This window comes from Camellia sinensis, chromosome 2 (genome assembly GCF_055761805.1).
Source record: "Camellia sinensis isolate YWXY chromosome 2, ASM5576180v1, whole genome shotgun sequence".
Taxonomy (NCBI): domain Eukaryota; kingdom Viridiplantae; phylum Streptophyta; class Magnoliopsida; order Ericales; family Theaceae; genus Camellia; species Camellia sinensis.
Genome location: NC_138962.1, coordinates 28,765,734 through 28,909,912, shown reverse-complemented (window position 1 = coordinate 28,909,912; position 144,179 = coordinate 28,765,734). Strand labels below are relative to the sequence as shown.

General features: G+C 37.4%; 7 protein-coding genes, 3 long non-coding RNA genes and 2 pseudogenes across 17 annotated transcripts in view; 5 read left to right on the top strand and 7 right to left on the bottom strand.

Annotated features, from left to right (window-relative positions):
• LOC114301283 (protein LATERAL BRANCHING OXIDOREDUCTASE 1) overlaps positions 1-1,082 on the bottom strand; it is a 4,556-nt gene extending 3,474 nt beyond the window's left edge. The window contains exon 1 of the mRNA XM_028246228.2: positions 1-1,082. This exon is cut by the window's left edge and continues 42 nt beyond it. Within this exon, the coding sequence (XP_028102029.1) occupies positions 1-425 (425 nt within the window). The 5' untranslated portion in view covers positions 426-1,082.
• Positions 1,083-1,526: 444 nt separating this feature from the next.
• On the bottom strand, positions 1,527-8,131 carry LOC114301276 (BAT2 domain protein). The gene is made up of 9 exons (XM_028246210.2): positions 7,711-8,131; positions 6,459-6,656; positions 5,612-5,709; positions 4,579-4,666; positions 4,314-4,511; positions 3,961-4,217; positions 2,794-2,884; positions 2,418-2,634; positions 1,527-2,009 (listed from the first exon to the last, which is right to left on the bottom strand). Exons 1-9 carry the CDS (start codon positions 7,915-7,917, stop codon positions 1,798-1,800), a joined length of 1,566 nt encoding a protein of 521 aa, XP_028102011.2. The 5' UTR covers positions 7,918-8,131; the 3' UTR covers positions 1,527-1,797.
• Positions 8,132-40,809: 32,678 nt separating this feature from the next.
• LOC114301275 (uncharacterized) lies at positions 40,810-43,471 on the bottom strand. Its single transcript, XM_028246208.2, has one exon. It carries the CDS (start codon positions 43,406-43,408, stop codon positions 40,952-40,954), a length of 2,457 nt encoding a protein of 818 aa, XP_028102009.2. The 5' UTR covers positions 43,409-43,471; the 3' UTR covers positions 40,810-40,951.
• A 1,313-nt stretch (positions 43,472-44,784) lies between these two features.
• MEE14 (maternal effect embryo arrest 14) lies at positions 44,785-47,386 on the bottom strand. Its single transcript, XM_082905122.1, has 3 exons — positions 46,730-47,386; positions 45,612-45,685; positions 44,785-45,406 (listed from the first exon to the last, which is right to left on the bottom strand). Exons 1-3 carry the CDS (start codon positions 46,962-46,964, stop codon positions 45,092-45,094), a joined length of 624 nt encoding a protein of 207 aa, XP_082761248.1. The 5' UTR covers positions 46,965-47,386; the 3' UTR covers positions 44,785-45,091.
• Positions 47,387-64,198: 16,812 nt separating this feature from the next.
• On the top strand, positions 64,199-107,180 carry LOC114301272 (uncharacterized). Of its 7 annotated transcripts, none has more exons than XR_014350296.1 (15): positions 64,199-64,651; positions 66,052-66,454; positions 66,558-66,735; positions 66,814-66,953; positions 75,779-76,682; positions 76,939-77,039; positions 77,266-77,410; positions 77,494-77,562; positions 77,671-77,716; positions 82,272-82,744; positions 98,601-98,680; positions 99,298-99,433; positions 105,454-105,631; positions 106,420-106,573; positions 106,667-107,180. XR_014350296.1 is itself a non-coding variant. In XM_028246203.2 (15 exons), exons 1-15 carry the CDS (start codon positions 64,552-64,554, stop codon positions 106,787-106,789), a joined length of 3,159 nt encoding a protein of 1,052 aa, XP_028102004.2. In that variant the 5' UTR covers positions 64,199-64,551; the 3' UTR covers positions 106,790-107,180. The 7 variants fall into 7 exon arrangements, 3 of the variants coding, with proteins under 3 accessions (XP_028102004.2, XP_028102003.2, XP_082761215.1); XR_014350295.1 differs by having other exon boundaries at positions 77,263-77,410; XM_028246203.2 differs by having other exon boundaries at positions 106,491-106,573.
• Positions 90,933-91,805, top strand: LOC114268356 (transcription factor VIP1 pseudogene; annotated as a pseudogene).
• LOC145807159 (cell division cycle 20.2, cofactor of APC complex pseudogene) lies at positions 94,240-96,010 on the top strand (annotated as a pseudogene). Its single transcript, XR_014350299.1, has one exon. The product of XR_014350299.1 is annotated as a cell division cycle 20.2, cofactor of APC complex pseudogene (transcript).
• Positions 97,803-98,129, bottom strand: LOC145807167 (uncharacterized). The gene is made up of 2 exons (XR_014350300.1): positions 98,059-98,129; positions 97,803-97,994 (listed from the first exon to the last, which is right to left on the bottom strand). It is a non-coding gene; the product is annotated as an uncharacterized LOC145807167 (long non-coding RNA).
• On the bottom strand, positions 100,721-104,071 carry LOC145807171 (uncharacterized). The gene is made up of 3 exons (XR_014350302.1): positions 104,009-104,071; positions 100,880-103,966; positions 100,721-100,837 (listed from the first exon to the last, which is right to left on the bottom strand). It is a non-coding gene; the product is annotated as an uncharacterized LOC145807171 (long non-coding RNA).
• A 1,445-nt stretch (positions 107,181-108,625) lies between the features above and the next one.
• On the top strand, positions 108,626-122,165 carry LOC114301318 (uncharacterized). Its single transcript, XM_082905095.1, has 11 exons — positions 108,626-111,670; positions 113,541-114,444; positions 114,701-114,786; positions 115,018-115,165; positions 115,249-115,317; positions 115,426-115,471; positions 118,727-118,806; positions 119,313-119,448; positions 120,432-120,609; positions 121,494-121,576; positions 121,670-122,165. The coding sequence occupies exons 1-7, from the start codon at positions 111,639-111,641 to the stop codon at positions 118,738-118,740; spliced, it is 1,299 nt and encodes a 432-aa protein (XP_082761221.1). The 5' UTR covers positions 108,626-111,638; the 3' UTR covers positions 118,741-118,806; positions 119,313-119,448; positions 120,432-120,609; positions 121,494-121,576; positions 121,670-122,165.
• A 570-nt stretch (positions 122,166-122,735) lies between these two features.
• On the bottom strand, positions 122,736-125,149 carry LOC114301293 (uncharacterized). Its single transcript, XM_028246251.2, has 4 exons — positions 124,995-125,149; positions 124,106-124,422; positions 123,539-123,646; positions 122,736-123,188 (listed from the first exon to the last, which is right to left on the bottom strand). The coding sequence occupies exons 2-4, from the start codon at positions 124,403-124,405 to the stop codon at positions 122,880-122,882; spliced, it is 717 nt and encodes a 238-aa protein (XP_028102052.2). The 5' UTR covers positions 124,406-124,422; positions 124,995-125,149; the 3' UTR covers positions 122,736-122,879.
• Positions 125,123-127,204, top strand: LOC114301294 (uncharacterized). The gene is made up of 2 exons (XR_014350293.1): positions 125,123-125,289; positions 126,793-127,204. It is a non-coding gene; the product is annotated as an uncharacterized LOC114301294 (long non-coding RNA).
• Positions 127,205-144,179: the final 16,975 nt, after the last annotated feature.

Sequence of the window (144,179 nt, the reverse complement as noted above, 5' to 3'; positions counted from 1 at the left end):
ATCACTTCCTCATCACCATCTTCATGAGAAGCCGGAATCAGCGTCGGAACCTGCATCACAAAATCAAAAACCTCTTTCCAATCCCTGACGTTCTTGGTGTGCTCTCCATCATAATACCCCATCGGATTCAACTCATCTCTCTTCACCTTGCTCTTCTGCTCTATTGACTGTTTAAAAAACTCTCTCGACACCGACTCAATTGCTTGGCGATAGTTGACAGAGACTCCATGGTTGATGACCTGGAAGAATCCCCAGTCCTTGCACGCATTGCCTATCTCGGCTACGAGGTTTTCCATGGCGGTGGAGTCGGGTGGAGAGTTGTGAAGTGGAGAGAGATCGATGAGTGGAATACCCTCGGCTTCGGTGGAGGCGAGTTTGGGCCTGTGTTCCGTGGATTGGATGAATGATGGATCGATCTCTCCCATTGTTTAGAGAGCAACAGAAGATGCTGAGGGTTTTTTTTCAAGGAAATGTTGGTCGAGACAGTGAAATTTTGGAGGGACATATATAGAAGGCAGGGAAGAGTGTAGTAATGTAATATATACATTGAACCTGGACAGGTTTTTCTGGTAAATCATATTATTGTGGTGAGCAGGTTGATAATGTTTACAGTTTGTTGATTTTTTAGAAAAAAATAATAATAATAAATATGTTTGATATACATATAATTTTAGTTGAAAGTAATTGTTCACAGTTGAAGAGGGTAGGTGAGAGTGGTTAGCGGTGGTCGAAAATAGCTATTAGCTCAAAAAGAAGGGTAGTCGTAGCTAGTTACTGACTTGTAAGAGGTGGTGGTCAAAAGTAATTATCGATAGTTAAAAATGTTGGTACAAAGTGATTGTTGGTCATCGGAAGTGATAGCCAAGATAGTTTTTGTACCCAATTTGGTTTGCCAATGGTGGTGACAAGCAGTGAATGGTGGCTAGTGAGTGTGGGAGGATTGGATTTTTTTTATTTTTTTTTTTATTACAGGAATTGTTTATTTTTATTTTAAAAAAAAAAAATTGTAAACAGTAAAATAGGCATAAAATAGTTCATGTTTAAGCTTTTAGTTTTTTTTTTATAAATATATATATATATATATATAAATAGAAATCTGTGAAGATAAATATTACTAAACAAACCCAAAACAGGACCTACCATATTCAATTTTATGTTCTTTTGTTTCATTTGCTCAATCATATTTCGATATTTTCCCACATCGTATGATTGAAAATGCTTTACAAATAGCCGAACAGAAATTTTAAAGACTGAAAAATGTGTAGCAATCTAATATAAATTGAATCTGGATAATTTCCCTGCCCTGAAACTCTGACCACAGGGGGAAAAGAACATAAATTTTGAAAATAGAGAATCAACCCCCTGGCTAAAGAAAAAATATTAAATGCCTTTTAAAACAATATTTCATACCAATTACGAATTAACACATTTTACGTTATCTCTTAAAATACCAACATAAAAGCGATTCCCTCTGTTTAAATCAATAAACTACTAAGTCGAAACACTATATTAACTAGCTCCAAGAATACCAAACAATTAGACAAAGCTTTATTACACAGCAAGTGACTATCTAGAATCCATAAATGATAAGCATAAAAGACTTTCTTTTTCTCAATCCATGTCAAATCTATGTTCTTTCCCTTAGAAAAATGATGGGAAATAGACAGTTCAACAACTGCAAATTGTAGACTTTTCCAATACAAGGTTTCTTCTACTCTTGAGAAGAACCATTCAGAAGTCAGGTATTTACAAATAGAAATAGTAAGATAATAACCAAGCAAGTAAAGAACTCAAACTTCAAGCTGCTGGCATCGAGGTTGAAAGAACTACATACGATAAGTATTGGAGCCCATCCTGAATTTTTCCCACGGCTGTGTTCTGATCAGAACGAAGATTCTCGGAGAATGCATTGGCTTTTTCTTGAATTGATTTCTGTGGAAGAACTTCTTGCGAGTCAGCGGTTGCACCTTTTATGGCTGCTATGTAAGCTTCGGCTACGTCAGCTATGCCTGTGCAACAAACATGGTCCATTTGATGTTCAGTTTAAGTATTTGATCATTAATCAATAATCCCAATTCAGAGAAGGACCATTTTGTCATTAATCATTTCATGCAACTTTCACGGAAAAAAGTAAAAGATATACATGGTCTCAAGCAAAAGTAAAAAATGTTTTCAATTCGGTTTATTAGGTATTTTCAGCAACCCTTGGCTTAAAATGAATAAATTTTGACACTTTCCCGACTTATAATCGGCTATAATTGCAATTACTTCTTTTTTTTTACCCCTATCAGCTGGAGGAGGGGGGATTCAAATAGAAGTCAAGGTTAATATTTTTTTATGCAAGCAGAAAACCCTTTCATTCAATAAACTCAAAACCAATATGGTTACAACCAAGAAGTAATGCTAGGCAAACATACCAGTGGCAAAACTGTTGCACACTGCTTCCACATTTCCAGTCATTGATTGTGCCCTTGTTCTGATTATCTCAGCTTTTTCGACAGAATCCTCTGGCCAATTGATCTCCAACATATCCTCATCAACATCTTTGTCCTGGCCTTTGTTTGCATTAGATATGACTGATTTCCCAAGCATCAGAAGCTGGGACACTGCATAGCAGCACATTTCCGAGAGCCTCTGCATGGACAAGCACAGAAATTTCATTGCCAATTACATCCACTATTCTATATGACCCATTGACAGTAACTTATCTTCTTCTTCTTTTAATTTTATTTTAAAAAAAAAAAAAAAAAAATTCAAAAGAAAGATGCAGTAAAACTCAAAACATCAGCATACATGAACCCCCTCTGAATGAAGAGAATCCAATCTACCAGCAGTTCTCTGGACTACGTCATTTGTGGCCAGTCCTGCTAGTGTGCTCGTGAAGCTGCAATATATCAAGAAAGTATAAGATACTGCAACTGCAAACTCGCTACCCTGTACAAGTTTCAAGCTTCTTTCACAATGTTCACGTGGATTGAAAGATGAAAGGAATAGATGGCCATTAAATAGTTCAGTTGCAATTAACAGTTGCGTGGTTTTGTTCTCTAACTCAAATTCTGAATTCCTTGCCTAGGCAGTCTTCTTCAGAGTTTAGACTTTCTAATCAAATTTTCTTTCAAAGTCATACATATCATATTGATCTACTTCAAACTAGATTAGTAATAGAGAACTAAGTAACTAACTAGCTACAATAATGTTAAACAAGCGTTTTCAGAAGCATAAGAAGTGATAAGCGCCTCATAAAAGCCATCAGGCACAACACTAGGCATTGTTGACTCAACACTACTTGTCAAATATGCCTTGGGTGGGGTGGGGTGGGGTGGGGTGGGAATAAAGCACCCACCCAATAGATCACATTAAGGTTGTGTTTGGATTATGAATTTAGGTAGGCATTTTGATAGGGAAAGGGAAAATGTGGGTGATGTGAATGGAAATATAACTACATCTCACACACCTTATTATTTATTTATTTATAAATGTGGTAGGAGAGGAGGGAAGCGTTGCAGGGGTGGCAGGTAGTGCCGGGAAATGTGACAGGTTATTTATAAATGTTCTGATTATCTTAATGGTAAGGAAGGCAAATTGCAAATTTGTCAAAACCACATGAGGGTCATTGGCAAAATTTAAATGATACAAGGGGATAAAGTGCTTCGAGGCCAAATCAAACGGAGGGTAAATAAATCTTGCCCAAAACTTTAAAAGTTGAGACACAACTCTAAATAGGTTTTTTGTTGTATAGACCACCCTTGAGTGGCACAATATAGGAAATCACCAAATAGATCCTTACGATATAAAGGAAATTGGGTCTTAACAAACTAAAGAAGTCAAAAAAAAAAAAAATCACCTCCCACCCCCAACATCTTCACTCGTGATGCAGACAACACAGGTTATACCTACTTAATAGCATTAATAGAGTTGAAAACTGAAGGGAGAAAAACAGATTGTCTGGGGCAAGATTACCCCGCAGCCATTTCAGCAGCCTTTTTGACACTTGAGTCGTGTAGATTCTTCATCTCATCAGCACTCCCCTCAGCTCCAGTCTCTATTTTCTTTCCTTTTCCTGATGCTGTGGCACTTTCATCAATTTCAGAACTTGAACTGAAAATTTGTTGCACCTGTTTTAGCTTTCCGTCATAAAAGGACTTCTGTTCGGATAATAGCTTCGCTTTTCTTCGGTTAAATAACAAAGCATAGTGGTTGGACAAAGACTCCAACTCCTGAAGATAATAGCTATTTAGAATCTTAAGCCAGAACTAACATTCCAGATGGCATTGAATTGAAAGACATCGAACCAAGAAGATAAAGAAGGTGACCTCCAACTGTTCTGGACCTCCGTATATGTAGAAGCATCTATCAAATGTCACTTCTTCAAACAATTGATCCTCATCATCTTGTGCCTGACCTCCCTTCTTATCAACTTCAATACCAGTTTCTGTAATCAGAAGATCCATGGTCTCCTTGCCTACAAGCTCAAGCACTTGCATTCCCTTTGCAGTAAAAGCTTTTCCACTCTATAAAACAATGGAACAGAAATAAGTTACTACGAGCAATTAATAAGATGATGAGTGTCATGAGTACCTCTATGAAGGATGGGGCAACAGAACCAGCCACGGGTATACCCCCCTGTTGAATAGATTCAGCAATGTTTACAGCAGAGTTCTCAAGCCTGAAAAAAACAAGAGACAAAAATCATTCAATTAGCAGAAAAAAATTTAGGACCTTCTGGGCAAAGAAATAAGTGACTGTGACCCCATCAACCAGAGTCTACCACAATAATTAGTCAACAGGCATCTACAAGTTTGCACACACAACTTTCATATATTCAGTATTTTTAAAATTTCCTGGATTCTGGAAGTTTCTCTGAATGTTAATTGAAAATCAAAGGATTCCAACTGCCTCACCTACAACATTAAAAGTTATACCACTTCAAAAACAAGTTGTAACAATAACAGTGAAAGAGTAGCCACTCACTACTCTTTGACTATATCTAGGAGTACTTATATTTATATTGACTATATCTAGAAGTACTTATATTTATATACTTAATGATTTCTAAACATACATGGATATACCCCACAACACAACATTCTGACAAGTATCATACCATCAAAATTACCTTCCAGGACATCACTTTCTCATCCAATCATCTAAATGATGTAATACCATTTGGCAACCTAAAAATAATTCATCTTTTTATCTTTTTTCCATCATATCGCCTCTCTACTTTTCTGCACATCTTTTCATAAAAAGACAAAAAGTACACTCATTTAGGTCATCCCAAACAACCCCTTAGGGCTATTTTGAGAAGATGGTTATAATCAGCTTAAGCAGCTTATAAGCAGCTTTTTTGTGAGAGAGGAAGTGGGTTATAATCTGGGAAGTGGATTATAACCCACTTCCCAAAATAGGCCTTAGTATAAGAACCTTGACCCTTGCCGTCCTAAACACAAGTATGCATAATCATTAACTTCTTGAGAAAGTACACTAATAAAGAATCTGAAGTCTCATCTGGCATACACTTCAATTTGTGTATAACGAATGCAGTTTTCATGAGAATAATTAATTATAAAAAGAGTATATTTTAAAAAGTTGAGTTGTAATGAAGTCATACTTTTGAACAAAATCAGAACCCCCTCTTAATGCGCTTCCTAATGCCTGCCATGCCCCTGAAGCAAAATTCTCCACAGAACTATCAAGAACCTTTAAACCCTGCAAAAATTGAAAAGTAAGTAGAACTCATTATTAAGGCCCCCTTTGGTGCAGCTGCAGCTTCTAGCAAAGCTAAAAGTCGATAATCTTCCCACACCCTTTCACCTTCCCAATAATCAATTTATGAAAGTCATTTTTGTTTCTCAAAAATTGTAAACAAAAAAACACTACACCAAACACACAGACACAAATTCACAAAATAAAAAAAGAAGAAAAAAACCATAAACACCACCATAAGCTGCACCAAAAAGGGCTTAATAATAAATTAGTAAAACTGACACTTTGAAATGAATTAAAGCAAATCAACTAAACAAAAATACACCCCAAGAATTTGTCAAATGCAACCCATAACCATCACATACAATATTTCAGACAGCAACTTCAAGAAACAATTACCAAACAAATTTAGTCATAAGATCCAAGACATAAAGAGTAGTAGAAAAAGAGGTAGGTTTCGTAATCGGAGGTAGAACTAGTGCCCCCATTTTAAGTTTTAACTCAAAAAAAGAATGAGATAGAAATCTGAGGACGGGCAAAAAAATAGTAAAGCCTAAATCAGTACACAGTCCATCCTCCCAGAATCATGGATTGATGAAACTAACACAAGTTTAGGGAGAGCGAATTTAAAGGACGAATGGCCTATGTAAACTAATATCGAGGGTATGAAAAAGGAAATAATGCACCTCTGAAATCAAAGAAAAGAAAAACCCAAGATACAATTTATTTAAATTCTCATATTTGAGACATGCCTGGCCAAGGATTGTATCTTCACTAGCCTTTCCCAATTTATCCAAAGCAGCCTTCCGCCGTTTATCATTCTCATCTTCACTTTCTCCTTCAACTGCAGATCCTTTCATATCATCCTCCTTCGAAGATTCTGAGTCCTCCTCAACCACATTCTGCATATCCGCAATGCTCTTTGCTGCAGTCTTGGCAGCCTCAACAGCCTGCAGCATGAAACCATAACTTAACAAGGTTGCAAATAATCTACCAAGGACATCATGCAGCATAGCACTGAATGTTAGGAAAATAACACATGGACATTCCAGAACCATGTTTATGTATTGTCTCCCTCATTTTAGATTGAAAAGCATAATTGTCTATTTTGTATAGTTGGTTCTCAGGTTGTGTAAACCAATATTACCAATTTCTGAATTTTGTAGAGAATATTTTAGTGTAGACAAATGCTAAAGAATGCCCCTAGGGCATTGTTTTATATTGGGATTGAGCTAAAAAGTGTTTTGAAAATAGGCGAAAATGTTAAAAAGGGCATTGATTTTAGTAAAAAAGTGCATTAAATTCAGTGAAAGTGTCTTGTGCTCTTCTCTTTTTTTGTGCTCTTCTTGTGCCCTAGGAGCACTTATCAGCAAGACCCTTGGAATTCATCCAAACAACAATTAAAAACGGTTTTCTTAGTCAAATCCACCTTAATTTCATTGCTCCATAAGGCCAAACATTTCATTGCGGATTATACACGAACGCATCCCCATACAAATAAGGCTAGAGTCAAATCCAGCTTCACTTCATTCTATCCACACCTAATGAAAGCTGCTACTACCCAACCACAAGACCAAGTATTCTCCAAAATATGGTATAACGTTTTAGGTTAATTATCTTAACAGAAGTACTGCAACACAAACATAGTATAAAATTTGAAAAAGAAAGAAAGAAAACAAGTACTAAGAAGAAGTGTACATAAACAAAGCACATTTAGGTTACTTAATAGTTGAATGTCTATCCAAAATTGGAAATCTAAAACACATTAATGCTTGAACACAATTGCAGATCTAATTATTCAAGCATCCCCAAATGCAAATAAATAAATCCACTAAAATTACTAATCGTAGCCCCAATAAAAGAAAATTAATAGCTCACTAAACCTAAAAAATGAAGATTGCCCCTTTTCACCCGACATTTTCTCGGCAACCAAACAGACCATAAATTCTCGGAAAACTAAACAAACAAAAAAAAAAAACTCAGATTGGAGAGAAAGACGGTTACATTGCGAGAGATCTCTTCGGCAGCGACAGTAGCGGCCTTCTGGAGATCTGACAAAACAGAGAACGGAGAGAAACCCCAACCGCCCCATCCACCACCACCACCCCCTTGTTTTGGCGGCGGCGCTGCTGCTTCTTCTGGTGGTGGTGGTGCCACTTCTTGAGGTTTTTCCTTCTCTTCTTTTGGGGACTTGGATGTGTTGTCTTCCATATTCAGAAACAGGTAATTGAAAATTTATGTATTTTTCTATTAGCTGTGTTGTGTGTGTGTTTGGATCTAGACTTCGATTTTCTTTCTGTGGACTCTCTAGCAAGTTGGATGATTTTGATGATGGTGTTGTTTGGTTGTGATGTTTGATCTTTAACTGCCGAAACAAAAAGAACTTCCCGATCTGACTGAACGTGTGTTTCAAGGCAATGACCATTCAACCGACGTCGTTTTTGATGATTTTTATTCACAACGATGACGTCATTTTTTCATTTTTTTTTTAAACAAAAAAATTCATTTCAATATTAAATAGGTTTATTTTTCTTTTCATTTTTTACCCTCTTTAGATTATTTTTTTAATTGGACCCCCAAATTCAATTGAGAATTGGACAATGCGCATCCTCAAGCAAAGTTGACTTTTTTAACTTTTTAATTTTTTAGTATTTTAGATTTCATTTGTCAATTATATATTTTATTTAAAAAATTAAAAAATAATTATAAATTATCACATAACTCTTTTTATATTTCTGCATATTTTTTTTAAAAAAGTTAAAAATTTATTAAAATAAAATATTCCTAAACAAGGCCTTAGCTTGGATTAAAAAATTTTGTTTGTGATAGATTTTTTTAACTTTTGTGAGAAAAAATAAAATGATTATAATTTAAATATTATATTTTATCGTATTACACTAAAAAAATTATTTATTTATTTATTTATTTATTTATTTTGACTAAAATAATCCAACCTCACCCCCAAAATCTTGTGAAGATGGGTGATTTGAAATGATCTAAATAAGTGTATTTTTTTATTTTTATGAAATATGAGTTAAGTTTAAAATGATATGATAAAAAAGTCATATAACTTAAATAAAATAATATAATTTAAATAAGATAATGACCTTTTAACTTTTTAATTTTTTAACATTTTGACAAATAATACCTTAGTGCATATTTCAAGGGAGGTGAATGAGTGTGCGCATTGTTTGGCTAAGTTGGTTTGACATCTTGTCCATGTAATCAAATTTTGAAGAGTGCATTCGGTTGAGTAGTTGTTGTGGCAAGATAATAAGGGGTTGGGCCTTTTCTGTTTGGTTTGTGTTTGGCTTCAGCCTCCTTTATACCAAACAAAAAGGAAAAAAAAAAAAAATTTAAAATATGAATATAAAAAATGTTTTGTCTAAATAATTTTTTCTCACAAACTATTTAAATGACGTGGTAAGAAAAAAATAAATTAATAACCCACACTCATATATTTATTTCTTCTCTCAAAACCTTCCCGACAACATTTACCACGTCATTCGTGAGGGGGAAAAATTATATAAATAAATTATTTTTCAATATATATTTAGGCAACTCTTAAGAAATGGGAGGAAAAGGGACCGTCAACAAATGCCGAGTGAATGTGCTAATAAAGCATTTTCACACCTTAACCTCACATTTGCGAAATTTGAATTCCTAATTTATCATATAAAAATGTTACTATAATACCATTGGACTCTTAAGTCTTGAGTTGAATGTTATGTTGTCTTGTATAATTTAATTTAGGAGAAATTACTGTTCAGTATAAATTTAAAAAACAGTTATATATTAATAATAAATTTTTTAAATATTAATAATTAAAATTTTAAATTTTTTTATGTATTTAAAAATATTATAATTCTCCCTTTAATTTAAAGATAAAGCTACTTTTTAATTTAAGAGAAATATCAAATTGGTAGTTTTTGAAAAAATAATTACAAATAAATGATAAATTTTATAAATATTAATAATTAAAATCATAAATTTTTCTATAATTTTGTATTTATTTAATTTCTCCTTTAATTTAAAGGTGAAGGTATTTTTATTTAGGCCCCGTTTAGGATAAAGGTTGGGGTTAAAATAGTTAAAAAATAAATTATTTTAGTTAAATAGAACAAAATGTCATATACAATCCATAATCATTTTTTTTTTTCACAAGAGTCAAAAAAACTAAAAAGTCTATCCATACGAGACTTTTTAACTCCAAACTAAAATATCTACAAAAATCAATCCACATTCCAAACGAATATCTACCCAAAAATAAAATAAAATTATGGCAGTGACCTACACCACAATAAAGTTTTATTTCAAAGACAACTAATAAATTTATATGCTCAAAAAAAAAAAGTAATAAATTTATATTTATATTTTAAATACGTAGCATTCCCGTACAACCTTTGGGTCGGCCAAATTCTGGTTTGGGCTATGTGAAGTGGTCCAAGGACCTAAAATTTTGGGCTTTGTGAAGAGGACTTTCTTGTGCTCAAGTTGAACAAAAATAATAATAATTGAAGGACAATTGAAATTTTGGATATTAAAAATAAAAGAAATACTAAAAAAAAGTGGAGAAATAATAAAAAATTGTCTAGTCTTCTAAGAAGATTATATGATTGTGTACCTAATCAATAATATTTCGTAATTTCTCGTACTATTCTTATTATTTGAATTCATATTAATACACAATTTATTCTCATTAGACAACCACACCGGCACTGTGGTCTTCCTGAAAAATCCTAGTATGAGTTTCGGGCATATGCAATTGTGATATTCAATAACAAGTTGATTTGACAACAAAAATGATATCTAGTTTTTAAACTTATTTTATAGATTTAATGTAAATTATATGTGTTGGTTACATATTTTGTAAAAGCCAGTTACAGTTCGACACGTGGCATAGTAAGGGTAATAAAGGAAGGTTATTCAAGCCTTTAATCCTGATCGTACACGTGGCAATAAATATTGGTCCTCACATGATCTGAGTAACACTAGATCAAATAACGGGATGCAAGATGACGTGTCTTCAACGGTTACTCATATTCAAATCCAGTACAAGAGGGAAGCTCAACTGCCAGTAATGGCGTAATGGAGCTACTTTTAAGGAAGCATGATCAGCGATCATGGAGGAGCAGTTCGACGGATCGAAGTGCAGTTCGAAGGTCATCACTGACGAGTATAAATAGCAGAGCAGCTCCCAGGAAAAAGGACGGACTCAGATCATACAAACCAGTCATTTACTTCATATATTTTCTTTTCCAGTCATTTGCATTTCCAGCCTTTAAATACCTGCACTTTAAATACCTGCACTTTAAATACCAGCACTGCACTTCGATTCATAGGAGTAGCTTCAAGTAGATTCAAGTAGATTGCTGTTGTAAACCTCTCTGAGGCTGAGTTCGGACCATTGTAAGTGTTCATTTTTATGAAATACTTCAATTGTTCTTCCTATTACTGTTATTTTCTATTAACTTCTCCTAAATCAAGCCACCAGTAAAAGTCCTCTTCATTGAGGCTGAAAAGAACTAAAACACAATCGTCTGATAATTGGTTGGCAATCACAACTTCTGTAAGGACTGATTGATCCTTGCTGGCACGCTCACATTCACAAAAATACCCTTCGAAAAGCCAAAAAGTCAACATATATTTTTGGCACGCCCGGTGGGACTTAATTAAAAATGGCTAGAAGAAGACGACAAGGAGAAAATGAACGCTTCGAAGAAGGAGTGGAAGGAGAGGTAGAAATACCAAATCCAGAGGATAATGTGGTAACACATCCTGTGGAAACTCCTATATTGTCAGAACCTATGGTCGAACAGACCAGTACTTCTGGACAAGAACCATATGTTCATATTATTAGACAAAACCAAGGAATTGGACCGTCCACTGTGCCATTTATTCAACCAACAAATCCATGGGATGGTTTAGTAAATGCCATGGGACAACAATTAATGAACACAATGGAAAGGTGGGCAACATCCTTTTTGGATCGAATGAATAACCACCAACCAACAAACACAAGACACACGGAGGAAGTCGTAAATGTCCCCCAACAAAGATTGGCTAGAGAAAAACAGCCTATGCAAGTTAATGGACATGCTAATGGTCAAACTAGTACCCAAAACTTTGAAAGACCATCGCCTCAGTCTTGGTATGAACCCATTTCAAGGCCTATAGCAGGCCAAAATGCCTCAGTACTTAATAATGAAGCCACACAAGTTGGTGGATCTGGCCAAGTACAAGAAACTGGCATACGAATGGTTACAAATCCCATGTTCGAAGCCATACCTGGCACGAGGGGGTACACTAATCCCTTATTCGAATTTACACCCGGGGGGTTGGAGGGTTTTCCCACAAATGGCAGAGACACAACACCTGTTCCAGCACCTTTTGCAGGTCCTTTCGTAGGTCATGCTCAAAGAGGTTACCCATACCCCCAACAGCAACCTGCACTGCAAGGACAACCAGCCCCAAATTTACCGCCTTATGGACCAAGAGGACCACAAGCACAAGTTTGTCCACCAAATCCTGTGTTTGCCCCTCCAGTAGTGGTTCAGCAGGCACAAAATATGGTCCCTAGAGACCAGATTGCTGATATTGTTAGGGAGATATGTGGACCAATGGCTCGGGGGGTCCAGACTCCTATATACAGAAAACCATACCCAGAATGGGTGGATAGGGTACATGAATACCCGAGGGGATTCAGGATACCAGATTTTACCCTTTTTTACGGGACTAGAAATCAATCAACGATAGAACATATTGCTAGGTTTGCTGCTCAATGCGGTGAGTTTACTAACCATGACTATATGAAACTGAGATTATTTCCAAATTCCCTAACAGGGGGAGCATTTGTATGGTACATCAACCTTACACCTGGCTCTATTCAAAATTGGCAACAAATGGAAGAGGCATTTCATGCCCAATTCTTCCAATCAGAGCCAGAAGTATCTATGGCAGATTTGGCTAGATTGAGTCAAAGGCCTGAAGAAAAGGCTACTCAGTTTATTGCCAGATTTAAAAGGGCTCGAAATAAATGTAGAGTCATCCTGCCAGAGCCAGAATTCGTCAGATTGGCTCAAAATGGTTTGGAATTCAGGCTTCGAAAGAAGTTTGATTCAACTGAATTCAGAGATTTGGTCGAACTGACCTATAAGGTGTCTCGATATGAAGCATTATTAGAAGAGGAACAAGATCGAAATAATGCATCATATAAGACATATTATAGAGATCCTAATTATGAAATAGATGCAGCAGAGATTGTAGGCAAAGAACCTGTAATCTGTGAAGCATTAATTCATAAGGATACAATTATAGACCAGCAGTTTAAAAAGAAAGACTTTCACAGAAAATACTCTTTCGATTTAACAAAAGCAGATGACATCTTTGATCATTTGCTCGCGGCTAATTTCCTTAAGTTACCTAAAGGAGTAAAACTGCCATCTCCAGATGAACTGAAAGGAAAAGTATACTGTAAATGGCATAATTCTTGGTCTCACTCGACTAAAAACTGCATTGTTTTTCGAGACAGGATCCAAGAACAGATTCGAAAGGGAAGTTTGAAGTTCTCAGCTAAAACAGAAAAAGCCATGGGAATTGACAGTGATCCCTTTCCAGAAGTTGGAGAGGCAGCAGCCAATGTCATCACATCAGACTTTCAGAACTTGTCCTTGACAGAATTGGAGGAAGTCAATGTGCAGATGCATGTTGCTAATCAAACCAACATCAAGAAGAATGCTAGAGGCCCACCAGTTATTGAACAAGGTTTCTCGCACCAGAAGGAACACTCTGATGAAGAATCACTGGATGATGATTCTTTAGAAGCAGCGGTGATGCAGAGAATGTGCCCCAGGTGCAGACTCAGTTACAAGTGGTTGAAGGGGCTCCCAACTGATGGGAAGCAATACTACAGGGATGTTCAGAGACGTCCTAAGTCAACCAATGCTTACAACAAAAGGCCGTATCCGGCTAGTGATAGGCAGAGACCACCAGTGGTTGAGCCTGTGGTGAACAGAATGCATGACAAAGGCAAGAAGCTCTTGCATGAATCCAGGCCACATAACTATTATAGAGTGGAGAGTAGCCATTCCGAAAGAAAACTGGAGAGAGGTTCAGTTCATGGAATCAGAGCCAGAGATTGGCCCCCTAGGCCAGTTTCACGCAGGACAGAAAATGGTCACCCTTATCGAAGGTTTGAATCAGATTCAAAACATGAGGACAAAACCAAGCACTTACCTTCACGGCCAGTTTCGAAGATGGCTTCGAAGGTGGAAAGGGGCAGTTCAGCGTCTGAATCAGCAAGTTCATGGGTACCTGGAGTCCCAGACTGGTTTGTAATGCAAAACAAACCTAGAGAATTGCCTGTTCGAGGAGATGTTGTAAACCAAGGCAGGATTATCAGGCCTCCTATGGTAGCTCCGAATAGCTGGGTGCTGCTTAAACACCCAAAGACGAAGGAACCAGGTATGGTCCCAGTCATCTCAAGATCACAGAGAAGAAAAATTCAGCGCAGGTACACCCAATACCAGAAAGATCTGAAGGAAAGTGGAGAAAGTTCTTCACCAGTCAAAATGGAAGGAAGGAAGAACCCAAAGTCAGACCATGCTCCAAAGCCGGTTCCACAGAGCAAAGTGGTCTGCAGCCGAGAACAATTGGCTAAGGTTCATGCCGAACTAACAGCCAGAGAGAAGTCTAGTCTTGTTGGATTGGAGAAGACTCTGATGGAGACAGATAGCGAGACCGAAGAAGAGAGTAGCGTAAGCCAGAAGAAAGAGGTCGTGGAGGAAGAGATGTTCGAAGCCTTCATGGCTGAGCAAACGTTTCTGACTGAAGAACCAGTTGAGAAAGATCCTTCGAATGGATCAGTTAGCAATGAAATACCAGAATGCATCATGCAGGATGTTTCTGAGGGAGTCGACCAAAGCAACCAAGAGGGGGAACAAGTACAGCCAGCCATCCAGTTTGGCTCGTTTCCCCCAGTCTCAGTGAACATGGTACACATACTACCACAGGAATTCCAAGCTGGAGATGAAAACCAAGAGGGGCAGGAAGCTGATCCAGTTCAGATCTCTAGTGAAGACTCGCAAGCAAGCATGGTGCAAGATAACTTCGAAATGGTTACACCGATGGAAGATGAATATGAAAGTGAGGAAGTGGTAAGCATCAATCTATCGTATCCATTCGAGTACCCCTCAGATTTGATGACGCAGCACGTCAGGCCTTTGTACATCAAGGCTTTCTTTGATGGAATACAGCTGAACCGAGTCCTGATAGATAATGGGGCAGCAGTAAACCTACTCCCGAAATCTTCTTTGAAGAAACTAGGGAAAAAGAATCCCAGGTTGATACCAACCAGCACAACCATTGCTGGTTTTGCTGGAGATAAGCAAATGGCTCAGGGGATTCTTCCCATTAATTTAAATGTGGGAACCAGGGATTGTATGACAGCATTCTTCGTAATCGACAGTAATACTAAATACAATGCTTTGCTTGGAAGGGATTGGATCCACACTAACAAATGTGTGCCTTCTTCTTTACATCAGAAAATCATGATGGCTCTAGGCAATGGAGAGACAGAGGAAATCGATGCAGATCCTCAACCCTTCATAGCCTGTGCAGACTTTGCGGAGGCTAAATTGTATATTGAGGGAGTAACACCTCTCAGTATACTAATGAAGGATGACAGCTTAGCCGAAGTGACGGCTGATGAGGAGGTGACACACCTGAAGCACTTAGTCCAAAAAGGTGCTGATGAAGAGGTTGTCCTTAGAGATGACAATGATGCCTGGTTATAGGCAAAGAGAGGAACCGCAAGAAGCCAAGTCCTTGGCTTTGATTAAATTTTCAGCATTGGACATAAAAGCAATAGTCCAGAAAGTTCAGGAGCAAGAGAGAGAGGCCATGATAATTGGCCGCAAACAGCAGAAGCAACAGGCTGGAGTCTTGACTCTTGGTAAGTACTGTGCATTGGACATTGAAACAAAAGTCCAGGAGATACAGGAAGAGGAAGCCTTGTGGACAGACTTTGTCTATGAGGAGGAGGACAGAGATATTGAATTGAAGAACCTTGGGGCAGAACCAAGCTTGAAGATCACTTCAAAGGTAGCAGAAACCAGAGGGAGTTCTCATGCACAAGACCCTTTAGAAGAAGTAAATCTAGGGGAAGGTTCTGTACAACAGCCCACTTACGTAAGTGCTTGTTTGAACGCTCTGGACAGAAACCAGCTTTTGGTTGTTCTGAAGAAATACAAAGATTGCTTTGCATGGTCTTATAATGAACTACCAGGATTGGACAGGTCATTAGTGGAACATAGGCTCCCTATGAAGCCTAATTTCAGGCCATATAAGCAGAAACCAAGAAAGATGAGTCCAGAAGTAATTCAGAAGGTCAAGGAAAAGATCCTTAGACTCCTCAAGGCAGGTTTTATTAGAACAGCCAGGTATGTCGAGTGGCTATCTAATATTGTGCCTGTAGTCAAGAAGAATGGCAAAATGAGGGTATGTATCGATTTCAGAAATTTAAATCTGGCAACTCCCAAAGATGAGTACCCTATGCCTATAGTGGACTTGCTGGTGGACAGTTCAGCAGGTCACCAAGTCTTGTCAATGATGGATGGGCATTCCGGCTACAACCAAATCTGCATTGCAGAGGAAGATATCTACAAGACAGCATTCAGATGTCCTGGGAATATTGGCACCTTTGAATGGGTTAAAATGCCATTTGGTCTAAAGAATGCTGGAGCTACATACCAAAGAGCCATGAACACTATCTTTCATGATCTTATTGGAGGATATCTGGAATGTTATATTGATGACATTGTAGTTAAATCCCAATCCATGGAAGAGCACCTGTTTCACTTAGAAGCAGCTTTTGAAAGGATGAGGAAGTTCAAATTAAAGCTCAATCCTCTTAAATGTGCTTTTGGTGTATCATCTGGAAATTTCTTGGGCTATGTTGTTCACAAGAAAGGAATACAGATTGATCAGAATAAAGCCAAAGCAATCATTGAAGCCAAACCCCCATCAAGTAAGAAAGAATTACAAAGGTTCCTTGGGCAGGTTAACTTTCTTCGAAGGTTCATTTCTAACACTGCAGGGAAAACTAAAGTATTTTCTTCCTTGTTAAGGCTGAAAGATGAAGAGGAATTTGTGTGGACAGCAGAGCACCAAATTGCTTTCGAAGGTATCAAGGCCTACTTGGCTAACCCCCCAGTGCTGATGCCACCAAAGGGTAACAACCCCTTGAAGTTGTACATAGCTGCAGCAGAAGATTCATTGGGAGCTTTCTTGGCCCAAGACAATGTAGAAGGCAAGGAGCAAGCTGTTTATTACCTTAGTAGGTTTTTAAATTCTTGTGAATGTAAATACTCAGCTGTTGAAAAGCTGTGCCTTGCTTTGTATTTTGCTGCAATGAAATTGAGATACTATCTTTTACCTACAACTGTCTTGGTAATTGCAACCACAGATTTGGTTAAATATATGTTATCTAGACCAATGTTGAGGGAAAGAATTGGCAAATGGATGCTTGCCTTATCAGAATTTCATCTAGAATATGTCCCTCAAAGGGCAGTAAAAGGGCAGGTTTTAGCCAATTTCTTGGCAGATCATCCATCTCAAACAGAGAGTCAGGAGATAATGGAACTTGGTATGACCAGTGTTGAGCCATGGCAAATGTGGTTCGATGGGTCGAAAGCAAATGGGTTAATTGGAATTGGTATTGTAATCAAGTCTCCACAGGGGACAGAAACTACCCATGGTTTTAGAGTGGATGAAGCTACCTGTTCCAATAACCAGGCTGAATATGAAGCCTTAATTGTGGGACTAGAGATTCTTATTGGATTACAAGTACATGCAGTTGACATATTTGGAGATTCTCAATTGGTGGTTAACCAAGTGAAAGGAATTTTCAAGTGTCAAAGCATAAGTATCCTGCCATATTATGTTGTTGCATTACATTTGCTTTCTCAGTTTCAAATAGCAAATGTAACCCATGTTCCAAGATTCTTGAACAATAGAGCCAATGATGTGGCTCAAAAGGCTTCGAACTTCGAGGGAAGGGATAATACCCAAAGGGACATAAGCCAAACAACGTATCAGGGATTAATACAACCTTTGAATAAAAGGAATGTGATCTTGGAAGTCAATCATAATGACTTACAAGAACAAGACTGGAGGCATCCAATAATGCAGTACTTGGCTGGTCCATCCTCGAAGGCCAGTAGAAAAGTTAAGTTGCAGTCTATGCAATATGTAATATATGGTAATGCTCTCTACAAAAGGGGGGGAGATGGCTTATTGTTAGAATGTCTAGGCCCGAAAGAAGCATTAACAGCCATGGCTGAGGTTCATGAAGGCATCTGTGGTGCTCATCAACCTGGTGTAAAAATGAGATGGTTGCTTCGAAGGCATTCCTATTATTGGCCAACCATCCTTAAAGATTGCATAGAATATGCAAAGGGGTGTCAGGCATGTTAAAAGCATGGCACAATAAGGCACGTGCCCATAACTGACCTACATGCAGTAGTGAAGCCTTGGCCATTTAGAGGGTGGGCCATGGATATGATGGGAAAAATACACCCACCTTCTTCGAAGCATCATTGTTTCATTTTAGTGGCCACTGACTACTTCACTAAATGGGTCGAAGCTAAGCCATACAAGGCTGTAGACCAAACAGAAGTTATTGGTTTTATTAAAGACTTGATCCATAGATTTGGCATCCCGCAAACCATAACAGTTGATAATGGAACTGTATTTGATGGGAAAATAGTGAAGGCTTTTGTGGCAGAATTTGGAATTAGCCTTGTTAATTCCACACCCTATTATGCACAAGCTAATGGTCAAGCTGAGTCATCCAATAAGTCTTTGAAAAAAGGAATACAAAAGGTTGTGGATGACAATCCCAGGGATTGGCATAACCTATTATTGGATGTTCTGTGGGCATATAGGACCTCACCGAGGTCAAGCACAGGAGTCACTCCCTATGCTTTGGTGTATGGACATGATGCAGTCTTACCAGTAGAGATTAATGTTAAATCTTTGAGAGTAAGATGTCAAGATCAATTGAATCCTGAACAATACCATCAAAGTATGTGCTTAGAATTAGAAGGCGTAGATGAAGCCAGAATTTTGGCATTAAATAGCATTCTTTTCCAAAAGAAGAAAGCAGCCAAGAATTATAATAAGAAAGTCAAACACATTGGCTTTGATGAAGGTGATTTGGTATGGAAGACAATACTCCCAATTGGGATTAAAAGCCATAAGTTTGGCAAATGGTCACCTAACTGGGAAGGACCATATCAAATTCATAGGGTTCTGCCTTTTGGAGCATACCATTTAAGAAATTTGAATGGTTATGTACATCCCAAAAAGATTAATGGCAGATATTTAAAACCTTATTTTCCAACCATTTGGGAAGCACAAGGGATAGAGTGAACACCATATGCAAAAACACAAGCTTGTTCAAGTAATATTAAAATATTGTGCTTTCATAAAGAATTAAGTACATTATGCCACAAATTGGCCCAAAAATCATTACAATGCTTTAGTTGTTTTTGTACAATAGCTTTCCTATTGCTAAGGGAAGGAAATAATTGAATAGCCGCAGCCATGTCTTCTTTTCGATTAGCCAGCCCTTGATTGGTGATGTGCAGTTTCTTATCAGTTCGAACCAAGGCTTGGTTTACCGCGGCTAACTCCTCTTCGAGCTGAGCTTTCTTCTCCAGAAGTTGGACTCGAAAGTGGGAGGCAGAAGAGTGTTGTTCTTTCAGAGATGATACCTCGGTATGCACTTGAGAAACAAAACTCTGGTCCTTAGTCAGCTTATCATCCGCAGCCTTAGCAGCATGGCAAATGTTGAGATAAAAATCAATAGTAGCTGCAGCCTGAGATAGATGACTTGAGACACTCATGGCAGACTGCTCAGCAATATTACAGCATTGAAGGAACCCATTCCTGATGATAGGCCTTTGTAGAGCCTCGAAGGGGATCCTTGAAAAGGAAGTCAGCAGTTGCAAGCATGTGTCCAAATCTACTGAAGGTACAAAAGGCTTGTTACTGGAGGAAGGAGAACTCTCGAAGATTTCCAATAAGGAGTTAGCCAAGGCTAATGGCTCAGCTTCAGCAGTAGAGGTGGGAGAGGTAGAAGGTATGTCAAAGAGACTAGCTAGTCTTCCTTCAAAAATGTCTACCTCATCCCTTGACATTAAGGGCATAGAGAGTGTTGTGGTGGAAGACGCAAAGGGCTGCATAGGGATGGAAGAAACGGATGGAGCATCTTTGGCAGCCTCTATGGTCTTGGCCACCAGAAAATCAAGAGAAGAGGGACTGAAAGTGGGCATTGGTGATGAACCATGAATTGAAGGGCTACCAGTGTCTTCTGTGGAAGAATCAACTGCCATTGGGGATGGAGTAGCAGTTGGAGTTTCTATAAAGGATGGAGAAAGAGCAAGGCTCGAAGGAAAAGTAGATTGAGGTAGGTTACGAGCCAAAAAAGGGAGGTATGGCTTTAATCCAAGAAAAGGAGATGCAGGAATACTGGGACTTAAAGAAGGTACGCCAAATATAGGCTTTGGAGATGGAAGTACGATTTGAACAACCCTGACTTTCTGCATTTGATCAACCTCAACCGAAATTGAGGAAGGCCTTATTGGAAAGGTGAGTGCAGTAGTTGTCGCTGCAAAAAGAAGAAATGCAGAACATTGTTAAAATTCAATACCATAAGCTGACAAAGCAAAAAACAGCAGAGGTATGAGAGAAATTACTTGTCCCAGAGGCACTGGTACTGATGGGAGAATTGCGGAGAGAATAGTGCCCAGCAGACCGTTGTTTTCTGGCTAGTTCCCTTTGCAATGCATTAGCAGCAGCAGCTCTATCTCTTAAAATTTGTTGTTGCCGTCTTTTCTCAGCCCTTTCAAAGACGACTATGGCTTTGGAATGTTCTTGTTCCACGGCCTTGGTGGCTGTCTCATGAAGGGGATCTTCAACCAAAGCAGTAGTTGAAGCAGTCGTTTTTCTTCTCTTTCCTATGGCTTGGGCAATTGTCTCCGAATCAGAATCCTCATCAAAGCTGGAAGGGGAGATATCAAACTCAGAAGGAGAGACAGTAATCTTTCTTCTCCTTTTTCTTTGAATTGGCTTTGTCTGCCCTTCAATTGTTTTCTCAGCTCCTTTAGCCTGAGGTTCGGATCCCTTGAAAATAATCTCCTCTTCTACTTTCCTAATGGTTGTTTCTTCTTGGGGCAAATCAATCGCCTTTTTTCTTCTCATCAAAGGTTCAAGCAGTCTCTGTTTCTTTTGTTTCTGATTACCTTCAATTAAATAAACTTCCATATTACTCAACCACCAACTCTGATATCTCTTCAAAAAGGAGCCGTGAGGTATGAAAGGGATATACTCAAAAGTGGCCAGATCATCCATAAACTTGAAGGTTGCCTCTTCTAGCCTTGACTTTCGAACCTTCAAATCTCTCTTGGTCAGAGTTAGGTTGGTGTTGCTGCAGAGAGGTATTGGAACTCCTTGTGTGAGGCCAAATTGTCTAGCAAATTGAGCAGGACAATAAGGCTCAGCTATGCATTTATAGGCTCTGGGGTTGGTGGTCCCAATAAACAGTTCTCTAGGGATCAGTAGGGAAGCCCACATATCTTTGTGAATAGGCAAGGCACAGAGCCTGTCACTAAGGAAGTGATTCAACCAAGCTGGACCTATGCTAGCTTCGAAGGGACGGAAACGGTGATCAGGAAGAGCAGCTGGTAGTTGATGAAAGAAGGAGAAATAAAAGGAAAAAGTAGCTGGATAAAGTGAAGCATTGGCTAGTTTTATGCCATGAGTGAGAGAGTGTAGCCCAGAAAATTTAAGGCATTTGGATTGTAGTTCAGTAAAATAGGCAAAGAGCCAAAGCTGAAGGATCCAAAATGGTCCCCCTTGACTAGCATCTAAAGGTTTCTCACAAAAGAGGGAACAAACTCTGTATACATGACCCAGAATGTATGGGGCTAAGGCCACTCTTTTCTGCAAAACCAAGGCTTTGGCAATAGGAGCAAATTCAGGCATGATTCTTTGGGAGGAGGTGCAGAATAAAAATTTGCAAAGCCAATATAATAAAAAGGAAAAGAATTCCCTATCAGTTACTGGACCCATTCTTTTGTTCTCAACTCTAACAAAATCACTGTAAGATGAATTAAGAGAGGGGAGGGAGAAAGGGACTGCTAAGTCAGGAAAATCTGGTGTTATGGGGGTACCAATGGGAGATACTCCTAATAGATGGCAAATATCAAGAACAGTGGGGGCCATCATCCCACATCTGAATTGAAAGAAATTGAAGACGGGGTTCCAAAAGCACAAAGCAGTAGGAACTAGGAAAGGGTCCTCAGAGATAGTTACCCTAGATAGTCGAAGGGCATCGAGGAGGTAGAGCTCCTGGAGATCTAGTGTCTTAGCAGGAATGATCCGATCATACCATTCTTGCCATTCCGGTCTTATCGTGGGCCAGCATCGATGAGGACGATTGCTTTTCCAGTTCTTCCAGTCAAGGCCACCTTCATAAAGGAGACGTTGGTCCTCCAGACGCGGATAAAAGGTTGGGAGCTCAGTAAGGACTTCCTTGAAAATTGGTCCGAGCACGTAGTTCTGCTGCTCATGATGGCGAGAGACGAAGATACGCCCATCGATGGCGCTTTTCTCTCCGGCCTTGTACTTCTCACATTCTGCGTCAATAAGCCTTTTCAAAGCTAAAGATGAGCCTACGCGCTCTGGGGCTGGCACCTTTTGTGAAGAAGAAGCCATTGATGATACACTCTTCAGAAGATGAAGACCAAAGCTGTCACGACCCAAACCCGGCCCTATGGGTTTAGCACCGTAACCGGCCAGTAATCCGAGATTACCGAAGGCCTGCTGAACAGTAATACAGTAAAACAGAGTACAGGGCCTGGCGGAAGCCAATACAGTAAATAAATAGTGTCCATTGAGCTGTGACAGTCTGAATGCGAAAAGGCTTTTCATATATTCACACATAAACAGTACAGAACAGTATGTATAATATTCACATCCATTCAACTAGGGACTCAACCCTACAGAACAGTACAGAAAACATTCCGTCTGTACAAAACAGTACGGTCTATACAAAACAGTAAAACAGTACAGAAGGGGGGGAAAATCAGACAAAACACCCCCAAGCCATAGCATGGCAACTCGGAACCTCGCAGTGAGGCACAAAGGCTGGCTTGACAAAACTGGAGTAACCCTGACGCCTCTAGCTGCGGTCTGGTGCCTGTACACCTACATATATATATGAGCAGTGAGCTAAAGCCCAGTGAATAACATAAAGCGTAAAGGGGTTTAGAATGAATGTCCTTACAGTAATGAAAACAGTTCAATTCAATCAGTATTTCGGTCGTTCAGTACAGTAAACAGTCATATGTGGTACATCCATTAGCATAACAGTACAGTAGGTCTTGAAAGACCGAACAGTAATGATGGCCATCAGTCAGTAAACAGTAGTGGTTCCGACAGAGATCTCTGTAACAGTAACAGTAAACAGTAGGTACTAAGGATGCCACAGTACAGTTCAGAAATAAAGGACATACATTCATTCAGTAATACCAGTAATCAGTTCAGAAAACAGTACAGTTCAGTTGTTCAGAAAATAATCATTTGTGAACATATCTTTACACAATCGTTACTCACAGAGTTTGGGCTACAGTAGGCTAGAGCGTGTCCCCCCAGTTGCCAACCCTACACAGTTAACAGATTGAACACACTAAGCTACACAGTTGGGAAATATCATAACTTAATCCCTAATTTGCCTTGGTGTGTTCTACAACGATATCCTCATCTAAATGTCTTAAACTAGGCCTAAGAATGCCTAGGATGGGATGAGGATGCAAAAATACACTTAGAAAACATTTCGCAAACTTTGCTGAAAATAGGGGCTTCGCTCGAGCGAGACTTTCTCCGCTCGAGCGTAAGTCCAAAATCAAAGGCTTCGCTCGAGCGAGGAATCCTTCGTTCGAGCGGTCTGCAAAACAGTAAAAGTACTGGATGCTGAGATTTTACGCGCGATGGTCGCTCGATGGTCGCTCGAGCGGAGCCCTGGACAAGGGTTCTCGCTCGAGCGGGGAATCCTTCGCTCGAGCGAGGAAGCCAAATCTGGAATTTCCAGATCTGCCTCCCAAGCTCAAACCAAGCATTCTACCACTCCAAACTCGACCTCTTGGGCCCAAATTCTGGAAAACATAACTAAATTCAATGTATAACAAGTTTCAAAGCTCATTTTGTGAATTCAAGCCCCAAAGGTGAGTCAATTAAAACCACATTCAAACCCATTTTCAAGAACAACATTCAAACATGCATGAATGAGTTTTAAACCAAATTGAAGCTCCAAAGCTTGCTCAAATGAGCTCATTTCTTTCCAAAACCAGATGAAAACATGGTCTATAACAACAATATGAACATGCATGCACTAATGTCCATGTAATCAACCTCAAAATGCAACAATACCGACATGCATGCAAGAAATGATCTTCAATCCATCATTAATGAACCAAATCATAACTTAGCTCTACAAATTAACATGAATCATGCAAGAATGAACTCAAGAACAGCAACAAGAAGATGGATGTCCTACCTTAGTCTTGTAGAATTAGGAGTGAGGGAGCTCAAATATGTAGATACACTTCAATTACCAAGCAATTCTTCAAGTTTCCAAGGAATTCAAGGTGAATTCACTCTAACTCCCTACCTCCCTCTCTCTAGTCGGTGGTGTGCTCAAGATGAGCTGATGAAATGTGTAAGTGTGAGCATAATGAGAATCAAAGATGATCCAAGTAGTGGGCCACTTAAGTGGCAAAAAGGTAATTAAGTCCAACTCTTTAATTAGCTTAATTTAATCTAATTTAATCATACCTAATCAATTTTCAGATACTTATACCATAAAATCACATTAAATATGAGGGTCACGGAACATCAATCGGTTTCTAGTTCGGCCGCCGATAAGGCCTTCAATTAGCAGTTTAAACATATAAACATGAACAGATAATCAGACAATCAAACAGATAGAATGCAATTAACTAACATATACTCAGTCAATTCAGTTTCAATTTCAGTCAGTCAGTTCAGTATTTCATTCAGTTCGATTATCAATCAGTTATCAGTCATTATCAGTTTCGTTTAACAGTAATCGGTCAGTCATTAATCAGTAAACAGTATGAGGGTTGTTACAAAAGCAAAGAGGAACCAGTAGAGAGAAGGGTTTGTAAAAGGCAAGAGATTTCGGAACACAAAACGAGAGGGTTTTAAAACCTTTGTGTCCAAAATTATACCCCGTAAGTCGTTAAGTACAAAAAGTACGAATGCAAGGAATTTCTTCCAAATTGATAGTTTTGGAGGGAAGAGCTTATTCCGGGGATTGGGGCCAGCTTCGAAATGAAATATTTGGCTTCGAAAAAAAGATCTTGGCGTCAGAAAATCAAATAACAACGGCTTCGAAATACATAAGTCAGCTTCGAAGCCTAGTATCTGCTTAAAGGTGCTAAATTGCTTGATTATGGGTCTGTTTAGGAATCAAAGTAACGACCTTCGGAGCAAACCCTAGTATTCTCTGAGTATGAGAAGCGCTGTTCAGAGCATACTACATGCTTAAAAATGCCTGAATGCTCAAAGTATTGGTCTACTTCAAAAAATCCAAAGACCCGTTTGAAGGTTATCAGTCAAAATGACTCTTTAAGGAAGAGGGGCACTGTTCGAAACATCCAAGACCAATCATTGGTTTCTGTATGAGCAAGTGGGAATTGCCATAGGTTGCCCTTCGAAGCCAAAAGAGATCAGTTTAAAATTGATTGGCTATATCAACCATGACCATATATTGGTTACAGTTAGTGTTGAAAAAGTAAAGTCATTGAAATCGAAGTACTAAAATAATATCTGCCAGAATTGTCAATTGTACTCCATGAATTGGACAAAGACATGATTGGTTCTTTTAGTTCTTCATTAAACAGTTGATTCGAAGGATGAGATTGTTCAATTCGAAGTTATGAGTTAGCTTTTAGAGATGAAAGGAAATAGAGTCAAACAGTGTTGAGTACAGAAAGACTTTGTTTATATTAAAGCCAAGATGATTACATTAAGTAACTCTATCTGGGCACAAATTCAAGCTCATAAAAATAAGGAATAGAATAAATAACAAGGTCATGAAATTTTGTCCAGCAATGGTCAATAAATTTCTGTTCTTTCTTTATTATTTCTTCTATCTCTTCTAAAGTTGATTGCATAAGCTGATGAGCTCTCACTTCATAATAGAGTTCTTCAGCCTTTGCTTCGAAGGCCTCTTCCCTTGATTTTTGTTCCAATTCATCTATAACCAAATCATCCCAGTATGCAGAATCTTTATTCCTGAAGTCATCGAACTCTTCGATAAAATTCTCTGCTTCATATTGGGCATGAATTCGGAGAGATAAGAGTTGATCCAGATTTTGGATGGTGATTTTAGAATTTCGATGCCAGTAGAGGAGCACTGGGAGTTGGTCCAAAAACAAATGAAGCTCTGTTTGGGCAATAGGGTTGAGAACATGACCTCTAGTCAAGATATCACAAGCCCATTGAAAGTTCTTAAGAGGAATGTCATCCTCAAGAACATTGAAGGGCAGATGGGAGAAAGCCGCGAGCAAAAGTTGAGCTTGCTTTCGCTCGGCTGGAGAAGGGGGTGACGGAGGTTGGTAAGGTGGAAAGACTTTGTCCATTGGAAGGGCAAGTCTTAGTTTTTCTGTCCAGGAAAGGATGGGAGGAGGAGAAGGAGAAGATGATTCTGCTTCAGAAGACAAAGGGGAAGGAGCAGGTGTTTCTATCTCAGAAGATGCAGATGCAGAAGAAGGTATGGATGCTTCTATTATGGGAGATGGCACGGGAGCAGAAGGAACAAAGGCATTAATGTAGTCAAGCCAATCAGAAGAACAAATCTTCGCCTTTTTGGCTAAAAATGAAGGGGTGTACCCTTGTGCTTCTTCTGGACGCTGGGCAGGGTGCATTATCTTCGTAGGCATGGAAGAAGTATACCAAGCCACAAGCAGATTCTCCTCCAAGCTACGTCGAAGGTCAATGGGCACGTAAGGGTAGACCACTGAGCTTCGAGCGTAGGAGGGAAACTCCAAGGGGTCAGTAAACTCAACAAAATGGTGATTGATTCGCTCCCTTAGATCATAAGTCTCAGGAGTGGACCAGCTTGTCCAGCCAGAAGCTCCAGAGGATGAAGAGGTCACAGTTTCATCCCATGCAGAGGTCTGTGAAGAAGAGTTTCCTAGATCCATATTTGCAACTTGTCGAAGCAAAGGCTCGAGGGTAGTTCGGTCAGAATACAAAGGGAGCTTAGGGGAAGAACTCTTTGTATCTGTAAGTTTGTAAACCAAAGGATTAAAGGCAATGTGTTCATAGTCCAAAGGTTTATAATCTGCAAAAGCCTCCATTACCTGAATATAGAAGGGCGGGTAAAGGTGGCTAATGAATGCGTGGAGGTTCTTTCGAGGGGGAACAACATCACTCAAAGGCTCTTCATATGCTTGATCAATAGAAAGGGAAGTTGATGCAGCCATAGCCTGTTCGAATACTAAGGTATTGGGATGTTCGACGAGTTAATGCAGATGATCTCCAAATGGATGACGGTTGTGTTTCCAGAATATGGACTCCATACACGTTCTGGAAGCGCGGGAAAACTGCAATCCACTAATATCACCAAGTATTGGGTATATTAGTGCGGGGGGTAATGTTGGCTACATATTTTGTAAAAGCCAGTTACAGTTCGACACGTGGAATAGTAAGGGTAATAAAGGAAGGTTATTCAAGCCTTTAATCCTGATCGTACACGTGGCAATAAATATTGGTCCTCACATGATCTGAGTAACACTAGATCAAATAACGGGATGCAAGATGACGTGTCTTCAACGGTTACTCATATTCAAATCCAGTACAAGAGGGAAGCTCAACTACCAGTAATGGCGTAATGGAGCTACTTTTAAGGAAGCATGATCAGCGATCATGGAGGAGCAGTTCGACGGATCGAAGTGCAGTTCGAAGGTCATCACTGACGAGTATAAATAGCAGAGCAGCCCCCAGGAAAAAGGACGGACTCAGATCATACAAACCAGTCATTTACTTCATATATTTTCTTTTCCAGTCATTTACATTTCCAGTCTTTAAATACCTGCACTTTAAATACCAGCACTGCACTTCGATTCATAGGAGTAGCTTCAAGTAGATTCAAGTAGATTGCTGTTGTAAACCTCTCTGAGGCTGAGTTCGGACCATTGTAAGTGTTCATTTTTATGAAATACTTCAATTGTTCTTCCTATTACTGTTATTTTCTATTAACTTCTCCTAAATCAAGCCACCAGTAAAAGTCCTCTTCATTGAGGCTGAAAAGAACTAAAACACAATCGTCTGATAATTGGTTGGCAATCACAACTTCTGTAAGGACTGATTGATCCTTGCTGGCACGCTCACATTCACAAAAATACCCTTCGAAAAGCCAAAAAGCCAACAATATGATTGATTGATAATTAAAAAAATATGAGAGAAAATATTACTTTTAATATCTTAATTATTTATTTATTTATTTATTTTGCTTACATACGGGCCAAAGCCAAAAGAACAAGAAATAAATAAACAGGCTAAACAATTTTTTCGCATTAACTATGTTCCAAGATTGATAGCAAATCGATGTCTAGAAGCGAAAGTGAAAAAACAAATAAAAAATCAAATTTCCAACTCACAATACGGTCAAAAATGTTGTGATGAAATTTTAAAAGAAAATTAAAAAATTGGTTGTAATACATTTTCTAAACGAAAATGATTTTTCAAAAAACACAGAAAATATAAATGGAAATTTTGAAAAAAGAACAAAATTTTTTCAAAAAAGAAAAAATATATTCGAAAAAAGAAATCAACAAATGTTTCAAAAAAGAAAATTTGTAAATGTTACATTTGTAACGAAGATCGCTATGCACCCGAATGCCCAAAAAGGGGAAAAAGTGTAAAGAAAAAGATCAAAATTCTTGAAGAACAAGATTTTGAAATAATATATGGCGAAGAAATTTCTAATGAAGAATAAATCTTATACAAAATTTCTGGTGATGAAGAAAGTTCAGATGAAGAACTAATCTTCATGATGACTAATAATAGTCAAGAAATATCTCAAGAAGCAAATAGTATATCTCAAAAAAAATTACAAGCAATTCGACTTGGAGATGTAATTGGAGAAGAAAAAATTTTTACCAACGAAGAATTAGCAAAATATAAGAAGTTGCTGTTCCAAAAATTTACAAACTTTCAAAATTCAACTTCTTTTCAGCAAGAGTGTTTGAACAATACAGTGATAACACTCAAGCAAAATGGTCAGAAGAAGGAAATATTGATATTCCTTTTTTTTATAAGAAAAAGGTTGCAAGATGGAAAAAGAAATATCTTGAAATTCAATATATTCATATTAGATTAATTCAAGTAACTATAACAGTCTTATTTCGCCAAGGGATAGATACTCCTATTTTGGCAGTAATTTTTTATAGAAGATTTTCCGACCCAATGAAAGCAATCATTGGAGGAATTCAGTCGAATTTGGCTAATGAAGTAGTTTGATTTAATGTTAGACCAAATTTATTTATTTCCATAAATGATCCTAATCTTGAAGATATAATCAGAATAAGAATTAAAATACAATGATTAGGAATGAAATCTAATTCACATGATTTGGCTATTCATTGGAAAACAATTCACGAATTGACCAAATTTCCTGAAACAAAAACAAAATCGAACGATAATAAAATCGTTGAAGTCTTTGAACCAAGATCATTTGACACGGTAATACAACCTCATCTAATGAATTTGAACGATTTAGAAGTCTCTCGACAATGGTTAATCCATGACCTAGTAGGACAAGGAGAATCTTCTAAAACAAAAAATCCTACACAATTACAAATGCAGGCATCAAGAAAAAATTTATATATTGAAAATACAGTTCCAAAAATTAAAAGATCAACTTCTGTATTTGAAAAAGATTTTCCTAACAAATCATTTTCAAAATTAAATATTGGAGAATCAAGTAATAATTCTAATCAAGAATCTATTACTTCAAACAATGTTCAGATTCCTATTTTTCCAGGAATAAGAAAACTTGAACATATTAAATCTATATATATGTATCATTTCAAACAAAAAATGATGATATTATTTTTTCTCCTAACCAAGGAAAAAGAAGATATACATATGTATTGGGAACATTTAATTTTGCAGGTTATAAACCATATAGCCTCAGTGTTCTTATGGACACAGGAGCTACAATCAGCTCATGTAAATGGAATGCCATACCAAAACAAAAATGGATATTAATGAAATATTCAATTTTGGTTACTGGAATTGATGGCAACCATACTTCCATACAAGTCAAGGTTAAAAATATAGCTATTTGGTTAAATGATAGCAAGTTCATTATACCAAAAATTTTATGTTTTCCATATATACATGGAGATTTCCTTCTTGGCAATAATTTTATATATAAATATCTTCCAATGCAAATATAGGAAAAAGCTATTTCATTAAGCATAAACTATGTCTTAATTCATATTCCCTTGTTAGAACAATATAAATATATTTGTGATAAAGAGTTTGCACCCGTTCCATGTGGTGATTTAACTCCCATCATCAAAACCATTGATGAATCACACTGGATTTATAAAATTTTAGATGAAAATTTTAGTAAACATCCATTAAAACTATGGCAACGTAGTCCACGTTATTATAGTTTGAAATTGAAAGACCCTAATGTTATCATTAGAGTAAGACCAATGATCTATACTAGACAAGATATAGATGAATTTGATATTCAACTCCAAGAACTTTTAGACAAAATGTTAATCGAAGAAACTAGAAGTCTTCACTCTAGTCTAGCTTTTATAGTAAGAAACCATGCTGAAATTAAAAGAGGAAAAGCCCGAATGGTAGTCAACCATAAATGGCTAAATGAAAATTTAGAATTTGATGGATATTTTATTCCACGAAAAGATGTTTTGATTAACTTAACCAAAGGATCAAAAATCTTTAACAAATTTGATTGTAAAAGTGGATTTTGGCAAATTCAATTGACTGAAGAGTCAAAAAAAATGACAGCTTTCAGTACACCTAGAGGACATTATCACTGGAATGTTATGCTTTTTGGATTAAATATTGCAACACAAGTATTTCAATGGTGGATGGATACAATTTTTAAAGACCTTAAAGATTGTTGTGTAGCTTATATTGATGATATACTTATCTTCTCTAAAACCAAGGATGAGCATAAGAAACATTTAAAATTACTTTGTGAAAAATTCCAAAAATATGGAATTATTTTGTCTCAAAAAAAGATTGAATTAGAAAAAGAATCAATTGAATTTTGGGGAATAATTTTAGATCAAAAAGGTTTAAAATTACAAGAACATATTTTGTCCAAAGTACGAGATTTTCCTGATACTCTTAAAAATATAACACAATTACAGAGTTTATGAGGCATTTTAAATTATGGGCAAAATTTTATTAAAAATCTTTCAAAAATATAAATTCATTGGTTAACCAAATTAAGGAAAAATGTTATTTTTTAATGGATAGCAGAAGATGTTGCTTTAATTAAACAAATTAAATAAAATGTTAAAACTTTACCAGATGTTTATCTTCCTAAAATAGGTGATAAATTAATTTTAGAAACAGATGCCTCAGAAGCATACTGGGGATGTGTTCTTAAAGCAATACCAAGTAATTAATGGCATGATAAAGAGATACCTTTATCAGAAAATGGAATTAGACTAAGAAAAAATTCAATACCCATAAAATTACAAAAAAAGAATTAATTTGTGGACATAATTCTGGAACATTTAAACCAAATGAACAGAAATATATTATTTTTGAAAAAGAATTACTTGCAATAAAATTGAAAATAAAAAAGAATTACTTACAATAAAATTGGAAATAAAAAATTTTCATATTTATTTAGCCCTAGAAAATTTTATTGTACGCATTGATAATAAGGTTAGGGGTGGGCAACGGTTTATCCGATCCGCAAAAACTGCCCAACCCGCCTAATCCGCATACAAATGGACAGTTTCGCAAATACAATGTGGGTAGATGCGGTTTGAAATATGACATCTTTGCAGGTTGCGGGCGGGTTGTGGGTTTAACCCGCACCCACAAGAAACTGTCCGCACTTTATTTATTTATTATCTTAACTATTGATTTCATTTCTATATCTCAACTAGATATTTTTGTCCAAAACAAAACACCCTTTATTTTTTGAACTTACTCTAGCATTTCATTTGCTAATAGCATTATATCAACTGAAACTGAATTAATACTGATCATATTATTATTGCTACATAACTGAACTTGTCCCGGATGAAGTGTGATTTGGAATTTTAAATTCCATAATGAATATGGAGTTATAGTTTAGGATTTTGAAATATATGCTTGTGTTAATTTATGATTTGATTTAAGATTTTGAATGATTTGTTTGTGTTACGAATTGATTTTGTTGTATTTGTAATTTTATAAGTTTTAATTCATTAATTATTAATGTTGGAGCATGTTAGAAAATGGGAAGAAAATGGCTCAAAATAAATATTTACAAAATGGGAAAAAAATAAGGCTCAAAAATAAATTTTTGAAGAAAAAAGTTCAATCCGCAAACCGCCCGCAACTGCTCGCACATCCGCAAACCCTATCCGCACAAATCGCAAACCGCACTGCGGGCGGTTGCGGGTTATATTTTCTCCAAACCGCATAGATCTAGGTGGGTCCAAACCGATTCGCAAACCATCCAAATTCGAACCGCGAACACCCCTAAATAAGGCAATAAGAGATTTCTTAATCAATAAAAAACCTATTGAGCAAGGAAGACAATTAACCTAGTATAATAAAAATTCTGAATATACTTTTGAAGTTGAACATCTTAAAGGTACTAACAATTTTCTTGCAATTTTCTTAGTAGGAATTGTTTCAAAAAATTAAATTGCTAAACAAGTAAATTTAATTTTTGTAAAAGACTTCTTACATTTTTTCGAATTTTGCTAATTCTTCGTCGGTAAAAGTTTTTTCTTCTCCAATTACATCTCCAAGTCAAATTGTCTGTAATTCTTTTTGAGATATACTATCTGCTTCTTGAGATATTTCTTGACTATTATTAGTCATCATGAAGATTAGTTCTTCATCTAAACTTTCTTCATCACTAGAAATTTTGTATAAGATTTCTTCTTCATCAGAAATTTCTTCGTCATATATTATTTTAAAATCTTATTCTTCAAGAATTTTGATTATTTTCTTTGCATTTTTTTTCCTTTTTTGGGCATTCGGGTGCATAGTGACCTTCTTCGTTACAAATGTAACATTTACAAGTTTTCTTTTTTGAAACACTTGTTGGTTTCTTTTTTCGAATATTTTTATTTATTTTTTTAAAGTTTTGTTATTTTTTCAAGGTTTCCATTTATATTTTCCGCGTTTTTTGGAAAATCCTTGTCGTTTAGGAAATGTATTACAACCAATTTTTCAATTTACTTTTAAAATTTTATCACAACATTTTTTACAATATTGTGAGTTGGAAATTTGATTTTTTTTTTTTTTTTTTGCCTACACTTCTAGACACCGATCTACTATCAGTTTTAGAACATAATTAATGCGAAAACCAAGATTATCATATTCTTCCTTCCCCATTTTTTTGAGAAAATCAGGATATGTTCTAATACATAACTCATCCCATGTATTAGGGAGTTTATGAAAAAATTGATCTAACCAGGGTTGATTTGCTGGTAGATCAATAAGATAATAATATTTTTTAAAAATTTGAACATAGTCTTCATAAAGACAAATATTATATAATTCTAATTTAGTCAAAATATAATTTGTATCTGCTTACAAATTAGTATCTCCTGCAAAACCACATAAATTTTCGTTTATGATTTTTGCAAACTCAGCTAAAATTGTGTCAAGTGTGAGAAAATTTGTTAACAAAGCCTTTTTTGGCTTTTTCCAATTTCAGATTTTGCCCACTGTCTTAACCATTGCAACATGTCTCCTTGGAGAGTTGCTGCAATATAATCAATGAATTTTTCCTTTGACCAACTATTTTTATAATTGGTAATAATGATGGACAAGGTTTGTACCCAGTCATCAATTGCTTGTAGTTGATCCTTAAATGGAACATGAGACAAGTTTAAATGAGTACAATTTTGAGCTATTTGATACTTATGATTATTATCTTTTTTAGATATTACTAGCTCAGGTGTAGGATTGGAGGTACTTCCAGTGTTAGTATCATTCTTAACTTCATTTGTCTGAATAAAGTCAAAATTTTCTCCATCTCCCCATGTGCCAAATAATTCGGGATCAATTAGCTCTTCTGCCTTTCTTTTCCCTTTATTTATTTCTGATGAAATATCTTGATCTAATGTTTCTTCAGATAAGGATGATTAACTATCATCATCATTAGTTGACATATTAATATCATAATTAAAGTGTTGTAAAAGAGTTTCATGTTCTAGATAAGTTTCTCTTATCTGATCTAGTAGTCTATTTCTTTCATCAATACCTAAATCTAAGTCTTTATATAATTTTCTCCAATAATCCAATATTTCAACAATATTTCATATTCAGTTCTATTATAGGTATTGGTTTGAAGTACCATAATGGGGGTGTTTGGTGCAGCTTTTTTAAGCCAACTTATGGCTTCTGGCTTTTAAAAAGTTATTTTGGACTGTTTGGTTAAACTTATTTCAAACAGCTTCTGATTCTAACAACTTATTTTAAGTCAAAAAAGCTGATTCTGAGAAGCTGCTCACCCCTTGCTTCTGATTATCAGCTTCTGCTGTGGACATGTTAATTCACGGTTATACTCTTAGATTTTTTTATTTTTTATTTTTTTAAAAATAGAAAAAGACTCAAATGGACTATTAAATATTATTATTATTTTTTATGAAAAATGTAGACTAATAGTGAATAATAAAAAATAAAAATTAATTGAAAAAGCTACTTCACAGCTTATTTAACAAACACTACTCAGCAACTTAAATCTATAATCCAACAGCTATACCAAACAGATTAACCGCTTCTGATTAAAGTCATAATCTATAATCTGTTAAGCTATAATCTATAATCTGTTTTAACAGCTACACCAAACACCACCAATATCTTTTGTACCATAAAATAGCCTAGGAATGTAACTATCTTCTGGACTATTCATTCCATCATTGTTTATGAATGATATAGTTTCTAATTTTGTCATCAAATTGTTTATTTGGCTTTTTGCTTCTTTATTTAAGTCGATATTTATTATAGAACCCAAATTGTCTATTTTAGATTCTATAGACTCAACTTTGGTTTCTAGATAATTTTGATTTATTTTTTGATTTTTATCTAATTTAGAAAACCAAGAACAAATAATATCAGTAATATTATTTAAACTAGAACACACATTATTTATAAATTTGCAGACTCTTTAGTAATATGCAAACTATGATCATATTTATTATTAACATTATTTTTTATATTTTCAAAGCATATTATATCTTCAGAGTTAATTGCCATTATAGATTGTTGTTAGTACCTAAAACCCTCCTAATGTATTTATCCGGTGCCTAAAATATCTCTTTATGATCTTAAGGACTTGATTATGGCCAATAGTCAAAAGATTTTAATGAGTATATGGGTTTTGACATATACTAAGATATAAGTTTTACAATAACTATAAATGAAACAAAAAACTATAAAGATATAAAATACAAAAGATACAAAAAATTTGAATTTTTTTTATTTTTTATTTTTTATGTTTAACATAAACCACACCATGCACACTTATATACATCAAAATCTATACATAGATAGAAATACTTACATAGCTTGATCTTGCTTTCAAAAGCTCTTTACCAAGCTCTGATACCACTTAAAACAACAAAAAAGGAAATGAGCTTTTTACTATTTTTATTATGGAATTATGATGGAATTGTGGAATATGGAATTATGATGGAGAAGTTAGAGAAGTTGGAAGCACAAAGATGGAGAATTTACATTGTATATTCCGTTGGCTTCAAAGCCAATTTATAGACTACAATTTACATATACAAACAAACTATAAAGTCATCCTAATCTACCTATCATTATTACATTGTAGAAACTTAGCATATTAATACGTCCAAAATTTTACACCTTTCTACTAAAAGCTTGTAACAACCCCTATCTGTGATTAGCCACTAATCCATATTTAATGATGTTAATGAGAGGATTAAAATAAATTATGTGTTTATTCTGCACTTTGTATGATTTTGACCTTCTATCTATCACTTATAGAAATATCTGTTTGGAATTCCACTTTAATATGTAAATCGAAAGCCTTATCGGCATCCGAAACCGAAATTGATTACGTCAATATGTTATTTGAAATTTTTAGAACCTTATAGCAAATTTTATTAAAAATTAATTCAGAACGATTAATTAAGTCATGTTTGGTTAGCCTAATATTCTAATTAATGTGTTTTAGCATCATAGACTTATATATGAGCCTTAAGCTCATTTTGAGCTCATTTCTTTTACCCCTTTAGTGCAAAAAAATCTAAGAATTCATTTTAGAAAGAGAGGGAGCACAATTCTAGAGAGAGGAAGGAAGAGATTGAAGGTTTTGTGTTGAATTCACCAAGATTGTGCTAGAACAACAGTAATTCAAGACTCTAGGTAAGATTACAACCTCTAGGTTGTGTAACTAAGTCATTTAACACGAAATTTCTTCAAGATTATGAGTCAAGGGTGTGTATTGAGCTTAGAATAAAGATTTGAGTTGCAATTCATGCATGCATATACATTTTCTTACAAATTGAGCATGATTTCCATGAATCATCTCTTGCATGTTTGAAATTCATCTTCACTTAGGGAAATCATCAAGTTTCAAGTTGTTTTGTGGTGTTTGATCATGTTTTGAGAAGTTTGATACAAGAAAAATTCATGCATGTTGTGTTCATGAACATTCATCATGTTTTAAGTTGAAATTGTGAGTTTTTAACAAACTCTTAGGCCATGATTTTATGAAATAATTCTTAATTCATCATATTTTACAAGTTTACTATGTTATCTCAAGTTTTGGGGCCCAAGAGATGTGTTTTGAAGGTTGGAACTCGAGTTTTGAGCTTGAATGTGCAATCTGAAAATTCCAGAATTTGCATCCACGCTTGAGCGTGGGAGTTCACCCTCGAGCGACCACTCTGAGTGCGTGCACTCCACTCGAGCGACCAAAAGTCCGCTCGAGCGTGAATTGCAAGCTCCCAGAAGTTTCATGTTATTTACAGATCGCTCGAGCGAAGGAATGTGCGCTCGAGCGACCATTCACATTTTGCATATCCGCTCGAGCGAGGAAAGCTACGCTCAAGCGTGGACCTTTATTTTTAGAAAATTTGACTAAGTGTTCCAAGACATGTTTTGGCATCCTCATTGCATCTTAGGCATTCCTAAGCCTTAATTAAGCCATAGTAATGAGGTTATGGATTAGAAACACACTAAGAAAAGAATGTACCAAGTTTCGAGACTGCAAGTGTGTGTGTTTTAGGCAATGTGATAAGAAAGAATAAGAACCAATGTAATGAAAGCTAAGCCTCAATGGCCACTTGAATGTATAATGATAAGACATGCTTGTGTTATGTATTTTATGATTGTAGGTCAAGACTTGAGGATTGATTGACCGCTTACTGGAACCACTGTGAATAACATTATTGTAAAGATACGTTCATATGAATTACGTTCCAAATGAAATATGATAAGTTCTGATTTTTGAAATGATATCTGTTTTCGTGAACGAATATTCCAAGTTTAAAATCTATTATGGCATTCATAGGTAGTCCCAAGTCACAGGGGACGGCATGAAAATGCGGGTCCATGACATACAAGTAATTACGAGATCTCGTTAGCCATTTCATTGTGGTGATATGTGTTTAATCGGTATCCGGAGCCGATTACTCTAGTCGGAAGACGTTCTGTGATGTGTTCTATGGGATGTACCATTATTATGTTATGATATGAGAATGATTATGCTCTGGTCTGTTTACTGCTTATAATATATTCGAATTTCGTTCACTAAACCCTTTACCTTAATATTATTCATTGGGCTTTAGCTCATTGTGTGTATATATATGTATAGGTAAGCATTCTGGAGCTCGAGCCTGGAGGCTTTTGTCTGGATCTGTGTTCTGTTGTCAGCCAACCATTGTGCCTCACGTGGAGGTTCCTGGAGTGTCTCAAGTGTTTAAGTTCTGTTGTTTTTGTTTATTTAAGACTTGATTTGATGTCGTTAACTGTACTTAAAATACTGTAAGGTGTGTGGGTGTAATGTATGAATGACTTTTGATTATGTACATAAAATTTTTAAATATTTTGTTTCATGTAAGTCAACACAGCTCATTGGAAAACTATATTTATGTATTTGCTTCCGCTAGCCCCTTAATCTTGTTAATCTGTTCAGAGGCTTTCGGTAATCCAAGGATTACTGGCCGGTTACGATACTAAACCTATAAGGGCGGGTTTGGGTCGTGACAAGGCTATAAGCCTAGCCTTAGGCTTGGACAAAATTTCTACACAAAAATAAATACAGAATCACAAAAGTCTTGACCATAATAAATAAAAATCTACCATTATTGATAATATTCTGACACTACATTTATATAAACAATTATATACAGAGGGCATGTCCCCCCCGCGCACATCAACTTCAGCACTATCCGACTCAACAATAACTCAACGGAACCCATGATTCCAAGCCGAGTGCATGCCTCCCCAGACAGCCCAAAATTCAAAATTGTGTCTAATTTTTTTGTTTGGATATTAATAAGCTTGTTTGGTTTAAATTTTCAGGATTTACTTTTTAAAAAATTAAATTTTTTTTCTTTTTCATATATATATTTTTTATTTTCACTGGTTTTTTTAATATTCTAAGCAATTTTTTTTTTTTAAATTTCTAGATACACATAACATAAATATACTTAAAAAGTATAATATTTGTGAATTTTTTTAAAAAAAATTCATTAAATACCCAAAATGTGAAATATATATATATATATATATGATAATTTACTACGTTTTTGGTATTCTTGTGTATTTATTAACTTTTTAAAATATTTTATACAAATATTTACTTTTTAGATATATCTAAATAAAGTGCATTTAAAAAAGTAAAAAAATTACTTAAAATTTTAAAAATATTTATTAAAATCAAAAAATACGAAAAATAAAAAAACTTAATTTCCAGAAAATTGAATTCAAAAAATTAAAACCAAACACACTGAATGTACATTTGACAAATGATTTTTTCGCAACACTTTTTTTTAGTGAATTAAAAAAATTTAAAATAATAATTTTGAGTATTACTCAACTAGAAAATGTTAAAAAATGTAAAAACGTGAAAATTTTGAATAAAGTTCACTAGTATCATTTTTTTTTTTTTTTTTTTTGCTTATAGTGAATTTTTTTTATATATATTTTATAAAATTTACTTTTCAATTCTTTTTAGATTAAAAGAACCTGAAATTTTTTTTTTGACACAAATGTTAATTTTTTTAGGGTAAATTACAAATACACCTCCTGAGGTTTGATTAAAATACAAATCGCCCCTGTGATTTTGGAAATTACATTCCACCGCTGAAGTTTCTAATTTCATAACAAATCGCCTTCTTATTAATAAATCATCAAGCCAATTAACATCTTTTAATGATGTTATAAATATGTTTCAATTAATAATTTAGGTAATTTTATTATTTTATAGGAGGGCAATTATGAATTTCATTTTTTTAGTTAATTCTGTTAAATAAAAAAATTTAACAAAATAATATTTGTAATTTTTAAACTACAAGAGATAATCTGTACTTTAAGTAAATCTTAAGGAGTATATTCGTAATTTCCTTTTCCTTTTTTTTACCTAGAGGTTAAAATATTCGGAAAAATTATAAATTGTATCCTTTGCTTTTTTTAATCCTTTGACACAGATCTGCCCATGACCTTTTTTTAAATAATATTTTGTGAAAGTATAAAATATTATTTGATGTCTCTTACGTTATAAAAGATTTTAAAAAAAAAGCTACGAATAATTAATTTTTTTTTCAAAATGACATGTGTAATAGAAATTTAAAATTGGTGAAATGTGAACCACCTAAAATGATTATAATTCATCAATATACTTTTTTGGGTGGAAATTTTTCTATGTAGCAATGTTGATGATCAATTATATATAAAACTGTCATATGAAAATTGTAAAAATGAGTTCATAGTCAAACAATATTGAAATTGGATATGTATCCAAAAAATTTACCATAAAAAATTATTCTAGAAATGAAATATACAGTGTACATTTATAGTTAGTAAGGTATGAGTTACACCTAAAATAAATGTAATTTTTTTGATAATGTTTCTGTGAAATTGTTGAAAAATATTTGACAAGCCAAATGGTTAAAGCCCTGCAATTGTCGTACAATCTATCCCATTGTTAACTCAATTTTTCTAGAACATAATTTCATTTCATCATATAATCAAGTCTTGTTTGGGAAGTGAGTTTTTAATCAAAATATCACTACAAGTTGTTAAATCATTATTTTTATTTATTTTGTAATTTTTTTTATTTATAAAAAGTAAAAAAAAAAAACCACCAAAAACATATTTAAGGGAGCTCTATGTATGCACTTAATTTTTTTTATTTATAATTTGGCAAATTTATCGCATCTAATGTATGTGAGTGTTTGAAGTTTATTTTTTTACTGGCTTATTTTTGTCTTTTTGCGAATTTTTTTTTTTTTTAATTTTCAAAATCCTTTAAGCTTCTAAATTTTACTCGACAAGTTAAAGAAAAAAAAAATTCATTTGAAAGAAACTGTTTTAGCTTATTTTGGTTTTCATTTTTAATTTTTTTAAAATTTTCAAAAAAAAATTACTTTTTAAATTTGTTTACACAAGCCAAGCTCAAAAAATAAAAATAAAAATTTCATGTAATTTCAAAAAAAAATGTCAAAAAAAATTTAAAAATAAATGTGACTTATTTGAAAGTTTCGAAAAGTGGTAGAAAGAATTGAGAAGTAAAAAGAGGTCAAAATACGAGAGGCAATTTCCTGTAATTGTATATATGTCATCATCATTAGACAATCAAGTGGGAAATTGATGTACTTTTCTCATGTACATCACTGTAGATTCAAATTACAGATAATGAAGTAGAAATATGCTGACGGTAGACTACTTAATAGCCTTGGAACATTGGTGGTGGCGGCGACGAGTACTCAGCACCCAAGTTTGGTGGGAGGAAGACGTCTTCGAAGCTCGGTGGTTGTGGAGAGGGGGCAGGAGTAGGAGGAGGAGGAGATGGAGTTGGTGGTGGTGGTGATTGGACTGGCGGCGGTGGGAAGAAGACGGGTGGTGGTGGAGAGAAGATTGGAGCGGGAGCAGGAGTTGGAGGAGGAGGAGATGGGGTTGGTGATGGTGGTGGTGGTGGTGATTGGACGGGTGGTGGTGGGGAGAATACCGGTGGTGGTGGGGAGTGAACCGGTGGTGGAGGAGAGAAGACAGGTGGTGGTGGGGACCGAACCGGTGGAGGTGGTGAGAATACGACTGGTGGTGGTGGGGACCTTACTGGTGGTGGCGGAGACCGAACCGGTGGGGGTGGTGAAAATACGGGTGGTGGGGGAGAGAAAACTGGCGGGGGTGGAGACTGAACCGGTGGTGGTGGCGGTGGCGATTGGACTGGCCGCATTGGGGGTTGAACTCGTGGTGGCACTACTGGCGAGGCAGCTTTTGGTGGTGGAGTTATTTTCACCGGTTCAGGTGCTGGTACGGGTGAGAAAACCGGTGCTGGTGACACAGGTCTTGGGGGTTTTATTGAAGGCGTAGGTTGAGACGGGACTGGTTTTGGTGTTGGAACGGGAGATGGCTTTGGTGAGGGTGTTGGTGGCCTCAAAATCGTCTTTGGTGGTTGTGGTGGTGGCGATGTTTTGGGTGCAAGGGTAGGGGTAGGGGTAGGGGTTGGAGTTGGAGTTGGAGTTGGAGTTGGGGTTGGTGCCTTGAATACTGGTGGTGGGTTACGCCTGGTAGGAAGTGTAGGAATTGGTGCTGGTGACAACGGTGTGGGTTGTGGAGGTTGTGGCTTTGGTGTTGGTGGTGGTGACAATGGTGTGGGTTTTGGAGGTTGTGGCTTTGGTGTTGGTGGTGGTTGTGACTTTGGTGTTGGTGGTGGTGACAATGGTGTTGGCTTTGGAGGTTGTGGCTTGGGTGTTGATGGTGGTGACAACGGTTTTGGTTTGGGAGGTTGTGGCTTGGGTGTTGGTGTTGGTGTTGGTGTTGGTGTTGGTGTTGGTTTTGGAGGTTGTGGCTTGGGTGTTGGTTTTGGTGTCGATGGGGTCGGCTTCGATGGAGTTTGGGGTGTTGGTTTTGGAGGTTGTGGCTTGGGTGTTGGTTTTGGTGTCAATGGGGTCGGCTTCGATGGAGTTTGGGGTGCTGGTGATTTGGGTCCAACCGGGCTAGGGTCCTCAGAATTCGGCCGGCATTGCTTGCTACAATCGATTGGCCGAGTCACCATGGGCAAACAAACCTCTCTCGACTTCTGGTTCGGCCTCCCATCCAAACAATTAGTCTCGTCATTGAACAAATCAAATTTATCCTTCACATAGCAAGTTTTCCCCACTTTCTTGAAGAAATTGTCCGCAAATGTCAAGTTCTTCAACGTTGGCAAGCTACAAATCGTCTCTGAAATACCTCCCGTCAACTTATTTCCTGTAAATTCCAAAATCTCGATACTCTTCAACCCACTAAACCCTACTGGCAACACTCCGGTGAAATTGTTAAAGCTTAGATCTATCACTGTCGCATTCCCCAACAACCCGATCTCCTCTGGCAAACAACCGCTCATCTTGTTGCCCGAAAAATTGATTTCATTCAAATTCTTCATTTTTCCAATGCTTTTCGGGAGGCAACCGGTGAATATGTTGTTGGAAAACACTGCCACCGAAACAGGCGAATCACCTAATGTTTCGGGGATGGTGCCAGTGAACCGGTTATTGTTCAACAACAAAGCATCAAGATCGTCCTTCTTGAATAGCTCGGCTGGCAATGGTCCTTCGAAGTCATTGAACCTCAAATCGAGATAAGCAAGAGATTGCATCTCCAAAACAGGCTTTGGGAATGAACCGACGAAGCGATTGTTGCTGACATCAAATTCGCGGAGAAGGTTAAGCTTCCCCATCCCCTCGGGGATGATGCCACAGAACCTGTTTGAATTAATGTGAAAGATAGCAACGTCGGTTAAGAGCTCTAGCTCATCGGGCAAGTACCCGGCAATGTCACCGCGGTTGAGATCAATCCCGGCAACAACGTTCAAAGAAGGGTTGTCGAGTGCCGAAGTACAGCCAACACCGGTGTAGGAACACACATTGGGGCCAACCCAATTGGCTGTCATTTTGTTTGGGTCAGAGTAAATTGCCATTTTCCATGCCTGGAGGGCCTTGTAAGCTCTCTTGAGTCTTGAATTGGGGAAACTGAGTTTCTCAGCTTCAATTTCAATGGTGTCTACACCTACATGATGCTCTGTGAGTTGGCGACGACCGGTAGAGGAGGTTGAAGAAATAAATGAAAAAGAAGAAGAAAAGAGAAGGGAGAAGAGGAGGAAGCAGCCAGAGGCCCTTATTATTATTTGAGGGTTAGCCATCTTAGACCACCTTGAGAGAGGCCTAAGGCTGCTTATTCATCAATGGGAAGATAGAGGATGGTGTTATATGGAGGTTGGAGAGAGGGAGACCCCCATTTATAGCATCGGAATTCATGGTTGGTCATTTGAAAAACCACCAAAATAGCAGAGACAAATTTAGGTTTTTTTTGCATGCTTTGGAATGGAGATGGAATAGCAATGGCTGAATTTTGATGATGACCAAGTCCTCCTTTAACCAACTTACCTATTTCTGGTCATTTACACACATGTTGCGATGAAATATTTGGATGGTTTGATTGCTCTCCCAATAATTTTTGCTATGACACATTTGTGTAAACTAACAAAAAATCATTTACTTTATTTATTTATTTTTTTTTTTGGGAGGAATAACGATTATATATATAGATATATCATGAAACATACGGTCACTACCATCATACAAAATGAGCTTTATCCTAATGAAACTAATTTTGCCGCATTGTGAGCATCTTGAACCACCTTCCTAAATACCTTTACAATACGCACATAATCTATATATTTACATAGAACCTTAATATCTAAGGAAAATTATTCAATACTCCCGTAGCATTACATGTCTATATTCCAAATCAATTACCAATTACTTAGCCCCATGTTGTCCCCTAATCACCAACATAAATTGTGGACTCCTGTGTCTTTCCACCAATCTTTCCACCAATCAAAACTTTATGAAGCACCATAAATCGTGGACTCTTGTCACATATCCCGGAAGTACTGAATAATCACCTAATATGTAATAGGATAGTTTTAATCTGCCAATCAACATCATTAACATAATTGTTCAGTTGTCTCACAAGCTCTGGACTATCCGTCTGAACCTGAATTTCTTTAACACGACTCTGGATACACCATTGTAACACTTCAAAACATGCTCGAGCCCTACCATTATACACATTTACTTTGATTAACAACCAGCAGAGCATAATCTATGTTCCAGTAAGGATAATTTTTCCCTCTAAACTACTACCAACCTCTTTTTAACTTTCAATTGGGACAATTAAAATTTTTATTTTTATTTATAATTTCTCCCAAAAGTTCAAATAATAGCATTTTTTTTCTCCAATTTTACCAATCAACATGTAAACAAATTTCAAGAAAGAAAAGCTATTAATGAAAAGGTTACAAATTTTTGTAGTAAAAGTTGTGATTTTTGTGGTTTTTCTCCCAATGGAGATTTGGCTGGGCACTGTTTGAAAACACTTCATCAAATTTGTGTAGCTCTGATTTCAGCTAAAAACTCTATCATGGCTCACTGAATTGCTCACAATCTGTAATTCACATCACTTAATCTTATTCTGATCTGAGTTCTAATTTGACATTCCAAACGTCAACCACAATGATTTTAATGGCTGCCTTTGCCACTGAAATTCCATTTAATTCATAGATTCATACAAACATTAAAATTATCCCAAAATGGACAACCATCTTCAACCCAAGAGCCAAACTAATTTCTAGTTCAAAAAACATACACACAATAAGAAAGAAATAAAAAAAGACACAGAGAGGTTATAGATTGAGCCTTGTCTGCACAATAAAGGATCAAACCAAAATCCCAAATATCAAACTTGAACAAAACATTTACAGAGCACAAAATACATAATAACTTCAAGTCACTATCGTCGAGTTCATGTATATATTGATACATCAATCTGTTTCGTGATCGGGTGCAGGAGAGTACCAGGCAGGGAACCTCCCCTTGGTTCTGAGCATTCGTGTGAAAGCTGAATCAGGCATTTTTGCTTTCTCTTCTTCTTCGAGCTCTTCTGTTGATTTTGGCAATCCATCCGGCACATGAAGAGGTCTCTCTTTAGTTTTCTCTTCGATCAATGTCTTGGCCGATCCGTCGGTTTCCTTCTTGTTTCTGTGAATTTCTGATATTCCATGCAAGCAGCCGATCAGAGTTTTTACTCCGCCCGCTTGAATTATCAGCTTCTCTACCTCTTGTTTTGGATACTTTTTCTGGGAAAATGAAATAATTAAGTTAGGTCCTACATAAACAAAGAAAACAAGTTTTTGGCTTTGTTGAGTTGACCTTGAAATTGCAACATGAAAAAAAAAAATCATATACTGTTTGAATTCAGTGGTTTTCTTAGCAACCAAACAGAAGATGGGTTTTGGTAAGCTATGAAACATACAAAGAAAAAGAAAGGAAAAAGAAACATACTTCGAGATCTTTGAGTTCAAAGTAGGCTCTCCAACAGCTATAGGACGGGTCTCCTTCGAGGGTTGAACAGTAATCTAAACATTAGAACAAAACATAAATATATGATTTAAAAAATGATAGGATACACTAAATTAGTCTGGAATTAATATTATGATCATGAACCCACTTATCTACATAGTGAATCATAGTCATGCAACAATCATCATCAGCTTTTAATAGAAGTTGAATAGAAATTGCCAACTGATATAATTATACTCATCACATAAAATAAAATAAAATAAAATAAAAATCCTAACATTTAATAAGAACTAATTAAAATAAAAAATAAAAGTTTGTAACTACCAGAAAAGTAACCTCTTATTTTTGGGCAAAATTCCAAAGTCATTCTACTATTAAAAAAAAAAACTTCTACAAACTAGTTTTTCTTAAGGGAACTTACGTAAACTTATTATTGCACAGGTCGTATGATAATTAACCATATTTTTTATCAAACATTATTAAAAACTTGTCACTAATTGTTAACTTTACCGTTTGAAAATTTTACACAAAAAATGTCACTAATAACAAATCTATCACAAAGAAACATTACTCATTTTCAACTTTCAACGGTCTAAAAAATGTCACAGAAAAAATTAGTAAATTTTAACAACAATTTATAAAAACCATGACAAAAAAAGTCTCTAATTATCCATTTTTAACGACATATGCAAAAAAACGTCATATTTTCAATAAAAAATGATAATAATTAAGTCTAAACCTGGTAGTTTATCCCTTTTTCTATTGACTCATTTTTATGTTTAATAAAAAAAAAAAAAATGTTGAATCAATTTTTTTTTTTTTAATAAAAAAAACAGAGTACTTTTTTCAACTTTTTCAGAAAAAATTCCAAAGTTTCTAAGTAATTTTACGGATAGTCTAAAAAAATTGGACTCAAAGTAATAAATCAATAAAAATAAACTAACTTATAAGTGCAGCCAAAGGACATGTATGTATCTTGATAATTACGTTTTTATGGCCAAGTTGTCAATATGTATCGATTCATACATATACAATTCCTTGATTTTTGTAGTAGTGATTACAGAGAGTTGAAATTATAAAAGGAAGAGACTGAAACGTACCAGCAAGCTCGTTTTCGGACTTTTGGATCAAGGGAGGGTCTCTGACGAGTCGATCGAACTTGGTTCTGCTAAAAGGTTCGAGCTTTGGTATATAAGAATTGCTTCGCGAAGAACAACAGATCGTCGGAGTCGAAGAACCAACAACTCTCGCTGGACATTGATGATGATGAAGAAGAAGATCGTTCTGATCGAGAAGGAAACTGGAAGATGAAGAAATAGGCACTGATCTCATCATCGTCTCTACAGAATAACACGACCGTTGTCAAAGGGTTTTAGAGATAAGACTATATTATATGATATAATATACGTAGATGATAAAGAGGATAAGGATGAGATATTTTAATTCTGATATTTTGGTGTAAATAATTTTAGAAAAGATAGAATGATGTGGGGGTGTATTTGAGTCTCGTGGAATCGTACGTTGTGGTTCGTAGGATGGAATGACTTTTTCTTTTTCAATGGTTAGTCAAAAGATCGAATTAAACGGAGACCGTGAATCTGTGAGCGTTTCAACAGAATTAAAAAAGAAAACTGAAACTTGAATTTAGAGGATTTCTTTGCATTCGAACGGTTTTTTATTTTTTTTTCTTTTATTGGTCTGAGAGCACTGAGCGAGCGTCGTAGTAGCGCCCATAGTTTTCCAATCGGTTTCGCAACACTTAGGCGTATAGCCCATTCGTTGTTGATTCTAAGTCTTTGTTTGGGAACAGGCTAATTTAGTAATTTTTTGGCTATTTGACTAAAAAGGTAGGTAAAAAAAACTTGTATGTTTGGAATGACTTTTTGGCTAATTACGAAAAGATGTGCAAAAAGTAGAGAGAAAAGAGAATCTTTGACTTTTTTGTATGAGTTATTGGTTTTTTTGGCTAATTTAGTAACTTTTTGACTAATTGGCTAAAATAGCCTCTTGCCAAACGAGGCTTAAGTGCTCGTTTGGTTTCTCTCTTAGGCTAAAAAATCACGAAGGCTTGGTTTGAGGATTTTTTTAATTATTTTAATATAGAATAATTAAAAAGAGGATTTTTTATTTTTTAAATTTTTTTATAAGAGAAAGAATGTAATGATTATAAATTAAATATTATTAAGATTAAAAAGTCTATTTTATTTTTTGTGACTATTTTAATCCTAAATCCATTTTCCAAACAATCCCAAAAGGATAAAAAAAATTTCAAAAAATTACAAAAGGACAAAAATCACAAAAAGACATAAAAAAAATTTCATTCTAAAGCCAAAAAGTCAAAAAAATCCAAACAAAAAAACTAAACAATTAAAAAAGTCACAGGCTAAAATAATCAAAAAAAATTAAAAAACCAACTAAAAAAAATCATTACCAGACGATCCTAATTTGACAAATAAAGTCTGTTTGAGAATTGATAATATTAATTGATTTTTTATTTTTTATATAATAATTTATAATTTTTTTTAAAATAAAAACTATATTCCCAAAGGTTTAAATAGTAAATTGCTCATATGTGGGTCCATCAAAGAAAATAAAAACAAAAAGATTGATCATTCTGTAGATTTAGAACTTAGGCGTATTTCTGACAGATGGATTAAAAAGTTAATTTTTTGATTTTTTAAATAACACCATCTCTTTATTTTTTTTATAATTTTTTGAAAAAAAATTAAAAAATTTAATGTTTACCCTACTTCTCAATGTAAGCCTTAATTATAATTTAGTCAAAAAAAAAAAAAAAAAAAGTGACATTTTGTTGGTTGACTCTATGGATAAAAATTGCTTTTTATTTAAAAATTATTTGCCAATTTTTTGTTTTAATCAAAAAGTTAATATAAGTTGTTACATCACCCTCTTTATTTTTCTGTATATTTTTTCATAAAAAGTTAAAAAATTACAAAAATAGCCTATTTCCAATCGAGATCTTAGAGTAAGCTTGCCCGCTTCGCTTGGAAAGTTAGGTTGATTTTTTTACTTTTTAATTTTTTGATTACTTTATCTCTAATTAAAAAGTTTATTTAGATTGATTTTTTTGATTTTTTTAACTTTTGTCATAAAAAAAGTGAAATAATTATGATTTAAATATGATATTTTGTTTTATTAATTTTTTAGCCTATTTAACCTTTTTTTTATAATAAATTTAGCTAAAAAATAAAAATAAAAATAACTACATTCGAAACGACAGTTTATACAAAAGTTAGATATGTCTAATTTAGCCTATCAAGTTTGTTTGGGAAGTGGATTGATTTTTTGACTTTTTTAGTTATTTTAACCTAGGACTAATAAGGTTGATTTAGGATGGACTTTTAGCTTTTTTAAATTTTTTGTGAGAGAAATAATATAATGATTATGAGTTGGATGTGATATTTTGTCATATTTGACTAAAAAATCTATTTTATTTTTTGTGGCTAATTTAGTCAAAAAAATCATCAAACCAAACTTTCCAAACATAGACTAAGCCTATTATCTTGGCCTATTTAGCCTATTATGGCTTCGTTTGGGAAGCCAAGTTTGGGGCTTTTTTTGGTTATTTTAGTTACAAAAAATAAAATAGGCTTTTTAGTCTTAGGTTAAAATAGTCAAAAAAGTCAAAAAATCAAAAAATCAACCCACTTCCCAAACGAACCCTATATGTTCTCAAAAGTTAAATAACAAGTGTCTAGTTTCAGTTTTTTTAATTTAATTTTTTGAAAATTAAGTTTTATATTTTTTATTTTTAATAAATATTTTTAAAATTGTAAATAATATTTTTACTTTTTTAGATATACCTTACTTAGATGTATCTAAATAATAAAATATTTTTAAAAATTAATAAATAAACAAAAATATGAAAAATGTACTAAATTTTTGTATTTTCTTATATTTTTGATATTTAGTGAATTGTTTTAAAAAAAAAAATCACAAATATTATATTTTTTTAAGTGTATTTATATGAAAAAATTAGTCTAAGGTCCTTCCCCCATTTTTAGTAATGGAAAAGATCTACAATATTATTTTATAATATCTAAGGTCCTTCAACTCCCACACCCGTATATCACAGAGAAATTTGACTGAAATCAAACCTCATTTGCAAACTGAATTCATAAGGCAAAGCAAGATCTGAGAATCAAAGATGTATAAATAGATACATATGTAAGTATATATATGTAGTGAGAGAGAGAGAGGGAAACCTCCATAGGAGAACCTAGAGCCGAGCTTGGCCTAAGAAGAGAGCTTGACGTTGAGATCGCCCTCGATCTTGCGAGCCTCCTTCCTCAATTCCTCCCAACCCGACTCCTGCAATAGCACCATAGTCGGATTCGTCATTCGATCTCAAGTGAGATTGGACCCGACCCGTTTTTGCTCCCAAAACGGTCCTCTTAACGGCTCTATAAGACTTTCTCTATAATTCTCACTTCTTCTATTCCCTCTCATTTGATTTCAAACTATTTTGTAATCTGGGTTTTGCTGAAATTCAAAATTAGGAAACAGAGTCCTCATTCTCACCCTTTCAATTTTGTCTGGATTAATTTCTCTGGCATCCCTAATTTTGCCATTCATTTTTATTTTTGTCTATATCTCTAAGCTTTCAGCTGCTTTCTTGCCCTTTTATGTGATTTTTAGTTTCACTCGTATACACTTAAAAGTGTATAATTCTAGGATTGAAAGTGTATAAGCATTCACTGCAGCTAACTTGGGCTTTATATTTGGTTTAGGAAATTGGTGAGTTATACGAGCTTGAAAAGAACAACAAGCAGGCAATTGTTTATTTTGAACGATTCGCTGAACTTTTCCAAGGTGAAGAAGTAATAACTTCTGCAAGTCAGTGCAAGTTGAAGGTTGCAATGTTTTCTGCTCAACTAGAATAGTAAGTTAGGTCAGTTCATGTTATTTCTTCTTATAAAAATGTTTTGTTCCTTCTTGAGAATCTACAAATTAGGTGTAGCTTGTATTGTTTTTTCCCAAGACCTTTTCCTCTTCAGAGAAATTTCAATTTTCTCTGGGTTGAATCCAGAGAAATTCTTTGGGAAGTTCATAATTTCTTTGGGTTTTTGTAAATTTCTCTGTGTTAGAAAGGAAAATTAAAAAAGGCCATTGTTGATCAAAGCTTTTACAGATATCTATGGGTACTTTTTGAAAGCTGTTTTGGAAGATCTCTCTCTCTCTCTCTACTTGATGGGTTAGGTTCTTCTTCAGCTCTTCTTCTATGGTGGTAATATATCATAATCTGTGCTCTTTCTCAGATTCTCTTCTAGAGAATTTTGGTGTTTGAGATGTGTAAAATTTTTCTGTGATGTGTCCAAAGAAATTTGGTGTTGGTCCAAAAAAATTTGAAATTTTCTCTGTGATTTGTCCAAAGAAATTCTCGGGATTGAATTTTCTCTAGATTGATATCGAAGGACCTTAGACATTATGAAAATATTGAGTGTCCTTTATACAATAAAATCTTGATACTAGGGACCTTAAAAAAAATCTCCTATTTATATTAGGTGTGTCTAAAAATTAAAAATATTATTTAAAATATTAATGAAAACAAGAAAATACGGAAAATAAAAATGTAAAATTTTCTCAAAAATGAATTTAAAAAACTGTAACCAAACTAATCTAATATATTTCAAAATTTATAGTAGCAAATAAACATGTTGCTATTCATATTTAAGGGTGCTATCTAATGTGTCAAAATTAATCTTTGCAGGTATGTCACGACCCAAACCCGGCCCTATGGGTTTGGCACCGTAACCGGCCAGTAATTCGAGATTACCGAAGGCCTGCCTAACAGTAATCCAGTAAAACAGAGTACAGGGCCTGGCGGAAGCCAATACAGTAAATAAACAATGTCCAATGAGCTGTGACAGTCTACACATACAAGTACAATCATTCAGAACAGGGATCTAATCCCTAATAAACGGTACAGTAATAGTCTATACAGTCTATACGGTAAACAAAACAGTTACAGGGACAGACGGGGAATATTAAAACACCCCAAAGCCGAAGCTTGAACGGCTTAGAACCTCACAGTGAGGCACAGTGGTTGGCTGACAAAACAAAAGCTTGCCTGACGCTCCTAGCAGCGGTCCAGTGCCTGAACACCTACATATATATATAAGCAGTGAGCTAAAGCCCAGTGAATAACATAATGCGTAAAGAGGTTTAGGATGAATGTCTTTTCAAAATTTAAACAGTTCATTGATTCAGTATATCGGTCAGTCAGTTTGTGGCTCATATTGATGCCGTAACAGTCATTTAGAAATCATAGTAATCGTACGTGGCACATCCGTTAGCAGTACTAGTAGCAGTGTCAGTACAGCAGCAGTAACAGTAACAGTACAGTAGCAGTAGCAGTAACAGTAACAGTAACAGTACAAGCAGTACAGTAACAGTAACAGTACAGTAGCAGTACAGTAACAGTAACAGTGCAGTAGCAGTACAGTAACAGTAACAGTGCAGTAGCAGTACAGTAACAGTAACAGTACGGTAGCAGTACAGTAACAGTAACAGTGCAGTAGCATTTCAGAAAACAGTACAGTTCTTATGGATTCAAGAGGTGTCTCGCACAGACTCTAGAGGTGGCTCACTCTGTAGCACTTAGTTCCGTGCAGCACTTTGCTCCAAGTTTCATAGATTATAACAGTCATATGTGGTACATCCAATAGCTAAACAGTACAGTAGGTCTTAACAGACCAGGTCTTAATAGACCAAACAGTGAATGATGGCCATCATATCAGTAAACAGTAGTGGTTCCAACATGGGAACCGACAGAGATCTCTGTAACAGTAACAGTAAGCAGTAGTTGCTAAGGATGCCACAATACAGTTCAGAATATAGGTCATACATTCATTCATTCAGTTAACAATAACAGTTCAGAAACAGTTCAGTTTAATTGTTCAGAAGATAATCATTTTGAACATATCTTTACACAAATGTTACTCACAGAGTTCTGGGCTATAGTAAGCTAGAGCGTCTCCTCGGAAGTCAACCCTACACAGTCAACAGATCGAACACACACTAAGCTACACAGTTGGGAAAGATAATAACTTAATCCCTAATTTGCCTTGGTGTGTTCTACATCTTTATCCTCATTAAGATGCCTTAAACTAGGCCTAAGGATGCCTAGGATGGGATGAGGATGCAAAAATACACTTAGAAAACATTTTGCAAAGTTTGCTGAAAATAGGAACCTCGCTCGAGCGAGACTTTCTTAGCTCGAGCGGACTTCCAAAATCAAAGGCTTCGCTCGAGCGAGGAATCCTTCGCTCGAGCGGTCTGTCGAAACAGTAAAAATACTGGATGCTGTGATTTTACGCGCGATGGTCGCTCGATGGTCGCTCGAGCGGAGCCCTGGACAAAGGTGCTCGCTCGAGCGGGGAACCATTCGCTCGAGCGAGGAAGCCAAATCTGGAATTTCCAGATTTGCCTCCCAAGCTCAAACCAAGCATTCAACCACTCCAAACTCGACCTCTTGGGCCCAAATTCTGGAAAACATAACTAAATTCAATGTATGACAAGTTTCAAAGCTCAATTTATGAATTCAAGCCCCAAAGGTGAGTCAATTAAAACCATATTCAAACCCATTTTCAAGAATATGAAGAACATGCAAACATGCATGGATTCAAACCAAATTCAACCTTCAAAGCTTGTTCAAATGGACTCATTTCTTCAAGAACATGATGAATTCATGGAGTATGACCAAAAGATGGACATGCATGTGAGGAAACATGGACTTACAACCTCAAAACTTCAATATATGTACATGCATGCAACAATTAAGCTTCAATTCAACAACAATGAACCAATTCATGACTTAGTTCTACAATGAAGCATGAATCATGCAAGAACTAGCTCAATGACATCATTAAGATGATGAATGATCTACCTTAGGTGTAGGATTAGAAGTGAGGGAGCTCAAATTAGTAATCAACCTTCAATTCTTCAAGTAATTCTAGCCAATTCACAATGAAGCAAGTTGAACTCAACTCTTCTAGCTCCTCTCTCTCTCTAAGGTCGGCTAGAGCACAAGGAATGGGCTGAGGAAAATGTTTTTGGCTCAAGTATAATGAGCTCAAGGTATAGAGGTAGTGGCCCACTCAAGGGCAAAACGGTAATTAAGTCCAACTCTTTAATTGGCTTATTTTAATCTAATTTAATCATACCTAATCAGTTTTCAAATAATTATACCATAAAATCACATTAATTATGAGGATCATAAAACACTAATCAATTCCGGATTCGGCCGCCGATAAGGCCTTCAATTAGCAGTTTAAACATATAAGCATGAACAGATAATCATACAGTCAAACAGATAGAATGCAATTTAACTAACATATATTCAATCAATTCGGTTTCCAATTTCAGTCAGTCAGTTCAGTACTTTTACCAGTCTAATTATCAGTCATAATCAATTCAGTTTAACGGTAATCAGTGTTTATCGGTAAACAGTAACGAGGGTTGTTACAAGGTATCACTCATCTGATACCGATGGACACCCAAGAGGGCCTAACCCACGGGTCAAGGCCCAGTCTACATCCCAGCAATCAAAGCCCAATAACTCTGAGAAATCAACACTAGGCCAGGACCAATAACATTCAAACACTTGCCAAACAGAGGCCTAGACACATAAGCAGACAAAGATCTTGCAAAGTTATTACACCACACATCAGCCATTAATGAAGCTCTCACAGCATTAGCTATTACAACCTCTTCATGTCAGAGGAGATAAACTCATCATGAACGATGCGAGCTAGAATATAGACTTTCGGCCAACACGACAGTTTGGAGTGGACAAGGAAATGATGAGCAAATGATATAAGGAAGTTTCCAAGACTCATTAAAGGTTAAGCTCTTCATTCCTCTCTCTTCTTTTTTTTACACAGTCAATCTCTCCTATTCTAACTCGATCGTCGGAGGGTCCGCCGGGGGAACACCTCCTCTTTTGGACCTTGTTGCAGGAACGTTCTATGGGCATCAAGACCAACAAAGCCGTTAGAAGTGTTGATCACTTTGACCCATCTTCCGTTGGAATCCGATCTTCATTAGTTGGCACTGTTTGTGGGAATTTTCATTCTAAAATGACAATTGTGCTCATTATTGTCAGAAGAAACCCCGTAATCATCCACCCCCTGCATTAGAGTGGATAGTCGCGACTAGATCCATGGCTTTCCAACACAACGTTGATAACCCCAAAGCTGAGCTTTCCAACCCAAACAACCCGCCTCCATATTTCGCAGAACTCACCAACAGCATCAACCGACTGACCGAGCAGAATCAAGCCTTGATCAATGCTTTACTCCAGCGTAACCTGCCTAACCCACCTCCACCACAACCGATAGTTCCCCCGCGCCTAGAACAAGCCCACCATCACCATCAATTCCCACCACACGTGCCTCGAGGAACGTTTCCACCATTCGCCCCGCGGCCTCAACTGTCAAATCTTGACGGTCTGCACCCTCCCTGTCAGGCTTGCAACCTCGTCAAGATATGCCACCACCTTTCCATAACCACCCCTTACCACACTGTACGGTTGCCCATGAAGGTGAGGCTAGCAGTGTTCAACCCCTGATCCCTATTTGTGGGGATAATGTTCCTGTCTACAATGAAGAATTATGGGCCATGAAACTCCAACTATAGGGGGTCATATAGAACATGCAGCACAAGACTTCTTCCACTGTCAACTTTCTTTCTACCGCCTCCATCCGGTATAAATCCCTCTCCCTCAAGTTCAAGATGCCATCAATTGACACCTTCGATGGTACCACCGATCCGTCGACCATGTAGAAGCATATCAGACACTCATGATCTTACATGTCTTTTCAGATGAAATCATGTGTCACGCCTTTCCTGTCACGTTGAAGGGGTCGGCGCGCCTTTGGTTCAGTCAGCTTCCCCCAGACTCAGTCATTTCATTTTGCCAACTCAGCGAATCTTTTTTAAGCCATTTCATTGGTGCTCAGTGACAACGGCATCCAGCCACCCAACTGCTAAACATCCGGCAGATAGAAGGGGAGTCGTTACGCAGCTATGTTACCCGCTTTAACACCGAAGCCCTACAAGTTGAGGAAAATAATGACAAGGTCATTCTCACAGCCTTCATGGCCAGTTTGCGCCCGCCTGATTTCCTCTTCTCCCTCTCCAAAAATCCCCCGACCACCATGGCCTCCTTTCTTGCCAAAGCCCAAAATGCTCTGTCAGATTGAGCATGCGGTGCTCAGCCAAACTGAGCCCTTCAAAGCCTTAGCCAGACTGAGCACAACACGCTCTGCCAGACCGAGCATGCGGCCCTTAGCTAGACTGAACCCTCCAAAGCCTTAGCCAAACCGAGCACAACACGCTCTGCCAGATCGAGCATATGACTCTCAGCCAAATAGAGCCCTCCAAAGCCTCAGCCAGACTGAGCACAACACTCTCTGCCAAACCGAGCATACGACGCTCAGCCAGACTGAGCCCTCCAAAGCCTCAGCCAGACTGAGCACAACACGTTCTGCCAAACCAAGCATGCGACACTTGGCCAGACTGAGCATAACACGCTCCGCCAGACTGAGCATGCGGCGCTCAGCCAGACTAAGCCCTCCAAAGCCTCAGCCAGACTGAGCATAACATGCTCTGCCAGACCGAGCATACGGCGTTCATCCAGACTGAGCCCTCCAAAGCCTCAGCCTAACACTAAGTACAAAAGCGCTCATCCAGGTGAGCATGAAGCGCTCAGCTAGACCAAACCCTCCAGAGCCTAAGCATCAGACCGAGCATGAAGCGCTCAGCTAGACCGAACCCTCCAAAGCTTGAGCATCAGACCGAGCATAAAGCAAAACACACAATATTTTTATACCTTAATTTTATGGGCAGATAGTTACATGATTCCTTTAGTTCACTTTTAAGTCTTCTTATAGTTACATGATTAATTTCGTTCACTTTTAAGTCCCCTTAGCCACATTACCGTATATAATATTTAAAAAGAGCGACAAGAAAAACTATCATTAAGGCTGAAACAAATTAAAACTTCACAAACCTGAGTCTTAACTTCTTTATATTGAAAAAAATCGTCATACTCAAATTCCAAACATCCTTTATAAGGAGCTTTTTCTAAAAAAAAAAAAAAAACAAAAAAACAAAAAAACAAAACAAAAACAAAACAAAAACAAAAACAAAAACAAAAACAAAAACAACCCTAAAGTCTAATTTTTACACTATTCCACCTTCACCCCTATCTCCTTCCTCTCCCCCAGATATTAGCTCCTCTTCATCAACGCCCTTGTCCAGCAGGGTTTGAGCGATATCTTCCTCCCCTGGTCTTAGGAGCCTAATGTCAATCTCTAGGAAGATCTCTGCGGCCCTCCGTTGGCAACTCACCTATTCACTATCCCAGTACTGGCTCATTTCATGCTTATAATAGCTTGATTGCTGGAAGTTTTGGATTATTTCCCCTTTGGTCTACCCCTCTACTAGCTCGGTAGCTGCCACGGTCAAAGGTCCTGCCCCACCTTCCCCTTCTCTCACTAAATCCCTCGCTACCGCTGCATCTACTGCCATTTGGAACTCAGATGATAGTTTAAACTCTTCCACCGCAACAACGCACAGATATGGATAGACAGCTCCCTCCGACGTCATTATCTTGGCCAGCTCTGCGTTTTTGGCCCTTTCCTAAGCTAAGGCCTTCGTCAACTCTGCCACCCGTGCCTCCGTCTCTTCTTTGTCCCTCAGAGACGATTCACGTAGCTCTTCATTGTTGACTAGGGCTTCTTCCAATATTTCCTTTGCGGTCTCACACGCCAACCTTTCCTCTGCCAACTATGCTTTAGCCTCATCCAACTCACCTTTGGCACGCTTGGCCACGAAGCCCTGTACCACTGCCAACACCTTCATTTTCTTGGCCTTTTGTGCATGCTTCAACCCTTGGTAACACGCACTTCATGCCGCTGAGCGCCAACGTGCACGCTCCGCGTTCGCTTTCTCCAACTCTGCCTGGGCTTTTTCCAGCTACGCTTTTAGTGGGGCCATCTCTATCTTCGCCTCCATACTTTTCCCTACCAACGCTGCTGTTAGGGTTAGCGATTTTATTTGGGCCGAGCAGAATGCCCTCATTAGGTCACCATCGCCAAATCTGGACACATCCCTAACTGTTGCATCATCTACCGCTCCCAACAAGCGCTCTGCTACCACCCGCGCATTACTTAGCACATTGGCAGACTCTTCCCCAGTTAGCGAGAGACCAACTATTACTCCTAGATGGCGTGCAATTGTCCCCCTGGCGCCCACCGCTATGCCTGTTGGGGCAGGCTTCGCCTCACCCACCTTCCCCTCCGCCAGGTCCTTCTTCTCCCTTCTTTCCTTTAGTACTAGCCCATCGCCACTCTGCTCCTCCACCCGCCCCTCTTTCGTCTCCCCCAACTCCACCATCTCCACGATTGGGGGCTCACCCCCTTCTTCAACAGCCATCCCTGGCCTGGGTCCCACCTGCACTTCGTCGCTCGCTATTACCCCTTTTGTTTTCTTCTAAGCCGTCTCTCTCTTTTTCCCTTCCGTTGCCCATTTCATTCTCTTCCCCAAAACACTTTCCACCTCTGCCTTACTCCTCTCCTTCAAAGGGTCCATTGGCGCTTTTAGCGGCACAAACGTGCTCAAGTCCTTCCTTCTTTCCTAGTAGTTTGGACCTTGGACGAGCCTCCAACTTCGCACTCACCTTCGGCACTCCCCATCTTCCTTCTCCTTGTATTTTTTTACCGCCGCCATGATTTGCTTATCTTCAACCTCTTGGGCTTTCCTCCTAACCTCAAGTTCCTTGACTGAAGGGTCACCCAGCGCAGGTTCAGGCCTTAAACCAAAAGCGAACAATGCTGACAGTTTCACCAGGTCGTTCCATTTACACCATTCCTTATCCTTTCATGCCCTCAATTGTTTCACTCTGTCCTCCACCACTGCGTCTAATTTTGGTTCATACGACTTCATGAGGACTTTCCACATTATCCACACCCCTCTTTCACCATTCTTCGACACGAAGAACCACTTTGATCGCCAACACTTCACAGACGAAAGCAATCCGGCGACCAACCAACTCCCTGTCGTTGCTTGCAACGTCACCTAGGTCTCCTGTTGGCCTGACGCTTTGTAATAGGAAAAAAACTCCTCCACCATCACCGCTTTCCCGTCGGTCTCTTGTGGCCAGGAAATCGCACACACTAACAGGATTTTCCATGCGTTCGACATCAACTGACCAGGTGCCACCTCTAACCGATTTAGCACCTCCACCACGATTTTCGGAATGGGCAGTCTCAAACCCCCTCAGAGCGCCTCTTCATAAAGCGTGAACTCCATGGGCCTCACGTCTGATGCCTTCTCTTTTGCCGACGGTGTAACAACCCTTATACTGTTTACTGATTAAGGACTGATTGATTACCGATAATCACCGATTACTGCTAAACGGAACTGATAACTGACTGATAATCGAACTGAATGAAATACTGAACTGACTGACTGAAATTGAAACTGAATTGACTGAGTATATGTTAGTTAATTGTATTCTATCTGTTTGATTGTCTGATTATCTGTTCATGTTTATATGTTTAAACTGCTAATTGAAGGCCTTATCGGCGGCCGAATTAGAAACCGATTGATGTTCCGTGACCCTCATAATTAATGTGATTTTATGGTATATTTATCTGAAAACTGATTAGGTATGATTAAATTAGATTAAAATAAGCCAATTAAAGAGTTTGCCATATTTACCATTTTGCCACTATCTCATATACACACACTTGAGCCTTATACTTGAATCAAGACAACATTTCCTCAGCCATTTCCCCTCTCATTGCCGACCATAGAGAGAGTTAGGGAGGGAGAGAAGTGTTCTTGTTGATTTAGCTTGTGAATCTTGAAGAATTGAAAGTGTATTTGCATATTTGAGCTCCCTCACCTCTAATTCTACACCCAAGGTAGATCATTCATCATCTTAATGGTGTTCTTGAGTTCATTCTTGCATGATTCATGTTAATTTGTAGAGCTAAGTCATGATTTGGTTCATAAATGATGGATTGAAGATCATTTCTTGCATGCATGTTAGTATTGTTGCATTTTGAGGTTGATTACATGGACATTAGTGCATGCATGCTCATATTGTTGTTATAGACCATGTTTCCAACTGGTTTGAAAAGAAATGATCTCATTTGAGCAAGCTTTGGAGCTTTAATTTGGTTTAAAACTCATGCATGACATGTTTGAATGTTGTTCTTGAAAATGGGTTTGAATGTGGTTTTAATTGACTCACCTTTGGGGCTTGAATTCATAAATTGAGCTTTGAAACTTGTTTTACATTGAATTTAATGATGTTTTCCAGAATTTGGGCCCAAGAGGTCGAGTTTGGAGTGGTAGAATGCTTGGTTTGAGCTTGGGAGGCAGATCTGGAAATTCCAGATTTGGCTTCCTCGCTCGAGCGAAGGATTCCCCGCTCGAGCGAGAACCTTTGTCCAGGGCTCCGCTCGAGCGACCATCGAGCGACCATCGCGCGTAAAATTTCAGCATCCAGTACTTTTACTGTTTTGCAGACCGCTCGAGCGAAGCCTTTGATTTTGGACTTACACTCGAGCGTAGAAAGTCTCGCTCGAGCGAGGCTCCTATTTTCAGCAAACTTTGTGAAATATTTTCTAAGTGTATTTTTACATCCTCATCCCATCCTAGGCATTCTTAGGCCTAGTTTAAGGCATCTTGATGAGGATATCATTGTAGAACACACCAAGGCAAATTAGGGATTAAGTTATGAGATTTCCCAACTGTGTAGCTTAGTGTGTTCAACCTGTGAACTGTGTAGGGTTGGCAACTGGGGAGACACGCTCTAGCCTACTGTAGCCCAAACTCTGTGAGTAACAATTGTGTGAAGATATGTTCAACTGATATCTTTTGAATACTGAACTGAACTGTTTACTGAACTGGTATTACTGAATGAATGTATGCCCTTTATTTCTGAACTGTACTGTGGCATCCTTAGTACCTACTGTTTACTGTTACTGTTACTGTTACAGAGATCTCTGTCGGTTCCTTCGTGGAACCACTACTGTTTACTGACTGATGGCCATCATTACTGTTCGGTCTTTCAAGACCTACTGTTACTGTTATGCTAATGGATGTACCACATATGACTGTTTACTGTACTGAACAACTGAAATACTGATTGAATTGAACTGTTTTCATTACCGTAAGGACATTCATTCTAAACCCCTTTACGCTTTATGTTATTCACTGGGCTTTAGCTCACTGCTCATATATATATGTAGGTGTGCAGGCACCAGACCGGAGCTAGGAGCGCGGGTTAGACTCCAGTTTTGTCAAGCCAGCCTATGTGCCTCACTGCGAGGTTCCGAGCCTACCTGTTAAGGCTTAGGGGTCTTTTACAATTCCCCCTTCTGTACTGTCTACCTGTTCTGTATAGACTGACTGTTTACTGTACTGTTATACAGGGATTAGGTCCCTGTACTGTGTGACTGTAAATTTTGTATAGACCGTACTGTTTTGTACAGACGGAATGTTTTCTGTACTGTTATGTAGGGTTGAGTCCCTAGTTTGAATGGATGTCAATATTGTACATACTGTTCCGTACTGTCTGTATATGTATGAATGCATGAAAAATCTTTTTGGCATACAGACTGTCACAGCTCATTGGGCATTGTTTAATTACTGTATTGGCTTCCGCCAGGCCCTGTACTCTGTTTTACTGTATTACTGTTAAGCAGGCCTTCGGTAATCTCGGATTACTGGCCGGTTACGGTGCTAAACCCATAGGGCCGGGTTTGGGTCGTGACAGACGTCAATCTCAATTCCACCTTCGCCAAAATCTGATATTTCACTCACAACTCTTTCAGGTCTTCCATCGTCAATGTTGATTTATCTACTTTGGTGTGTCAGTGGTCGGGGGCCATTTGGCTTATAAGTTGTGCGGCCAATATCACCGTTGTTGATGAGGGTCGTGATGGTCTCTTCTCTCATTTTCTCCCAATCTCCCCACCCTGTATTCCTCTGCTAGGGCAATACCATCATTATCCCTTAGCGCGTCTGGCGTCAGTATAGGGGCCCTCTCTTTCGCCATTTCACGCACGTTCCTGTAAATCCCTTTGGTTGTAGGGGTAAAAAAACTCGCAACGTGCAACAATGGTGAATCACACGACATGAATGAGCTCAAGTCTGGGATTTGTCAGTTTCTCGCGATTAGGTAAGTAAATCGTACGAGTCCAAAAGCCCAAGGCTTGCCTGTGCTCCACGGGTCGTAATTGAACTTTGTTAGTTTCCAAACAAAACCAAAACCATGATAACACCCCTGTCTTTTGCAATCTCCCACTATAAATGACCTTTACCCTTTCCCCACATTTTCATTGACGGCCTTAATCCTCTCCACTCGTGCATACGCGCCACGTCGCCACCAGTACGTATCTATTCTTTTCCCGTCCATTTCACTTCACATCATCACGTGCCTACTCGCTTCTCGAGCCCGTGCACCATCATTGACTTTTCAGCCACCTTCGTAGTCGGCCTTCCTCTCGGTCAGCCACCCCAATCGGTCCCTTTTACAGTCGTCCCTCTTCCCGTTCGACCACCGTCGCAATTGGCCCTCCTCCCGCTCGGCCGCCTTTGTGGTTGGCCCTCCTATTGGTTGACTATCTTGCTCGCCCACCTTCGCAGTCGGCCCACTTCCCGGTCGGCGATCCTACTCGACCGCCCTCGCGGTCAGCCCTTCTTACTATCGGCCGCCTTCGTCGCTTGGTGGCCCCTCCACCCCTACTCCCTCCGCAAACTTAGGGGACTTTCTTCACCTTTCCTATTCCCTTCGTTGGATTAAAGCGGCACTCGGGACTGGAGGACTACTGATACCAATGGACACCCAGGAGGTCCTAACCTACGGATCAGGGCCCAGTCCACATCCCAACGATCAAAGCCCAATAACTCTGAGAAATTAACACAAGGCCAGAACTAATAACATTCAAACACTTGCCAAATAGAGGCCTAGACACGTATGCAGACAAAGATCCTGCAAAGTTATTGTACTACACATCAGCCATTAATGAAGCTCTCACAACATTAAATACTACAACCCCTTCATGTCGGAGGAGACAGACTTACCATGAACGATGTGAACTAGAATATAGACTTTCGGCCAACACGATAGTCCGAAGTGGACAAGGAAATGATAAGAAAATGATATAAGGAAGTTTCCAAGACGTATTCAAGGTTAAGTTCTTCATTTCTCCCTCTTCTTTTTTCTATACAGTCAATCTCTCCTATTCTAACTCGATCGTCGGAGGGTCTGTCGGGGGAACACCTCCCCCTTTGGACCTTTTTGCAAGAATATTCTGTGGATATCATGACTAGCAAAGCCATTAGAAGTGTGGATCACTTCAACCCATCTTTCGTTCATTAACTCATGGACATTCACTCACGTCAGTTGAACGGGAAATCAATTAGCACATTGTTGGGCTTAGTTGGCTCGGTCTTTGAATGATTTTTCCGTTTGGATGGAAGATGTACCACCATCTACTCTTGCAATTTATAAAAATAATTTTTAATATTTTTGTGTTTTTGGTCTATTTTCATGTTACTCAGGCAGGAAAAAAAAAAAAAAAATCATATATTCATTTGAGTGATTTAATCTATACAAAATAGTAAATAAAAAATAAAAAATCAAGAAAGTTAAATTTATATATCATCTTTTTCATGTACCAGTGTCTTATCCCTCTCCACTACTCCTGTTGCCTCCTCCATTCTTCCGTCCATAATCGCAATTATCATCTTCTCTGCTATCTCAACTATCAATAAACTATTCTCAGAAAAGTTAAAAATCATCAACTACCTACTTTAAAAACGTAAAAAGAAAACAAAGTTATTTTGTTAATTAAATATTTTTTTTGTCATATTTAGTAAACTATTTCAATTTCTCATGAATAACTAAAGAACAATTTAAAAAACACTAAGACACAAAAAATTATATAAGAAACTACTCTAAAATAATAATAACTGTTTGAGGACTTAAGTTTTAACTAAAAAAAATATTCTAAATTATCATATTATTTTTTTAGATACCATTTCGTAAAAAATCAATTCTCAAACCGACGTGAATATGTATCCCGACAAAAATTTATGCAACTGCATTGGCACATTTAGACTAGATGGATTATTAATGAAATCTCTCATTAGAGAATAAATAATAGAGGGATGCACCAATAAATCTTAAATTAATAACTTATACACTGTTTAGTCCTAAAAGTTTTCTTATAGACTGAAAGGTCCCATTACAATGTTTTAAATATCAGATTAATGTTTCGAACATTAGATTTCGAACATCAGATTAATGTTTCGAACATTAGATTTCGAATATCAAATTAATGTTTCAAACATTAGATTGATGTGCAAATGGGACTAAATGGTGCATAAGAAAATTTTTAAGACTAAATGATTTAACTTTTCAGAAACTAAGATTTATGGGTAAATTTTCCTAAACAAAAATAAGCATAATTTAATTTAATTTATTTATAATATAAACATAGGCCTACAGAACCGGACAATAAAGGAGTAAATGGACCGGAGCATAACGACGATTTTACCTGCCTTTCCCACGTTTGTCTCCTCTTCCCTCCGCATACCATCTAACGACACAACCAAAAAAAAAAACAAAACAAAAAAAAGCTCAGGCTCAGGCTCAGAGAGAAAGAAGAACAAACGAATCATTACACAGTCTCGTGATTGCTTCCAAACCGATTTCACCATAACGCCTCAAGGATTTTCATGAGAGTTTGTCGTTATCAATCTCTTCTTGGTGATCGATTACGTTCCGGTGTTGAAAGATTGGAATTTGATTCAATTCGTGCCCGTTTGGTGGTTTTTTAGATCAATTGAGACGAAATTGGAGGTTGTTGAGACAATGAAGGCGACGGAGGCCTTGCAAGATCTGATCGAAGAAGCTAAGCTTCGAACGGTGTATTGGGCACTTTGTATCTTTGCAGTATCTTACTTTTTGACTCGTAAGTTCTTCAATTTCGATTCAACTATCCACGCTTTTCAACACCAACGAAATTGCTTGTTTCTCTTAAAGATTAATGTTTAAAATTGAACGTGGTTTTTTTGGTTTCTGGATTCAGAAAATGTTGAATTTGCATTCTGATGTATTATGCGATATTAATTTAATCTCAGTTAGGGATTGATGTTGCAGATTTTGAATTAATATTGAATTGTGTAGGTTTTTTTTTTTTTTTTTTTAATTTTATTTATTTATTTATTTTTTTGTGTGAATTGGCACGAAGGCAATATGTGCTGATGACAATAGGAAAAACTCATATTAACTAAGGAAAGTAGGTAGTGCAGTCAATTGTTTTTTCTTGTCCCAAATGGAAAATTCAATCTCCTGATTTGTTTGCTTGTAAAATCAACCAAAATGTAGGTGAGATGTGCAACCTATGTAGGTGTGATGTGTTTTAAATTGCTGATTATGTGATGTGTGTGTAGTGGAAGGTCTTGATACAGCTAGATGTGGCCTGACCCCACATTGTACAATATTTGTCCATTTGCTTGCTTTCGACAGTTTGGGTTAGGCCTGCACGGCTTTAAACCTCATTGAGCGCACACTTCTAAGTTATTTGACATGTACTTAACTAGGCAATGTGAGGCTTGGTACTCATTTATATGGAAGGACCATCCCAACAATCACCTCCTTCCGTACATGTAGGGTGGATTGCTGAGTCTGCTACTCAATAATTTATAAATTCTCCAATGATGACGAAGTGTTGATCTTCATCACTCGTCAATGCAGCATACACACCTCTTTCACTGAGGTGCCCACACCCCCTAGCCCCGGGTGCCCCTCAAAGTAGTTCACCATATTCATCTTGGTATGGCTTGCACTCTCTTCACCGAGCTGCCCTCACCATGGGTGTGCCACAAAGTTTGCTACTTTTGCACATAAGATCACCTTCACGAGCAATTTTTACCCATCTTATCAATCAAAGGAGAATCTGCACCCACACTGCTTTGCCTACTGGCTCAGGGTTGTATGCCCTGGCTTGGATACCACTTGTTTCCCAAGCAACGGAAGCTCTTGATATCACTATCTATGTCCCGAACCCCTACTGTATAATATAGTCCACTTCGGATTAGGCTCACAACGATTTTAAAACGCATTGTACATTTATAAGTCACTTGGTACATATTTAACTAGACGATGTGGGATTCGGTACTATTCTATCTTGTCCACATAGGTGGACCATCCCAACAGATTCAATTATAATATTTTGTGGGATGCTTTTTGTTTGCTGTTGGCTTTACATTTGAACAAGAAAGTTCTTAAATTTTACATTGTGCCCTCTGTCCCATTTACTCCACTACTATGTACTGGATTCTGTTCCTAAACTTTTGTTGTTCATTGCAGACACGAGTAAATCAATGTGGATGAATATTCCCATATCAATACTATTTGTTTCTGCATTACGAATTTTATTTAATGAGGTGGAATTCCATTGGAAAGTGAGGAAAATTCATCAGCAGACATATTTATCACATTTAGAAAAGAAGCAGCTCTCCGTGAATGATTCTCGTTTTTCAACAACGCTGCCACCACCAAAATGGAAGAGAAAAATTGACTCTCCAGTTGTAGAGGCTGCAATGGAGGAGTTTGTTAATAAGATTTTGCAGGATTTTGTTTCAGATTTGTGGTATTCAGAAATAACACCTGACAAGGAGGCCCCTGAGCTTATCCGTGCTGTAATCATGGATGCCCTTGGTGAAGTATCTGGAAGGGTCAAAGAGATAAACCTCGTTGATTTGGTAACAAGGTATATTTTCAAAGAAGTTGCCATATTTTTTTGGGGTCTCAAGAAGTGTCCTCATTCGTTTAGTAACTGAAGAACAAAAGCATTTGTTTGTCATATGTATCAGGGATATAGTTGACTTAGTAGGGGATCACATAGATCTTTTCAGAAGAAACCAAGCTGCTATTGGTGTGGATGTATTGGGAACCCTATCATCAGAAGAAAGGGATGAACGTTTGAAACATCATCTTATTGATTCAAAGGAGCTTCACCCTGCATTGATTTCTCCCGAGTGTGAGTACAAGGTGTGACTGTTCGTATGAAAAATTTCTACTTATTGATTTTATTGTTAGCATGCCTTCTGATGCTTTTATTTTCTACAGGTTCTTCAGCAACTTATAGGTGGGTTGTTAGCTGTAGTGCTGAGGCCACAAGAAGCTCAATGTCCCCTGGTTCGTTGCATTGCTCGAGAGCTTGTAACTTGCTTGGTAATGCTACCAATTATGGATTTTGCAAGCCCTTGGTGAGTTCTTTTAGGACTTCACTTGTTTTTTCATGCAGTGTTTTATGGCTACCTTGTTGCTCATAAGTATATATTCCTCTGAATGTTTTATACTGTACATGGTCTAATTTGTAAGGCTTAAATGTGAAAACGAAAAATCTTATAGCTGTGAAAAATTCTTATATCTTCTCCTTGTTTCTGCTTTGAATATCTCATGTTTACATAGGATACACAGGTAGGTTGCTCCCCTCTTTTGGTGCCTTTGAGGTTATTATTTTTCTCTTCAATAAAAATGTTGTCTCCCAAGTTTTTCTGATGTAGAAACTGTTAGCTTATTATATTATTATCTGAGCTTCATTTGGTTTGTAATTATTCTATGCCCTCAGGGCTCGACTTGTAATTGTCTCATCTTATAAACCCTAATCTTCATTTATAAATAGGGGATGATATTCTATCAAACCCTAAGCTGGTTACTCAAGCTTCATGATATCAGAGCAGAACCTCTAGGGTTTCGGCTCACCCTTGTTGGTCGACCTTTGCACCAACGACTCTAGGGTTCGAAACTTACCTAAGTTGATCATTTGCTGCGATCTTCAACTCGCCGTCGTCACTCAGTCGCCTTCCTCTCGTCGATCTCTGCTTCGTCTTCCTCACTCAGTTGCCGTCGTCACTCAGTCGCCTTCCTCTGTCGATCGCCACTCAGCCATCTCTCAGTCGATCGTCACTCAGCTGCCTTTCTCTGTCGCGATCGTCACGCAGCCGCCTCCCTCGGTCGATCTCCTCAGCCCGTCGACCTCCTCAGTCTCAGCCCGTCGACCTCCTCAGTCGATCTCCTCTGCCAGTCGACTAGGAAGCACGAACACAGATACGGGATACAGGTACGATACGATACGGATACAGCGATACGGCAAAATTCAAAAAGTAGGATACGGATACAGCGGGGATACGTTCATAAAAAATATTTTTTTTCACAATTTTTAGTAATGTAGCATACACAAAAATAAAACTTTAACAATTTTTAGTAATGTAACATACATAAAATAAAACTTCAACATTTTTTAGTAATGTAGCATACATAAAAATAAAACTTAAAACAAAAGACAACTTGATAACAACCATAATGCATCATCCATAACAAAAAATTCATCAATTCAATTAAATTTCAACAATTTTAACAATATAGCATCACCCATAACAACCATAATGCAATTCAATCCCAAATTAAGGGGGAAAAAATTTACAAAGTTCATTTATTTATCAATAAGTTTATTTATGTATTTATTAATAAATTTTTTTTACCTTATTTGATTTATTAATAAGTTTACAAAGTTTATAATTTTATAAGTTGACAAATTTTATTTTTAATAAGTTTATTTATTTACTAATAAGTTTTTTTACCTTATTTTATTTATTTATTTATTAATAATTTTATTTATTTATTTGTTTTTTTACCTTATTTGTTTATTTATTTATTTGTTTTATTTGTTTTATTTATTTAAACCGAATAATACATATAAGTTTTTTTTTTTAATATCTTATTTGATTTGCAAATCGCAGAGTATACATACAACAAATTAAAATAAATAAATAAATAAAAATAAATAAAGACAGATGAGATCGAGTCAAAGGGGGGGATGAGATCGAGTCGCGATCTCCAACCAGACAGACAGATCGAGCTCGAGCGAAAGGGAGAGTGAGAGAGAGAGAGAGAGTTCGTGAGATTGAGTGTTGTGAGAGGCAGACAGAGGGAGCGAAAGGGAGAGAGAGAGGGACGAACCTGAAAGACGATCGTGGGGCTCCTGTTCGCGAACCTGATCGACGATCGGCGAGCTACTGTCCGAGACGACGACGAACTCCTTCTCCTCCTCCTTTGCGGCTGTTGTTCGACTTAGGTAAGAGAGAGGTTGGTTTATTATTTTTCTTGTGTTTGGTTCGACCTAGCTGCTGTACGAAGAACTCTCTTTTTTGTGTTTTATTTTATATTTTTTTTCATATTTTACAATTTGGCCCCTTCTTAAAGTTTTTAAATTATTTTTTTGCCCCGCCGTATCCATACCGTATCTTGACCGTATCCTCGCATATCCGAAATTAAAAAATTTAAAAAAAAAAATTGGATACTTCATTTCTTGCATCTGATACGTATCCCACCGTATCGGGCGCGTATCCGTATCCGATACGTATCCGATACGTGTACGGGGGCTATTTCGGAGTATCCGTGCTTCATAGCCAGTCGATATTCCAGCAGTTCGTCGATCTCTCTCTGGTATACTCTCATCACTGTTTGGTATACTTATGTTGTGTTTATAGACCGTACCAATACATATATAAATGAATAACTAAATAAATACAAAAAAAAAAAAAAAAAAAAAAAAACAAATGGTTTCTTAATTTTGTTATGCTTTAATAGTGGTAATTGTGCCTGTTCTTTCATCACCACCTTCCGGGTTTGTGATTGCCATTAGTTTTGTTGCGGGTTCGGTAGTATAGTATCCATGGCAGATTCCACCAGTGTGTCCCCTATTTCTCAAACACCGAGGAGTGAGAGTCTCATTATACCTACTACCATGACTGAGAACCCCAACCCTAGTTTGAAAATCACCACCTCTCTATCTAATGGTCAGAACTACCTAGCATGGTCTCAAAGTTTGACTATATTTTTGAAGAGCCGAGGAAAGATGGGGTATGTTGATGGCAGGATACAGGCACCTAGTACCACTGACTCGGGTTATGACCAATGGGAGATTACCAACTCTTTGATTATGGGTTGGCTTATTCATTCGATGGTTCCTGAAATTGGTGAGGGCTACTTGTCTATGGCGACTGCCCAGGATGTTTGGGATGCTGTGGCTGCCACCTATTCCCGCAAAGGGAATTTCTCACAGGCATTTGAGTTGCGCCGCTCTATTGAGAGCTCACTTCAGGGGGAGCAGACTATTCTTCAATGTTTCACTTTCCTCACCAACGGCTGAAAACGCCTTGACCACCTGGAAGACTATAAGCCCATTTGCCCTGCTGATTCTGTCGGGTACAAGAAGTTCATCGCATGGGAACGGGTCTTTAAATTTCTGGCAGGCCTAAATGTGGAGTATGATCCAGTTAGGGGTCGAATTCTGGGTATGGACACTCTTCCTTCACTTTAGGAGGCATTTGCCTATGTACAGAATGAGGAGAGTCGCCGGTCTGCTATGATGTCCCTTGTCTCTACTGGCCGCTCAGCATTACTGTCTACTCCTCGAGATGGCCTCAGCCTGACTCTCATCCCTCCGTCTGCTGCTAAGGAGTCTGTATTCTGTGATTATTGCAAGAAGCCGCGGCATACTCGTGAGACGTGTTGAAAGTTTCATGGGACTCCATCTGGGGGTCGAGGTGATCGGTCTGGTTCTCGAGGAGGTCGGTCCGGCCAGTCTAGAGGACGTGGTTCCTATTCCCGGGCTCATCAGTCTAGTGCAGTTGATACATTTGATTCTAATTCTGTTTCTGTTGGCCAAGCTTCTGATACTGAGTTGGAGGATGCTTTGCGCCAATTGTTGGACCGCCGGTCTTCTACTGCTCTCAGTACAGCTTCCTCGTCCTTTGCCCGCTCAGGTAACTTAGCCTCTTCTCCTTGTGTTTTCCTGTGTCATAAGTCTTTGCCTTGGATTATTGATTCCGGTGCCTCCGATCATATGTTTGGCTCCTTTGATCTTTTCTCTGTCTATAAGCCCTCTTCAGGTCAAGACAAAGTTTGGATTGCAGATGGTACTGTTTCTTCCATTTCTGAAAAAGGTTTAGTCCAAGTCACTCCTACCATACATCTATCTTCTGTTCTCCATGTTCTCAATTTTTCTGTTAATCTGTTATCCTTGAGTCGTCTTACACAGGATTTGAATTGTAGTGTGACATTTTTCCCTGGTCATTGTCTTTTTCAGGACCTTGTCACGAGGAGGGCGATTGACAGTGGTAGTGCAAAAAATGGTCTCTACTTCTTGGATCAACCGGACAAACTTGTTTATTCTTCCACCACGTCTTCTACTACCCCCGCTGATTTATGGCTGTGGCATCGGCGTTTTGGGCATCCTTCTTTTTATTTACTTAAGCATTTATTTCCATCTGGTTTCGCAAATCATCATGTGTTTGACTTTCTTTGTGAGTCTTGTCAACTTCGAAAACAACACAGAGCTTCTTTTGCTCCCAGTTTGAATAAAAGTTTAGTTCCTTTTTCATTAATACATTCTGATGTTTGGGGTTCCTCTCGTATTATGTCTGTGAAAGGTCATCGATGGTTTGTTATATTTATTGATGATTTTTCTCGTGCTACTTGGGTGTATCTCATGAAAGATAAGAGTGAGGTTTTCTCTGTGTTTCGCAATTTTCATAAGATGATTTGTACTCAGTTTGAGGCCACTGTCAAACTATTTCGTTCTGATAATGACTGGGAATACATAAATTCTGGGTTAGGACAATATTTCTCTTCTCATGGCATTATCCATCAGACCTCTTGCACCAATACCCCTCAACAAAATGGGGTGGCGGCACGCAAGAATCGGCATCTTCTTGACATGGCTCGATGCATGTGTTTTTCTATGAGTGTGCCTCGGCCCTATTGGGGCGACGCTGTTCTCACCGTTGCCCATCTTATTAATCGTCTCCCTACCCAGGTCTTGCAAAAACAAGCTCCTCTTCACGTCCTCCTAGGTTCTCAGTCCTTGTTTTCTATTCCTCCCAAAATTTTTGATTGTGTCTGTTTTGTTCATAATCACTCTCCTTCTCGTGGTAAGTTGGACCCTCGCTCCCTCAAGTATGTTTTCCTTGGTTACTCTCCTACTCAAAAGGGGTATAAATGTTACCACCCTTTTTCTCGTAAGTGGTTTGTGTCCATGAATGTTACTTTCTTTGAGTCCCAGTCCTATTTCTTATCCTCTCCAGTGTCACTGTCCTCATTTCCGGGGGAGCCCTGGTGTGAAGTGAGTCCTGTGCTTCCTATGGTGGACCCAGTTGTTCTTGCACCACCCTCTTCTACTGTACTTCCTATGGTGGAACCAGTTGTTCTTGCACCACCCTCTTTTACTGGGACTATAGAACCCAATGTCACCAAGCATAAGGACGGGCATGTTTATGTCCGGGACATAGACAGACAACAAGTTAACTGGATATAAGGGACCACTTCTGCTCCTCCACTGCCATCTTCTGCTTCTGATGAGAGTCTAGGTAACTTTGAATCTCTTGAGTCTATTGATCTTGATGTTCCTATTGTCAAAAGGAAAGGTGTGAGATCTTGTACTCAACATCCTATCTCACAGTTTGTGTCCTACTCTCATTTGTCATCCTCATATAGAGCGTTTGTGTCCAATATTTCCTCTGTTAGCATTCCTAACCATTTTCAAGATTCTCTTGCTACCTCTGAGTGGAAACTAGCCATGATTGAGGAAATGAAAGCACTTAGGAAGAATGGCACTTGGGAATTGACTGAGTTTCCTACGGGCAAACGACCTATGGGATGTAAATGGGTATACACTGTGAAACACAAAGCAGATGGGTCTATTGAGCGTTACAAGGCAAGACTTGTGGCAAAAGGGTTTACTCAGACATATGGCATTGATTATCAAGAGACCTTCGCACCCGTGGCTAAGATGAATTCAGTCAGAGTACTTCTCTCTCTAGCAGCTAATCTAGATTGGCCGCTTTATCAGTTTGATGTTATCAGTTTGATGTTAAGAATGCCTTTCTCCATGGTGACTTCAAAGAAGAGGTATATATGGACATTCCTTCTGGTTTTGAGGATCATCAGACAGAAGGCAAAGTATGCAAGTTTCGGAAGTCATTATATGGTCTTAAACAGTCTCTAAGGGCTTGGTTTGAGAGATTCACTCAGGCTACGTTTAAATATGGCTTCAAACAAAGTCAAGTAGATCACACCTTATTTGTGAAACATTCCTCACGTGGTAAGACTACAACACTTATTGTTTATGTAGATGACATAGTTCTTACAGGCAATGATAGTGGGGAAATACCTCTATTGAAGAAATATTTAGCTAATGAGTTTGAAATCAAAGACTTGGGAAGCTTGAAGTATTTTCTGGGAATTGAAATTGCTCGCTCTAAGGATGGGATATTTATCTCACAGAGAAAATATGTGCTTGACCTATTGAAGGAAACTGGGATGCTTGGCTGCAAGGCATGTGCCACTCCACTGGAACCCAATCAGAAATTGGGGATGATGAAGGAGGAAAAGCTGTTGATAGGGGGAGCTATCAGCGATTAGTGGGTAAGCTCATTTACCTATCTCACTCCCGTCCTGATATTGCTGTTGCTGTTAGTGTGGTTAGTCAGTTTATGCATGCTCCTCGTCAGATTCACTTTGAGGCTGTCATGAGAATCTTGAGGTACTTGAAATCTGCTCCTGGTAAGGGTCTTTATTTTTCAAAGTATGATCATCTTCGTGTGGAAGCCTATACAGATGCTGACTGGGCTGGATCAGTAACTGATGGGAGATTGACTTTAGGGTATTGCACCTTTGTTGGAGGCAACCTAGTTACTTGGAGGAGTAAGAAACAGAATGTGGTTGCTAGGTCAAGTGCAAAAGCTGAGTTTAGAGCTATGACACAAGGTGTGTGTGAACTTTTATGGATCAAGTTATTGTTGAGTGATCTAGGTATTGATCAGATGGACTTCATGCGGTTATACTGTGATAATAAGACCGCCATCAACATCGCTCACAATCCAGTTCAACATGACAGGACAAAATATGTTGAGATTGATCGTCACTTCACTAAGGAGAAACTCACTAGTGGTACCATTTGTACTCCTTTTGTCCAGTCTGGTGAACAACTTGCTGATATTCTCACCAAGGGGGTTGGGAATAAACCATTTCATGACATATTAGGCAAGCTGGGCATGAGGGATATCTTCGCACCAGCTTGAGGGGAAGTGTTAACTTATTATATTATTATCTGAGCTTCATTTGGTTTGTAATTATTCTATGCCCTCAGGGCTCGACTTGTAATTGTCTCATCTTGTAAACCCTAATCTTCATTTATAAATAGGGGATGATATTCTATCAAACCTTAAGCTGGTTACTCAAGCTTCAGAAACAATTCGCTAGTGTGATGTATCAAAAAAAATAAATTGTTGTACTCAGTCAAATGTAATTTAGGTTTATGAAACAAATAGAAATATTTGGGAAATGGTCATGAGTTCTCTACTTCTGCAATTAAGTCACTTAATAATTCATTATTGGAAAATCATATTGTTAAAAAAAAAATCTTATTATATATATATATATATATTTTGTGGTACATCAGGCATATGGTTATGCAAATCTAACATTCTTACTCTAAGAATGTACCTGTTGTGATAAAAATAGGATCAAGGTACTAGTTACAACTTACAAGAAGCAACCCTAAAAATAGCAATATTTTACAAGGGCAAGCTATTTCCAAGTTTCCAACATAATCCTAAATGGAAGGAACAACCATTTGGTTGAGGACTTGGATGTTCATTTGTTGAATGGGGAATTCGATCAATTGACCCCGAAAATAAATTTTGAATGGTTTGCTTTAGTGAGTGAAACTGCAATGCCCTATAAGACACTGTCAACACACTTAACAATATTCCACTAACTGATTTTAGTAAGAAATTGGAATATTTTTGTCCTTTACTTCCTCAGAACCACAAAGAAGATATCTTATCCCTGCTGCATTCACCTTCCTATCTTTTAAAGCTCGAAGCAAGAAACTATGTGGCATTCATGATTTTACATAATTTCCTAATACCAAGTTGATCATGATGGAAACCATTGAATAGTATCTGGCTTGAGGGAAATCCAAGAAAGAATTTTTTTTACTGTTACACGCACCTTTTTGAGCACAGTGGTTAGGAAAAGTAGGACCATCTGAATTTTGGTGGGAATCAAAGCTTAGAAATGCTTCGTTTCAAAAAGGGATTTGTAAATGTCTGGAATGTCTGGATGTTTTCCCACTTTTCGGTCAAGATTACCAAATAAGCAAAAAGTAGCCAAAGTTATGTTTGTGAACTGTAATATTGTGACCCTTATATTGTAACTCAAATCTTTGACCACATATATGTACTTCCTAGCATCCCTCATGTCAAATGTACTCTTGTTGCCTGTTCTGTTTTCAGTCTGTATTGGCATTTAGGGGCTACTTTCACAGCCAAAAGGGCTTCATCAACAGCTCCCTTTCCTCTGCATGGGACTCTCAAATGTATTCTTCTTGTGTGTTCCTCTGCAATTGAAATTTGCAGCATTCCTTACTGTTTTTCAAATGGGGGTTGCCATTCCCACAGCGAAAGAGGCTCCGTCAACAAATTCCCTTCCCCTAATGGGTCCCAAATGTGTAGAAGTGGACATAGATGTATGGGGTGAGGGGACTGTGTATGCTGCCCTTCTAGCTGTAATTAATCTCTATGTAGTACTCTTTTCTTTATACAACTTCTGGATAAGTTCTTATGATCTTGGCAGAGGCATACATGCTTTAATTTCACATTATTTTTTTCATCTATGTGAGGTTGTGTAAATGCAACTGTTTTTAGTCTAAGGCCTCGTTTGGGAACAGGCTAATTTAGTAACTTTTTGGCTATTTGATTAAAATATGAGCTAAAAAAAACTAGTATGTTTGGGATGACTTTTTGGTTTTTTACGAAAAGATGTGTAAAAAGTAGAGAGAAAAGAGAATCTTTGGCTTTTTGGTATGGGTTGTTGACTTTTTGGCTTTTTTCGTAACTTTTTGACTTTTTGACTAAACCGGCCTGTTGCCAAACGAGGCCTAAATATGCATTACATTAATTATTTACCTTTTCCCCAAATGTGAGAAATCAACTATTTTGACCAAACAATTACTTCTGTCCAGGTATGTTAATGAGTTGATTGAGTGTATTTTGCTTGCTATTAAAGATTATGTGAGCAAAGCAGGGGACAACCAGTCACCCAATGTAGTGGGTCATACCAGTGGTCATGCTGTTGCTGCAGATGCCATACAAAATGAATTTACTCGTAGGAAGAATTCATCTTCCAACAAGCAAGGGACTGACCTGATGATGTCAAGATCCGACAATCAGAAAGAGATTCCCCTGGATGCTTCGGAAAATTTGTACTCTCATTTATTTGGTGAAGAACCTACGCAGTCGCGGCCTGCTGACTGGGCACGGATATTGGAGGCAGCAACCCAAAGGAGAACGGAGGTTCTGACGCCAGAAAATCTTGAAAACATGTGGACTAAAGGAAGGAATTATAAAAAGAAAGTTAGGAAGGTGTCTGCAGGAGGACTTCAGGCTCCTGCTGCCAAGGGTTCAGCAAGTAACAATGCTGAACCTACAAAAAATTCAAGGAAGGAAATGTCAAGCCACAGGTTTGTAATTTCTTCTACAACAGAAGATAAAACTCTAGTGCAGTTATCATCAGGATTGCATACAGAGACTCGACTAAGTGATGGGAAGAACAATGTGGTGTATTTATCTCATGGTCTAAACAAGCAACAATCTTTTGGGGGAACACCTCTTGTTGATGAATTTAAGGCTACCACTTCTCTTACTGACATTGGGAATAAAGGTGTACTTAAGAGATCAAACAGCACTTCTGCTTTAAATATTCAATCTAGTATGGAAAAAGCATTCCCAAGTGAGGGTGGTGGGTCCATTATTTCAGAGTTCTATAGCCCAGATTTTGGAAGGCATAATGATATTCGTAATGCTAAGAGTGTTTCAGATATGGTGTTACGCAATGAAGGAGTCCACACTCCCAAGCTTCGGTGCCGGGTAAACTTTCCCTCTTCCATTTTCTTCTTTTAATTTTCAAGGAAATGTTGCAAGGTGTACAAACATGTTGGTCAGTACTGTAAAGAGAACCCATATAAATGCAGGATCTAAAGGGCATTTTTATATGCCTTTGTATATAGTTGTCATCCTTGCCTGGATTTGTATCGTTTATGGTTGTTACACTTGCCTTGAATCCAGTTTGATTCTTCTTTTTTGAATTGCATCACCAGCTTCTGATGCTATGTAATGTCTACAGGTTATAGGAGCATACTTTGAGAAACTTGGGTCAAATTCATTTGCAGTTTACTCAATTACAGTGACAGATGCAGATGAAAACACGTGGTTTGTGAAAAGAAGGTCTTGTTCTTTTCTCAATCATTAATACGAACGAATTACTAGGCTATCCATGCACATGCACATGTTTCTATAGTCATTGGCCCTAATGCTAATTAAAGCTGTTTTTATCCTTTATTTCATGAAGAAAGTTCCTGAAGCTTTTAGATCAGCATTGGTCATTCCAAATCCCCTATACATTCACAGTTTTTTTTTTTTTCTTCTTATTTTTTTGATATTTTGTCAGCAGATATAGGAATTTTGAGAGATTACATCGTCACCTTAAGGACATTCCTAATTATACATTACATTTGCCTCCCAAAAGGATATTTTCCTCTAGCACTGAGGATACTTTTGTTCATCAGCGCTGCATTCAGCTGGACAAATATCTGAGAGTATAATTTATCTCTCATCTGCAAATCCCCTATAAATGTTCCTCTCCATATTCTTGTTATTTTGATTATGCTGCATTTCCCAGGATCTGCTCTCAATTGCTAATGTTGCTGAACAACATGAAGTGTGGGACTTTTTGAGTGCTTCCTCAAAGGTTTGCATTTCTTTAGGACACAAGACTTAGTTTGGTTTGGTTTAATAAATACTACTATCTTATCACATTTTTTGTTCCAGTCTAATAATTGTTTTATTGTTGATGAAGAATTACTCCTTTGGAAGATCATCTTCAGTGATGAAAACCCTGGCAGGTATGTAGCTTCCCTTCCTGGTTGAATTGTCATCCTTGCTTCTTATCTGTTTGGATTCTATTTGTCTGTGTGTGGTATTTTGTGGTAAAATTGTAAAAATTCAATGTATAAAAAAAGAAATAGAGAATTGTATTATTGATTGATATATGTTGTTGTATAGATATTTATTACAATGATTCATGATTCCTATATATAGAAGAGGGTGAATGTGTAGTAGGTAAGGAGTAGGTGAAGTGGAGGTGGTAGTGGTGTAGTGGGTTAGGTTTAGTGGAGTAGGTGAGGTGGTAGTGGTGTAGTGGGTTAGGTTTAGTGGAGTAGGTTTAAGTGGGTGAAGTAGGTGGAGAGTAGGTGGATTTTAACAGCCCCCCGCAAACTCAAGGGGGATAGGAACTAACCAACTTGAGTTTGGAGAGAGTAACAAAACAAGAAAATACATAAAAATAAAAGAGGATAAGAGACACTGTATGGTCGTGTCAGACCATTGGTGAAGACACTGGATGGTGGTGTCATAACGTTGTAGAGGACACTGTATGGGGGTGTCATAACCATGTAGAGGACACTGTATGGTGGTGTCATAACAGTGTAGAGGACACTGGATGGCGGTGTCAGACCGATGTAGAAGACAGTTTATGGGGTCATGTCGGACCGTTGTAGCAGACAATGTTGTGACAGTTGTGGTGACAGTTTACGGAGTCTTGCTGGACCCTTGTAGAAACTAACCGGAATCAATGTCGGGACAGTTTACAGAGTCTTGTCGGACCCATAAAGGAGCTAACCGGAATCAATGTCGGGACAGTTTACAGAGTCTTGTCGGACCCATAAAGGAGCTAACCGGAATCAATGTCGGGACAGTTTACAGAGTCTTGTCGGACCCTTAAAAAGTCGCACCCTCAAAAGGTGTGCCCAATCTTTCAAAAGGCGTGCCATCAAAAGGCGTGCCCAATCCATAAAAAGGCGTGCCATCAAAAGGCGTGCCCATGTTTTCAAAAGGCGTGCCATCAAAAGGTGCGCCAGACACGCGGCGATGCACGTGATCGACAGAACGCGTGTCGGCCTCTTTGTCATGGTCTTTATAAACCGAAGCGGAGGCTGAGGCTTGGAAGCAGAGACAAAAACCTGCTAGCTAAGAAGCACGGACACTTCTAAAAAGGTAACGTATCCGTGTCGTGTCCGTGTCGGACACCGACACTCTTTGGACACTTTCCCGACACGTGTCCGACACTCTTTATAGCGTGTCCTATCTTTTAAAGACCCGGACACTCTATGGACACTTGGAGGACACACGTGTCCATCTCTTAAACACACATGTCTATCAATTAGACACATGTGAAACTAATTATAAGTTTGAACAAAACAACTTAAGATACAATAATAAAACAAAAATCATATAAATTTATAGGGATTAATGTCATATTGCATTTTTTTATTATTTTTGAATGATATATTCATATATATAACATATAATAAATATATAAAATTATATATTTCATGCGTGTCCCCCACGTGTCGTGTCCTACATTTTTTGAAAATTATCGTGTCGGCGTGTCCGTGTCGTATCCGTGTCGTGTCACGTGTCCGTGTCCATGCTTCTTAGCCTGCTAGAAAAACTCTGAAAAAACTCTTCGTTTTCTGAGAGAGATTTCTGAGAGAGATACTCGGTAACACTCTGTTTTCTGAGAGAGATTTCTGAGAGAGACACTCTGTAACACTCTGTTGTCCAGAAAATGGCTTCGTCTTCCCGTGGTCTGCTCACTCTCTTTCCAGACCTTAACGAGTCAACAAGAGAGATAACTGGTGTGGTGGCCAGTGAACCTCAACCAAGCGCCCCAGGGTTTGCTCCGTTGAACTTTCCTATGCGGTCTGTGGAGCAAAAAATGGCAGTGCAAACTGACATTGAAGCCAATCAGTATACTTTGAAGTCCTGTGTGGAGACGATGACGGCAGTCACAAACTTGTCGCACCGGCTGCAGAGTAGGACAAATGAGGTGCAACAGTTAAACTCCCAGCTGGCTCTGCTCCAACGCATGTATAAGGATGCGCGAGCAGAGATAAGTGTGCTAAAGACAGAAAACAAGGAGCTGAAGCGGAAGGCCACCGTGATGTTTCGATTTGGAGGTCCACCATATGCTGTAGTGGAGGAGCAGGGAGGAGGAAACTTGCTTGGTGGTCTAGGAAGCACGGAGGCAACACCGTCAAGGGCCGTCCAGGACGGAGGCAAGAAGAAGAGACCGGCGGAATAGGCGAAGAAGTGAGGTCGGTGGGTGGCCGGCTGCAGAAAAGAAAACAAAGCTTTTGGTGTTTTTTTTTTTTTTTTTTTTTTTTTTTGGTGTAAAATTGTGATCGGGGTTGATCCCCTGAGATGAATAAAATATGGTGTTGTATGCAAAGCTATATGGTAGGAATGGAATGGGAAAAAGATTAAAAATAATGTGAAAGAAAAATAAGGAAAGAAATAATAAAAATATATTTGAAATCAAAAATGAAAGATGGGGGAAATAAGGAAAGTGGTTTGGAGAAAATAAATAAAAATAATGGAGGTTGAAATCAAACGGAGGAGAGATGATGATTTTTTATTTTATTTTTTATTTTATTTTATTTTATTTTATTTTATAATATAATAAAAAGAGATATATATATATATATATAAAATAAAGAAAATTGGGTAGTGGAGACATGATGATCAAAATAGGATAAGGGGGTTAAAATAAAATAAAATAAAATGATGATGGGTGTGCAAACTTTCGTTTGCTTTGCAAAAAAGATGGATTAAAATAAATAGAAAAAAAAAGAAAAGAAAAGAAAGTAGAGTGGGGAACAGGAGTGCATTGATTATTTGATATAATAATAATAGTAATAAAAAAAAAAAAAAAAAAGTTAGACCACTTGAGGTTCACTTTACCGAGGATAAGATTACAAATGGATGTTGTGACCTTGCTCCACTGGAAAACATCACCATCATCAAACTCCAAGGTTAGAGTTCCAACAGGGTCAAGCTGAATTGATGTCCCCCAAAATTTGGTTCTTCATTGTTCTCTGGAGGCTCCACAAACTTGAATACAGTTGCTATGATAGTATCACCAGGAGCAAGAATAGCCCCTGGAGGACGCATGAAACAGCTTCTTCTTTGATGTCCCCTGGGAAGAAGAGATCTTTCCACAGACGAGACCGAGCTCGAGCTTGAGCTTGAAGTGTTGCTGTGTGGATTCGATCCTTCGACCTGTGAACTCTGATGATGAGCAATGTGAGACGAAGACGAAGACGACGTCGTAGAATGCAAATTCACCGATTGCCGAACAAGGCGAGGCTGATTATTAGGGATTGGAAGTGAATCTGATTATTACAGATTACTGTATGCCTGGAATGACAGGCTATGATTTGCTCAAGAAAATTAAGGAATCTTCATCTCTGAGAAATATAACAGTAGTGATTATGTCATCTGAGAATTTTCCTCATATGATGAAAACCAAACATTTGAATCAGCAACAACAAGAAGATCAAGATCAAGAAGAATAATTGGTGGCAGCGGAGTGAAGGTATGTGTAGAGGTCCGGCGGGCGGCCAAGGCGATTCTGCCGCCCGCCGGTGAAGCAGAATTATTAGCTTCTTAACTTGGCTCTGATACCATGTAAAAATTCAATAAATGAATATCTGTTTTTGAACACTTCTCGTTGTTTATTATGAAATTGATTTAGTGGTATGCACATTCATTCACAGCCTTGATATTGGACCAGAACTGAAGAACATTTGGCAATTTTTACCAAGTTACTTTGTGTTAGTGAAGGTCCTTTCTTTCCAGATAATCAGGGCTTGTATAAATAATGTTCTGCATTACAGTAGAGTTCAGAAACAATTTGACAGTGAAGAATTACATTAGTGTGTGAGGAAACTCCTAACTCATTAATCATGTAGTTCATCAAGAACAATGCAATACAAATAAACATCTTCCATAATAAAACATACACAAAACCAAAAGGAAACTATATATACCCCTTGAAACTTCATACTATGTGCAGGACAGCAGAAGACAACAAAATATTACAAATTAATGCAAAAGTCAACAGATAAAAATTGCAATAAACAAAAGAATTTTAAGGCCACATAAACCAATTATAATGCACAAAATATCCAAATGAACAGCATTTTCTGAATCAAGAAGATGAAGCCGACAACAACAGCAGCAAAAATGAAGGAGAAGAAGAGAATTCTCTCAAACTCAGCAAGTTGAAAGTGTAACATACATCAAATCTTGTCCAGGTGGCTATGACAAACAAAATTCACAAACATTATCTTTCCAGCAACTTATGATTATTTGAGCAAACAAATACTCATTTCAAAAGAATTATGGGTGAAGTAATCTGATGGACATTTTAATTTATACAGTCAGTTATTGATCCAACCAGTTATACATCTATTGACATATCACATCTTCATATCTGCTCATGATGCTAACAGTTTTCTTTTTAATTACGTCCTTTATCTGGCTGATTGAATTTTTTTTCCCTCTATATTTTTTATTTGAAAATGACATTTGTTCATTCTTGCTGAAATCAAACAGTGAACGTGGATGACGCAGTGGATGATATCGTACGCCAGTTCAAAGGGGTCTCAGATGGCTTAATGCGCAAAGTTGTTGGTTCATCTTCCCCTCCACATGAAGTGTCTCCTGCAATTTCAAGCAGGAACTTATCCTTTAATGCTGAGATGATTAAACAACTTTCATGGCAAAATAGCACAGAATCAGCAAAAAGCATTTCTGATTATGATGAAGGTGATAAAGATGGAATTAATGAGCATGAGGAAGTAGAACCTACTGTGCAAGATAGTGGGTGGCATTCGGACAATGAATTGAACACAAAGGGTTTTCCACCTAGGGTGGTTAAACGAGGTGAGAAGATTAGAAGCTTAGATCCTGAGAAGAAACATGGTTCAGAGAAAGAATCTCCATCGGTCAGTCTGGGTGGATATCTTGCCTCAGGTTTCCCAGTATCCTCTGATCACTTGGCGGATCCGGTTGTAGTGCCACCAGAGGTACCAAGCAGTCAGAAGACTGCATTTTGTTTCCTTCTATGCTTTATGACCTTCACATATACCTTAGATCTCCCCTTCACAAGTGCCATCTTTGGTCATATTTTCTTCATTGCAGAATTGTCACCTTGGTGTTGTCTCTAAAATTTAGCCCATGTCAATCTAATTGACTCTCCCTAATGTCATCTGTCATGCTATTATTAATATTTGACCTTCCTGTTTGACTGCCAGAACTATTCTTGTCAGATGCTGCAGTTACAGTTATGCATATTTTGCTTCTATTGGTGCAAACATAGTTCTTATATGTGTTCCAATTGCTATGCATACACACATTTCCTTCCGAACTGTACAATTCATTCTAAGATCTTATGTCTTGTCCAAACATTGCTCGAGTCTTTGGACCTGAAATTATTGATGAGAAACAAGTTAGAAGCTCAGGGTTGAAGAATTTCAGCAATTAAAGGAAAATTGAAGAAGGAATTATCTTATGATGTTTACAAACCTGGTAAAATGTTGAAATTTATGTAATATTGATTGTTATTGATAGATGTATATATTACAAGTACAAGGATTCCTATTATATAGGAGAGGATTTGAGAGTAGGTGAGGAGTAGGTGGAGGGTAGGTGAAGGTAGTAGGTGAGGAGTAGGTAGGTGAAGGTAGTAGGTGAGTGGTAAATTCTAACAGCCCCCCGCAAACTCAAGGAGGATAGAAACTAACCAACTTGAGTTTGGAGAGAGGAACAAAACAAGAAAATACATAAAAAAAAAATGAATAAAAAAAAAATAGGAGACACTGTATGGTCGTGTCAGACCATTGGTGAAAATACTGAAAGGTGGTGTCATAACGTGGTAGAGGACACTGGATGGTGGTGTCATAACGTTGTAGAGGACACTGTATGGTGGTGTCATAACGGTGTAGAGGACACTGTATATGTTAAAATTTACCATCACCTACCACCAATTTACCATCACCTACCACCACCTAATCCTCACCTACTCCTCACCTACTACACTCACCCTCTCCTATATAATGAGCCACTCACCATTTGTAATAAATATACTACACATCAATCAATATTACATCAGTTTTTCTTACATGGTATCAGAGCAAGGTTAAGCACTTAGTATTTTTTGCTTCACCGGCGGGCGGCAACCTCGCCTTGGCCGCCCGCCGGACCTCAACCTAATCCGCTAGAATTTTCTACACATACCTTGAAATTTATTCGAGTCCACCACCACTGTCCCTCCTCTCACTGTTGCGTCACCAATGATGCCAAAGACGAGCAGAAGAATGAAGACGATCGAGACGGTGGTGGATGGGAGGACACTGGCACTGCTGCCTTTTACGCCGCCGGCGCCAGCTCCGATTCTCTTTTCTCCATGGCCCTCCGTTTCCCTGCTCAGGAACTACAAGTGGATAGAATTTGACCAGCCCATTTCACGATTCTGCGAGTTGTTGGCCTCAAATCAAACTTCCTTCATCTTGTTCACTCCCCCGAAATCATGGACATATATGTTGTCCCTGTTGAACCAGTGGCAGCTCTAATGTCCTGATCTGATCTGACAATCAACCTCATAGAATAACCTGATCAGACTCCAGCTGAGTCATTGGTTGCATCAAAAGATCTTCAAAGTACTCTTTGCAGATTTCTTCTCCAGAGTCATCAATGTCGGCGGTTGCTACTTACTTCTCTGCCTCCGTCCGATTAAACAGCGGCGGTGACACCTCGTCGGAAGGTGCGGGTTCCACCGTCAGCCACCGTGATTTCGATTTGAACCTCCCTGCCTTGCCGGAGTTCTCGCCGGGATTCCGCGACTGGGTCTGGCCTTATCTCTGCTTCTTGAAAGGCTTTCTGTTGATTACGGAACGACATCGAAGCTTGGATTCACTGTTTACCCATCTCTCCCCCACTTTCTCTTATTTTTATATATATATATATATCTATGTTTATTTTCTGCAGACGAGAGCACCTTGAAACTTATTTTATTTTATTTTCTTATCTCTCTTTTTGACCATTACAACAAAGCACCAGCACCCTTGTTCCCACCTTTCATCATGGTCTCCACTTTCTTTTTCTTTTTTTATATTTATTTTAATCCATTTTTTTGAAAACAAAACCGAATCACCAGCTTTGCGCACCAACCCAATTTCCATCTCACATTTCTTTATTTAATATATATATATATATATATATTAAAATAATGCATCATCAAACCAAACCCATGTGCACCCACGTTGTTTCCCCCTTTTCATTTATTTAACTATATATCTATATTTATTATAATATATTTTCACTACTCCTACTTTTATTTTATTTTATTTTATTTTATTTATTCTATCTTTCTTTTTCTATCCATTTTTCTTATTATACAACTCGTGAGCACCATCCTATCTTCCGTAAAAAAAAAAAAAAAAAAAAAAAAAAAAAAAAAAAGCCGCAGGAAGATCTGCACACCAAACTCATTTTATTCATGTCGGGGCTCACCCCGATCACCATGTTTCCACATACAAAAAAAAAAAAAAAAAACAAAAATAAAAAAAACAAAAATAAAAAAACAAAAATAAAAAAAAAATAAAAAAAAAAATCCCCCAACACCCACATTCACAGGTGGGATTTTTCTTCTCTACTCTGCCGCCGGTCTTTTCTTCTTGCCTCCGTCCTGGGAGGCCCTTGACGGTGTTGCCTCCGTGTTTCCCACTCCACTGGGCATGATCACTACTCCCTGCTCCTCCACTGCAGCATACGGCGGACCTCCAAATCGGAACATCACAGTGGCCTTCCGCTTCAGCTCCTTATTTTCTGCTTTCAGCACACTTATCTCTGCTCGCGCATCCTTATACATGCGTTGGAGCAGAGCCAGTTGGGCATTTAAATGCTGCACCTCATTTGTCCTACTCTGCAGCCGGTTCGACAAGTTTGTGACCGCAGTCATGGTTTCAACACAGGACTTCAATGTATACTGATTAGCTTCAATATCCGTTTGCACTGCCATTTTTTGCTCCACCGACCGCATCGGAAAGTTCAACGGAGCAAAACCAGAGGTGTTTGGTTGAGGTTCACAGGCCACCGCACCAGTTATCTCTCTTGTTGACTCGTTGAGGTCGGGAAAGAGAGTGAGCAGACCACGGGAAGAAGAGGCTATATTCTGGGTAGCTGAACGGGAAGACGAGGCCATGTTATGGGTTGCTGAGTGTTTCAGAGAAAGGTTGGTTACAGAATGGCAACAGAGTGTTCCAGAATCTCTTTCTCAGAAACGGAAGAGTTTTTTCAAAGGATTTTCGGTGGTTTCAGACTGGTTTGCACAGCCTCCGCCTCAACCTTGGTTAAATAGCCGAGGCCGACACGCCACTCTGTCGCTCACGTGCCTCGCCGCGTCTCCGGCTCGCCTTTTGATGGCTCGACGCTTTCTGTCGGGCACGCCTTTTGATGAAGTGGGCGTGCCTTTTGAGGGCGCGACTTTTGAGGACTCACTATATACATCCATATATATATATATATATTTGGGCAGCCTATATACACCATCATACAGTGTATTTTTTTATGGGTCCGACAAGACTCTGTAAACTGTCCCGACATTGATTCCGGTTAGTTTCTACAAGGGTCCGACAAGACTCTGTAAACTGTCCCGACATAGATTCCGGTTAGTTTATACAAGGGTCCGACAAGACTCTGTAAACTGTCCCGACATTGATTCCGGTTAGCTCCTTCATGGGTCCGACAAGACTTTGTAAACTGTCTTCTACAACGGTCCGACATGACCCCATAAACTGTTTTCTACATCGGTCTGACACCGCCATCCAGTGTCCTCTACACCGTTATGACACCCCCATACAGTGTCCTCTACAACGTTATGACACCACCATCCAGTGTCTTCACCAATGGTCTGACACGACCATACAGTGTCTCCTATCCTTTTTTTATTTTTATGTATTTTCTTGTTTTGTTACTCTCTCCAAACTCAAGTTGGTTAGTTTCTATCCTCCTTGAGTTTGCGGGGGGCTGTTAAAATTTACCATCACCTACCACCAATTTACCATCACCTACCACCACCTAATCCTTACCTACTCCTCACCTACTACACTCACCCTCTCCTATATAATGAGCCACTCACCATTTGTAATAAATATACTACACATCAATCAATATTACATCAGTTTTTCTTACAGTATAGGGGTGTCATAACGTGGTAGAGGACACTGGAGGGGTGTGTCATAACGTTGTAGAGGACACTGTATGCTAACCGGAATCAATGTCGGGACAGTTTATAGGGTCATGTCGGACCGCTGTAGCAGACAATGTGGTGACAGTTGTTGTGACAGTTTACGGAGTCTTGCTGGACCCTTGTAGAAACTAACCGGAATCAATGTCGGGACAGTTTACAGAGTCTTGTCGGACCCTTGTAGAAACTAACCGGAATCTATGTCGGGACAGTTTACAGAGTCTTGTCGGACCCTTGTAGAAACTAACCGGAATCTATGTCGGGACAGTTTACAGAGTCTTGTCGGACCCTTGTAGAAACTAACCGGAATCTATGTCGGGACAGTTTACAGAGTCTTGTCGGACCCTTGTAAAGTCGCACCCTCAAAAGGTGTGCCCAATTTTGTCAAAAGGCGTGCCATCAAAAGGCGTGCCCAATTCATCAAAAGGTGTGCCGGACATGATGGCGAGGCACGTGAGTGCCTTGGTTGGCGTGCCCGTTTGTCGTCTGGCGGCAAGTGGCGCGCGATGCGCGTGTCTGCCTCGGCTATTTAACCAAGACGAAGGCAGAGGCTGAGGCAGAGGCTGAGAAAAAACTTGCGAAAAAACCTCTGAAAAAAAACTCTTCGTTTTGCTGAGAGAGATAGGCTGTAACACTTTGTTGCCCAGAAAATGGCCTCTTCGTCCCGGAGTCTGCTAACTCTCTTTCCCGACCTCAACGAGTCAACAAGAGAGAGAACTGGTGCGGTGGCACTGGAACCTCAACCAAGCGCCCCGGAGTTTGCTCCGTTGAACTTTCCGATGCGGTCGGTGGAGCAAAGAATGGCAGTGCAGTCGGATGTGGAGGCCAATCAGTATACTCTGAAGGCATGTGTGGAAAGCATGACGGCGGTCACGAACTTGTCGAACCGGCTGCAGAGTAGGACAAATGAGGTGCAGCATTTAAACTCCCAGCTGGCTCTGCTCCAACGCATGTATAAGGATGCGCGAGCAGAGATAAGCGTGCTAAGGGCAGAAAACAAGGAGCTGAAGCGGAAAGCCACCGTGATGTTCCGATTTGGAGGTCCTCCATATGCTGCAGTGGAGGAGTATGGGGGAGTGATCATGCCCAGTGGAGTGGGAAACACGGAGGCAACACCGGCAGGGGCCGCCCAGGACGGAGGCAAGAAGAAAAGGCCGGCGGAATAGGCGAAGAAGTGAGGTCGGTTGGTGGCCGGCTGCAGAAAAGAAAACAAATTGTTTTGTTTGTTGTGGTTGTTGTTTGTTTGTTTGTTTGTTTTTTTTTTTTTTTTTTTTTGATGTAAAATGGTGATCGGGGTGAGCCCCTGATATGAAAAAAATATGAGTGTTGGGCAAATTTGTAAATTGTTTGTTTGTTTGTTTTTTTTTTTTTTTTTTTTTGTTTTTGTTTTTGTTGTTGTTTGGCAAGAATAATAATAAGAAAAATGTAGTAACGGGGAAGAGGCAATTCCCGTCGGTGTGTTTTTTGTTTTTTTTTGTTTTTTTTTTGTTTTTTTTAATAAAAAATAATAATAAGAAGAAGAAGAATAATATGGCGCATTGAACAGCATGATGGCTTTGGTGGGTGGAGTCTGTGGGTGCTGTAGTTAATATAGTATAATAAGCATATATTAAAATAAAAGAAAGTGGCTGCAGAGAGAGAGAGATAAAATGCCCATGTGCATAGTTAATATAGTATAATAAGCATGATGGCTTTGGTGGGTGGAGTCTGTGGGTGCTGTAGTTAATATAGTATAATAAGCATTTATTAAAATAAAAGAAAGTGGCTGCAGAGAGAGAGAGAGATAAAATGCCCATGTGCATAGGTCTGCCATGTAGTAAAGGCTGGTTCCTCTCAAATTTGATCTTCTTCCAAGGGCCATCACGTAGAAATGTGAACTGGTCAGAAGAATAACCAGCATTGACAGGCAGTTGTTGGGATGGATTAGAATCAATTGTGATCTGTTCTGAACGCCAGAATGGCAAACCCAGGGATTGGTGTAACTGCTTAATGAATGATGCTTCCAAAGCATCAAGATATGAATTGTGCTTCTCATCCGTCCATGCCGTGCACGGTGCCACATTTGTATTCCGGTGAATGAAATCCTTGGAATGATCGATGGTTACAGAGGAAGACTCCAAGTTGGTCCGAGTCAACTCACTCCGGCGACCGTCCGGAGCGGCGAGATCTGGCGGCAGCTCCGGCTGGAGATTCTCTGCCATGGCGTGTTCGGACAATGCAATAACAACCTCTAAATTTAGAGGAACAAGCCCTTGATTCAGCAGAGAGAAACCCTCGCCTGGTTCTTCTTTCCTCTCGGTGTGAACAAGTTTTAGAGAGAGAGAGAGAGAGAGGCGGTCCATGAGGAGAGGGAAAGAAAGCTGCGGGCTACTCACTGGTAAATGTGGCAGCGGTATGTGTAGAGGTCCGGCGAAATAGATTGAGGTCCGGCGGGCGACCAAGGCGAGGTTGCCGCCCGCCGGTGAAGCGAAAAATAGTAAGTGCTTAACCTTGCTCTGATACCATGTTGAAATTTATGTAATATTGATTGTTATTGATAGATGTATATATTACAAGTACAAGGATTCCTATTATATAGGAGAGGATTTGAGAGTAGGTGAGGAGTAGGTGGAGGGTAGGTGAAGGTAGTAGGTGAGGAGTAGGTAGGTGAAGGTAGTAGGTGAGTGGTAAATTCTAACATAAAAGCATGGGAGACCGAGAAGAAAAAAAATAAATAAATAAAAGACAAATAAGAAAGAAAAAGTTGTTCCGTTATCAGAGAGTTATTGAATCTTAGGAATGGGATAGATGGGGATTCATATAGCGAACCATAAGATTTATTCAGGTTGCTGATTAAAATAGAAAGCTTGAAAGTATATGGAAAAGTTGATGCATATTTATTTCTTTGGGAACAATTGAAGATTATTGCCATTTTAGCCTCTCTCTCTCTCTCTCTCTCTGGATAGGTAATGGCCATTTTATCTCTTGAGTAAGATCTAGTGAAAACAGAAGATAAAAAGTGACATCTTGGACTTAGATTGGAGAAGTTAAATTGAATTGTTGATCCTATCAGGTGTAATTAATTGATTCCCTCTAAACATGGTAAACATGTTGGTCTATGATGAGATTTCATGTTGAAGGATTAAAATGTGTTTTTCTTGATAACAAGATTCTCGGTTGAAAGAAACTCAAAACCCCCAAAGCTGTTGGAAGTTGTCTTATGAGTTCACAAACTATTATTTCCAGATGCCGAATTAACCACAAGAAAACAGTAAATTATGTTATAAGTATAGTTGATTGAATTTATTAAATACTCAGAATTGCATTTTAGTGCATTGAAATGTAGAATACAGTTAGCATTCAGAATCTGGGGTCTAGATTTCTGTCAAGTGGAGTTTAATCTATCATTTGTATTAATTTTCCTTGGGATTTGATTTAGAATTTCCGAGTGAATTGTATGATTAATAGCAATTATTCTGTCGAAAGAAAGGAATTCCACCTTGCTAACTATTGTCATTTGTAAAGTGCATGGAAAACTAATCAGTCGCTGTTGGAGAGATGACAACTCTAATTATGGTGCTTTACAATTACATCTTCCGAACATTAATTATCATGCTTCTTGTGAATTCTGATACTAGAGGAGGTTAAAAGTGTTAATGTAAATTGTAAAAGTAAATACTACCACCCATTCCACCTACCACCTCCACTACCACCCACTCCACCTACCACCTCCACTACCACCTTCACCTACTCCCAAATCCTCTCCTATATAAATCCTTGTAATATACACAATATATATATCAATCAATACAAATCAATCAATACATAATTCATTCTCTCTGTATCTCTCTCTATCAATTTATCTTACATGGTATCAGAGCTATAGGTTAAAGATCTTGGTGTTCTTCGCCTTCCGGTGGGCGGCAACCTTGCCTTGACCGCCCGCCGGACCTCAACCTAGTCCGCTTATTTTCTACACATACCTTCCCATGCTACACGTACCTTCCCATCATTGCCCAAATCCTCTCTCCCTCGGATGTGTAACCATTAATTTGCTCAACATCTTTGGCATCTGCTTCCAATGCCCTTCTCCTTGTAACATTGACGTAGTGGTCTCTGTGTGTAATTAACACCAGCCCACCCACTCCATCTTGCCTCGCACTCCTTCACACCCAGAAGAGCCTTCTAGAATGTCCTGATCAGACTCCAGCTGAGTCATTGGTTGCATCAAAAGATCTTCAAAGTACTCCGGCGATGGCGCCGCCGTCGCCGCCGAATCCGAGAGATTTGGCGGGAAGCCGCCGCCGGCCAGCCATTATCGTCACAGGCACAGTAACTCGATGGACGGCTCGATGTCGTCGTTTGAGGCCGATTCATCGTTGATGATCGATGGAGTTAAGAAAACCATGGCTCCTGATCGGCTCGCTCTCCTTGATCCCAAGCGAGCTAAAAGAATTCTTGCGAATCGACAATCTGCGGCACGTTCAAAGGAGCGAAAAATACGATATACAAACGAGCTGGAGAGGAAAGTACAGACCCTTCAGACGGAAGCTACCACCCTCTCTGCACAGGTCACAATGCTCCAGAGAGACACAACTGGATTGACTACTGAGAACAAGGAACTCAAACTGCGGTTACAGGCGATGGAACAACAAGCACATCTTCGAGATGCTTTGAATGAAACACTGAGGGAAGAAGTACAACGGCTTAAGATAGCAACGGGTCAAATCCCAGCTGCCAATAGAAACCCCTTCAACAGAGCTCTACCTCCACAATTCTCTTCCCACCCACAGATGTTTCAGCAATTTGGTCAATTGGTTTTATATAAACTCTCTTTCTTCGGTTGAAGCTGGGCAAAACCAAAACAAAAAGGACTCTTTAGACTTGCTCTCTCGACCCACAGATCTGCCACTTTTGTCTTTGATCAACCTACCGTCGCCGTCGTCGCCACAGACGGTGGCGGCTCGACCAACCTACACTCTCTCTACCTCTCTCTTTTTCTCTCTCTCTCTCGTCCCTTTTATCTCCACTAGACCCACTCACTTCCTTTTCTTATGAGGAGAATATTTTTAATATCTTTACTCACCTCACATGGATACACCCATCCATCGCCCAACCTTTCTTTTCATTATTATACAACTTACTTGGTCTAACTTCTCTTTCTTTTTATTTATTTATGTAATCCCACCCATCCACCGTCCCAACTTTATTTTTTCTTATACAGCTTAATTAGTGCTCTCCATTCGTCCTGTTCCCCACTCTCACATTTATTATTTTTATTCATCATTATATATTCCTCATCACCATGCTCATCATTTCGTCGCCATCACCTTATTTTATTTTTATTTTTTTTTTCTTCGATTCCCTTCTTTTCACATAAAAAAAAAAAAAAAAAAAACATGACCCCGTAAACTGTCTGCTACAACGGTCCGACATGACCCCGTAAACTGTCTTCTACACCGGTCCGACATGACCCCATAAACTGTCCTGCTACAACGGTCCGACATGACCCCATAAACTGTCTTCTACAACGGTCTGACACGACCACACAGTGTCTGCTACAACGGTCCGACATGACCCCGTAAACTGTCTGACACGACCATACCGTGTCTCCTATCCTGTTTTGTTTTTTATTTATCAGTTTACTTTTCTGTTTTGTTACTCTCTCCAAACTCAAGTTGGCTAGTACCTATCCTCCTTGAGTTTGAGGGGGGCTGTTAAACTGTCTTCTACAACGGTCTGACACGACCACACAGTGTCTGCTACAACGGTCCGACATGACCCCGTAAACTGTCTGACACGACCATACCGTGTCTCCTATCCTGTTTTGTTTTTTATTTATCAGTTTACTTTTCTGTTTTGTTACTCTCTCCAAACTCAAGTTGGCTAGTACCTATCCTCCTTGAGTTTGAGGGGGGCTGTTAATGTAAATTGTAAAAGTAAATACTACCACCCATTCCACCTACCACCTCCACTACCACCCACTCCACCTACCACCTCCACTACCACCTTCACCTACTCCCAAATCCTCTCCTATATAAATCCTTGTAATATACACAATATATATATCAATCAATACAAATCAATCAATACATAATTCATTCTCTCTGTATCTCTCTCTATCAATTTATCTTACAAAAAGCTTCTATAATTATAATGTGTTTTTTTTTTTTTTTTTTATGTCATTGATTCATAACTTATTGAATCAATATTGAGCAGAACTCGTGGGCATATGAACAGTTAAGAGTTCCAGGAGATTCCTCAAAGGAGAATAAACAGATTTTTTTTTTTTTTTTTAGCTGGGCAGTGGATGCTGATGAAGATGGAAGAGAATTTCTATCTGGGAGTGGCCTACTTTGGTTTCTGAAATAGAATGTTCAGCTGTTCTTAAACATTAGTTTTCTACACAAGAATTGATTAGGGATGCCACTATAGACAAAACCAAGATGAGAATGGAATTAGTAGAAGTAAGCTTTTAACTTGCAGGAGGACCTATTGATTTTGGGATCTATATCATGGGTATTTAATAGGTTTTTATGGGTTACTAATCGACAGAGGGATTCCAACTCTTGTTAGAGTTAGAATTACATAGATGAACCAAGTTTTATATACTTTTTCCTCAGCTTTGAAGCCTAATTGGGATTGTATGATACAATTGTAACATTAAGTGAGGCATAATGTAGATTGGGCGTGTTACTGGGCTTATTCTTCTACTTCTTGTCATCTTTGATTTTCTGCACTGTTTAGGCCTTTTACCCTGGAAATCATATGTTATTAAGCTTGATAACCCATCTTTTTATCCATCCATATCACCCAAAAGTAAGTTAATAACTGAATACAAGCTCCTATTATTGTTCACATGTACCCCTCTTGGGTGTTGTTCACAGCCCAGAACAGCCTCCAAAATTTTAGGCTGTGTTTGGTTATGTGTTTCAAACACATTTCCACCCACTCATTTGAGTGTGGTGTTTGTTTTGAGCCTTCAAATTATAATTCCACACCTACTTTTGAAAACTCCTTCCCAAACGGGGAAATTTGGCTAATCCGAACGTCTGGCTGGTTGACCGGAACAATATTTGTTTGTTTTTTTTTTTTCTCTTGGGAACCTGTTATTTTTATATTGTAAATAAAAAATATTTTCAGAATTTTTTTAATTTTTATATGAGCTTTGAATAGAATTTTAGGTTGTGTGTTTGGTTATGAGTTGTAAATTTTTGAATCAAACAACTTTTCTAATTTCAAAAACTTAAAACTCCCTCCAAAACTCAATTCAAAACTCATAACCAAACAAATTTTTTGTTAGAATTTCTCATCTTTACCTTCACCTACTCCACTACACACTCCACTTCACCTACCTCCACTTCACCACACACTCCACTTCACCTAACCCACTATCACCTCCACTACACCTACTACCACCTCCACTTCACCACACACTCCACTTCACCTAACCCACTATCACCTCCACTACACCTACTACCACATTTTCTTCTATATATAGATTGTATAGGAATTGTAATTCAATCAATCTTGTAATACATCAATACATCAATCAATAATATATCAATTCTTACATGGTATCAGAGCAAGGTTAAGAAGCTAGTAATTCTGCTTCACCGGCGGGCGGCAGCCTCGCCTTGGCCGCCCGCCGGACCTCTACACATGCTTTCACTCCCCTCTTTCCTCCTTGTCATCACCATCATCAGCAGGGGCAGCAGAGTTGAGAGCATTTAACCTCTCTATCAAGCTGGCCTTCCTTTCCTCGGATCAGCGCGTATTGATGCATGAACCCTTTTGTACATCTCCTCTATGCCATCAGGCTCAATACCTCTCTTTATGTATTCGCAAAAGTGAGACTGGTACTTCTCTGGCTCATCTTCCACCAGAGTCGCCATGTATGCAGACACATGGCCTCCATAGATGTATTTGTGGTGAACCTCAGCATCAAGTTGCTTACTGTCTTTACTGAAACCAGCAAACCTCTTGTCACTGTGCGGAATATCAAGCCCACCATCTAAGGCTCCCTTGAGAGCACCAAAAAAACACCCAACTTTGGGATTCTACAGCTAATCGACAGCTACGAATCTTGAGAGGTGGCCATCAATCACGAGTTGGATCTATGGATTGGAACAATCATATTTTGACAACTGGAGAAATGGATGGTCAGATCATCAACAACGATGTAAGAGTAAGATCACATATTGTTGAAACCTACAGGGGACACCATCAAGAAGTCTGTGGGCTAAAATGGTCAGCCTCGGGTCAACAGTTAGCAAGTGGGGGAAATGATAATCTCCTGCATATATGGGACAGATCGACGGCTTCTTCTAATTCCCCAACACAGTGGCTTCACAGGCTTGAAGACCACACAGCCGTTGTTAAAGCCCTTTCTTGGTGTCCGTTCCAGGGTAACTTGCTGGCCTCTGGTGGAGGTGGCAGTGACAGGTGCATAAAGTTTTGGAACACCCACACCGGTGCTTGCTTGAACTCGATTGACACTGGATCACAGGTCTGTTCTCTTCTGTGGAACAAGAATGAGCGCGAGATGCTTAGCTCTCATGGCTTTACACAGAATCAGCTTACACTTTGGAAGTACCCATCTATGGTGAAAGTAGCAGAGCTCACTGGCCATACATCCAGAGTTCTTTTCATGGCTCAGAGCCCAGATGGATGTACAGTAGCATCTGCTGCAGGGGATGAAACTCTAAGATTTTGGAATGTTTTTGGGACTCCTGCTGAAGTGGCGAAACCTGCACCTAAGGCAAATCCTGAGCCATTTGCTCACCCTGAATCGCTCTACTCCAATCGGCAAAGACTCCATTGCCTATTGAATCTTTACACAGACAAACCCTTTATTTATTTATTTTTTCTCTTTGTTCCCACCATGTCTCACCCATACCCCTTTTTTATTTTTTAAACCAATCTTCATCTTTGCACCCACTCATCCAAAACTCTATAATATATTCCACCGCCTGCACATCCTCCCCCCAAAAATATTCCCTGTTTTCTTTATCTATTTTATTTTATTCTTATTATTATTATTAAACAAAAAAAAAAAAAAAAAAAACACACCTCACACTGATCTCCACTCAAGCACACCCACCATTTTGCCAACTTTCTATTCTTATTATTATTATTATTATACAAAACCAACACAACCCAACACCAAGCCCGTCCTCAGCTTTTCCCATCTTTATTGAAGACCACACAACAGTCCACTTTTCACATCTTTATTTTTGCCACCTTTAATTTTTATTTTATTTTCTATTTTTCCTTTCCATCATCGCTTGTTCCAACTTTCCACCCTCACAAAAAAAAAAAAAAAAAAAAAGCAGACGAAGAACTGCACACCAAACTCATTTTATTCATGTCAGGGGCGATCACCATTTTCCACAAAACACAACACAAAAAAAAAACAAAAACAACCAAAAAAAAAAAAAAAAAAAAAACCCAAAAAAAAAAAAAAAAAAAAAAAAAAAAAAAAAAAACACCCACACCCACAGCGGGATTTTTCTTATCTACTCTGCTGCCGGTCTCTTCTTCTTGCCTCCGTCCTGGGCGGCCCTTGCCGGTGTTGCCTCCGTATTTCCCCCTCCACTGGGCACGATCACTACTCCCTGCTCCTCCACTGCAGCATATGGCGGCCCTCCAAATCGGAACATCACGGTGGCCTTCCGCTTCAGCTCCCTGTTTTCTGCCCTTAGCACGCTTATCTCTGCTCGCGCATCCTTATACATGCGTTGGAGCAGAGCCAGCTGGGAATTTAAATGCTGCACCTCATTTGTCCTACTCTGCAGCCGGTTCGACAAATTTGTGACCGCCGTCATGGTTTCCACGCATGACTTCAGAGTATACTGATTAGCCTCAATATCAGTTTGCACCGCCATTTTTTGCTCCACCGACCGCATCGGAAAGTTCAATGGAGCAAAACCAGAGGTGTTTGGTTGAGGTTCACTGGCCACCGCACCAGTTATTTCTCTTGTGGGCTCGTTCAGTTCTGGAAAGAGCGTGAGCAGGTTCTGGGTAGCTGGACGGGAAGAAGAGGCCATGTTTTTGGGTTGCTAAGTGTTTCGGAAGGGTTGGTGACAGAATGGCAACAAAGTGTTCCACAGTTTCTCTCTCCGCAGAGGTAGAGTTTTTTTCAGCGAAGGGTTGGTTTCAGAGGTTTCAGAATGGTATGCCTCAGCCTCAGCCTTCGTCTTGGATAAATAGCCGAGGCAGCCACGCGTATCGCGCGCCTCTTGCCGCCCGACAAACTGGCACGCCTTTTCATGGCACATCTTTTGACAAAGTGGACACGCCTTTTGATGGCACGCCTTTTGATGGCACGCCTTTTGATGAATTGGGCACGCCTTTTGATGGCACGCCTTTTTATGGATTGGGCACGCCTTTTGATGGCACGCCTTTTGAAAGATTGGGCACACATTTTGAGGGTGCGACTTTTTAAGGGTCCGACAAGACTCTGTAAACTGTCCCGACATTGATTCCGGTTAGTTTCTACAAGGGTCCGACAAGACTCTGTAAACTGTCCCGACATTGATTCCGGTTAGCTCCTTCATGGGTCCGACAAGACTCTGTAAACTGTCCCGACATTGATTCCGGTTAGTTTCTACAAGGGTCCAGCAAGACTCCGTAAACTGTCACCACAACTGTCACAACATAAACTGTCTTCTACATCGGTCTGACACCGCCATCCAGTGTCCTCTACACCGTTATGACACCACCATACAGTGTCCTCTACATGGTTATGACACCCCCATACAGTGTCCTCTACAACGTTATGACACCACCATCCAGTGTCTTCACCAATGGTCTGACACGACCATACAGTGTCTCTTATCCTCTTTTATTTTTATGTATTTTCTTGTTTTGTTACTCTCTCCAAACTCAAGTTGGTTAGTTTCTCTCCTCCTTGAGTTTGCGGGGGGCTGTTAGAATTTCTCATCTTTACCTTCACCTACTCCACTACACACTCCACTTCACCTACCTCCACTTCACCACACACTCCACTTCACCTAACCCACTATCACCTCCACTACACCTACTACCACCTCCACTTCACCACACACTCCACTTCACCTAACCCACTATCACCTCCACTACACCTACTACCACATTTTCTTCTATATATAGATTGTATAGGAATTGTAATTCAATCAATCTTGTAATACATCAATACATCAATCAATAATATATCAATTCTTACATTTTTCACGCTCAAATCATAATTCCAAAACTCACAAACTCAAAATACAACTCTATTCTCAAATCATATTTAGAAAACTCTACCAAACGCTACCTTAGTTTTTTCTCATCTATTTTAAGCTCCTAACCCTTATCTCTTTTACACATTGGTAGAAAGCTCTAAAGTCCCATACCTTTAGAAGCCTTTAGTAACAACGAAAACCTAATATTGTCACCCTATAAAACTTTACTGGTGCCCTATATCAATTGTGGTAAAAATAGCTCGTCGGTGAGTCTTCATTGTTCTTGTCATATGTCAGCTATTGCGAAGGTGCGCTCTTAGGTATATGAAAGGAAAGAAGCTGTAATCAACCTGTTTATAGAAAAATATTTTGTTTGGCTTGCTTACTTAGTTCTTGGATGCCAGTACTTTCGTGTTGTCTAAATTTCTGTTGGTGCTTATTTCCTTGCAGTGGACACCACCTAATGTAAGCTTACCTGTGTTGAATTTAGTTGATAAGATGTTTCAGCTAAAGAGAAAAGGCTGGCTAAGGTAAGCTAGACTTTTCCTTACATGATTACTTGCATGTTTTCTTCATAATTTGAAAATCAAAAATTGCTTGGGAATTATCATAATTCATCGTTAGTGTTTTTATTTATTTATTTATATTTAAAATTTTATATCTGGTGTGTGATGCTGCTTTTTATTTTGTTAGAACAGAAATTTATTGCTGTATATTTTGTTGCTCAATCTTCACAAGTGGAGGCATAGATTTGAAACTTATTTGCTTGCAGCAGACACGCCCTAGCAGGGTGGTTTTTAATGTGTTTTTTTTTTTTTTTTTTTTTTTTGTCGCTTTTGCTCAATGCTCAAAGCCAGATGTCCAGTCCTCCTAGATAGATTTGAAACTTATTTGCTTGTAGCAGACACCCCCTAGCAGGGTGGTTTTTAATATGTTTTTTTTTCCCTTTTGCTCAATGCTCAAAGCCAGGTGTCACACAATCATGGCATAGAGGCTCCCATTAGTCTCAGCCCTTTTTATCCCTTATGATTTGAGAAATGTGGATTGATTGATCTGTGTGGAAGATTATGTGACATGTGATCATGCTTTAACATGTTTCATCAGCATTCAGCCTCAAACATTTTTTTATTTTTATTTAAACATGCAGAAGACAGGTCTTCTGGATATCAAAGCAAATATTGCAGTTAATGATGGAAGACGCTATTGATGACTGGCTCCTGGGGCAAATTCAGTGGCTCCGGAGAGATGATGTTATTGCTCAAGGGATTCGGTGGGTCCAAGATGTAAGGACTGATCAATTTTTTTAACATCTTTATTTTATTGAAATCGTTTAATTGGTGAGTCAAGATTTGATTTAAGGTGCTGTGAGAAATTTCATTATATTCCAAGCTTTAAATGAATATGGCAGCACCGAAGATCACATTCTATAATCTGTTTTATCTTGGTTTTTAACATTTGTTGCGCCAAACTTGTGTCTGCCTGTTTCTTTTGGATGAACATATTTCATCCCAGGCATTTTTGTCACTAGGGGCATAGATTGGCAGTGTGTCACGGGCTGACTCCTTTAGAGGCGCAGCGGATCAATTTTTCACCTGTGTGGTGCTCAAACTCCACCAAGTTTAAGCCCGCCATAGCTTGTTGACAAATCGAGTGTTAATGATCTCACCCATTTGAACATTAGGGCCCAATGTTTTGTCAAGCAATACAACTTCACAAGGAAGCTCCGTCTTCACCCAAATGCCACAAGTAGGCCTAACGCCTCAAGTGCACCAAGCACAGCATAAGTCGCTTCATAGCACCAAGCTTACCTCAAGCAAGGTGCTCGCCCAACTTAGGTTCATGTCATCAAGGTGCCTAGCAACACAACAATGTGCTAACGAAGGCCCTTGACTTAGCCGACAAGCCAACTTTGCATGTTGGGTCTTTGACAGCATCTCGAAGTGCCATAGGGTCTAGCATGCCTCAATTGATGCATATAGGAAGGTCCCATGGTCATGCACAGCCCACAAGCCACCAAGGGTCAATCTCTTGCCCACAGCGTAGTCCTCATGCCAACACGTGTGTTAGATTCCGCCTAAGGCCATTAGCGTTGCACCAACGTGTAGCATGAGTTAGGCAACGTCTCAACCCGTAGCTCGCTTGTAGCATAATGTCACCCCTCAATGGGTTTAGTCAATGCATAACTTGATGCTTTCGTTCGATAGCCCACATATGCGGTCCTGTCTTCCAACCGCTTAACTTAAGCCACAGGATCCCCTTGTGCAAGGTTGAACCTAAACCAAGCACTTGAGTTGGCACATGAGGCCTTTGGTGGTGCCTCGATAGCCCATTCGGTCTAAAACGAGTCCCCAAGATGCCATAACGCGTGGCATAAGGGAGACAACATGTTAAACCTCTCCCTCGGGAGGCACGCGTAGTGCTTACATTATTGCACTGTCCACGGGACTCCCAAACCCACGTGGAGACTTTAGACACCCCTCTGGATGCCTAAAGCCCGCCCTTGAGTTGCCCCAAGATTGCTCACTTGAAGCCTAGTTTGGGCGGGAAGGCAAGTAGGTAGCACACTGTTAAAATCCACCTACTCTCCACCTACTTCACCCACTTAAACCTACTCCACTAAACCTAACCCACTACACCACTACCACCTCACCTACTCCACTAAACCTAACCCACTACACCACTACCACCTCACCTACTCCACTAAACCTAACCCACTACACCACTACCACCTCCACTTCACCTACTCCTTACCTACTACACACTCACCCTCTTCTATATATAGGAATCATGAATCATTGTAATAGAAATAAAAATATCAATCAATAATAATACATACAATTTATTCTCTCTCTTTCTCTATACATTATTTCTTACATGGTATTAGAGCTGGTTTAAAACCTAGTATTTTCGCTTCCCCGGCGGGCGGCAACCTCACCTTAGCCGCCCGCCGGACCTCAACCTATTCCGCTGATAAAATCAACAAAGATTTGTGCAACTGTAGTCATGTGTGAGGCTGATGGAGAAGAATTCTTCACCTCATATGACGAGACAGTCTGGAACTGGAAACACTGCAACATTCTGCTCTGGAATTCTGCAGCAGCTAGATTATAGCTTGGTTGAGTGCCAAGCTTTGGTTCTTCCACCCACTCTTGAACTTGCCCAGCAAAGTGTGAAGGTTCATGCTTGTGTTGGAGGGACTAGTGTGCGCGAAGATCAGCGCATTCTCTCCAGTGGGGTTCATGTTGTTGTTGGTACTCCTGGTCGTGTGTTTGACATGTTGCGGAGACAATCACTTCGCCCTGTTTACATCAAAATGTTTGTCTTGGATGAAGCTGATGAAATGCTGTCACGAGGTTTTTAAAAAATCAGATCTATGATATTTTCCAGTTGCTGCCACCCAAAATCCAGGTTGGGGTGTTCTCAGTTGCTGCCACCCAAAATCCAGGTTGGGGTGTTCTCTGCCACAATGCCACCAGAGGCTCTTGAAATCACCAGGAAATTCATGAATAAGCCTGGAAAGAGAAAAAACTCATACTAGGATTTGCGAAGTGATTCGCTGCAGGAATTTTGGCTTTGGATGAAACCCTTACCATACTCCACTCATTCTCTCCAACTGTTCTAACTTTTTATTTTTATTTTTATTATTATTATATCAAATAATCAATGCACTCATGTTCCCCACTAACAGTGTCCACTTTTGACCCAAACCATTTTCAATCCATTATTTCTCCTTCACCTTTTGCACCCCACTCACCGACTCTCTCTCCACTTTATCACATGGGTTTGTCCCTCTCTTTCCTCCATTTGATTTCAAAAATCACTTATTTTTATTTATTTTTTCCAAGTCACTTTTCCTCTTTTTTAAATACCTCACTTTATTTTGAAACAATCGCACTGATGTTTTTCATATAATCCATCTATAAACATTTTTTATCTATTTTCTTTCTCCCTTGTTTTCTTTCATTTTATTTTTATTTTTTCAACAAAACACTCCCAAAACAAAAACAAAAACAAAAAAAAAACAAAAAAAAACAACATTTTACAAACTTGTCATTTCTTCATGCCGGGGATCAACCCCGATCAGCATTTTACACCATAAAAATAAAAAAAAAATAAAAAAAATAAAAATAAAAAAACACAAAACAAAACAAAACACAACCAACACAAATCGGAACAGTGGGATTTTTCTTCTCGCCTATTCCGCCGGTCTTTTCTTCTTGCCACCGTCTTGGGCGGCCCTTGCCGGTGTTGCCTCCGTGTTTCCCACTCCACTGGGCATGATCACTACTCCCTGCTCCTCCACTGCAGCATATAGCGGCCCTCCAAATCGGAACATAAAACTGGCCTTCCGCTTCAGCTCCTTGTTTTCCGCCTTTAGCACACTTATCTCTGCTCGCGCATCCTTATACATGCGTTGGAGCAGAGCCAGCTGGGAGTTTAATTGCTGCACCTCATTTGTCCTACTCTGCAGCCGGTGCGACAAGTTTGTGACCGCCGTCATGGACTCCACACATGCTTTCAAAGTATACTGATTAGCCTCCACATCCGTTTGCACTGCCATTTTTTGCTCCACCGACCGCATCGGAAAGTTCAACGGAGCAAACTCCGGGGCGCTTGGTTGAGGTTCCAGTGCCACCGCACCAGTTTTCTCTCTTGTTGACTCGTTGAGGTCTGGAAAGAGAGTGAGCAGACTCCGGGAAGACGAGGCCATTTTCTGGGCAACAGAGTGTTACAGAATATCTCTCGCAACAGAGTGTTACAGACTCTCTCTCTCAGCACAACGAAGAGTTTTTTCAGAGGATTTTCAGAAGTTTTTTGTCTGCCTCAGCCTCAGCCTCAACCTTGGTTTAAATAGCCAGGGCCGATCCGCGCCTCGCGCGCCACTTGCCGACAGACGACAAACGGGCGCGCCAACCAAGGCACTCACGTGCCTCGCCATCATGTCCGGCACACCTTTTGATGAATTGGGCACGCCTTTTGATGGCACGCCTTTTTATGGATTGGGCACGCCTTTTGATGGCACGCCTTTTGAAAGATTGGGCACACCTTTTGAGGGTGCGACTTTTTAGGGGTCCGACAAGACTCTGTAAACTGTCCCGACATTGATTCCGGTTAGTTTCTACAAGGGTCCGACAAGACTCTGTAAACTGTCCCGACATTGATTCCGGTTAGCTCCTTTATGGGTCCGACAAGACTCTGTAAATTGTCCCGACATAGATTCCGGTTAGTTTCTACAAGGGTCCGACAAGACTCTGTAAACTGTCCCGACATAGATTCCGGTTAGTTTCTACAAGGGTCCGACAAGACTCTGTAAACTGTCCCGACATTGATTCCGGTTAGTTTCTACAAGGGTCCAGCAAGACTCCGTAAACTGTCACAACAACTGTCACCACATTGTTTGCTACAACGGTCCGACATGACCCCATAAACTGTCTTCTACATCGGTCTGACACCGCCATACAGTGTCCTCTACAACGTTATGACACCCCCATACAGTGTCTTCTACAACGTTATGACACCACCATACAGTGTCCTCTACAACGTTATGACACCACCATACAGTGTCTTCACCAATGGTCTGACACGACCATACAGTGTCACCTATCCTCTTTTATTTTTATGTATTTTCTTGTTTTGTTACTCTCTCCAAACTCAAGTTGGTTAGTTCCTATCCCCCTTGAGTTTGCGGGGGGCTGTTAAAATCCACCTACTCTCCACCTACTTCACCCACTTAAACCTACTCCACTAAACCTAACCCACTACACCACTACCACCTCACCTACTCCACTAAACCTAACCCACTACACCACTACCACCTCACCTACTCCACTAAACCTAACCCACTACACCACTACCACCTCCACTTCACCTACTCCTTACCTACTACACACTCACCCTCTTCTATATATAGGAATCATGAATCATTGTAATAGAAATAAAAATATCAATCAATAATAATACATACAATTTATTCTCTCTCTTTCTCTATACATTATTTCTTACACACACCTTGCCCCCTTATATATGCTTGTTAAGCCTTTAGCCATCTGGCAGGAGGAAACATGTCCTATGTCCGAGGAGTCATAATGATTTTTCATAAATTCCACAAATTGAGAAAAATCATGAAACTTGGTTGGGAAAACACTTCCCCCAAGACCTCTTTCCAGTAAAAATTTCAGCCCAAAATTCCTTCATTTGGATGCCCAAACATCGCGCCAAAATTCTGCACTGTTGACTGCAGCGCAGCAGCAGCCTGAGCCACGGCCTGGGCTGTGGCTGGCAACCTCAGGCCGCAGCCTGTCAGTGGCCTGCCTGCTGGCTGCTGGCTGCTGGCTGTTGGCTTGGGCTGCGGCCTTGAAGCTTGCTGCTGCTGGCTGTCGCTGCTGGCAGTGGGCTGCGGCCTTGCTGCTGGCTATTGCTGCTGGGCTGCGGCCTTGCTACGTGCTGGCTGCTGGTGGCCTACTTGCCTTGGGCTGCTTGGGGCCAATGTTGGGCCACGTTGAGGCACTTCCAAGGGCCACTCTTGAGCACTCAGTTGGTCACACCACCACGAGCAAAACGTCACGGAGTAGGCCTTTCAAGGCAACCCGTGACACAGTGCCAAGCGTCAGTTAAAGCTGAGCCTTCTTGAGGGTCATCCAGAACCCAATTGGGGCCTAAAACTCTTAGCTGTCTATTTATTGATTGAACTTTGGGAAGAGTTTTGGTATGTTGGAGTCTATTAACCCATCACTTTGATTTCTTCACTTCTTGGTTTGTTTGGTTTGGTTGTTGGTGGTGGTTGTTTTCAATTGAATGTGAGTTTCATCCAATGTTATATGAACGTATTTAAACAATGGTTGAACCCTAAGACCTTGTATGCAATAGCACGGTGTCTTTTACAGTTCATATTAACTTTTGAGTTGTATTTGTTTGTGTAGATATGTAGTCTACTTTTTGCTTGCATCCAAATTAAGGACAAAGTTGGCTAATTTACCACCCTATGCATAATTAGGATAAAATTCCTTTTGTGTGCACTGTAATGTCTTTTCCTATTTATCTCCAATCAACATTGCAGACTTTATTTTATTTCAACCAACCTAGCTTGTAGTGGCATTTGAGTGAATTCACTTTTGTTCACATTTCACAGAAATTACAATGACTTTCATGGGGCATATCCTATTATCATTTCTCAAGTTTGGCATGTACTTTTCTATGTTTTGTTATGTTAGTACCTTTGGTGCAGTTGATTGTGAAAGTGCAAGAATGAACAAAGAATAACATCAAATATTTTGCTTCTTCTAATAATGGATTTCTTTGTCAGGTTCTTTGGCCCGATGGCACATTCTTTCTGAGATTAAATAGTCATACTGAAATAGATGATTGTGAACCTCATCAGCGATCTTTTCAAACTACAAGGAGTAGGGCCTCTAAACTTGGTTCTTTTGAGCAGCAGCTTGAGGCTGCTCGTAGAGCTAGTGATATCAAGAAAATGATCTTCAGTAAGTTTTTCCTTCTTTTTCTCTTCCCTATCTTTTCCTTTTCTTTTTGGTCTTGGTACATCTTTGATAAGTATGTATTCTTTTATGTTTGGGATGGTTTTTCTCTGTTTGCAAGGCAATGATTAATGTTTACCTATTTTTGTATAAATGTATGGTATACCGTATATGATATAGGGTGCCTATCTATTTCCTTTGTACTGAAATAAGAAGAAGAAAGGATATAGGCTGCCCATACATTATGTTCTGAAAACCTTGGTCTCTGACTGTCATGCGCCTGGTTTATCTGTGCTTGTAATAAATAAATAAAAAATGTCACTTTTTGGTTAGTAGAAGCAAGTCACAGAAATGTTCCACTTCCCTTTCGTCCATATTATATATACATGTACATATATACGTACATCTTTTTGGCATTTGTTTATTACAATAGCCTCAGCAAACTACCTCATTTATGTATTATACTGTAATAATGTTGATGTCTCAATGTTACAGTGACTTGGATGTTTCAACCCCGTCTGTTGTGTTGGCTTGATTTAAATTTCATGAAGCTTAATAAATTAATGGATTTAACGTGTTGGTCTTTTTAACCAAAATATGAATAGAATGGTGCATATCTTTATTTTTTTTTTATAAAGATTACATGAGATCACCAAAAAAGATTTAAAAAAAAAAAGTAGTAGGTGACTTTCTCAAGCGACGTTGGCCCGGATCTTGGTAGTAGATTTTCTGCAAATAATTAGGATCTTATGCCACTTTTTTAGTTTAATTTTACTGGTCATCATGTTTTCTAGATTCTTGTGTGAATTGGATACAATGGTCCTGGATAGGAACATAATTAGCAACCTACCTCGTTCTTCCTCAGATGGAGCTCCAACTGCTCTCGTCAGCTTGATTGGGCATAAGCAGTATCACCGTACCGCAAGAGATATATATTATTTCCTTCAGGTAAAACCCTTCTGTAATCCCTGTGATTTATTTTCATCATTCAAATGATATTTGTGACCAAGAAGTATCGGCTGACTTACTGTGAATTTGCAGTCTACAATCTGTTTGAAGCAACTAGCATATGGAATACTTGAACTGGTACTCGTTTCAGTTTTCCCTGAGCTGCGGGACCTTGTGCTGGATATTCATCAGAAGATGCACACCCAGCCGGAATAGCAATAGTTTCCATTTTTCTTCACACTTATCCATTATTCATTCCTAGAGTGGATAGTTAATTTCCTGATAACACTGAGGGTCAAAAGATGAATTCGTCCAAGATTGGCAAGATAACCTGACTCGGATATTCATTGCCCTTTGACTGCTTTGTGGTGATATTCTTTTCCTCAAGGAAGGGAGAAATGAGATTCTGATAAATGTACAAAAATCGCTTCTAGGATGCGGGAAATAGTTTTTCTGTATCCCTCTCTTCTAACTGTACAGGAATGGACAATTAGAATTTGTATAGGAAGTCCTCTTGCTGAAAATACTGATTTACTTGAACAACACACCCTTTGATGGGAATTTTGTATTGATTTTTTTTGGAAATTACAACCAGTGCTGGTCTCTCTATTCGTTCCTCATGTTAGTAATTTTTCTTTTTTTGAAAAAAAGAAATAAAAATGTCGGATTGCTTTTATTTATGACATTTCAAAAAACTCGAGATATTATGTAATACCTCTTTAGTTTCCGTAACCAATATCTGCTGCTACCAACCCTTGAACACCTGATCTATGGTTTTCACATGGCTTGAGAACCACACAGCAGTTGCCAAGGTTCCATGAATGGGTTGGTGTTGATTACCTCCATCTGTTTACTTTTACTGCAATATCTTTCTTTACTTTGTTTTGTTTTTTGTATATTTTTTATAAACATACTTTGTTGTTGTGTTTTTGAATTATGTGATAGGAGCAACTGATGTGATTATAAAAAGTTTGTAAAATTTTTTGATTTGTACAACACTATTCTTTTATATACCATTAGGTGGAATGGGTTTTTGAAAGTTGAGGCGAAATATGCTATCTGTAGAAGTTCACTATGCACGAGCATAATCTTTTTATTGGATATCAGCAAATACTCTTTTATTGGAGATCAACGATTAGCAATTCTAACAAAGAGACCTATTGAACGTGGTGTCAGTTATGCAAATCAGTGCCAAATTTTATGTAACACATGCTTAACAAAGCATACATAAAACTGATCCCTTAAAATTAGCAAAACTGCATTCGTTCTTACATGAAGGCGAGCAATAGCATTGTATGAACAAATCAGACATTGAAACTTAAAAAAGGTTGCTAAATGGGCCGGTGAGAGTTTTGCGTAGATTGGAGTACAGGGCGAGGAGAGAGTATTGGCGTAGATTAGCAACCTCATACCAAGAATTGAGGACCTCCTCGTTCTTGTTGGTGCCTGAGAAAGCCAACTGTATGCCTAGGTTGCAGTCAACAGCACCACCATTGCCTATGCAGTTTGAAGTTGGAATTGCACAGTCTGTATGGTTTAGGCAAACTAAAGACTTCCCAGTGCATGAGGCACACCCAAACTTCTTCCAATACAAGTTTTGAAGAGTGCCCTTTTGGAATTCAAGCACCTGTCATGGAACAACATAAATAACTAACTTCAATACTGTAGTATGCAAAAATTATTAGGTGGCTTGGCAAATCAAGCATGGCCGTCAGGGCGTGTTAAAGCATTTTCAGAATATATTTGTATATATATGTTTTTTGATTATTTTGAAAAGTTGAATATTGTTATTGTTGTCTGAATTAAGAGAGAGGTATGACTATTGAGTTTGAAACCAAAGAGTTATGACCATTAGGTTTAAATTCATTTGTGCATAACATAGTCGGACAACAATTATTAAGACATGGCTTGATTGTATCTTGGAGGTAGATTTGTTGTAACTTGCTTACACATCAGATTTGACTGAATTGGTCTTACCAGAGTAAAGCTAGTTACTGTGTTTGTCATATCTGCAACAAAGATGGGCACTGATCTTGCTGTATATTGCCGCCCTGCAAAAGCCACCATATACCCACCTGCCATATTCTGCATATATATATTCATAAAAATCACAAAAGAAATTAATTACATTTTCTTTCAATTCATTAAAATGATTCGAACTTTATTGGAAACATAGAACAAATAATTAAAAGATGACTAGTTCATGAAATTCATGGAGATTATCATGGCAGCCAAACAAAAATTTTCATTTCTAGAGATAAAATCATCCAACATTAAAGAAATTTGAACTTCATTGGAAACATAATTTTTTTCAAAATTATAATTTAAAAAATTTATGTGTTCTTAGCACAACTGTTAAAAAATAGAAAAAAGATCATAGAAAAACTTCAACAAAGACTAGTTCAATCAAGTCTGTGAAACTTGTTGAAAATTTTTCAAGTATATTGTCTTGCAACCAAACAAGTTTTCCAAATTCTGGAGATAAAATCATCAACAAACTCAGAAATTTAGGCTATAACAAGTACATACCGGATTGAATTGGGTGCCATTGAGGGTGAGGAGAGAAATCTCATCCACCTTAGGCCTGAACATGGCAAGTTGAAAGTGCTGCTAGCGAGGAGAAGACGACGATCACAAAGTGAAAGCTAAGTCTCATTGAAAATGAAGGACTCTTTTGTCGAGAAAGCAAGACCGAAGGTAAAACCATCATATCTCTGAACTTTTGCATCTAAACAAGGATCAAATACATGATTTGTGTCCCATGCTTTGGCTTGGATCATCATCAATGTCATTATCGCAATGTGTGTTACCATAATTGCCCTCACCATGGCAGGTAATCTTCTTCATTGAAAAAAAAAAAAAAAAATGGGAAAAAATAAAACACACAAAGAAATCATGCATTTGAAAAGAAAAAGAAAAAAGAAAAAGGAAAATGATATGGAAGTTTGATGTTTGTAAAGGAAGAACAATCAAATAATAATTAGGAAAGTTCAAGAAAAAAAAAAAGACAAGGAAAAAACAATGTTTGGAGCGTTTTCATCACAACCCAAATCAAGAATTTACAATAACCTGAACAAAACCACAATGAAGAACTCAACCATGTAATATAAATAGCAAAATCATATGCATATATATATTGAAAATGTTACATATCATCATTGTTAGGTTGAATTAAAAAAGGTTGACCTAGATAAAAAATTATTCAAAACATAGCATGAACATGAATATGAAACTAAAAAAATTCTTAAAAAGAAAAGGAAAGAAAATTGAAACCCTAGATATAGAATATACCCAGTAAATCAATCCTAAGACCCCATTGAACTCACCACAACTGGAAAATTACTAGCGATCGCCTTTCCAAATGCTTTAATGTTCTTTAACCTCTACAAAACTTTTCTTAAATTAATAATCACCCTTGATTTCTTTTTATTGATTAGAAATAGAGAGAGGGGACAAGGTTAAGAAATTAATTGAGGTGGGTTTAAGAGATTTAATAAAATTGATGATTTGATTTTCTATGTTGTTTGATTCGAAATTGTAATTGTGAAAGCAATTTGTTGGGTTTTTTTTCTGTTTCTTACCTATGAAGAAACTGCAGGGAAATTGAAGGACCCGAGGGCATGTGAAATGGTTATTCCGGCAAGCCACTTGGATCTTGTCTTAGGAACGGTTATGGAAGTTGATGAAAACATTTAAGTTCATATTTACTAAAATACCCTACCTCTGAGGTTATGTTTGCTTCAATGATTTAGAGAGGAATTAAAAAAGGCAAAGGAAAAATGTAGCTAAAATATGAATAAATTATATCAACTTTTCACTTAGTTTCATACATTTTTTCCCTTTCTGTTTTTAAATTTCTTTTCAAATTCATTAATCAAACACTGGCTAAAGAAAGATTTTGACTCGGCCTTAGTAATGAGCCAAGTCTATCCAACACTAAGAGCTTATTTGGGAATTAATTTTGGTAGTGATTTTTTAATTTCTTTTTTAAAAAAAAACATGTAAAAATTAAAAAAAAAATAATTTAACAATTTATAATAACTTTTAATTTTTAAATTAAAATATTTAGTTTCAAACATAACCTAAAACTTAAGGCATAGGTCCATAAATTTTGACTGATCAATAGGTAAGGCTTGGGTCAACCCATCCAAAAACATAAACACTACTCATGGACTTAAAAGTGTGGGCTTATAAGATTAGTGAAAGGCTTAGCCCTAATCAGACCTAAATTCAAGTTTTTTTTTTATTATTATTTTTATAATTTATTGAGAAAAAGAGAAGAAAAAAAATTATAATAAAAAATTTTGGATTTTTTTGGATCGGTTTAATGGATTGGGGAGCAATCCAACTCTTTGACAGAGGCTAACTCATATTTGGGGTGGCCTAACACGCCCATCCTCGAGCTCGGCCCACATTGTGGGTTTTGTTTTTTTTTTTTTTGGAAGTGGCATATCTACGTATTATGAAAAATGATATAAAAGTTTATTTTTTAAATTCATTTTTTAGATTCAATGATGTGTCAAAATGATGATTAGTGGATAATTAAAGAATATTTAATTATCAACCAATCATTTTCTTGACACATCATTATCAAAATGAGTCTAACTTTTATACCTAAATAGGAATGCTTGATACCATGGTATCTCATTTATTAAAAAAATGTATTATTATTATTTAGAAAGTATAAAATGAATTCGGTGATACTTTATTCCCTTTCATAACCATTTCGAAGAAAGAATTATAATATTAAATATTTTTTTCACATTTATGAGCACCTAATCTATAAAATGGGTATTTGAGATTTATAGATTGCTAAAATCTACAGTTTTTATCAAAGGAGCGTCACCTTGCATTGATTTCTCCCGAGTGTGAGTACAAGGTGTGAGTGTTCTTATGAAAAATGTAAACTTATTGATTTTATTGTTAGCATGCCTTCTGATGCTTTTATTTGCTACAGGTTCTTCAGCAACTTATAGGTGGGTTGTTAGCTGTAGTGCTGAGGCCACAAGAAGCTCAATGTCCCCTGGTTCGGTGCATTGCTCGAGAGCTTGTAACTTGCTTGGTAATGCTACCTATTATGGATTTTGCAAGCCCTTGGTGAGTTCTTTTAGGACTTCATTTGTTTTTTCATGCAGTGTTTTATGGCTACCCTGTTGCTCATAAGTATATATTCCTCTGAATGTTTTATACTGTACATGGTCTAATTTGAGAGACTTAAATGTGAAAACGAAAAATCTAATAGCTGTGAAAAATTCTTATATCTTCTCCTTGTTTCTGCTTTGAATATCTCATGTTTATATAGGATAGTATACACAGGTAGGTTGCTCCCCTCTTTTGGTGCCTTTGAGGTTATTATTTTTCTCTTCTTAAATAAAAATGTTGTCTCCCAAGTTTTTCTGATGTAGAAACAATTCCCTAGTGTGATGTATTCAAAAAAAAAATTGTTGTACTCAGTCAAATGTAATTTAGGTTTATGAAACAATTAGAAATATTTGGGAAACGGTCATGAGTTCTCTACTTCTGCAGTTAGGTCACTTAATAATTCATTATTGGAAAATCATATTGTTAAAAAAAGTCTTATTAGATATATATATATATATATTTTGTGGTACATCAGGCATATGGTTATGCAAATCTAACATTCTAACTCTAAGGATGTACCTGTTGTGATAAAAATAGGATCAAGGTACTAGTTACAACTTACAAGAAGCAACCCTAAAAATAGCAATATTTTACAAGGTCAAGCTATTTCCAAGTTTCCAACATAATCCTAAATGGAAGGAACAGCCATTTGGTTGAGGACTTGAATGTTCATTTGTTGAATGGGGAATTCGATCAATTGACCCTGAAAAGAAATTTTGAATGGTTTGCTTTAGTGAGTGAAACTGCAATGACCTATAAGACACTGTCAATACACTTAAAAATATTCCACTAGTTGATTTTAGTAAGAAGTTGGAATATTCTTGTCCTTTACTTCCTCAGAACCACAAAGGAGATATCTTATCCCTGCTGCATTCACCTGCCTATCTTTTAAAGCTCGAAGCAAGAAACTATGTGGCATTCATGATTTTACATAATTTCCTAATACCAACTTGATCAATGATGGAAACCATCGAATAGTATCTGGCTTGAGGGAAATCCAAGAAAGAACTTTTTTTTACTATTGTTGGGATGGAATTATACGCACCTTTTTGAGCACAGTGATTAGTAAAAGTAGGACCATCTGAATTTTGGTGGGAATCAAAGCTTAGAAATGCTTCGTTTCAAAAAGGGATTTGTAAATGTCTGGAATGTCTGGATGTTTTCCCCCTTTTCAGTCAAAATTACTAAATAAGCAAAAAGTAGCCAAAGTTATGTTTGTAAACTGTAATATTGTGACCCTTTTATTGTAACTCAAATCTTTGACCACATATATGTACTTGCTAGCATCCCTCGTGTCAAATGTATGCTTGTTGCCTGTTCTGTTTTCAGTCTGTATTGGCATTTAGTGGCTACTTTCATAGCCAAAAGGGCTTCATCAACAGCCCCCTTTCCTCTGCATGAGACTCTCAAATGTATTCTTCTTGTGTGTTCCTCTGTAATTGAAATTTGCAGCATTCCTTATTGTTTTTCAAATGGGGGTTGCCATTCCCACAGCGAAAGAGGCTCCGTCAACAAATTCCCTTCCCCTAATGGGTCCCAAATGTGTAGAAGTGGACTTAGATGTATGGGGTGAGGGGACTGTGGATGCTGCCCTTCTAGCTATAATTAATCTCTCTGTGGTGCTCTTTTGTTTATACAACTTCCAGATAAGTTCTTATGATCTTGGCAGAGGCATACATGCTTTAATTTCACATTATTTTTTTCACCTTTGTGAGGTTGTGTAAATGCAACTGTTTTTAGTCTAAATATGCATTACATTAATTATTTAGCTTTTCCCTAAATGTGAGAAATCAACTATTTTGACTGAACAATTACTTCTCTCCAGGTATGTTATTGAGTTGATTGAGTGTATTTTGCTTGCTATTAAAGATTATGTGAGCAAAGCAGGGGACAGCCAGTCACCTAATGTAGTGGGTCATACCAGTGGTCATGCTGTTGCTGCAGATGCCATACAACATGAATCTACTCCTAGGAAGAATTCATCTTCTAACAATCAAGGGAATGACCTGATGATGTCAAGATCCGACAATCAGAAAGAGATTCCCCTGGATGCTTCAGAAAATTTGTACTCTCATTTATTTGGTGAAGAACCTACACAGTCGCGGCCTGCTGACTGGGCACGGATATTGGAGGCAGCAACCCAAAGGAGAACGGAGGTTCTGACGCCAGAAAATCTTGAAAACATGTGGACTAAAGGAAGGAATTATAAAAAGAAAATTAAGAAGGTTTCTGCAGGAGGACTTCAGGATCCTTCTGCCAAGGGTTCAGCAAGTAACAATGCTGAACCTACAAAAAATTTGGGGAAGGAAATGTCAAGCCACAGGTCTGTAATTTCTTCTACAACAGAAGATAAAACTGTAGTGCAGTTATCATCAGGATTGCATATAGAGACTCGACCAAGTGATGGGAAGAACAAGGTGGTACATTTATCTCATGGTCTAAACAAGCAACAATCTTTTGGGGGAACACGTCTTGTTGATGAATTGAAGGCTACCACTTCTCTTACTGACATTGGGAATAAAGGTGTACTTAAGAGATCAAACAGCACTTCTGCTTTAAATATTCAATCTAGTATGGAAAAAGCATTCCCAAGTGAGGGTGGTGGGTCCATTATTTCAGAGTTCTATAGCCCAGACTTTGGAAGGCATGATGATATTCGTAATGCTAAGAGTGTTTCAGATATGGTGTTACGCAATGAAGGAGTCCACACTCCCAAGCTTCGGTGCCGGGTAAACTTTCCCTCTTCCATTTTCTTCTTTTAATTTTCAAGGAAATGTTGCAAGGTGTACAAACATGTTGGCCAGTACTGTAAAGAGAACCCATATAAATGCAGGATCTAAAGGGCATTTTTATATGCCTTTGTATATAGTTGTCATCCTTGCCTGGATTTGTATCGTTTATGGTTGTCACACTTGCCTTGAATCCAGTTTGATTCTTCTTTTTTGAATTGCATCACCAGCTTATGATGCTATGTAATGTCTACAGGTTATAGGAGCATACTTTGAGAAACTTGGGTCAAATTCATTTGCAGTTTACTCAATTACAGTGACAGATGCAGATGAAAACATGTGGTTTGTGAAAAGTTCTTTTTCTTAACTCAATCATTAATACGAACAAATTACTAGGCTATCCATGCACATGCACATGTTTCTATAGTCATTGGCCCTAATGCTAATTAAAGTTGTTTTTATCCTTTATTTCATGAAGAAAGTGCCTGAAGCTTTTAGATCAGCATTGGTCATTCCAAATCCCCTATACATTCACAGTTTTTTTTTCTTCTTATTTTTTTGATATTTTGTCAGCAGATATAGGAATTTTGAGAGATTACATCGTCACCTTAAGGACATTCCTAATTATACATTACATTTGCCTCCCAAAAGGATACTTTCCTCTAGCACTGAGGATACTTTTGTTCATCAGCGCTGCATTCAGCTGGACAAATATCTGAGAGTATAATTTATCCCTCATCTGCAAATCCCCTATAAATGTTCCTCTCCATATTCTTGTTATCTTGATTATGCTGCATTTCCCAGGATCTGCTGTCGATAGCTAATGTTGCTGAACAACATGAAGTGTGGGACTTTTTGAGTGCTTCCTCAAAGGTTTGCATTTCTTTGAGACACAAGACTTAGTTTGGTTTGGTTTAATAAATACTACTCTCTTATCACATTTTTTGTCCTAGTCTAGTAATTGTTTTATTGTTGATGAAGAATTACTCTTTTGGAAGTTCATCTTCAGCGATGAAAACCCTGGCAGGTATTTAGCTTCCCTTCCTGGCTGAATTTTCATCCTTGCTTCTTATATGTTTCGATTCTATTTGTCCGTATGTGGTATTTTGTGGAAAAATAAATGAATATCTGTTTTTGAACACTGCTCGTTGTTTATTATGAAATTAATTTAGTGGTAGGCACATTCATTCACAAACTTGATATTGAACCAGAACTGAAGAACATTTGGCAATTTTTACCAAGTTACTTTATGTTAGTGAAGGTCCTTTCTTTCCAGATAATCAGGGCTTGTATAAATAATGTTCTGCATTACAATAGAGTTCAGAAACAATTTGACAGTGAAGAATTACATTAGTGTGTCAGGAAACTCGTAACTCATTAACCTTGTGGCTCATCAAGAACATTGCAACGCAAATAAACATCTTCCATAATAAAACATACACAAAACCAAATGAACAATTATTTGTAAGATGGTTTCATAGCTAAAAATAAACAATGTACAATACATTTTAAATGAAAAGCCAATAAGATAATTCAAAGTAATTCGTCGTTCAAATCGATGGTTCGATATTCAGATGGTTCAATGATTTGATTCACAAAACCCAAGTCTTAATGACTACGGTCACTTAGCCCGTGACAAGACCCAGAACCACACATAGGCCGGTGGTAAAGTCCAAAAGAAACTAGTTTCTGTGCCAATAAATAACTCCCATTGGCTAGGGTCCAAATCATAGTCAGACTAGAGTGATGTTTAAAATTCAAACAATATACAACTTTCAAATAAAATATTCGATATTTTTAGAATAAACATTTGGTACAATTTTCAGAATAGTTTCACAAAATATTCAAATAACTTTCACAATAATATTCGATGTTGTTTTATACTTGACCCATATTTTATTTTAAGAGAACATGAAGGCTATAAATAAATATTTATAATTTTAAACGATTCAGTAGGAATAAAAATGAACCAACAGTGATAAAGGGTTACTTACCTCAAACAGCTAAAATAATATTTCTCAAGCTAATCTCAAATTACCAAGATCCACCTCAATCTCTCAAACCTAATAAAATATTACACCACATAAACAATTATTATGTGCACCCATCTTTCTCTTCTTGTAACAACAATAGAATAAATTAACCCAATCGCCTATTAGGAACTCCCACAATTTAGCATCAAAACAAAGCCATTACGGCTTCGGAAATTCTCAACCCATATTATTCTATTATTGTTTATATACATGTAAAAATTTGTAATTGCTTGTAGTCAATCTTGTATCCCACAAACACACCACCATTAAACCTAACCTATCACATATTAATCTCAAAATATGAACCACCCAAACGGAATGCAAAATACACTTTAAAATTGAGCAAAATCGAGAACCCCAACATAGATTACATCAATATAATTATTTAATCATATATGCCCATAAAATCATCTATTGATATATTAACACTAAAATCATAGATAGGAATACAATAAAATAAATCTTACCTAAGTGATGAATAAAGCAAAACCACCACTCTTATGAATCCTCCCTCTTCCTTGGATTTGGTTTCTTTTCTTTAATTTTAAACTTTTCCAAACCCTTGCTTGCTGCCTACTCCTTTAACTCTTCCAAACCCTTTCCGCAGCACGAGCCTCTCTTTGTTTTTGTTTTTGTTTTTGTTTTTTCTTTTTTCTCTAAGACTAAAAGCCACGGCAGTTGGCTTACTTAACCTAATATTCTTTTCTTTTTCCAAAATTGCAAAATTACCCACCCATGTTATAGAAATAATAATGTCATCTCATAATTAATTCCTTGATATTACTAAGTGACGCATATAAATTAATTTAATTACCAATCTATCCAAAAATAATAATATACAAAACTTGGGTTTTATAGAAAAGTTGATGCATATTTATTTCTTTGCGAACAATTGAAGATTATTGCCATTTTAGCCTCTTTCTCTCTCTCTCTATGTGGATAGGTAATGGCCATTTTATCTCTTGAGTAAGATCTAGTGAAAAAAGAAGATAAAAAGTGACATCTTGGACTTAGATTGGAGAAGTTAAATTGAATTGTTGATCCTATCAGGTGTAATTAATTGATTCCCTCTAAACATGGTAAACATGTTGGTCTATGATGAGATTTCATGTTAAAGGATTAACATGTGTTTTTCTTCATAACTTGTTGAACCAATATTGAACATAACTCATGGGCATATGAACAGTTAATAGTTCCGGGAGATTCCTCAAAGGAGAATAAACAGTTTTTTTTTATTTTATTTAGCTCAATGGCTAAAATAGGGGTGCCCTTTGGCAGTTTTATCTGGGCAGTGGATGCTGATGAAGATGGAAGAGAATTTCTATCTGGGAGTGGCCTACTTTGGTTTCTGAAATAGAATATTCATCAGTTCTTAAACAGTATTTTTCTACACAAGAATTGATTAGGGATGCCACTATAGACAAAACGAAGATGAGAATGGAATTAGTAGAAGTAAGCTTTTAGCTTGCAGGAGAACCTATTGATTTTGGGATCTATATCATGGGTATTTAATAGGTTTTTATGGGTTACCAATCGACCGAGGGATTCCAACTCTTATTAGAGTTAGAATTACGTAGATGAACCAAGTTTTATATACTTTTTTCTCAGCTTTGAAGCCTAATTGGGATTGTATGATACAATTGTAACATTAAGTAAGGCATAATGTAGATTGGGCGTGTTGCTGGGCTTATTCTTCTACTTCTTTTCATCTTTGATTTTTTGCACTGTTTAGGCCTTTTACCCTGGAAATCATATGTTATTAAGCTTGATAACCTATCTTTTTATCCATCCATATCAGACAAAAGTAAGTTAATAACTGAATACAAGCTCCTATTATTGTTCACATGTACCACTCTTGGGCGTTGTTCACAGCCCATAACAGCCTCCAAAATTTTAGTTTTTTCTCATCTATTTTAAGCTCCTAACCCTTACCTCTTTTACACAATGGTGGAAAGCTCTAAAGCCCCATACCTTTAGAAGCCTTTAATAACAACGAAAACCTACTATTGTCACCCTAAAACTTTTACTGGCACCCTATATCAATTGTGGTAAAAATAGCTTGTCGGTGAGTCTTCATTGTTCTTGTCATATGTCAGCTATTGCGAAGGTGGACTCTTAGGTATATGAAAGGAAAGAAACTGTAATCAACCTGTTTATAGAAAAATATTTTGTTTGGCTTGCTTACTTAGTTCTTGGATGCCAGTACTTTCGTGTTGTCTAAACTTCTGTTGGTGCTTATTTCCTTGCAGTGGACACCACCTAATGTAAGCTTACCTGTGTTGAATTTAGTTGATAAGATGTTTCAGCTAAAGAGAAAAGGCTGGCTAAGGTAAGCTAGACTTTTCCTTACATGATTACTTGCATGTTTTCTTCATAATTTGAAAATCAAAAATTGCTTGGGAATTATCATAATTCATTGTTAGTGTTTTTATTTATTTATTTATATTTAAAATTTTATATCTGGTGTGTGATGCTGCTTTTTATTTTGTTAGAACAGAAATTTGTTGCTGTATATTTTGTTGCTCAATCTTCACAAGTGGAGGCCTAGATTTGAAACTTATTTTCTTGCAGTAGACACCCCCTAGCAGAGTGGTTTTTAATATATATATATATATATATATTTTTTTTGGGCTCAATGCTCAAAGCCAGATGTCACACAATCATGGCATAGAGGTTCCCATTAGTTTCAACCTGTTTTATCCCTTATGATTTGAGCAAGGTGGATTGATTGATCTGTGTGGAAGATTATGTGAAATGTGATCATGTGATCATGCTTTAACATGTTTCATCAGCATCCAGCCTCAAAGATTTTTTTATTTTTATTTAAATGTGCAGAAGGCAGGTCTTCTGGATATCAAAGCAAATATTGCAGTTAATGATGGAAGACGCTATTGATGACTGGCTCCTGGGGCAAATTCAGCGGCTCCGGAGAGATGATGTTACTGCTCAAGGGATTCGGTGGGTCCAAGATGTAAGGACTGATCAATTTTTTTAACATCTTTATTTTACTGAAATCGTTTAATTGGTGAGGCAAGATCTGATTTATGGTGCTGTGCGAAATTTCATTATATTCCAAGCTTTAAATGAATATGGCAACACCAAAGATCGCATTCTATAATCTGTTTTATCTTGGTTTTTGACATCTGTTGCATCAAACTTGTGTCTGTCTGTTTCTTTTGGATGAACATATTTCATCCCAGGCATTTTTGTCACTAGGGGCGTAGATTGGCAGTGCCAAGGTCAGTTCAAGCTGAGCCTTCTTGAGGGTCATCCAGAACCCAATTGGGGCCTAAAACTCTTACCTGTCTATTTATTGATTGAACTTTGGGATGACTTTTGGTATGTTGGAGTCTATTAACCCATCACTTTGATTTCTTCACTTCTTGTTTTGTTTGGTTTGGTTGGTGGTGGTGGTTGTTTTCAATTGAATGTGAGTTTCATCCAGTGTTATATGAACGTATTTAAACAATGGTTGAAACCTAAGACCATGTATGCAATAGCACGGTGTCTTTTACAGTTCATATTAACTTTTGAGTTGTACTTGTTTGTGTAGATATGTAGTCTCCTTTTTGCTCGCATCCAAATTAAGGATAAATTTGGCTAATTTACCACCCTATGCATAATTAGGATAAAATTCCTTTTGTGTGCACTGTAATGCCTTTTTCTTATTTATCTCCAATCAACATTGCAGACTTCATTTTATTTTAACCAACCTAGCTTGTAGTGGCATTTCTTCCCAAAAAAAGAAATGTGAATTCACTTTTGTTCACACTTCACAGAAATTACAATGACTTGCATGGGTCATATCCTATTATCATTTCTCAAGTTTGGCATGTACTTTTCTGTGTTTTGTTATGTTAGTACCTTTGGTGCAGTTGATTGTGAAAGTGCAAGAATGGACAAAGAATCAACGTCAAATATTTTGCTTCTTCTAATAATGGATTTCTTTGTCAGGTTCTTTGGCCCGATGGCACATTCTTTCTGAGATTAAATAGTCATACTGAAATAGATGATTGTGAACCTCATCAGCGATCTTTTCAAACTACAAGGAGTAGGGCCTCTAAACTTGGTTCTTTTGAGCAGCAGCTTGAGGCTGCTCATAGAGCTAGTGATATCAAGAAAATGATCTTCAGTAAGTTTTTCCTTCTTTTTCTCTTCCCTATCTTTTCCTTTTCGTTTTGGTCTTGGTACATCTTTGATAAGTATGTATTCTTTTATGTTTGGGATGGTTTTTCTCTGTTTGCTAGGCACTGATTAATGTTTACCTATTTTTGTATAAATGTATGGTATACCACATATGATATAGGGTGCCTATCTATTTCCTTTCGACTGAAAAAAAAAGGAAGAAAAAAGAAAGGATATAGGCTGCCCATACATTATGTTCTGAAAACCTTGGTCTCTGACTGTCATGTGCTTGGTTTATCTGTGCTTGTAATAAATAAATAAAAAATGTCACTTTTGGGTTAGTAGAAGCAAGTCACAGAAATGTTCCACTTCCCTTTCGTCCATATTATATATACATATACATATGTACGTACATCTTTTTGGCATTTGTTTATTACAATAGCCTCAGCAAACTACCTCATTTATGAATTATACTGTAATAATGTTGATGTCTCAATGTTACAGTGACTTGGATGTTTCAACCCGTCTTTGTGTTGGCTTGATTTAAATTTCATGATGTTTAATAAATTAATGGATTTAATGTGTTGGGCTTTTTAACCAAAATATGGAATAGAATGGTGCATATCTTCTTTTTTTTTTTCTTTTTTCTTTTTTTATAAAGATTACATGAGATCACCTAAAAAGATTTAAAAAAAAAAAAAAGTAGTAGGTGACTTTCTCAAGCGACATTGGCCTGGATCTTGGTAGCAGATTTTCTGCAAATAATTAGGATCTTATGCCACTTTTTTAGTTTAATTTTACTGGTCATCATGTTTTCTAGATTCTTGTGTGAATTGGATACAAGGGTCCTGGATAGGAACACAATTAACAACCTATCTCGTTCTTCCTCAGATGGAGCTCCAACTGCTCTCGTCAGCTTGATTGGGCATAAGCAGTATCACCGCACCGCAGGAGATATATATTATTTCCTTCAGGTAAAACCCTTCTCTAATCCCTGTGATTTATTTTCATCATTCAAATGATATTTGTGACCATGAAGTATCGGCTGGCTTACTGTGAATTTGCAGTCTACAATCTGTTTGAAGCAACTAGCATATGGAATACTTGAACTGGTACTCGTTTCAGTTTTCCCTGAGCTGCGGGACCTTGTGCTGGATATTCATCAGAAGATGCACACCCAACCCGAATAGCAAGAGTTTCCATTTTTCTTCACACTTATTCATCATTCGTTCCGAGTGTGGATAGTTAATTTCCCGATAACCCCGAGGGTCAAAAGATGCATTCGTCCAAGATTGCCAAGATAACTTGACTCGGATATTCATTGCCCTTTGACTGCTTTGTGGTGATATTCTTTTCCTCGAGGAAGGGAGAAATGGGATTCTGATAAATGTACAAAAATTGCTTCTAGGATGCGGGAAATAGTTTTTCTGTATCCCTCTCTTCTAACTGCACAGGAATGGACAATTAGAATTTGTATAGGAAGTCCTCTGGCTGAAAATACTGATTTACTTGTATTGTTTTTTTTTTTATGGTTGCTGAATAAAACCAGTGTTGGTCTCTCTATTTGTTCCCCATGTCAGTAATTTTTCTTTTTTTGAAAAAAAGAAATAAAAATGTTGGATTGCTTTTATTTATGACATTTCAAAAAATCGAGATATTAAGTAATACCTCTTTAGTTTCTGTAACCAATATCTGCTGCTACCAACCCTTGAACACCTGACCTATGGCTTTCACATGGCTTGAGAACCACACAGCAGCTGCCAGGGTTCCATGAATGGGTTGGTGTTGATTAACTCCATCTGTTTACTTTTACTGCAATATCCTTCTTTACTTTGTTTTGTTTTTTGTTTTGTTTTTTTTTTTTAACATACTTTGTTGTTGTGTTTTTGAATTATGTGACAGGAACAACTGATGTGATTATAAAAAGTTTGTGAACTTTGTTGATTTGTACAACATTATTCTTTTATACACTATTACATGGAATGGGTTTTTGAAAGTTGAGGCGAAATATCCTATTTGTAGAAGTTCATTATGCACGAGCATAATCTTTTTATTGGATATCAGCAAATAAACTTTTATTGGAGATCAACGATTAACAGTTCTAACAAAGAGACCTATTGAACGTGGTGAAAGTTATGCAAATCAGTGCCAAATTTTATGTAACACATGCTTAACAAAGCATACATAAAACTGATCCCTCAAATTTATCAAAACTGCATTTGTTCTTACATGAAGGCAAGCAATATCGTAGTGTATGAACAAATCACACATTGAAACTTAAAAAGGGTTGCTAAATGGGCCGGTGAGAGTTTCGCGTAGATTGGAGTACAGGGCAACGAGAGAGTATTGGCGGAGATTAGCAACCTCATACCAAGAATTGAGGACCTCCTCGTTCTTGTCGGTGCCTGAGAAAGCCAACTGTATGCCTAGGTTGCAGTCAACAGCACTACCACTGCCTTTGCAGTTTGAAGTTGGAATTGCACAGTCTGTATGGTTTAGGCAAACTACAGACTTCCCAGTGCATGTGGCACACCCAAACTTCTTCCAATACAAGTTTTGAAGAGTGCCCTTTTGGAATTCAAGCACCTGTCATGGAACAACATAAATAACTAACTTCAATACTGTAGTATAAAAAAACTATTAGGTGGCTTGGCAAATCAAGCATGGCCGTCAGGGCGTGTTAAAGCATTATTAGAATATATTTGTATATATATGTTTTTTGATTATTTTGAAAAGTTGAATATTGTTATTGTTGTCTGAATTAAGAGAGAGGTATGACTATTGAGTTTGAAACCAAAGAGTTATGACCATTAGGTTTAAATTCATTTGTGCATAACATAGTCGGACAACAATTATTAAGACATGGCTTGATTGTATCTTGGAGGTAAATTTGTTGTAACTTGCTTACACATCAGATTTGACTGAATTGGTCTTACCAGAGTAAAGCTAGTTACTGTGTTTGTCATATCTGCAACGAAGATGGGCACTGATCTTGCTGCATATTGCCGCCCTGCAAACGCCACCATATACCCACCCGCCATATTCTACATATATATATATATATATATATATATTCATAAAAATCACAAAAGAAATTAATTACATTTTCTTTCAATTCATTAAAATGATTCGAATTTTATTAGAAACACAGAACAAATAATTAAAAGATGACTAGTTCATGAAATTCATGGAGATTATCATGGCAGCCAACAAAAATTTTCATTTCTAGAGATAAAATCATCCAACATTAAAGAAATTTGAACTTTATTGGAAACATAATTTTTTTCAAAATAATAATTTAAAAATTTTATGTGTTCTTAGCACAACTGTTAAAAAATAGAAAAAAGATCATAGAAAAACTTCAACAAAGACTAGTTCAATCAAGTCTGGGAAATTTGTTGAAATTTTTTCAAGTATATTGTCTTGCAACCAGACAAGTTTTCTAAATTATGGAGATAAAATCATCAACAAACTCAGAAATTTAGGCGATAACAAGTACATACCGGATTGAATTGGGTGCCATTGAGGGTTAGGAGAGAAATCTCATCCACCTTAGGCCTGAACATGGCAAGTTGAGCAGTGCTGCCAGCGAGGAGAAGACGGCGATCACAAGGTGAAAGCTGAGTCTCGTTGAAAATGAAGGACTCTTTTGTCGAGAAAGCAAGACCGAAGGTAAAACCATCATGTCTTTGAACTTTTGCATCTAAACAAGGATCAAATACATGATTTGTGTCCCATGCTTTGGCTTGGATCATCATCAATGTCATTATCGCAATGTGTGTTACCATAATTGCCCTCGCCATGGCAGGTAATCTTCTTCCTTGAAAAAAAAAAAAAATGGAAAAAAATAAAACACACAAAGAAATCATGCATTTGAAAAGGAGAAAAAAAAGAAAGAAAGAGGAAAATGATACAGAAGTTTGATGTTTGTAAAGGAAGAACAATCAAATAATAATTAGGAAAGTTCAAGAAAAAAAAAAAAAAAAGGAAAAAACAATGTTTGGAGCAATTTCATCACAACCCAAATCAAGAATTTACAATAACCCGAACAAAACCACAATGAAGAACTCAACCATGTAATATAAATAGCAAAATCATATGGATATATATATATATATATATTGAAAATGTTACATATCATTATCGTTTGGTTGAATTAAAAAAGGTTAACCCAAATCAAAAAATTATTCAAAACATAACATGAACATGAACATGAAACTACAAAAATTCTTAAAAAGAAAAGGAAAAAAAGGTTGACCCAAATCAAAAAATTATTCAAAACATAACATGAACATGAAACTGAAAAAATTCTTAAAAAAAAAGAAAAAAAAACTGAAACCCTAATTTTAGAATATACCTAATAAATGAATCCTAAGACCTCATTAAACTCACCACAACCGGGAAATTACTGGCGCCTTTCTAGATGCTTTAATGCTCTCTAAGAGCAACTCCAAGAAAAGAGGTATATTGAGCTATTTTAGCTAATATTACCCTAATATTGTCACTCCAATGGGCTGGCTAAATGGCCCCCTATTTTCCCTCGTCCCTTCTCCGCTGGCTTCAATTGGAGAGTGATTGAAGGCTCTCCAAACACGTCTCTCCCGCGAAATCGATCTGCTCCTTCAGCGCGAAATCGATCTTCTCCTTCAGCGCTGTGCAACTCCCTCCCTCTGACCTCTTCCTCAAGGTATGGATCCTTTTATCTCTCTGTCTTCTCCTTCTATGCAACTCATAAACCCTCTCTCTCTCTCTCACTCTCTCTCTATCTTCAACTCTTCCCCTCCCATATCTGCGAAACCCAAAATTGAAACCCCTATCTGTGTTCATTCTCTGCATGTTCTTTGCTTTGTTTTTCACATGTATGCATCTGAGATTGGTAGTCTTGTATGTTGTTGCCACAGTTGTTTAGATTCATGTATGTGAAAACATTGCTGATTTTAATTGGTTTAAATATTTTTTTTGGTGCTAAATTCAATTATCTTAAGACGCCAATTTGATGGGTTTTGGGAAAGATCAAATTGGGTTTGTTTTCCTTATATCAGTTCTTTGATTTGCAGGTTATGTTTATGTGTTTTATTTGGGTTTTGAGAATAATTTCTGTGAAATTTTGAGGTGGTGTTACCCTGTTCCCTTGAATATAGATAATGTTTAGTTTATGAATTTTACTTTCAATGATCAGCAATCAGGACATAGAGATAAAATTAGTTTATGAATCAGGACCTGCAAATCATTGGTCAGCAATTTGAATGTTTTTAGTATATGAAATAGGTCAGACATAATATTATTAGTTTTTTGTTTTTTGTTTATGTCATAAACTTTCAATGTTTATGTCCTGAATTTCATAAACTAATGTTGGCCATGTAACCTGCAAATCATTGGTCAGCGATATCCTTGAATAAAATTTTTGTAACAATTGTCTAGTTGAAGAGGCTGTCCTGATTGGTAAATTTTACTTTCACTGATCAATGTTAGTCTTTGATGTGTTCCTATTGTTTAGAATTTTCATCTTTTCAGAAATCCTAATGATCAGAAGGTTAATGAGTTGACTTCGTTGTTACTTTTACTTGATGGTGTTTCCTAGAGGACTGTTGTGTTAATTAGAGAGTGAAGAATATCCGTTCTTTGGGTCTTTTTCTTGTAAATCTTTCTTTGATAGAATCATTGATGATCCTAATGTACGACTTTTTAAGCCTCATAACAATTTTGGATGCATATGTGCCTCTTAAACTCAAAATTTTTGTTTGGTCTTTGGCTCATAATAAGATCAATAGTAGGAATGTAAACATTCTGAACGCGAGACAAACAATAAAGTTGAGGTAACAAATGATATTAAAAAATCATCCCTGGTCCAAATGAACCACCCAAAACAACTATTTCTCCCATTTCCTGAATGAAACAAATTAAATCATAGAACAAATCCAACAATTGAGAAATGCATTGCCAAGGAGCACATGAATTTTTCTAGTTCATCACTTTAGAATCCCACCTGTTGGCTTGAAGCCTGTACTTATTTTTAATGATAGAATACCAGTAAGAGTCTTGTTCCATGTAGTTGAGGGCTGCCTGTTGGTGTGGTTCCTGGACTGTTTCATTTGGTGTGTATGGTCTGCTTTAATCTGATGGCTGTTTTTGGGTCTGCTATAATCTGAGGGCTATTTTTGGTCTGTGTCTGATGTGTTCTGGTTTGTAGTGGCTGCTGTTTTGGTGTTCTGGGTGGATTTTAGGTGACCTGGGATGATCTGGTACATTGGTGGTGAATGGGTTACACTGGTGAATGGGTCTTATTAGCATAAGGTTCCCCTGCTGTCTTTGTATCTGTTGTTGCAAGCCCTACTGCTGCTGCTGTTCCTCGGCTGCTGGTTTTGTCAGCTTTGGTGTTTTTGTGTTTTCTGTGTATTTGTTGGTACCACACTAACATAGACAAAATAGATACAATACTCTTCCCTCTTTCATTTTTTTAAACATTTCGGATCATATTTTTTTCTTTTTTTAGATAGAACATTTCGGATCATATTAAAATGCCTCACAGTTCAAAAAAAAAAAAAAAAAAAAAAAACGTAAATAAATTTACAAGTGTGCAAGGTAGAAATTCTTATGACAAATCAAGCCTGTTTTCCAATCAATGGAAATAAATTCAAAAATTTTGGAATAAAATAAAAATACACGTATAGGAATCACTCTTGATTTCTTTTTGTTGATCAGAAACCGAGGGAGGGACAAATTATAAGAATTTAATCAAGGTGGGTTTAAGAGATTTAATAAAATTGATGATTTGATTTTCTATGTTGTTTGATTCGAAATTGTAATTGTGAAAGCACTTTGTTGGTTTCTTTTTTTTTTTTTTTTTTTTTTTTTTTTTTTTTTTGTTTTCTGACCTGTGAAGAAACTGTAGGGGAATTGAAGGACTCGAGGGCACGCAAAACGGTTGTTTCGGCAGGCCACTTGGATCTTGTCCTAGATCCAAGGAACGGTTATGGAAGTTGATGAAAATATTTAAGTTTATATTTACTAAAATACCCTCCCTCTAAGGTTATGTTTGCTTCAATAATTTAGGGAGAGATTAGAAAAGGTAAAGGAAAAATGTAGGTAAAATATGAATAAATTATAACTTTTCACTTAGTTTCATATATTTTTTTCCTTTTTGTTTTTAAATTTCTTTCCAAATTCATAAATCAAGTCTGTCCAACACTAAGAGCTTATTTGGGAATTAATTTTGTTAGTGACTTTTTAATTTTTTTTATATAAAAAAAAACATGTAAAAAAAATAAATAAATAATTTAACAATTGATAATGACTTTTTAATTTTTAAATTAAAATATTTAGTTCCAAACATAGCCTAAAACTCAAGGCGTAGGTTCATAAATTTTGACTAATCAATAGGTAAGGTTTGGGTCAAGCCATCCTGAAACCTAAACTCTACTCGTGGACTTAAAAGTGTGGGCTTATGAGATTAGTGAAAGGCTTAGCCCTAATCAGACCTAAATTCAAGTTTTTTATTTTTTATTTTTTTATTTTTTTTTATTTTTTTACTTTTATAATTTATTTACAAAAAGAGGGAAAAAAATTATATTTCAAAATTTTGGATTTTTTTGGATCGGTTTAATGGATTGGGGAGCAATCCAACCCTTTGACAGAGGCTAACTCATATTTGGGGTGGCCTAACACGGCCCATCCTCGAGCTCGCCCAAATTGTGGGTTTTGGTTTTTGTTTTTGAAGTGGCATACGCATGTATTATTAAAGAAAAAAAGGAAGAGGAAAATGATATGGAAGTTTGATGTTTGTAAAGGAAGAACAATCAAATAATAATTAGGAAAGTTCAAGAAAAGGAAAAAACAATGTTTGGAGTGTTTTCATCACAACCAAATCAAGAACTTACAATAACCTCGACAAAACCACAATGAAGAACTCAACCATGTAATATAAATAGCAAAATCATATGCATATACATATATTGAAAATGTTACATATCATCATCATTAGGTTGAATTAAAAAAGGTTGACCCGATTAAAAAAATTAATCAAAACATAACATGAACATGAAACTGTTGAGAGTCATCACTAACTCTCCTCACTCTCTAGAATCTTCTCTTTAGCATATTCTAGAAGTTTCCACATGAATCTAGAATACTCCGGAAAGATCTAGAAGATTCTGAAAAGACTTAAGAAATCCGGAAGATTCTAGAATAACCTAGAAGATTCCGGAACGTTAGAGAAGCTTGTAGAAATCTGGAAGGTTCTAGAATATTATAGAAGTATAGAAAATGCTATTATATACTAGAATAGTTTAGAGAGTTCTAGAATATTGGAAAGCATGAGTATATGCTAGAATATTCTAGAGGGTTAATAATAGCCCTTGGATCAAAATGATCCTAGCCATCCATTGGGGTAGTGGATGACACAACAATCAAGAGTGGAAACAAGTGCTGTGATTCCAAAATTAAGGTGTCCTTAAGAGTTTTCTGGTATATTTGAGTGTATCTTTGCATCTAAATAAAGACTCACTTTTGTATAGCTGTTGTGTTCTAACTCAACAGAAACTGCAAAATTTCTTTAAAAGAAAGGGAAAGAAAATTGAAACCCTAGATTCAAAATATATCCAATAAATCAATGCTAAGACCCCATTGGCGATTGCCTTTTCAAATGCTTTAATGTTCTTTAACCTCAACAAAACCTTTCTTAAATTAATAATCACTCTTGATTTCTTTTTGTTGATCAGAAACAGGGAGAGGGGAAAAGTATAAGAAATTAATCGAGGCGGGTTTAAGAGATTTAATAAAATTGATGATTTGGTTTTCTATGTTGTTTGATTTGAAATTGTAATTGTGAAAGTAATTTGTTGGGGTTTTTTTTTTTTTTTTTACCTGTAAGGGAATTGAAGGACCCGAGGGCACGCGAAACGATTATTCCGATAGGCCACTTGAAGAAGTTGATGAAAATATTTAAGTTCATATTTACTAAAATACCCTCCCTCTAGGGTTATGTTTGCTTCAATGATTTAGGGCGAGGGCGCGCGAAACGGTTATTCGGGTAGGGCATTTGTATCTTGTCCTAGGAATGGTTATGGAAGTTGATGAAAATATTTAAGTTCATATTTACTAAAATACCCTCCCTCTAAGGTTATGTTTGCTTCAATGATTTAGGGAGGGATTAAAAAAGATAAAGGAAAAATGTAGGTAAAATATGAATAAATTATATCAACTTTTCACTTAGTTTCATACATTTTTTTCCTTTTTGACTCGGCTTTAGTAATAAGCCAAGTCTATCCAACACTAAGAGCTTATTTGAGAATTAATTTTGGTAGTGATTTTTTAATTTCTTTTTTTTTAAAAAAAACATGTAAAAATAAAAAAAATCATTTAACAATTTATAATAACTTTTTAATTTTTAAATTAAAATATTTAGTTCCAAACATAACCTAAAACTTAAGGCATAGGTTCATAAATTTTGACTGATCAATAGGTAAGGCTTGGGTCAACCCATCCTGAAACCTGAACTCTACTCATGGACTTAGAAGTGTGGGCTTATAAGATTAGTGCAAGGCTTTTTTGCAAAAACCCTGTGTTGGTTTTTTACAAAGCTGTGGATTGGTTTTCACAAAACTGTAGGTCGCTTTTTGCAAAAATCAGGGTCGGATTTTCACAAACTGTAGGCCATATTTGGGTAATAGGAGGTTTGTAAGAAACAATTAAACGTTGGGGGATTCTATTTGAATCCAAAATATATTTCAGTACGTATAATTTAAATTCATAAATTTTAATTTCTATTATAATTTAATATGAATTTAGTGATAAGGATAATACATATTAAACTCTAAAATATATATTTTTTCTTTTTATGGTACATCCTAATCAGTTATTCGTATCTTCTTCCCGAATAGATTGAAGTTTTTTTTTTTTTCTTCTTCTTCTTCTTCCTCCCTTAAAACACCAATCCACGCTACCAAAACTCACTATTATTATCAATATTATTATTTTTTATTATTTTGAAACCCCAAACCCTAGAAAAAAGTTTGAACAAAATCAAATAATGAATGAGAGTAATACTAAAAATAGTTTTTTGAAGCAACCCATAAAAAAAAAGGTAAGTATTCATATAAAAGGGTTTCATAATTTTTGTAGAATACCATCAATTATTTTTTATTTCATTTTTTTGACAAAAATTAAAGGACCTAGTAATTAAATTAACAATAACATATTATTGAAGCTATTTTTATTGTCATTTAAATAGTACATTATTTGAAAACTACTTTTTCTTGTTAGTGCTAGATGCTTATGTGCTTATAAGTTTGGTATTTACTTTTTCGCGAGCATTCTTGTAGATAATTTATAATGTAAAAGTTTTTTTTTTCTGTATTGAAAAGTTTTATAATGTTTATGTAAAAGTTTGGTTTCCCCCCTCCCCCTATATTTATAATGTTTATGTGATTATAAGTTTGGTTTATATATATATATATATATATATATTTGAGAATTATTTTTTGTATTGAAAACATTTGAAATAATTTAGTTTTTTTAGTTTGTTTATTATTTTATTATTTGGGTTTACCTTGAGGGTAATTTCGGAAAAATAATAGGGTGTAATAAGGATAAAATAAAATTTTAAATAATTAAACAGGGTGTACTTAAAAATTAAGAGTACTTAATAATTTAGTGGGTGTAAATAAAATTCCCCTGAAACGTTTCACTTGTTTTTGTTTCATTGGCCCAATTCTGTTCTAATTTGATGTACTTGATAGAATATGTTTTGTATGGGGACTTACCTTTGGCCGTATAATGAGTTTCAATATAATATTTATTTTTTGATATAAATTTATATGGTGATTTTCTTTTTTAAGTTTCCTGATATGAAGATTTTATAGCATAAAAAACACTCAATATTTTCATAATATCTAAGGTCACTTAATATCAATCCAGAGAAAATTCGATCCAGAGAATTTGTCTGGACAAATCACAGAGAAAATTCCAAATTTCTCTAGACGAACACCAAATTTCTCTGAACATATCACCAACACCAAATTTCTTTGGACACATCACAGAGAAATTTTACACATCTCCAACACCAAATTTCTCTGGAAGAGAATTTAAGAAAGAGCACAGATTATGATATATTACCACCACAGAAGAAGAGTTGACGAAAAACCTAACCCATCAAGTAAATTGAGAGAGAAAGAATTCTTCCAAAACAGCTTTCAAAAAGTACCCATAGATATCTAGGAAAGCTCTGATCAACAATGGCCTTTTTTAATTGAAAAATGTTTCAAACCCCCTTTCCCTCCCACCCTCCTTGACCCATTTCCCTCCCATTGGCCAGTTTTTCTTTTTTTCCTTCTCCTCCAATCATCAACCGCCACGTGTGTGTAGGGGGTGGTGGAGGTGGTGATTGAAGGAGGTCTCTATCAATGCTGTTTTTAATTTTCCTTTCAACAAAAGAATACATGCAGAACAATTGTAAATTTGAATGTAAACAGCGAAAGAATTGAAAATTTAAATTTTAAAATAAAAGAATTGGACAGTTATATAGAAACAATAAAGGTATTAAAAAAATGCATGACATAAGTTCACACCAAGTGAGCTGTGTGCTTTATATAATGGTATAAACGTATAGATAATAATATAGCTATTCACACCTCCCGTGAGTGTTTTAATTTTCAAAAAGTGCTTTAATTTTCAAAAATACTCTTCACATCCCATAAGTGCTGCATCCATTAATTATTGAACAATTTTCCTCATTTATCAAACTGCCCAAAATAATTAAATAATTTTCCCCATTCATCAAATTACCCCTCAATCATCAAAGAATTCAAAATTTACAATACAAAATTACAAACACGTAGCATTTACACCAGTCACTAGTTCATACATTACACATGTATGTATTTTCAACACTTGGCAACACGCTTGCTACATAAGCCTGTTCTGTCCCTCTTCCTCAGCTGCCTTGACAACTCATCATGTATATATATTCATCCCTGCCTCCTCCCAAAACCCTCTGAAGCTCACATGCAACATCAACCATGGAGTTGGTACCAGCGAGAAACAATTTCAAGAGTGTGTTTGCACATGATGGACCTTCCTTCTACAAGATTATCAAATGTTCAGCAAGGGTGGAGTTGGTAAGTTAGATCTTATACCCACCTGCAAACACCACCATATACCCACCTGCCATAATCTGCATATATATAAGTTCATAAAAATCACAAAAGAAATTAATAACATTTTCTTTCAATTCATTAAAATGATTTGAACTTTATTGGAAACATAGAACAAATAATTAAAAGATGACTATTGGAAAAATTTTCATTTCTAGAGATAAAATCATCCAACATTAAAGAAATTTGAACTTTATTGGAAACATAATTTCTTCCAAAATAATAATTTAAAAAGTTTATGTGTTCTTAGCACAACTGTTAAAAAAAGGAAAAAAATCATTGAAAAACTTCAACAAAGACTAGTTCAATCAAGTTTGTGAAATTTGTTGAAAATTTTTCAAGTATATTGTCTTGCAGCCAAATTCTAGAGATAAAATCATCAACAAACTCATAAATTTAGGCGATAACAAGAACATATCGGATTGAATTGGGTGCCATTGAGGGTGAGGAGAGAAATCTCATCCACCTTAGGCCTAAACACGGCAAGTTGAGCAGTGCTGCCAGCGAGGAGAAGACAGCGATCACAAGGTGAAAGCTGAGTCTTATTGAAAATGAAAGACTCTTTTGTCAAGAAAGCAAGACCGAAGGTAAAACTATCAAATCTCTGAACCTTTGCATATAAACAAGGATCAAATACGTGATTTGTCTCCCATGCTTTGGCTTGGATCATCATCAATGTCATTATGGCCATGTGTGTTACCATAATTGCCCTCACCATGGCAGGTAATCTTCTTCCTTGAAAAAATAAAAAATTGGAAAAAAATAAAACACACAAAGAAATCATGCATTTGAAGAAGAAAAAACAAACGAAAGAGGAAAATGATATGGAAGTTTGATGTTTATAAAGGAAGAACAATCAAATAATAATTAGGAAAGTTCAAGAAAAGGAAAAAAGAATGTTTGGAGTGTTTTCATCATAACCCAAATCAAGAACTTACAATAACCTCGCCAAAACCACAATGAAGAACTCAATCATGTAATAAAATAATATGCATATATATATTGAAAATGTTACATATCATCATCACTAGGTTGAATTAAAAAAGGTTGAGCCAAACAAAAAAAGTAATCAAAACATAACATGAACATGAAATTGCAAAATTTCTTTAAAAGAAAAGGAAAGAAAATTGAAACCCTGGATTCAGAATATACCCAATAAATCAATCCTAAGACCCCATTGAACTCACCACAACCGGAAAATTACTTGTGATTGCCTTTCCAAATGCTTTAATGTTCTTTAACCTCTACAAAACTTTTCTTAAATTAATAATCACCCTTGATTTTTTTTTGTTGATCAGAAACAGAGAGAGGGGACAAGTATAAGAACTTAATCGAGGTGGGTTTAAGAGATTTAATAAAATTGAAGATTTAATTTTCTATGTTGTTTGATTCGAAATTGTAATTGTGAAAGCAATTTGTTGCGTTTTTTTGCTTTTTCTTACCTGTGAAGAAAATGCAGGGGAATTGAAAGACTCGGGGTGCACAAAACGGTTTTTCCAGCAGGCCACTTGGATCTTGTCCTAGGAACGGTTATGGAAGTTGATGAAAATATTTAAGTTCATATTTACTAAAATACTCTCCCTCTAAGGTTATGTTTGCTTCAATGATTTACGGAGGGATTAAAAAAGATAAAGGAAAAATGTAGGTAAAGTATGAATAAATTATATCAACTTTTCACTTAGTTTCATACATTTTTTCCCTTTCTGTTTTTAAATTTCTTTCTAAATTCATAAATCAAACACTGGCTAAAGAAAGATTTTGACTCAGCCTTAGTAATGGGCCAAGTCTGTCCAACACTAAGAGCTTATTTGGGAATTAATTTTTTTAGTGACTTTTTAATTTTTTTTTAAAATAACATATAAAAATAAAAAAAAATTTAACAATTGATAATGACTTTTTAATTTTTAAATTAAAATATTTAGTTCCAAACATAGCCTAAAACTTAAGGCATAGGTTCATAAATTTTGACTAATCAATAGGTAAGGCTTGGGTCAACCCATTCTGAAACCTAAACTCTACTCGTGGACTTAAAAGTGTGGGCTTTATGAGATTAGTGAAAGGCTTAGCCCTAATCAGACCTAAATTCAAGTTTTTTTTTTTATTAGTTTTATAATTTATTGACAAAAAGAGGGAAAAAATTATAATACAAAATTTTGGATTTTTTTGGACCGGTTTAATGGATTGGGGAGCAATCCAACTCTTTGATAGAGGCTAACTCATATTTGGGGTGGCCTAACACGGCCCATCCTCGAGCTCGGCCTGGATTGTGGGTTTTGTTTTGTTTTGTTTTGTTTTTTTTTTTTTGAAGTGGTATATGTATGTATTAAAAAAAATGATATAAAAGTTCATCTTTTAAATTCATTTTTTTGATTCAGTGATGTGACAAAAAGATGATTAGTTGATAATTAAAGAATATTTAATTATCAACCAATCATCTTCTCTACACATTATTATGTGTAGAAAATGAGTCTAACTTTTATACCTAAATAACAATACTCATTTATTATTTGTAAATTAATACCATCACGGTATCTCATTTATTAAAAAAATTTATTATTATTATTTAGAAAGTATAAAATGAATTCGGTGATACTTTATTCCCTTACATAACCATTTCGGAGAAAGAATTATAATATTAATTTTTTTTCGCATTTATTATGAGCACCTAATCTATAAAATGGGTATTTGAGATTTAGTTACTATAGATTGCTAAAATCTACAGTTTTAATAATTATATTCATAGTCATCCCTCTAAATAGACTTCACATTATGATTTTGACCTATGTGCTTGGTAATAAGACTTTGGTAATTGGTGCCTTAAATACAGTATTATTCAAAAGCATCAAAACTCCTTCTCCCAAATTTAGACTAAAAATTAAACAAAAATGCTAAAGATCCCATAAATTCTATCAAATTTTTTACCAAATATCTTGTGAGACCTAAGGACCCAAACTTATGTGACATATTTGGTAAAATTTTTAATAGAATTTTTAAAATTTCTAATATTACTCAAAATTAGATGGGTTCAAAATCTCATCCCAACACGGCCCTATGAACTAAATATTTTTCCAAAGTCTCCAAAAAATATTGACCTGGGTTGGACAGGCCAGCAAGCTCATGGCCACCCCTAGGTATGTCTTAGAGTGTTGTTGTTTTAGTCAGTGTTGGAGTCGTAGGCGTGATACATGAGCTTTGTATGCTGGTTCGATAAGATTTATGATGGATTTGAGGATGGAACTGCAGGAGAAGACTAATTATTTTGTTTACATTGTGAGAAGTTGTTAGGGTAAGTGTTTGGCCTGAGTTGTTATCTGTAGACGAGCGAACGGAGTTGGTTGCAACTTCGATGTGCTGCATTGCGATTATTGTTGTGGTGATTAATGAGCCCAAAAAGATGGGCTAGTTTTTTCGCAAAAACCCTGTGTTGGTTTTTCACAAAGCTGTGGATTGGTTTTCACAAAACTGTAGGTCGCTTTTTGCAAAATTGAGGGTCTGATTTTCACAAACTGTAGGCCCTATTTGGGTAATAGGAGGTTTTTAAGAAACTATTAACGTCCGGGGATTCTATTTGAATTCAAAAAAATGTCTCATACATTCAATTTAAATTTATAAATTTTAATTCTTATTATATTCTAATAAAAATAACACATATGAAACTTTAAAATAATTTTTTTTTTCTTCTTTTAGTATACTCTAATCAATTATTCTTATTCAAATCTTTGTATCTTCTTTTCAAATAGATCAAAGTTTTTTTTTTTTTTTTCTTCTTCTTCTTTCTCCTTCCAAAGCTCCAATCCACCCTGTCAAAACTCACTGTTATCATCAATATCATTATTTTTTATTATTTTGAAGTCCCAAATCCTAAAAAAAAATTTGAACAAAATCAAATAATAGATGAGAGTAATAATCAAAATAGTTTTTTGAAGCAACCCATCAAAAAGGAGGTAAGTATTTATATAAAGGGGTTTCACAATTTTTGTAGAGTATTATCAATTATTTTTTATATCATTTTTTGACAAAAATTGAAGGGCCTAGTGATTAAATTAACAATAAACATATTATTGGAGTTATTCTTATTTTGTTATTTAAATAGTACATTATTTGAGAACTACTCTTTCTTGTTAGTGCCGGATGTTTATGTGCTTATAAGTTTAGTTTTTACTTTTCCACGAGTATTCTTGTGACTAATTTATAATGTAAAAGTTTTTTTTCCTGTATTCAATAGTTTGGTTTTTTTTTTTTTTTTCCAATATTTATAATGCTTATGTGTGTCTAAGTTTGGTTTTTATTTTTTTATATTTGAGAATTATTTTCTGTATTGAAAAGATTTGAAATAATTTAGTTTTTTAGTTTGTTTATTATTTATTTTTTGGGTTTACCTTAAGGATAATTTGGGAAAAATAATAGTGTGTAATAAGAGTAAAATAAAATTTTAAATAACTAAACAGGGTGTACTTAAAAATTGAGAATACTTAATAATTTTTTGGGTATAAATAGAATTCCCCTAAACGTTACACTTGTTTTTGTTTCATTGGCCCAATTCTGTTCTAATTTGATGTACTTGATAGATGATGTTTTGTATAGGAACTTACCTTTGGCCGTATAATGAGTTTTAATATAATATTTATTTTTTGATATAAATTTATAACTTACCTACTAAAAAAAAAAATTTCAACATGAATATGTAATTTTTTTATCCCATTAATTTCATTCTTAGTTGTATTGCTGATGTGTCATCACTAAAAGATTTTGAGACAACAAAAACTATTTTTGTGATGGCATTGGCAACTCGCTAACACAAAAATGTAATTTTTCATTACCACATTAATTTTGTTTTTAGTTATATTGTCAATGTGTCATTGCTAAAAGAATTTAGATAATTGAGAGGGTAATTTGTATAGTCAAATTGGGCCGAGCTATAAAGCATTGTTTCTGAATATTAGGTCGCACTAAGAGCTGGGCTATGGGCCGGAATAAGGGCTGATAACTTGATCTTAGACTAGGCTGGTCAGCTGTGACACTGAGGCTTGGACCTAGTTATTTAAAAGTTCTGTAGCAAACCGAGGTAACATTAATGACGAGGGCCGAGCTATGTATAGATCGGCAGGGTGCCATTTGATAGATCGGCTTTCGATTACACGGTTCGAATGGCAGGGGATCGAGATAAGACAGCTCGGTCAGGAATGTATATCCGAGCATAAGGGAGTGACCATCTCACTTGGCTTGCAGTGATGAGAGTGTTTTAAGGATAAACATCATCCTTGGGCATGAGACTCCTAGGAGGACTCTGCTAAAGAGAGTAGAGTCCTACTAGGATTGTACAAACCATCTCACTTGGTTGGTAGTGAGTAGGGTGTTATCAGTGCGTTTCCTAGGAAGACTCTTATAAAGAGAGTTAGTCCTACTAGGATTGTGTCAGGTGGAACCTATAAAAGCTCATGACAGGACCTATGTACAGGTATTACAATTCTTATTCTCAAATACACAGAATTTTTGTGTCTATTGTCTATTTTGCTGACTTAGGCATCGGAGGTGTTTCCGGCACACACCCGCCAGCTAGCTCACGCTTGTGTTTTCAGGTAGTAAAGCGACGACGTTTGGAGGAGTGCAAACTTGATCAACGGGATTATACGAGGAGATTATTTCGTGCTCGTACAATTGGCGTCGTCGGTGGAAAAAATCAAAGAACAAACCTTTTGATTGAGTTTTTCTTCAACTAATTTCAATGGCGCACAATGAAGATTTGCCTCAATCTGTTATCGATGGGCAAACTCCAGAAGGGGACAGGAGGCGCGAGGATTTGCCTTTTGTCCCATCCATGGCAAACTTGAACCCTTAGCGACAGTACCCACGGAGGGGCGCACGAGAGAAACAGGACTCAAGTCCTCGTCGCTCTCACAGCCTAGATGGACAAAGACGGAGGATGGATCCTCAGGTTCTGGAGGATTGCGTGAAAGAGCAAGACGAGTTGATAAAAAGAATGGCGGCCAACATGGAGACGATAAAGCACCAGATGAAAGGCAAAGACGTGGCAGGAGAAGAGATCCGTGAAGGAAAAATGCGTTCTCGCCACTCAAGAGAGCGCGATAGGCGAGTCACACCATCGCAATTCGAAAGCAGAAGCCTCAGAATAGGCGACACTCAATCAAGAACTTCCAGGGCTTGTTACTCTAGGTCTGAGCAAACGAGGACTGAAAATTCTTACACGAAAGGAAGCAGTTATCAACCCTCACATACTCACCAAACCACCTCTCGGCACACCGAGCTACCCAAATCGGTGGATCTGCGAACAGTTTTGGAAGAAAAGACACGTAGGAGGAAAGATGCCCAGGCCCATGAACCTCAAAGGATCTCGGCTCTACAACGGATGGCACCTAGAACGCATGGGAGCGTCGAGGTTAGAAAGTCAAGACCTCATCTTGCCTATGAACCAGCCGACAAGGCATTGGCAAGGTTGCAAAGCTTACCGTTCGTTCCGGCAATAGAGAACGCCCACTACCCTTGGGCTTTAACTAGCCTAAGTTCACTACTTATGAGGGGAAGTCAGACCCCTACATGTACTTGAGCCACTTTTGCCAGGTTATGGCCGTATATCGGCAAAACGAGGCCTTAATGTGTATCTTGTTTCCGTCTAGCCTTGGCGACATGGGTTTAACATGGTTTGAACGGTTACCAGAAGGTAGCATAGTTTCATGGGCACAACTAGCGGAGGCATTTGTAACCAGATTCAGAACAAACACCATGACGCCAGTGGAGATTGACCAACTTCTTTCCATCAACATGAGCGAGAAGGAAACGTTAAAGTCTTACAACAATAGGTATTGGGAGACCTTCAACCAAGTAACAGATTGTCTTACCAATCTATCTATTGCACAGTACAAGCGAGGTTTGCTAGTGGGTCATAAGTTGACAGATTCAATGACAATGACGCCGCCTCTTACTATGGAAGCCTTGATGGAGAGAGTACACCAACACATCTTGGTAGAGAAAGATGGGATGCGCACTAAGGTAGAGTTTAATACAAACAGCGATGTCGGACAGAACACCTTCGACAAAAGTTAGCACGGTTGACAAGAAGGACCGACCGTGCAAAAGTCTTTGCCCAATTGGGGACAAAGTAGGTTGGCAGGTTTGACCAACTCTTTCTTAAAAAAAAAAAAAAAAAAAAAAAATTAGAATTCTTGCCTAACTAGGGGGCAAAGGCAGTTGGCAGGTTTGACTAACACTTTTTTCTTCCTTTAGTCGAGATAAGGATCTAGGCTTTGGAAGGTTGGCAGGTTTAACCAACACAAATTTTTTCCTTAGCCGAGATTAGGATCACGGCTCAAGAAGGTTGGTAGGTTTGACCAACAAAATTTTTGGACTATTTGACCGGGATGACAGTTATCTCAGCCAAAGTAAGTTGGCAGGTTTAACCAACAAAATTTTTGGACTCTTTGACCGAGATGACAGTTACCTCGGCCAAAGTAGGTTGGCAGGTTTAACCAACAAAATTTTTGGATTCTTTGATCGGGATGACAGTGATCTCCGCCAAAGCAGGTTGGCAAGTTTGACCAACAAATTTTTTTTATACTCTTTGGCTGGGATAACAGTTATCTCGACCAAAGTAGGTTGGCAGGGTTAGTGTAAACTGAGTTAGTCTGCTCGGCGAAACACAGAAAGAACGACTACTTGTACGATTGCAAACTCGAAGGATATATACGTTGAAGGCAAAAAAGCAGGGCTATTCAAATTTTTGGCATGATGGCTGTAATAAGAGAACGGGGCTAATGGGGGTACGCCACCTATCCTAGGGGTAACGTCATATCAGACATGCCAGATTAGTGGAAGGACGTGCTGAGCAACTGACAAGACTTGTTGGGACTGAACGAGTTGTGAGACCGAACAACTTCTCTAGTTTGGCAGAGTTGAGCGTTTTTAGCTCGGCTAGAGGAAAGTAATCCCAATCATGCTTCGCAGATGGAATTAAGGGCCAATTGAGAGGGTAATTTGTATAGCCAAATTGGGCCGAGCTAGAAAGCATTGTTTCTGAATATTGGGCGCACTAAGAGCCGAGCTATGGGCCGGAATAAGGGCTAATAGCTCGGTCTTGGGCCAAGCTGGTCAGTTGTGACACTGAGGCTTGGACCTAGCTGTTTAAAGGAAGTTCTGTAGCAAACCGAGGTAACATCAATGACGAGGGCCGAGCTATTCGATAGCTCGGCAGGGTGCCATTCGATAGATCGGCTTCCGATCACACTGTCTGAATGGTAGGGGACCGAGATAAGGCAACTCGGTCAAGAATGTATATCCGAGCATAAAAGAGTGGCCATCTCACTTGGCTTACAATGATGAGGGTGTTTTAAGGATAAACATCATCCTTGGGCATGAGACTCCTAGCAGGACTCTGCTAAGGAGAGTAGAGTCCTACTAGGATTGTACAAACCATCTCATTTGGTTGGTAGTGAATAGGGTATTATCAGTGTGATTTTTAGGAGGACTCTTATAAAGAGAGTTAGTCCTACTAGGATTGTGCCAGGTGGAACCTATAAAAGCTCATGACAGGACCTATGTACAGGTATCACAATTCTTATTCTCAAATAAACAGAGCTTTTGTGTCTATTGTCTATTTTGCTAACTTAGGCATCGGAGAGGTATCCGGCACACACCCGCCGACTAGCTCACGTTTGTGTTTTCAGGTAGTAAAGCGATGACGTTTGGAGGAGTGCAAACTTGATCAATAGGATTATACGAGAAGATTATTTTGTGCTCGTACAATAACAAAAACAACTTTTGTGACAACAACTTATTAACGCAAAAATGCAATTTTTAGTAATGATGCATCTTACCTAAGGTTTTAAAAAGTGACCACAGCCGTTATGTAACATTGTTACGTAATGGTTGTGGTGATTACCGCCACTCGTTACGGCCGCTATAGCAGTGTGACAGGAATTCACATGTGCAACGGCCGTTTCAGTGCTACGTAACGGCCGTAGCGGTACCGTAATAACCGTAATGGTCCGTTACACCCTTTTATAATATTCTGAATAACTTCCTTCCCAAAATAAATAAAAGCTTAAAAAAAAATATTTAAGTGATCCAAACCTAAAGAAAAAAAATCTTATATGAATTTATTTTCTTTATAATTTTTTTAAAATTTTTATTTCATTACATTAGCATGTAAAATAAAAAAATATATATAAACAGTGTTTGTATTTATTTTTATAATCATTTTATTTAATATTTAATTATAAATATTTTTTATTTTGTTACTGATGAGTTGTTACATACACCAAAATTAAACACTAAACTATACCAAATAATGGCAAGTCTAGGTATCGATCCATAGGGACAATTGTGAAATTAAACTAATTTAATTACTAAATACCTATATTAATTTTGATTAAAAAGATTGATTGTTCATAATCTAATTTAATAACAAATAAAATAAATGAAGTGATTAAATTAGCAATTATAAAAAAAATTGGATTTACTGATTTGGGGAAAAATCTAGGACAATGAGTTCACCATTAGTTACGCAAATAGGGTTTCAAATTGAAATCAATTATGTTACGGTTCGAACGGAATAATGTTTCGCAACTACAAGTTCAAAGCATTTAACAAGAAAATCATCACATTTAATGTATGGGCACAAACCATCTCAAGTAGCACGAATTATTCACTCTAAACTAGGGTAGTGACGCAACACGACTCGTCCCTTGTAGTATGGTTCGTCTCATACCTTGAATGTGAAAAAATAGAAAACTATTGTATGGAAAACATTCAACAATCATAGAAAGCCGAATACTTGAAGAAATAATAGAAAATAAATATACGAAACTTTTAAAACTCCATACAATTGTTCAAACTTTTACAAAATTAAAAATCAAAAAGAAAACCTAATTACAAAGTTAGGGTTTCGTCAAAACCCTAGATAAGAACAACCTAACCACTCATGGAGGAGTGGGAAGAGGTGGAAGAGATGGGAGAGATGGAAGCCCCCATGAAAGTTGTCTTGAAAGCTTGAGAATCCTTCTTTTCCTCCAAACCCTCGCCTCTCTCTTTTTGGAATTAATTTCAAAACCCTAATCCAGCCTTTTTCTTGTCTATTTATACTTCTTCTGTTTTTTAAAAAGGTTTAAAACATCGGGCCCGTTTTCCCAAAAAAGTCAACGCACGTGCGGGAAGCTGTTTTCTCTCCAAATTCTATATTTTTGCCCATTTTATGCTCCGACTATATACAACTTGATTGACATTAAACAGACATAAAATATATAGTTTGACAAGCAAGTAAAGTTAAGAGATCCTAATTAATGGCCTCAATGTTGTACAATTCGGCCTTAATCACATCCCCCAACTTACAACTTGCTAGTCGTCAAGCAAATAATAAAAATAAAATAAAATTAGACAAAATCTAGCTATTTCCTCTTTCGTGGGAAAACGGTTACATTTAGTATATGCAACAAGCCTTTAAACTACAAAGTTATCCCAAGTGGACGAGTAAAGTCTCGTGAGGGTTTCCAGAAATGATATCCACAAACATTAACATATTCATATATGCTCAACAATTAAGCACACTACTCCACCTAACAATCAACTTATGTACCACTATAGTGTGATATTAAGACATAATGAGTCATTAAAGGCATAGTGGACAAGCATGAATGAATCTATTGAGTCAAAACCACAATTCAGTTAATACAAAGGTAAAGTCCCCTGTACTTGTGCATGCTAGTAGACAAATCATCAATACCCTTGGTGTAAAGTGCAATCTCTATATTAGTTAACTGTTCACTATAATAGCTCAGTGTAACTCATAATAACACCTAACATATACAAAAAAACTAAACTGTTGCAGCCAAGATTCTCAAAAGTTTTTTTTTTTTTTGTTTTTTTGTTTTCAATGTCCTGATCTATTAAGCTTTCTAATCAACCCGTGTAACAAGCATTGGGCCAATTACTCCCAAACCAGACGGTTTTAGGACACTAGGTGTGAAGACTCCCCTACGGGCTTAATAACTCAAGTTGAAAATGCTACGAATCCGAACAAGTCATTCTCCTTATTTTTTCTTAACTGTGCAATGTCTAAGTCTCTTAAGCTTTCTAATTAACCCATATAACAAGTATTAGGCCAATGACTCCCAAACTAGACGGTTTTAGGGCACCAGGTGTAGAGACACCCCTATGGGCTTAATAACTCGAGTTAAAAAGGCTACGAATCCAAACAAGTCAAGTGTTTTTTTTATTTATTTATTATTATTATTTTTTAAAGTATCTTGGCTCCTCATTCATTCTTTTCTGCAACCCTAACCATTATCAATGATGTACACTAGGAATTATAATAAAGAGGTCACCGCTATGATAGTGTGTTCATGTGAATTAAGACATACTCATGACGAGTGTATTAATATCACAAACACAAACAACTCTTCTAATGCAAACATCACAT

Bases quoted from the DNA above. Each gene is read 5' to 3' on its own strand.
- LOC114301276 (XM_028246210.2), bottom strand. From the start codon at position 7,917: ATGGAAGACAACACATCCAAGTCCCCAAAAGAAGAGAAGGAAAAACCT. The intron at 4,512-4,578 runs GTACTCATGACA...ATTGTTTTATAG, and splicing joins TTGCCCCATCCTTCATAGAG to AGTGGAAAAGCTTTTACTGC. The intron at 2,010-2,417 runs GTATGTTTGCCT...TTTGTTGCACAG, and splicing joins GTGCAACAGTTTTGCCACTG to GCATAGCTGACGTAGCCGAA.
- LOC114301318 (XM_082905095.1), top strand. From the start codon at position 111,639: ATGCTACCTATTATGGATTTTGCAAGCCCTTG. The intron at 111,671-113,540 runs GTGAGTTCTTTT...ACTTCTCTCCAG, and splicing joins ATGGATTTTGCAAGCCCTTG to GTATGTTATTGAGTTGATTG. The intron at 114,787-115,017 runs GTTTGTGAAAAG...ATATTTTGTCAG, and splicing joins GATGCAGATGAAAACATGTG to CAGATATAGGAATTTTGAGA.
- LOC114301293 (XM_028246251.2), bottom strand. From the start codon at position 124,405: ATGGCGAGGGCAATTATGGTAACACACATTGCGATAATGACATTGATG. The intron at 123,647-124,105 runs GTATGTACTTGT...ATATATATGTAG, and splicing joins ATGGCACCCAATTCAATCCG to AATATGGCGGGTGGGTATAT. The intron at 123,189-123,538 runs GTAAGACCAATT...GTTCCATGACAG, and splicing joins CAGTAACTAGCTTTACTCTG to GTGCTTGAATTCCAAAAGGG.
- LOC114301275 (XM_028246208.2), bottom strand. From the start codon at position 43,408: ATGGCTAACCCTCAAATAATAATAAGGGCCTCTGGCTGCTTCCTCCTC.
- MEE14 (XM_082905122.1), bottom strand. From the start codon at position 46,964: ATGATGAGATCAGTGCCTATTTCTTCATCTTCCAGTTTCCTTCTCGAT. The intron at 45,686-46,729 runs GTACGTTTCAGT...TCTAATGTTTAG, and splicing joins GTCCGAAAACGAGCTTGCTG to ATTACTGTTCAACCCTCGAA. The intron at 45,407-45,611 runs GTATGTTTCTTT...TCATTTTCCCAG, and splicing joins TTGAACTCAAAGATCTCGAA to AAAAAGTATCCAAAACAAGA.
- LOC114301272 (XM_028246202.2), top strand. From the start codon at position 64,552: ATGAAGGCGACGGAGGCCTTGCAAGATCTGATCGAAGAAGCTAAGCTT. The intron at 66,736-66,813 runs GTGTGACTGTTC...TATTTTCTACAG, and splicing joins CTCCCGAGTGTGAGTACAAG to GTTCTTCAGCAACTTATAGG. The intron at 82,745-98,600 runs GTACCAAGCAGT...ATTTCCTTGCAG, and splicing joins CGGTTGTAGTGCCACCAGAG to TGGACACCACCTAATGTAAG.